The sequence below is a fragment of the Hyla sarda genome, chromosome 11 (genome assembly GCF_029499605.1).
Source record: "Hyla sarda isolate aHylSar1 chromosome 11, aHylSar1.hap1, whole genome shotgun sequence".
Classification (NCBI taxonomy): domain Eukaryota; kingdom Metazoa; phylum Chordata; class Amphibia; order Anura; family Hylidae; genus Hyla; species Hyla sarda.
This window is the reverse complement of record NC_079199.1, coordinates 95,882,749-96,026,927: the sequence shown is the minus strand read 5'-3', so window position 1 is coordinate 96,026,927 and position 144,179 is coordinate 95,882,749. Positions and strand designations below refer to the sequence as shown.

At 44.1% G+C, this 144,179-nt stretch overlaps 1 protein-coding gene across 1 annotated transcript; it reads right to left on the bottom strand.

Annotated features, from left to right (window-relative positions):
- Nucleotides 1–50,485: 50,485 nt before the first annotated feature.
- CRIP2 (cysteine rich protein 2) lies at nucleotides 50,486–143,838 on the bottom strand. Its single transcript, XM_056546472.1, has 8 exons — nucleotides 143,680–143,838; nucleotides 79,267–79,361; nucleotides 73,481–73,538; nucleotides 72,476–72,607; nucleotides 69,885–69,953; nucleotides 67,455–67,549; nucleotides 58,580–58,637; nucleotides 50,486–51,414 (listed from the first exon to the last, which is right to left on the bottom strand). The coding sequence occupies exons 1-8, from the start codon at nucleotides 143,720–143,722 to the stop codon at nucleotides 51,347–51,349; spliced, it is 618 nt and encodes a 205-aa protein (XP_056402447.1). The 5' UTR covers nucleotides 143,723–143,838; the 3' UTR covers nucleotides 50,486–51,346.
- Between the last annotated feature and the right edge of the window lie 341 nt (nucleotides 143,839–144,179).

The window sequence follows — 144,179 nt, the reverse complement described above, 5'->3', positions numbered from 1 at the left end:
TCCATCTCCAATGATAGCATTTTTAACAAATATATGCTCCTCTTTTGCTTTAAAAAAAATAAACAAACAGTACAGTTGCCATATGCTGCTAACCTTTCATCCATTCGTCCTTCTACACCTATTTTCCCAAACCATCCTACTACACTCATACTGTTCTTAAGTCACCAAGATATCTGACTACCTGGCCCAAAAATTATGGATTATAAAAAGGTAGCAGCATAAGGAAAAATTACACATTTTGAACCCAAAAACCTATTTGAGTTTTTAAGTTCAAAATACAGGCCTACCTCCTCCCCTTCAGCCTGCCTGTCCATCTCCAGTAATAGCATTTTTAACAAATATATGCTTCTCTTTTGCTTTAAAAATAAACCAAACCGTTAAATTTGCCATATGCTGCCATCCTTTCATCCATTCGTCCTTCTACACCTATTTTCCCAAACCATCCTACACTCATAGTGTTCTTATGTCCCGAAGTTATCGGACTACCTGGCACAAAAATTATGGAATATAATAGGGTAGCAGCACAAGGGAAAATTACACATTTTGAAACCAAAAACCCATTTGAGTTTTTAAGTTCAAAATACAGGCCTACCTCCTCCCCTTCAGCCTGTCTTTCCATCTCCAATAATAGCATTTTTAACAAATATATGCTCCTCTTTTGCTTTAAAAAAAAATAAACAAACAGTACAGTTGCCATATGCTGCTAACCTTTCATCCATTCGTCCTTCTACACCTATTTTCCCAAACCATCCTACTACACTCATACTGTTCTTAAGTCACCAAGATATCTGACTACCTGGCCCAAACATTATGGATTATAAAAAGGTAGCAGCATAAGGAAAAATTACACATTTTGAACCCAAAAACCTATTTGAGTTTTTAAGTTCAAAATACAGGCCTACCTCCTCCCCTTCAGCCTGCCTGTCCATCTCCAATACTAGCATTTTTAACAAATATATGCTCCTCTTTTGTTTTAAAAATAAACCAAACAGTAAAAATGCCATATGCTGCCATTCTTTCATCCTTTCGTCCTTCTACACCTATTTTTCCAAACCATCCTACAGTCAAACTCTTCTTATGTCGCCAAGTTATCGGACTACCTGGCACAAAAATCATTAAAGTACAACTGTAGCGGCATTACACTTATCCCCCATCCACAGGATAGGGGATAAGTGTTTGATCACGGGGAGTCCGACCGAGCGCTAAGGTGCGTAGCGTCGACCTAGAGGTCGACGGTGACGCTCCGTCTCCTCCCCGTCCCCATACAGTTCTATGGGGGATGCGGGGAGGCACGAATGCTGCCTCCCCGCCTCTCCCATAGAGATGTATGGAGGAGGCGTGCCGGCCGCAACGTCATGCTGCGGCTGGCAAGTCCCCTGCATGAGAGAGCCGCGGCCCCGTACAGGAGATCGCCGGGGGCCCCAGCGTTTGGACCCCCCGCGATCAAACACTTATCCCCTATCTTGAGAATAGGGGATAAGTGTTTGCAACGCTGCAGATGTCCTTTAATTATAAAGGTAGCAGCATAAGGGTAAATTACACATTTTGAACCCAAAGACCCATTTGAGTTTTTAAGTTCAATATAAAGGCCTACCTCCTCCCCTTCAGCCTGCTTCTCATCTCCAAAAATAGCATTTTTAACAAATATATGCTCCTCTTTTGCTTTCAAAGAAATAAGCAAACAGTAAAGTTGCCATATGCTGCCATCCTTTCATCCATTCGTCCTTAGACACCGATTTTCCCAATCCATCCTACACTCATACTGTTATTATGTCGCCAAGTTATCGGACTACCTGGCACAAAACATTATGGAATATAATAGGGTAGCAGCACAAGGGAAAATTACACATTTTGAACCTAAAAACCCATTTGAGTTTTTAAGTTCAAAATACAGGCCTACCTCCTCCCCTTCAGCCTGACTGTCCATCTCCAATAATATTATTTTTAACAAATATATGCTCCTCTTTTGCTTTAAAAATAAACCAAACAATAAAGTTGCCATATGCTGCTATCATTTCAACCATTCGTCCTTCTACACCGATTTTCCCAAACCATTCTACACTCATACTGTTCTCACGTCGCCAAGTTATCGGACTTCCTGGCCCAAAAACCATGGATTATAAAAGGGTAGCAGCATAAGGGAAAATTACACATTTTGAACCTAAAAACCCAAGAGGGTTTTCAGGTTCAAACTGCAGGCCTCCTCCACCCCTTCAGCCTTCCTGTCCATCTCCAAAATTGGTCTTTTTACCAATTTAACACTCCTCTTTTTCTTTGAAAAAGAAACAAACAAAACAGTACAGTTTCCCTATGCCACGTTCCTTTCATCCATTTGTCCTTCTACACCCCTTTTCCCAAACCCTCCTACATTCATACTGTTCTCATGTCGTCAAGTTATCTGACTACCTGGCCCAAAAATTATGGATTATAAAAGGGTAGCAGCATAAGGAAAAATTACACATTTTGAACCCAAAAACCTATTTGAGTTTTTAAGTTCAAAATACAGGCCTACCTCCTCCCCTTCAGCCTGCCTGTCCATCTCCAGTAATAGCATTTTTCACAAATATATGCTTCTCTTTTGCTTTAAAAATAAACCAAACCGTTAAATTTGCCATATGCTGCCATCCTTTCATCCATTCGTCCTTCTACACCTATTTTCCCAAACCATCCTACACTCATAGTGTTCTTATGTCCCCAAGTTATCGGACTACCTGGCACAAAAATTATGGAATATAATAGGGTAGCAGCACAAGGGAAAATTACACATTTTGAAACCAAAAACCCATTTGAGTTTTTAAGTTCAAAATGCAGGCCTACCTCCTCCCCTTCAGCCTGCCTGTCCATCTCCAATAATATTATTTTTAACAAATATATGCTCCTCTTTTGCTTTAAAAATAAACCAAACAATAAAGTTGCCATATGCTGCTATCATTTCAACCATTCGTCCTTCTACACCGATTTTCCCAAACCATTCTACACTCATACTGTTCTCACGTCGCCAAGTTATCGGACTTCCTGGCCCAAAAACCATGGATTATAAAAGGGTAGCAGCATAAGGGAAAATTACACATTTTGAACCTAAAAACCCAAGAGGGTTTTCAGGTTCAAACTGCAGGCCTCCTCCACCCCTTCAGCCTTCCTGTCCATCTCCAAAATTGGTCTTTTTACCAATTTAACACTCCTCTTTTTCTTTGAAAAAAAAAAACAAAACAGTACAGTTTCCCTATGCCGCGTTCCTTTCATCCATTTGTCCTTCTACACCCCTTTTCCCAAACCCTCCTACATTCATACTGTTCTCATGTCGTCAAGTTATCTGACTGCCTGGCCCAAAAATTATGGATTATAAAAGGGTAGCAGCATAAGGAAAAATTACACATTTTGAACCCAAAAACCTATTTGAGTTTTTAAGTTCAAAATACAGGCCTACCTCCTCCCCTTCAGCCTGCCTGTCCATCTCCAGTAATAGCATTTTTCACAAATATATGCTTCTCTTTTGCTTTAAAAATAAACCAAACCGTTAAATTTGCCGTATGCTGCCATCCTTTCATCCATTCGTCCTTCTACACCTATTTTCCCAAACCATCCTACACTTATAGTGTTCTTATGTCCCCAAGTTATCGGACTACCTGGCACAAAAATTATGGAATATAATAGGGTAGCAGCACAAGGGAAAATTACACATTTTGAAACCAAAAACCCATTTGAGTTTTTAAGTTCAAAATACAGGCCTACCTCCTCCCCTTCAGCCTGCCTTTCCATCTCCAATAATAGCATTTTTAACAAATATATGCTCCTCTTTTGCTTTAAAAAAAATAAACAAACAGTACAGTTGCCATATGCTGCTATCCTTTCATCCATTCGTCCTTCTACACCTATTTTCCCAAACCATCCTACTACACTCATACTGTTCTTAAGTCGCCAAGATATCTGACTACCTGGCCTAAAAATTATGGATTATATAAAGGTAGCAGCATAAGGAAAAATTACACATTTTGAACCCAAAAACCTATTTGAGTTTTTAAGTTCAAAATACAGGCCTACCTCCGCCCCTTCAGCCTGCCTGTCCATCTCCAATACTAGCATTTTTAACAAATATATGCTCCTCTTTTGTTTTAAAAATAAACCAAACAGTAAAAATGCCATATGCTGCCATCCTTTCATCCTTTCGTCCTTCTACACCTATTTTTCCAAATCATCCTACAGTCAAACTCTTCTTATGTCGCCAAGTTATCGGACTACCTGGCACAAAAATCATTAAAGTACAACTGTAGCGGCATTACACTTATCCCCCATCCACAGGATAGGGGATAAGTGTTTGATCACGGGGAGTCCGACCGCTGGGACCCCCCCGATCTCCCTAACGGGGCCCCGCCATAAGCACTCATGGTGAGCGCTAAGGTGCGTAGCGTCGACATAGAGGTCAACGGTGACGCTCCGTCTCCTCCCCGTCCCCATACAGATCTATGGGGGATGCGGGGAGGCACGAATGCTGCCTCCCCGCCTCTCCCATAGAGATGTATGGAGGAGGCGTGCCGGCCGCAACGTCATCCTGCGGCTGGCAAGCCCCCTGCATGGGAGAGCCGCGGCCCCGTACAGGAGATCGCCGGGGGCCCCAGCGTTCGGACCCCCCGTGATCAAACACTTATCCCCTATCTTGAGGATAGGGGATAAGTGTTTGCAACGCTGCAGATGTCCTTTAATTATAAGGGTAGCAGCATAAGGGTAAATTACACATTTTGAACCCAAAGACCCATTTGAGTTTTTAAGTTCAATATAAAGGCCTACCTCCTCCCCTTCAGCCTGTTTGTCATCTCCAAAAATAGCATTTTTAACAAATATATGCTCCAATTTTGCTTTAAAAGAAATAAGCAAACAGTAAAGTTGCCATATGCTGCCATCTTTTCATCCATTCGTCCTTAGACACCGATTTTCCCAATCCATCCTACACTCATACTGTTATTATGTCGCCAAGTTATCGGACTACCTGGCACAAAACATTATGGAATATAATAGGGTAGCAGCACAAGGGAAAATTACACATTTTGAACCTAAAAACCCATTTGAGTTTTTAAGTTCAAAATACAGGCCTACCTCCTCCCCTTCAGCCTGCCTGTCCATCTCCAATAATATTATTTTTAACAAATATATGCTCCTCTTTTGCTTTAAAAATAAACCAAACAATAAAGTTGCCATATGCTGCTATCATTTCAACCATTCGTCCTTCTACACCGATTTTCCCAAACCATTCTACACTCATACTGTTCTCACGTCGCCAAGTTATCGGACTTCCTGGCCCAAAAACCATGGATTATAAAAGGGTAGCAGCATAAGGGAAAATTACACATTTTGAACCTAAAAACCCAAGAGGGTTTTCAGGTTCAAACTGCAGGCCTCCTCCACCCCTTCAGCCTTCCTGTCCATCTCCAAAATTGGTCTTTTTACCAATTTAACACTCCTCTTTTTCTTTGAAAAAGAAACAAACAAAACAGTACAGTTTCCCTATGCCCCGTTCCTTTCATTCATTTGTCCTTCTACACCCCTTTTCCCAAACCCTCCTACATTCATACTGTTCTCATGTCGTCAAGTTATCTGACTACCTGGCCCAAAAATTATGGATTATAAAAGGGTAGCAGCATAAGGAAAAATTACACATTTTGAACCCAAAAACCTATTTGAGTTTTTAAGTTCAAAATACAGGCCTACCTCCTCCCCTTCAGCCTGCCTGTCCATCTCCAGTAATAGCATTTTTCACAAATATATGCTTCTCTTTTGCTTTAAAAATAAACCAAACCGTTAAATTTGCCATATGCTGCCATCCTTTCATCCATTCGTCCTTCTACACCTATTTTCCCAAACCATCCTACACTCATAGTGTTCTTATGTCCCCAAGTTATCGGACTACCTGGCACAAAAATTATGGAATATAATAGGGTAGCAGCACAAGGGAAAATTACACATTTTGAAACCAAAAACCCATTTGAGTTTTTAAGTTCAAAATACAGGCCTACCTCCTCCCCTTCAGCCTGCCTTTCCATCTCCAATAATAGCATTTTTAACAAATATAAGCTCCTCTTTTGCTTTAAAAAAAATAAACAAACAGTACAGTTGCCATATGCTGCTAACCTTTCATCCATTCGTCCTTCTACACCTATTTTCCCAAACCATCCTACTACACTCATACTGTTCTTAAGTCACCAAGATATCTGACTACCTGGCCCAAAAATTATGGATAATAAAAAGGTAGCAGCATAAGGAAAAATTACACATTTTGAACCCAAAAACCTATTTGAGTTTTTAAGTTCAAAATACAGGCCTACCTCCTCCCCTTCAGCCTGCCTGTCCATCTCCAGTAATAGCATTTTTAACAAACATATGCTTCTCTTTTGCTTTAAAAATAAACCAAACCGTTAAATTTGCCATATGCTGCCATCCTTTGATCCATTCGTCCTTCTACACCTATTTTCCCAAACCATCCTACACTCATAGTGTTCTTATGTTCCCTAGTTATTGGACTACCTGGCACAAAAATTATGGAATATAATAGGGTAGCAGCACAAGGGAAAATTTCACATTTTTAAACCAAAAACCCATTTGAGTTTTTAAGTTCAAAATACAGGCCTACCTCCTCCCCTTCAGCCTGCCTTTCCATCTCCAATAATAGCATTTTTAACAAATATATGCTCCTCTTTTGCTTTAAAAAAAATAAACAAACAGTACAGTTGCCATATGCTGCTATACTTTCATCCATTCGTCGTTCTACACCTATTTTCCCAAACCATCCTACTACACTCATACTGTTCTTAAGTCGCCAAGATATCTGACTACCTGGCCCAAAAATTATGGATTATAAAAAGGTAGCAGCATAAGGAAAAATTACACATTTTGAACCCAAAAAACTATTTGAGTTTTTAAGTTCAAAATACAGGCCTACCTCCTCCCCTTCAGCCTGCCTGTCCATCTCCAATACTAGCATTTTTAACAAATATATGCTCCTCTTTTGTTTTAAAAATAAACCAAACTGTAAAAATGCCATATGCTGCCATCCTTTCATCCTTTCGTCCTTCTACACCTATTTTTCCAAACCATCCTACAGTCAAACTCTTCTTATGTCGCCAAGTTATCGGACTACCTGGCACAAAAATCATTAAAGTACAACTGTAGCGGCATTACACTTATCCCCCATCCACAGGATAGGGGATAAGTGTTTGATCACGGGGAGTCCGACCGCTGGGACCCCCCCGATCTCCCTAACGGGGCGCCGCCATAAGCGCTCATGGTGAGCGCTAAGGTGCGTAGCGTCGACCTAGAGGTCGACGGTGACGCTCCGTCTCCTCCCCGTCCCCATACAGTTCTATGGGGGATGCGGGGAGGCACGAATGCTGCCTCCCCCCACTCCCATAGAGATGTATGGAGGAGGCGTGCCGACCGCAATGTCATGCTGCGGCTGGCAAGTCCCCTGCGTGAGAGAGCCGCGGCCCCGTACAGGAGATCGCCGGGGGCCCCAGCGTTTGGACCCCCCGCGATCAAACACTTATCCCCGATCTTGAGAATAGGGGATAAGTGTTTGCAACGCTGCAGATGTCCTTTAATTATAAAGGTAGCAGCATAAGGGTAAATTACACATTTTGAACCCAAAAACCCATTTGAGTCTTTAAGTTCAATATAAAAGCCTACCTCCTCCCCTTCAGCCTGCTTGTCATCTCCAAAAATAACATTTTTAACAAATATATGCTCCTCTTTTGCTTTAAAAGAAATAAGCAAACAGTAAAGTCGCCATATGCTGCTATCCTTTCATCCATTTGTCCTTCTACACCTATTTTCCCAAACCATCCTACTACACTCATACTGTTATTATGTCGCCAAGTTATCGGACTACCTGGCACAAAACATTATGGAATATAATAGGGTAGCAGCACAAGGGAAAATTACACATTTTGAACCTAAAAACCCATTTGAGTTTTTAAGTTCAAAATACAGGCCTACCTCCTCCCCTTCAGCCTGCCTGTCCATCTCCAATAATATTATTTTTAACAAATATATGCTCCTCTTTTGCTTTAAAAATAAACCAAACAATAAAGTTGCCATATGCTGCTATCATTTCAACCATTCGTCCTTCTACACCGATTTTCCCAAACCATTCTACACTCATACTGTTCTCACGTCACCAAGTTATCGGACTTCCTGGCCCAAAAACCATGGATTATAAAAGGGTAGCAGCATGAGAGAAAATTACACATTTTGAACCTAACCCCTTAAGGACACATGACGTACTGGAACGTCATGTGTCCACTCCCGATCTATAACACGGGGCCACGGCGTGGCCCTGCGTCATAGCGGGTCGGGCCCGGCCTCTAACAACGGCCGGGACCCGTGGCTAATAGCGCGCGGCATTGATCGCTGTGCCGCGCGCTATTAACCCTTTAGACGCGGCGTTCAAAGTTGAACGCCGCGTCTAAAGTGAAACCGAAAGCATGCCGGCTAGCTCAGTGGGCTGTTCGGGATAGCCACGGTGAAATAGCGGCATCCCGAACAGCTGACAGGACAGCGGGAGGGCCCCTACCTGCCTCCTCGCTGTCCGATCGCCGAATGACTGCTCAGTGCCTGAGATCCAGGCATGAGCAGTCATGCGGCAGAATCATCGATCACTGGTTTCTTATGAGAAACCAGTGATTAATGTAAAAGATCAGTGTGTGCAGTGTTATAGGTCCCTATGGGACCTATAACACTGCAAAAAAAAAGTGCAAAAAAAAAAGTGAATAAACATCATTTAACCCCTTCCCTATTAAAAGTTTGAATCACCCCCCTTTTCCCATAAAAGAAAAAACACAGTGTAAATAAAAATAAAAATAAACATAAATGGTATCGCCGCGTGCGGAAATGTCCGAATTATAAAAATATATCGTTAATTAAACCGCACGGTCAATGGCGTGCGCGCAAAAAAATTCCAAAGTCCAAAATAGTGCATTTTTGGTCACTTTTTATATCATGAAAAAATGAATAAAAAGCGATCAATAAGTCCTATCAATGCAAAAATGGTACCGTTAAAAACTTCAGATCACGGCGCAAAAAATGAGCCCTCATACCGCCCCATACACGGAAAAATAAAAAAGTTATAGGGGTCAGAAGATGACAATTTTAAACGTATACATTTTTCTGCATGAAGTTATGATTTCTTCCAGAAGTGCGACAAATTCAAACCTGTATAAGTAGGGTATCATTTTAATCGTATGGACCTACAGAATAAAGATAAGGGGTCATTTTTACCGAAAAATGTACTACGTAGAAACGGAAGCCCCCAAAATTTACAAAATGGCGTTTTTTTTTTCAATTTTGTCTCACAATGATTTTTTTTCCCGTTTCACCGTAGATTTTTGGGCACAATGACTGACGTCATTACAAAGTAGAATTGGTGGTGCAAAAAATAAGCCATCATATGGATTTTTAGGTGCAAAATTGAAAGAGTTATGAATTTTTTAAAGGCAAGGAGCAAAAAACGAAAATGCAAAAACGGAAAAAACCCCGGTCCTTAAGGGGCTAAAAACCCAAGAGGGTTTTCAGGTTCAAACTGCAGGCCTCCTCCACCCCTTCAGCCTTCCTGTCCATCTCCAAAATTGGTCTTTTTACCAATTTAACACTCCTCTTTTTCTTTGAAAAAAAACCCCAAAACAGTACAGTTTCCCTATGCCGCGTTCCTTTCATCCATTTGTCCTTCTACACCCCTTTTCCAAAACCCTCCTACATTCATACTGTTCTCATGTCGTCAAGTTATCTGACTACCTGGCCCAAAAATTATGGATTATAAAAGGGTAGCAGCATAAGGAAAAATTACACATTTTGAACCCAAAAACCTATTTGAGTTTTTAAGTTCAAAATACAGGCCTACCTCCTCCCCTTCAGCCTGCCTGTCCATCTCCAGTAATAGCATTTTTAACAAATATATGCTTCTCTTTTGCTTTAAAAATAAACCAAACCATTAAATTTGCCATATGCTGCTATCCTTTCATCCATTCGTCCTTCTACACCTATTTTCCCAAACCATCCTACACTCACACTGTTCTTATGTCACCAAGTTATCGGACTACCTGGCACAAAAATTATGGAATATAATAAGGTAGCAGCACAAGGGAAAATTACACATTTTGAAACCAAAAACCCATTTGAGTTTTTAAGTTCAAAATACAGGCCTACCTCCTCCCCTTCAGCCTGCCTTTCCATCTCCAATAATAGCATTTTTAACAAATATATGCTCCTCTTTTGCTTTAAAAAATAAACAAACAGTACAGTCGCCATATGCTGCTATCCTTTCATCCATTCGTCCTTCTACACCTATTTTCCCAAACCATCCTACTACACTCATACTGTTCTTAAGTCGCCAAGATATCTGACTACCTGGCCCAAAAATTATGGATTATAAAAAGGTAGCAGCATAAGGAAAAATTACACATTTTGAACCCAAAAACCTATTTGAATTTTTAAGTTCAAAATACAGGCCTACCTCCTCCCCTTCAGCCTGCCTGTCCATCTCCAATACTAGCATTTTTAACAAATATATGCTCCTCTTTTGTTTTAAAAATAAACCAAACAGTAAAAATGCCATATGCTGCCATCCTTTCATCCTTTCGTCCTTCTACACCTATTTTTCCAAACCATCCTACAGTCAAACTCTTCTTATGTCGCCAAGTTATCGGACTACCTGGCACAAAAATCATTAAAGTACAACTGTAGCGGCATTACACTTATCCCCCATCCACAGGATAGGGGATAAGTGTTTGATCACGGGGAGTCCGACCGCTGGGACCCCCCCCCGATCTCCCTAACGGGGCGCTGCAATAAGCGCTCATGGTGAGCGCTAAGGTGCGTAGCGTCGACCTAGAGGTCGACGGTGACGTTCCGTCTCCTCCCCGTCCCCATACAGTTCTATGGGGGATGCGGGGAGGCATGAATGCTGCCTCCCCGCCTCTCCCATAGAGATGTATGGAGGAGGCATGCCGCAACGTCATGCTGCGGCTGGCAAGCCCCCTGCATGGGAGAGCCGCGGCCCTGTACAGGAGATCGCCGGGGGCCCCAGCGTTCGGACCCCCCGCGATCAAACACTTATCCCCTATCTTGAGAATAGGGGATAAGTGTTTGCAACGCTGCAGATGTCCTTTAATTATAAAGGTAGCAGCATAAGGGTAAATTACACATTTTGAACCCAAAAACCCATTTGAGTTTTTAAGTTCAATATAAAGGCCTACCTCCTCCCCTTCAGCCTGCTTGTCATCTCTCAAAAATAGCATTTTTAACAAATATATGCTCCTCTTTTGCTTTCAAAGAAATAAGCAAACAGTAAAGTTGCCATATGCTGCCATCCTTTCATCCTTTCGTCCTTCTACACCTATTTTTCCAAACCATCCTACAGTCAAATTCTTCTTATGTCGCCAAGTTATCGGACTACCTGGCACAAAAATCATTAAAGTACAACTGTAGCGGCATTACACTTATCCCCCATCCACAGGATAGAGGATAAGTGTTTGATCACGGGGAGTCCGACCGCTGGGACCCCCCCGATCTCCCTAACGGGGCGCCGCCATAAGCGCTCATGGTGAGCGCTAAGGTGCGTAGCGTCGACCTAGAGGTCGACGGTGACGCTCCGTCTCCTCCCCGTCCCCATACAGTTCTATGGGGGATGCGGGGAGGCACGAATGCTGCCTCCCCGCCTCTCCCATAGAGATGTATGGAGGAGGCGTGCCGGCCGCAACGTCATGCTGCGGCTGGCAAGTCCCCTGCATGAGAGAGCTGCGGCCCCGTATAGGAGATCACCGGGGGCCCCAGCGTTTGGACCCCCCGCGATCAAACACTTATCCCCTATCTTGAGAATAGGGGATAAGTGTTTGCAACGCTGCAGATGTCCTTTAATTATAAAGGTAGCAGCATAAGGGTAAATTACACATTTTTAACCCAAAAACCCATTTGAGTTTTTAAGTTCAATATAAAGGCCTACCTCCTCCCCTTCAGCCTGCTTGTCATCTCCAAAAATAACATTTTAACAAATATATGCTCCTCTTTTGCTTTAAAAGAAATAAGCAAACAGTAAAGTTGCCATATGCTGCCATCCTTTCATCCATTCGTCCTTAGACACCGATGTTCCCAATCCATCCTACACTCATACTGTTATTATGTCGCCAAGTTATCGGACTACCTGGCACAAAACATTATGGAATATAATAGGGTAGCAGCACAAGGGAAAATTACACATTTTGAACCTAAAAACCCATTTGAGTTTTTAAGTTCAAAATACAGGCCTACCTCCTCCCCTTCAGCCTGCCTGTCCATCTCCAATAATATTATTTTTAACAAATATATATGCTCCTCTTTTGCTTTAAAAATAAACCAAACAATAAAGTTGCCATATGCTGCTATCATTTCAACCATTCGTCCTTCTTCACCAATTTTCCCAAACCATTCTACACTCATACTGTTCTCACGTCGCCAAGTTATCGGACTTCCTGGCCCAAAAACCATGGATTATAAAAGGGTAGCAGCATAAGAGAAAATTACACATTTTGAACCTAAAAACCCAAGAGGGTTTTCAGGTTAAAACTGCAGGCCTCCTCCACCCCTTCAGCCTTCCTGTCCATCTCCAAAATTGGTCTTTTTACCAATTTAACACTCCTCTTTTTCTTTGAAAAAAAACCCAAAACAGTACAGTTTCCCTATGCCGCGTTCCTTTCATCCATTTGTCCTTCTACACCCCTTTTCCAAAACCCTCCTACATTCATACTGTTCTCATGTCGTCAAGTTATCTGACTACCTGGCCCAAAAATTATGGATTATAAAAAGGTAGCAGCATAAGGAAAAATTAAACATTTTGAACCCAAAAACCTATTTGAGTTTTTAAGTTCAAAATACAGGCCTACCTCCTCCCCTTCAGCCTGCCTGTCCATCTCCAGTAATAGCATTTTTAACAAATATATGCTTCTCTTTTGCTTTAAAAATAAACCAAACCGTTAAATTTGCCATATGCTGCCATCCTTTCATCCATTCGTCCTTCTACACCTATTTTCCCAAACCATCCTACACTCACACTGTTCTTATGTCACCAAGTTATCGGACTACCTGGCACAAAAATTATGGAATATAATAAGGTAGCAGCACAAGGGAAAATTACACATTTTGAAACCAAAAACCCATTTGAGTTTTTAAGTTCAAAATACAGGCCTACCTCCTCCCCTTCAGCCTGCCTTTCCATCTCCAATAATAGCATTTTTAACAAATATATGCTCCTCTTTTGCTTTAAAAAATAAACAAACAGTACAGTCGCCATATGCTGCTATCCTTTCATCCATTCGTCCTTCTACACCTATTTTCCCAAACCATCCTACTACACTCATACTGTTCTTAAGTCGCCAAGATATCTGACTACCTGGCCCAAAAATTATGGATTATAAAAAGGTAGCAGCATAAGGAAAAATTACACATTTTGAACCCAAAAACCTATTTGAGTTTTTAAGTTCAAAATACAGGCCTACCTCCTCCCCTTCAGCCTGCCTGTCCATCTCTAATACTAGCATTTTTAACAAATATATGCTCCTCTTTTGTTTTAAAAATAAAAAACAGTAAAAATGCCATATGCTGCCATCCTTTCATCCTTTTGTCCTTCTACACCTATTTTTCCAAACCATCCTACAGTCAAACTCTTCTTATGTCGCCAAGTTATCGGACTACCTGGCACAAAAATCATTAAAGTACAACTGTAGCGGCATTACACTTATCCCCCATCCACAGGATAGGGGATAAGTGTTTGATCACGGGGAGTCCGACCGCTGGGACCCCCCTGATCTCCCTAACAGGGCGCCGTCATAAGCGCTCATGGTGAGCGCTAAGGTGCGTAGCGTCGACCTAGAGGTCGACGGTGACGCTCCGTCTCCTCCCCGTCCCCATACAGTTCTATGGGGGATGCGGGGAGGCACGAATGCTGCCTCCCCGCCTCTCCCATAGAGATGTATGGAGGAGGCGTGCCGGCCGCAACGTCATGCTGCGGCTGGCAAGCCCCCTGCATGGGAGAGCCGCGGCCCCGTACAGGAGATCGCCGGGGGCCCCAGCGTTCGGACCCCCCGCGATCAAACACTTATCCCCTATCTTGAGGATAGGGGATAAGTGTTTGCAACGCTGCAGATGTCCTTTAATTATAAGGGTAGCAGCATAAGGGTAAATTACACATTTTGAACCCAAAGGCCCATTTGAGTTTTTAAGTTCAATATTAAGGCCTACCTCCTCCCCTTCAGCCTGTTTGTCATCTCCAAAAATAGCATTTTTAACAAATATATGCTCCAATTTTGCTTTAAAAGAAATAAGCAAACAGTAAAGTTGCCATATGCTGCCATCCTTTCATCCATTCGTCCTTAGACACCGATTTTCCCAATCCATCCTACACTCATACTGTTATTATGTCGCCAAGCTATCGGACTACCTGGCACAAAACATTATGGAATATAATAGGGTAGCAGCACAAGGGAAAATTACACATTTTGAACCTAAAAACCCATTTGAGTTTTTAAGTTCAAAATACAGGCCTACCTCCTCCCCTTCAGCCTGCCTGTCCATCTCCAATAATATTATTTTTAACAAATATATGCTCCTCTTTTGCTTTAAAAATAAACCAAACAATAAAGTTGCCATATGCTGCTATCATTTCAACCATTCGTCCTTCTACACCAATTTTCCCAAACCATTCTACACTCATACTGTTCTCACGTCGCCAAGTTATCGGACTTCCTAGCCCAAAAACCATGGATTATAAAAGGGTAGCAGCATAAGAGAAAATTACACATTTTGAACCTAAAAACCCAAGAGGGTTTTCAGGTTCAAACTGCAGGCCTCCTCCACCCGTTCAGCCTTCCTGTCCATCTCCAAAATTGGTCTTTTTACCAATTTAACACTCCTCTTTTTCTTTGAAAAAAAAAACAAAACAGTACAGTTTCCCTATGCCGCGTTCCTTTCATCCATTTGTCCTTCTACACCCCTTTTCCCAAACCCTCCTACATTCATACTGTTCTCATGTCGTCAAGTTATCTGACTACCTGGCCCAAAAATTATGGATTATAAAAGGGTAGCAGCATAAGGAAAAATTACACATTTTGAACCCAAAAACCTATTTGAGTTTTTAAGTTCAAAATACAGGCCTACCTCCTCCCCTTCAGCCTGCCTGTCCATCTCCAGTTATAGCATTTTTCACAAATATATGCTTCTCTTTTGCTTTAAAAATAAACCAAACCGTTAAATTTGCCATATGCTGCCATCCTTTCATCCATTCGTCGTTCTACACCTATTTTCCCAAACCATCCTACACTCATACTGTTCTTATGTCACCAAGTTATCGGACTACCTGGCACAAAAATTATGGAATATAATAGGGTAGCAGCACAAGGGAAAATTACACATTTTGAAACCAAAAACCCATTTGAGTTTTTAAGTTCAAAATACAGGCCTACCTCCTCCCCTTCAGCCTGCCTTTCCATCTCCAATAATAGCATTTTTAACAAATATATGCTCCTCTTTTGCTTTAAAAAATAAACAAACAGTACAGTTGCCATATGCTGCTATCCTTTCATCCATTCGTCCTTCTACACCTATTTTCCCAAACCATCCTACTACACTCATACTGTTCTTAAGTCGCCAAGATATCTGACTACCTGGCCCAAAAATTATGGATTATAAAAAGCTGGCAGCATAAGGAAAAATTACACATTTTGAACCCAAAAACCTCTTTGAGTTTTTAAGTTCAAAATACAGGCCTACCTCCTCCCCTTCAGCCTGCCTGTCCATCTCCAATACTAGCATTGTTAACAAATATATGCTCCTCTTTTGTTTTAAAAATAAACCAAACAGTAAAAATGCCATATGCTGCCATCCTTTCATCCTTTCGTCCTTCTACACCTATTTTTCCAAACCATCCTACAGTCAAACTCTTCTTATGTCGCCAAGTTATCGGACTACCTGGCACAAAAATCATTAAAGTACAACTGTAGCGGCATTACACTTATCCCCCATCCACAGGATAGGGGATAAGTGTTTGATCACAGGGAGTCCGACCGCTGGGACCCCCCCGATCTCCCTAACGGGGCGCCACCATAAGCGCTCATGGTGAGCGCTAAGTTGCGTAGCGTCGACCTACAGGTCGACGGTGACGCTCCGTCTCCTCCCCGTCCCCATACAGTTCTATGGGGGATGCGGGGAGGCACGAATGCTGCCTCCCCGCCTCTCCCATAGAGATGTATGGAGGAGGCGTGCCGGCCGCAACGTCATGCTGCGGCTGGCAAGCCCCCTGCATGGGAGAGCCGCGGCCCCGTACAGGAGATCGCCGGGGGCCCCAGCGTTCGGACCCCCCGCGATCAAACACTTATCCCCTATCTTGAGGATAGGGGATAAGTGTTTGCAACGCTGCAGATGTCCTTTAATTATAAGGGTAGCAGCATAAGGGTAAATTACACATTTTGAACCCAAAGGCCCATTTGAGTTTTTAAGTTCAATATTAAGGCCTACCTCCTCCCCTTCAGCCTGTTTGTCATCTCCAAAAATAGCATTTTTAACAAATATATGCTCCAATTTTGCTTTAAAAGAAATAAGCAAACAGTAAAGTTGCCATATGCTGCCATCCTTTCATCCATTCGTCCTTAGACACCGATTTTCCCAATCCATCCTACACTCATACTGTTATTATGTCGCCAAGCTATCGGACTACCTGGCACAAAACATTATGGAATATAATAGGGTAGCAGCACAAGGGAAAATTACACATTTTGAACCTAAAAACCCATTTGAGTTTTTAAGTTCAAAATACAGGCCTACCTCCTCCCCTTCAGCCTGCCTGTCCATCTCCAATAATATTATTTTTAACAAATATATGCTCCTCTTTTGCTTTAAAAATAAACCAAACAATAAAGTTGCCATATGCTGCTATCATTTCAACCATTCGTCCTTCTACACCAATTTTCCCAAACCATTCTACACTCATACTGTTCTCACGTCGCCAAGTTATCGGACTTCCTGGCCCAAAAACCATGGATTATAAAAGGGTAGCAGCATAAGGGAAAATTACACATTTTGAACCTAAAAACCCAAGAGGGTTTTCAGGTTCAAACTGCAGGCCTCCTCCACCCCTTAAGCCTTCCTGTCCATCTCCAAAATTGGTCTTTTTACCAATTTAACACTCCTCTTTTTCTTTGAAAAACAAAACAGTACAGTTTCCCTATGCCGCGTTCCTTTCATCCATTTGTCCTTCTACACCCCTTTTCCCAAACCCTCCTACATTCATACTGTTCTCATGTCGTCAAGTTATCTGACTACCTGGCCCAAAAATTATGGATTATAAAAGGGTAGCAGCATAAGGAAAAATTACACATTTTGAACCCAAAAACCTATTTGAGTTTTTAAGTTCAAAATACAGGCCTACCTCCTCCCCTTCAGCCTGCCTGTCCATCTCCAGTAATAGCATTTTTTAACAAATATATGCTTCTCTTTTGCTTTAAAAATAAACCAAACCATTAAATTTGCCATATGCTGCCATCCTTTCATCCATTCGTCCTTCTACACCTATTTTCCCAAACCATCCTACACTCATACTGTTCTTATGTCACCAAGTTATCGGACTACCTGGCACAAAAATTATGGAATATAATAGGGTAGCAGCACAAGGGAAAATTACATATTTTGAAACCAAAAACCCATTTGAGTTTTTAAGTTCAAAATACAGGCCTACCTCCTCCCCTTCAGCCTGCCTTTCCATCTCCAATAATAGCATTTTTAACAAATATATGCTCCTCTTTTGCTTTAAAAAATAAACAAACAGTACAGTTGCCATATGCTGCTATCCTTTCATCCATTCGTCCTTCTACACCTATTTTCCCAAACCATCCTACTACACTCATACTGTTCTTAAGTCGCCAAGATATCTGACTACCTGGCCCAAAAATTATGGATTATAAAAAGGTAGCAGCATAAGGAAAAATTACACATTTTGAACCCAAAAACCTATTTGAGTTTTTAAGTTCAAAATACAGGCCTACCTCCTCCCCTTCAGCCTGCCTGTCCATCTCCAATACTAGCATTTTTAACAAATATATGCTCCTCTTTTGTTTTAAAAATAAACCAAACATTAAAAATGCCATATGCTGCCATCCTTTCATCCTTTCGTCCTTCTACACCTATTTTTCCAAACCATCCTACAGTCAAACTCTTCTTATGTCGCCAAGTTATCGGACTACCTGGCACAAAAATCATTAAAGTACAACTGTAGCGGCATTAGACTTATCCCCCATCCACAGGATAGGGGATAAGTGTTTGATCACGGGGAGTCCGACCGCTGGGACCCCCCCGATCTCCCTAACGGGGCGCCGCCATAAGCGCTCATGGTGAGCGCTAAGGTGCGTAGCGTCGACCTAGAGGTCGACGGTGACGCTCCGTCTCCTCCCCGTCCCCATACAGTTCTATGGGGGATGCGGGGAGGCACGAATGCTGCCTCCCCGCCTCTCCCATAGAGATGTATGGAGGAGGCGTGCCGGCCTCAACGTCAAGCTGCGGCTGGCAAGCCCCCTGCATGGGAGAGCCGCGGCCCCGTACAGGAGATCGCCGGGGGCCCCAGCGTTCGGACCCCCCGCGATCAAACACTTATCCCCTATCTTGAGGATAGGGGATAAGTGTTTGAAACGCTGCAGATGTCCTTTAATTATAAGGGTAGCAGCATAAGGGTAAATTACACATTTTGAACCCAAAGACCCATTTGAGTTTTTAAGTTCAATATTAAGGCCTACCTCCTCCCCTTCAGCCTGTTTGTCATCTCCAAAAATAGCATTTTTAACAAATATATGCTCCAATTTCACTTTAAAAGAAATAAGCAAACAGTAAAGTTGCCATATGCTGCCATCCTTTCATCCATTCGTCCTTAGACACCGATTTTCCCAATCCATCCTACAATCATACTGTTATTATGTCGCCAAGTTATCGGACTACCTGGCACAAAACATTATGGAATATAATAGGGTAGCAGCACAAGGGAAAATTACACATTTTGAACCTAAAAACCCATTTGAGTTTATAAGTTCAAAATACAGGCCTACCTCCTCCCCTTCAGCCTGCCTGTCCATCTCGAATAATATTATTTTTAACAAATATATGCTCCTCTTTTGCTTTAAAAATAAACCAAACAATAAAGTTGCCATATGCTGCTATCATTTCAACCATTCGTCCTTCTACACCGATTTTCCCAAACCATTCTACACTCATACTGTTCTCACGTCGCCAAGTTATCGGACTTCCTGGCCCAAAAACCATGGATTATAAAAGGGTAGCAGCATAAGGGAAAATTACACATTTTGAACCTAAAAACCCAAGAGGGTTTTCAGGTTCAAACTGCAGGCCTCCTCCACCCCTTCAGCCTTCCTGTCCATCTCCAAAATTGGTCTTTTTACCAATTTAACACTCCTCTTTTTCTTTGAAAAAAAACCCTAAAACAGTACAGTTTCCCTATGCCGCGTTCCTTTCATCCATTTGTCCTTCTACACCCCTTTTCCAAAACCCTCCTATATTCATACTGTTCTCATGTCGTCAAGTTATCTGACTACCTGGCCCAAAAATTATGGATTATAAAAGGGTAGCAGCATAAGGAAAAATTACACATTTTGAACCCAAAAACCTATTTGAGTTTTTAAGTTCAAAATACAGGCCTATCTGATCCTCCCCTTCAGCCTGCCTGTCCATCTCCAGTAATAGCATTTTTAACAAATATATGCTTCTCTTTTGCTTTAAAAATAAAACAAACCATTAAATTTGCCATATGCTGCCATCCTTTCATCCATTCGTCCTTCTACACCTATTTTCCCAAACCATCCTACTACACTCATACTGTTCTTAAGTCGCCAAGATATCTGACTACCTGGCCCAAAAATTATGGATTATAAAAAGCTGGCAGCATAAGGAAAAATTACACATTTTGAACCCAAAAACCTCTTTGAGTTTTTAAGTTCAAAATACAGGCCTACCTCCTCCCCTTCAGCCTGCCTGTCCATCTCCAATACTAGCATTGTTAACAAATATATGCTCCTCTTTTGTTTTAAAAATAAACCAAACAGTAAAAATGCCATATGCTGCCATCCTTTCATCCTTTCGTCCTTCTACACCTATTCTTCCAAACCATCCTACAGTCAAACTCTTCTTATGTCGCCAAGTTATCGGACTACCTGGCACAAAAATCATTAAAGTACAACTGTAGCGGCATTACACTTATCCCCCATCCACAGGATAGGGGATAAGTGTTTGATCACAGGGAGTCCGACCGCTGGGACCCCCCCGATCTCCCTAACGGGGCGCCACCATAAGCGCTCATGGTGAGCGCTAAGTTGCGTAGCGTCGACCTAGAGGTCGACGGTGACGCTCCGTCTCCTCCCCGTCCCCATACAGTTCTATGGGGGATGCGGGGAGGCACGAATGCTGCCTCCCCGCCTCTCCCATAGAGATGTATGGAGGAGGCGTGCCGGCCGCAACGTCATGCTGCGGCTGGCAAGCCCCCTGCATGGAAGAGCCGTGGCCCCGTACAGGAGATCGCCGGGGGCCCCATCGTTCGGACCCCCCGCGATCAAACACTTATCCCCTATCTTGAGGATAGGGGATAAGTGTTTGCAACGCTGCAGATGTCCTTTAATTATAAGGGTAGCAGCATAAGGGTAAATTACACATTTTGAACCCAAAGACCCATTTGAGTTTTTAAGTTCAATATTAAGGCCTACCTCCTCCCCTTCAGCCTGTTTGTCATCTCCAAAAATAGCATTTTTAACAAATATATGCTCCAATTTTGCTTTAAAAGAAATAAGCAAACAGTAAAGTTGCCATATGCTGCCATCCTTTCATCCATTCGTCCTTAGACACCGATTTTCCCAATCCATCCTACACTCATACTGTTATTATGTCGCCAAGCTATCGGACTACCTGGCACAAAACATTATGGAATATAATAGGGTAGCAGCACAAGGGAAAATTACACATTTTGAACCTAAAAACCCATTTGAGTTTTTAAGTTCAAAATACAGGCCTACCTCCTCCCCTTCAGCCTGCCTGTCCATCTCCAATAATATTATTTTTAACAAATATATGCTCCTCTTTTGCTTTAAAAATAAACCAAACAATAAAGTTGCCATATGCTGCTATCATTTCAACCATTCGTCCTTCTACACCAATTTTCCCAAACCATTCTACACTCATACTGTTCTCACGTCGCCAAGTTATCGGACTTCCTGGCCCAAAAACCATGGATTATAAAAGGGTAGCAGCTTAAGGGAAAATTACACATTTTGAACCTAAAAACCCAAGAGGGTTTTCAGGTTCAAACTGCAGGCCTCCTCCACCCCTTCAGCCTTCCTGTCCATCTCCAAAATTGGTCTTTTTACCAATTTAACACTCCTCTTTTTCTTTGAAAAAAAAAACCAAAACAGTACAGTTTCCCTATGCCGCGTTCCTTTCAACCATTTGTCCTTCTACACCCCTTTTCCCAAACCCTCCTACATTCATACTGTTCTCATGTCGTCAAGTTATCTGACTACCTGGCCCAAAAATTATGGATTATAAAAGGGTAGCAGCATAAGGAAAAATTACACATTTTGAACCCAAAAACCTATTTGAGTTTTTAAGTTCAAAATACAGGCCTACCTCCTCCCCTTCAACCTGCCTGTCCATCTCCAGTAATAGCATTTTTAACAAATATATGCTTCTCTTTTGCTTTAAAAATAAACCAAACCATTAAATTTGCCATATGCTGCCATCCTTTCATCCATTCGTCCTTCTACACCTATTTTCCCAAACCATCCTACACTCATACTGTTCTTATGTCACCAAGTTATCGGACTACCTGGCTCAAAAATTATGGAATATAAAGGGTAGCAGCACAAGGGAAAATTACACATTTTGAAACCAAAAACCCATTTGAGTTTTTAAGTTCAAAATACAGGCCTACCTCCTCCCCTTCAGCCTGCCTTTCCATCTCCAATAATAGCATTTTTAACAAATATATGCTCCTCTTTTCTTTAAAAAATAAACAAACAGTACAGTTGCCATATGCTGCTATCCTTTCATCCATTCGTCCTTCTACACCTATTTTCCCAAACCATCCTACTACACTCATACTGTTCTTAAGTCGCCAAGATATCTGACTACCTGGCCCAAAAATTATGGATTATAAAAAGCTGGCAGCATAAGGAAAAATTACACATTTTGAACCCAAAAACCTATTTGAGTTTTTAAGTTCAAAATACAGGCCTACCTCCTCCCCTTCAGCCTGCCTGTCCATCTCCAATACTAGCATTTTTAACAAATATATGCTCCTCTTTTGTTTTAAAAATAAACCAAACATTAAAAATGCCATATGCTGCCATCCTTTCATCCTTTCGTCCTTCTACACCTATTTTTCCAAACCATCCTACAGTCAAACTCTTCTTATGTCGCCAAGTTATCGGACTACCTGGCACAAAAATCATTAAAGTACAACTGTAGCGGCATTAGACTTATCCCCCATCCACAGGATAGGGGATAAGTGTTTGATCACGGGGAGTCCGACCGCTGGGACCCCCCCGATCTCCCTAACGGGGCGCCGCCATAAGCGCTCATGGTGAGCGCTAAGGTGCGTAGCGTCGACCTAGAGGTCGACGGTGACGCTCCGTCTCCTCCCCGTCCCCATACAGTTCTATGGGGGATGCGGGGAGGCACGAATGCTGCCTCCCCGCCTCTCCCATAGAGATGTATGGAGGAGGCGTGCCGGCCTCAACGTCAAGCTGCGGCTGGCAAGCCCCCTGCATGGGAGAGCCGCGGCCCCGTACAGGAGATCGCCGGGGGCCCCAGCGTTCGGACCCCCCGCGATCAAACACTTATCCCCTATCTTGAGGATAGGGGATAAGTGTTTGAAACGCTGCAGATGTCCTTTAATTATAAGGGTAGCAGCATAAGGGTAAATTACACATTTTGAACCCAAAGACCCATTTGAGTTTTTAAGTTCAATATTAAGGCCTACCTCCTCCCCTTCAGCCTGTTTGTCATCTCCAAAAATAGCATTTTTAACAAATACATGCTCCAATTTCACTTTAAAAGAAATAAGCAAACAGTAAAGTTGCCATATGCTGCCATCCTTTCATCCATTCGTCCTTAGACACCGATTTTCCCAATCCATCCTACACTCATACTGTTATTATGTCGCCAAGTTATCGGACTACCTGGCACAAAACATTATGGAATATAATAGGGTAGCAGCACAAGGGAAAATTACACATTTTGAACCTAAAAACCCATTTGAGTTTATAAGTTCAAAATACAGGCCTACCTCCTCCCCTTCAGCCTGCCTGTCCATCTCGAATAATATTATTTTTAACAAATATATGCTCCTCTTTTGCTTTAAAAATAAACCAAACAATAAAGTTGCCATATGCTGCTATCATTTCAACCATTCGTCCTTCTACACCGATTTTCCCAAACCATTCTACACTCATACTGTTCTCACGTCGCCAAGTTATCGGACTTCCTGGCCCAAAAACCATGGATTATAAAAGGGTAGCAGCATAAGGGAAAATTACACATTTTGAACCTAAAAACCCAAGAGGGTTTTCAGGTTCAAACTGCAGGCCTCCTCCACCCCTTCAGCCTTCCTGTCCATCTCCAAAATTGGTCTTTTTACCAATTTAACACTCCTCTTTTTCTTTGAAAAAAAACCCTAAAACAGTACAGTTTCCCTATGCCGCGTTCCTTTCATCCATTTGTCCTTCTACACCCCTTTTCCAAAACCCTCCTATATTCATACTGTTCTCATGTCGTCAAGTTATCTGACTACCTGGCCCAAAAATTATGGATTATAAAAGGGTAGCAGCATAAGGAAAAATTACACATTTTGAACCCAAAAACCTATTTGAGTTTTTAAGTTCAAAATACAGGCCTATCTGATCCTCCCCTTCAGCCTGCCTGTCCATCTCCAGTAATAGCATTTTTAACAAATATATGCTTCTCTTTTGCTTTAAAAATAAAACAAACCATTAAATTTGCCATATGCTGCCATCCTTTCATCCATTCGTCCTTCTACACCTATTTTCCCAAACCATCCTACTACACTCATACTGTTCTTAAGTCGCCAAGATATCTGACTACCTGGCCCAAAAATTATGGATTATAAAAAGCTAGCAGCATAAGGAAAAATTACACATTTTGAACCCAAAAACCTCTTTGAGTTTTTAAGTTCAAAATACAGGCCTACCTCCTCCCCTTCAGCCTGCCTGTCCATCTCCAATACTAGCATTGTTAACAAATATATGCTCCTCTTTTGTTTTAAAAATAAACCAAACAGTAAAAATGCCATATGCTGCCATCCTTTCATCCTTTCGTCCTTCTACACCTATTCTTCCAAACCATCCTACAGTCAAACTCTTCTTATGTCGCCAAGTTATCGGACTACCTGGCACAAAAATCATTAAAGTACAACTGTAGCGGCATTACACTTATCCCCCATCCACAGGATAGGGGATAAGTGTTTGATCACAGGGAGTCCGACCGCTGGGACCCCCCCGATCTCCCTAACGGGGCGCCACCATAAGCGCTCATGGTGAGCGCTAAGTTGCGTAGCGTCGACCTAGAGGTCGACGGTGACGCTCCGTCTCCTCCCCGTCCCCATACAGTTCTATGGGGGATGCGGGGAGGCACGAATGCTGCCTCCCCGCCTCTCCCATAGAGATGTATGGAGGAGGCGTGCCGGCCGCAACGTCATGCTGCGGCTGGCAAGCCCCCTGCATGGAAGAGCCGTGGCCCCGTACAGGAGATCGCCGGGGGCCCCATCGTTCGGACCCCCCGCGATCAAACACTTATCCCCTATCTTGAGGATAGGGGATAAGTGTTTGCAACGCTGCAGATGTCCTTTAATTATAAGGGTAGCAGCATAAGGGTAAATTACACATTTTGAACCCAAAGACCCATTTGAGTTTTTAAGTTCAATATTAAGGCCTACCTCCTCCCCTTCAGCCTGTTTGTCATCTCCAAAAATAGCATTTTTAACAAATATATGCTCCAATTTTGCTTTAAAAGAAATAAGCAAACAGTAAAGTTGCCATATGCTGCCATCCTTTCATCCATTCGTCCTTAGACACCGATTTTCCCAATCCATCCTACACTCATACTGTTATTATGTCGCCAAGCTATCGGACTACCTGGCACAAAACATTATGGAATATAATAGGGTAGCAGCACAAGGGAAAATTACACATTTTGAACCTAAAAACCCATTTGAGTTTTTAAGTTCAAAATACAGGCCTACCTCCTCCCCTTCAGCCTGCCTGTCCATCTCCAATAATATTATTTTTAACAAATATATGCTCCTCTTTTGCTTTAAAAATAAACCAAACAATAAAGTTGCCATATGCTGCTATCATTTCAACCATTCGTCCTTCTACACCAATTTTCCCAAACCATTCTACACTCATACTGTTCTCACGTCGCCAAGTTATCGGACTTCCTGGCCCAAAAACCATGGATTATAAAAGGGTAGCAGCTTAAGGGAAAATTACACATTTTGAACCTAAAAACCCAAGAGGGTTTTCAGGTTCAAACTGCAGGCCTCCTCCACCCCTTCAGCCTTCCTGTCCATCTCCAAAATTGGTCTTTTTACCAATTTAACACTCCTCTTTTTCTTTGAAAAAAAAAACCAAAACAGTACAGTTTCCCTATGCCGCGTTCCTTTCAACCATTTGTCCTTCTACACCCCTTTTCCCAAACCCTCCTACATTCATACTGTTCTCATGTCGTCAAGTTATCTGACTACCTGGCCCAAAAATTATGGATTATAAAAGGGTAGCAGCATAAGGAAAAATTACACATTTTGAACCCAAAAACCTATTTGAGTTTTTAAGTTCAAAATACAGGCCTACCTCCTCCCCTTCAACCTGCCTGTCCATCTCCAGTAATAGCATTTTTAACAAATATATGCTTCTCTTTTGCTTTAAAAATAAACCAAACCATTAAATTTGCCATATGCTGCCATCCTTTCATCCATTCGTCCTTCTACACCTATTTTCCCAAACCATCCTACACTCATACTGTTCTTATGTCACCAAGTTATCGGACTACCTGGCTCAAAAATTATGGAATATAATAGGGTAGCAGCACAAGGGAAAATTACACATTTTGAAACCAAAAACCCATTTGAGTTTTTAAGTTCAAAATACAGGCCTACCTCCTCCCCTTCAGCCTGCCTTTCCATCTCCAATAATAGCATTTTTAACAAATATATGCTCCTCTTTTCTTTAAAAAATAAACAAACAGTACAGTTGCCATATGCTGCTATCCTTTCATCCATTCGTCCTTCTACACCTATTTTCCCAAACCATCCTACTACACTCATACTGTTCTTAAGTCGCCAAGATATCTGACTACCTGGCCCAAAAATTATGGATTATAAAAAGCTGGCAGCATAAGGAAAAATTACACATTTTGAACCCAAAAACCTATTTGAGTTTTTAAGTTCAAAATACAGGCCTACCTCCTCCCCTTCAGCCTGCCTGTCCATCTCCAATACTAGCATTTTTAACAAATATATGCTCCTCTTTTGTTTTAAAAATAAACCAAACTGTAAAAATGCCATATGCTGCCATCCTTTCATCCTTTCGTCCTTCTACACCTATTTTTCCAAACCATCCTACAGTCAAACTCTTCTTATGTCGCCAAGTTATCGGACTACCTGGCACAAAAATCATTAAAATACAACTGTAGCGGCATTACACTTATCCCCCATCCACAGGATAGGGGATAAGTGTTTGATCACGGGGAGTCCGACCGCTGGGACCCCCCCGATCTCCCTAACGGGGCGCCGCCATAAGCGCTCATGGTGAGCGCTAAGGTGCGTAGCGTCGACCTAGAGGTCGACGGTGACGCTCCGTCTCCTCCCCGTCCCCATACAGTTCTATGGGGGATGCGGGGAGGCACAAATGCTGCCTCCCCGCCTCTCCCATAGAGATGTATGGAGGAGGCGTGCCGGCCGCAACTTCATGCTGCGGCTGGCAAGCCCCCTGCATGGGAGAGCCGCGGCCCCGTACAGGAGATCGCCGGGGGCCCCAGCGTTCGGACCCCCCGCGATCAAACACTTATCCCCTATCTTGAGGATAGGGGATAAGTGTTTGCAACGCTGCAGATGTCCTTTAATTATAAGGGTAGCAGCATAAGGGTAAATTACACATTTTGAACCCAAAGACCCATTTGAGTTTTTAAGTTCAATATTAAGGCCTACCTCCTCCCCTTCAGCCTGTTTGTCATCTCCAAAAATAGCATTTTTAACAAATATATGCTCCAATTTTGCTTTAAAAGAAATAAGCAAACAGTAAAGTTGCCATATGCTGCCATCCTTTCATCCATTCATCCTTAGACACTGATTTTCTCAATCCATCCTACACTCATACTGTTATTATGTCGCCAAGTTATCGGACTACCTGGCACAAAACATTATGGAATATAATAGGGTAGCAGCACAAGGGAAAATTACACATTTTGAACCTAAAAACCCATTTGAGTTTTTAAGTTCAAAATACAGGCCTACCTCCTCCCCTTCAGCCTGCCTGTCCTTCTCCAATAATATTATTTTTAACAAATGTATGCTCCTCTTTTGCTTTAAAAATAAACCAAACAATAAAGTTGCCATATGCTGCTATCATTTCAACCATTCGTCCTTCTACACCGATTTTCCCAAACCATTCTACACTCATACTGTTCTCACGTCGCCAAGTTATCGGACTTCCTGGCCCAACAACCATGGATTATAAAAGGGTAGCAGCATAAGGGAAAATTACACATTTTGAACCTAAAAACCCAAGAGGGTTTTCAGGTTCAAACTGCAGGCCTCCTCCACCCCTTCAGCCTTCCTGTCCATCTCCAAAATTGGTCTTTTTACCAATTTAACACTCCTCTTTTTCTTTGAAAAAAAAAACCAAAACAGTACAGTTTCCCTATGCCGCGTTCCTTTCATCCATTTGTCCTTCTACACCCCTTTTCCCAAACCCTCCTACATTCATACTGTTCTCATGTCGTCAAGTTATCTGACTACCTGGCCCAAAAATTATGGATTATAAAAGGGTAGCAGCATAAGGAAAAATTACACATTTTGAACCCAAAAACCTATTTGAGTTTTTAAGTTCAAAATACAGGCCTACCTCCTCCCCTTCAGCCTGCCTGTCCATCTCCAGTAATAGCATTTTTAACAAATATATGCTTCTCTTTTGCTTTAAAAATAAACCAAACCATTAAATTTGCCATATGCTGCCATCCTTTCATCCATTCGTCCTTCTACACCTATTTTCCCAAACCATCCTACACTCATACTGTTCTTATGTCACCAAGTTATCGGACTACCTGGCACAAAAATTATGGAATATAATAGGGTAGCAGCACAAGGGAAAATTACACATTTTGAAACCAAAAACCCATTTGAGTTTTTAAGTTCAAAATACAGGCCTACCTCTTCCCCTTCAGCCTGCCTTTCCATCTCCAATAATAGCATTTTTAACAAATATATGCTCCTCTTTTGCTTTAAAAAATAAACAAACAGTACAGTTGCCATATGCTGCTATCCTTTCATCCATTCGTCCTTCTACACCTATTTTCCCAAACCATCCTACACTCATACTGTTCTCACGTTGCCAAGTTATCGGACTACCTGGCCCAGAAATTATGGATTATAGAAAGGTTGCAGCATAAGGGAATATTACCCATTTTGAACCCAAAAACCCAAGAGGGTTTTCAGTTTCAAACTGCAGGCCTCCTCTACCCCTTCAGCCTTCCTGTCCATCTCCAAAATTGGCCTTTTTACCAATTTTACACTCCTCCTTTGCTTTAAAAAAAAGACAACAGTAAAGTTGCTTTATGCTGCACAATAATAACTTAATTGCTTGTGCTAAATTATCTTACAGCTACCTAATTGCCTAAACACTATGCGGGAGATTTATCAAAATTTGTACAGAGGAAAAGTTTCCCAGTTTCCCATAACAACCAATCAGATCCCTTCTTATATTTTTATCAGTTTACCCTTAAAATAGCTTATAAGGTCCTTGCCTGGATCATAACAGTTATACTATGCTGCAGTAAAGTTGTACTGCAGTATAGTATAACAGGTGAAAAGTGTGAAAATAAAATGTTAAAAGCCCCTTTTCTAATAAAGCCCTCTATCATAAAATATTTTTTTTTTAAACCTATACATAATAGGTATTGCCACATTCATAATGACTTTTACTTTAAAATGATGTTATTTATCCCACACAGTAAACATTATAAATAAAAATAAAAAAACCTACATAAAAACGTGAAAATTTTGTTCCAAAAACTGGAATAAAAATTATGAAAAGGTCTCATGTGTCCCAACAAAAATAGCAATAAAAAGTATAGCTTGTCCTACAAAAAAATAAGCCCTTACACAATGAGGTTGGATGAAAATTAAAAAGTCATGGCCACACAAACAGGGAAAAAGAAGCTATATACATTTTGGGAATTGCAATAATCGTAACGACACACATAATAAATATAACAATTTTCAATGCACAGTGAACGCTATAAAAAAAACATTTAAAAAAATGGCAGAAATCTTCCAATTTTTCACAATATTTTCACAAAAACTGTTGCATGTATCAACAAGAATTTGCAACTAATATAAAGGACAATATGTCACAAAAAAAAAAAAAAAGCTAATCCCAGAATCGTTTTGCTCACTGAAAGCATTAGTGGATTTCATGCAGAGGATCCGTGTGTGTAAAATCCCCTGTGGATATTCTGCCTACTAACCAACCATCCTCCACTAACTTGGGAGAAACTTGAGGGTCCGTGATTCTGACTTTTTAAACCCACAGCAGGGTTTTCATTTTCTGTTGCGGATTTGGGTATTGGGTGAAATATCGCAGCATTTCTCAGCGTACATGTGTAAATGTAGTGTCATTTCAAATGTTCCCCTACTTGTCCTGGCCCCCAGTGTGCCCCCCCTCCAAAAAAAAATTTATAATTTGAAAGCTAGAGTCACCACTGTGCTCTATCCCTGGGTCTTTTGGAGAACTATCTGACTGTATCTGACTGTATCTATTAGGGAGTGATGCAGAAGCAAGCAGGGTTAAAGGGCTTAATAATAATGTAATAAAAATATATATTTAATACAATTTAGGAAGAAAATGTATAGATATTTGTGTATGATTAGTGATGAGCGGCATATGCCATATTCGAATTAGCGATACTTCGCAAATATGAGGACGAATATTTGTCCCATATTCGTGAAATTCGAATATTCGTTATATTCGTGATGTTTTTTTTGAATTGCGAAATTTTGCTATTGCGAATGCGAAATTAATAGCGAAATTTCGCTCGTCTGCGCATGCGCGCTATAACATCATGCGAGGGACGTTGCTAGGGACGTTGCTAAGCTCTGACAACTGTGCTTGCAGTTCGTATTGCGAATGTTCGCAATGCAAATATTCGCAAGCATAAACCTTTCGCCTGAAAGTCTCATCCCTGGGTCTTTAATGAAATGATACAAGCATTGCATTTATCAGTCGAAGGAGATCCCTACAATGTGCTCGGTTTTTAAAACAGTTTGAAAAAAAGACGAATATTCATAATAGCGAATTTTAATCGCCAAATTCGTAATATTTGCGAATTCGCGACGAATATTTGAATTGCAAATATTCGTGAGCAACACTATGTATGATGCAGGACCGGTGGCACCGGAAGACAGTTATCAAATATGTATATCGTGCTGTTTGATAACTGTTTGCAGTTCAAGATATCTATTAATTATAGTTCTGACTTTTATTAAATATATATTTTTATCACATTATTATTGAGCCCCTAAGCCCTTCTCGCCTCTGCATCGTTCCCTGCTAGATACGGGTCAACACTACAACTCCCAGCATGTCCTGACTGTCAGAATATTTGAAAATCCCCCACTGAGCCTTGAACTGAAAATGGCATTTTCAGTTCCTTATTGACTCGCAGCTAACATCTTGCCACAGCGTTATTTCACGGAAAAAACAGAATGGACATTCACCCCCACCCCCCAAAAAAAATAAAAAAAAATAAAATAAACCTAAGTGGAATTCTAGCCTTAGCCTAGGTTTCCACAGCAGTTTTTGAGCCACAGTCAGAAGTGGATTCAAAAGGAATAGGAAATAGAAAACCTGTGTCGAATTCTATTCTTAGAAGGTTTTTCAAAAAGAACGTACTAAGTCATGATTTCATTTGATATCAAAAGTGCTACTTTTTTAGTTTGTTGCATCTTTTGTAGCAACTGCAACAGGGGCAAATCTATACCAGCCAGGTTCCACCACATTATTTAACGAGGTAAAAAGACGTTCACCTACACCACTCTTGATGAATACCCCCCAGTAAATAAACCCATGGACTCTGTTCATTACGTAAGAAAAGAATTACAAAACGGGCAGCGCTCATACAAACAGTCACTAATGCCATTTATGTAGTAGAACTCACCTGGTATATATGGAGGGACACAGTTGACACGACACAGTTGAGTCAAGACAATGTATGTAAGCACTCCCTTATCCAATTTCCCCAATAGCAGGGGAGTGAAAGATATGGTAGGGAAAGAGTATGAAGAAAAAGGGGGGAGGTGTAGAATCCATTTGACTGATTTCACATTGGGGGACCAAGACCAGGCAACCAGTACTTCTCGCCAAGTTCACCAAAAAAAGGCCCTTCCAGCAGCTCACACTACTCGATTGAATTTGAATCCCACTGCAGAACCTTGAACAGGCTAGAAGATTTAATTGGGTACTCCGGCCCTAAGACATCTTATCCCCTATCCAAAGGATAGGGGATAAGATATCTGACTGCGGGGGTCCCCCACAATCTTGCATTCGGCACCCACCTCTTTGAGTTGCAAGCCGCCCTGCCAGCTCACAAACTGCCGGGTGCCGACCACGGGGCCGGGGTATCAGGACGTCGCGGGGGTGACATCACACGGGCGTCACGATACTCCGGCCCCGTGGTCGGCACCGGGCAGTATGTGAGCTGGCAGCGCGGCGTGCAGCCCAAAGTGGTGGGTGCCAAATGCAAGATTGCGGGGGTCCCCAACAGCGGGACCCCCGCAGTCCTTTGGATAGGGGATAAGATGTCTTAGGGCCGGAGTACCCCTTTAATATCATCTGGATGAATAAAACTTCTATCCACGCTATTAATCCAAATGTGGACCAGGCCTCTTCTTTGTCATAATTTGGGTAATTTATAATATTATCTGCCCTGTTTTTGGCACCTTTTTCCCCTGTAAACGTTTACTTAGAAATAGGAGGTGAAATTAATTAAAACCTCTTTTGTTTGGTTATTTGGGTGCACCAAAAGTTGTGAAAAGGACATTCATGCATAGGAGGGAAAACTGAAAAGATAAAGAAAAAGGTGGAAATGAGGGCAAATATGTACTACCATGATACTGGTTTACAATAAGGGCAGTCTCAAAAGAGATGAATCAAAAAACTAGGCAGCGCTCATTTAGGGGATATATCACTGAAAAATCAAGAATTCACTTACCCAGCATACCTAGAGTAATTAAAGGGGAATTCCGGTCAAAAACATTTTATCCCCTATCCAAAGGATAGGGGATAAGATGTCTGATCGCCTGATCTCCCTGCAGCACCTGCATTCTATGCGGGCGGCTACGTCTCCAGTTTCGGAAACCTCCGGGTTTCCGGGACTGGGGACATGACGTCACGCCACGCCCCCTCCATTCATGTCTATGGGAGGGGGCAGTCATGCCCCCTCCCATAGACATAAATGGAGGGGGCGTGGTGTGATGTCACGTCCCCAGTCCCGGAAACCCGGAGGTTTCCGAAACTGGAGACGCAGCCCCCGCATACAATGCAGGTGCTGCAGGGAGATCACGTGGGGTCCCAGTGGCGGGCCCCCCACGACCAGACATCTTATCCCCTATCCTATGGATAGGGGATAAAATGTTTTTGATCGGAATAGCCCTTTAAAAAACATGTCATTTATCGTCCATCATTACAATATCCACAATAGTACATAGGGGCACAGATTTCTCCCAGATCTAAAGAAGATTCAACCCAGACATAAACAATACATCATTTCATCTTATGCAGCTCCCATAGATCTAATAGTATGTGTGTGTGAGGGCAGACCTGCCTCCATTATCCATAGCAACCAATCAAATAGCATCTTTCATTTTTCAAAAGGCCTCTAAAAGATAAAGATTTATCAAAACCTGTGCAAAGGAGAAGTTGCCCGGTTGCCCTTAGCAACCAATCAGATTGCTTCTTTCATTTTTAACAAGGCCTCTACAAAATGAAAGAAGCGATCTGATTGGTTGCTATGGGCAACTGGGCAACTTTTTTCGATTGCACAGGTTTTGATAAATCTCCCCCAAAATCTCTAAAGGGTGAAAGATGATACTCTTCCTGTACGTAGGTTTTGATAAATCTCTCCCATGTGTCTAGAAGTTCAGCACTGAGGCCATTGAAAGGATTGTGTCAGTTAACGTATATACTTGAGTATAAGCCAACCTGAATATAAGCCGAGGCCCCTAATTTCACCCCAAAAACCCAGGAAAAGTTATTGACTCGACTATAACCCTAGGGTGGGAAATACATCATCCTCCCCCTGTCATCATCCAGACCCCCGTCATTAACACCCCCGTCATCATCACCCTGTCATCATCCCCCTTCATCATCACCCCGTCATCATCACCCCCCTTCATCATCACCCCGTTTTCATTCCCCCCTTCATCATCACCCCGTCATCATCCCCCCCCCACTTCATCATCACCGCTTGTCAATCCCTCAGTGGTTTTCAACCTGCGCACCTCCAGATGTTGCAAAACTACAACCCCCAGCCATCGGCTGTCCAGGCATGCTGGGAGTAGTAGTTTTGAAACATCTGGAGGTACGCAGGTTGAAGACCACTGCGGCCTTCGTCATCATCCAGACCTCCCCCATTTTAGTTTTCTACTCACCTCCCCTCGGTGGGAAGGAAGGGTGAGCTGGTCCCGGCCATCTATGCTGCAGGGACCGTCCGGTGGGGAGGGTTAGTCGTTCATTTTCACCGGGAGGCCCTCTTTTCCGCTCCGGGCCCGGCCCCGGACTAGTGACGGTGCCTTGACGATGACGCGCAGGGATGTCACGCTGCTGCGCACGGACGTACCTGTGCGTCGTCGTCAAGGCAACGTCACTAGTCCGGGGCCGGGCCCGGAGTGGAGAAGAAGCCCTCCCGGTGAAAATGGACAGCCCGGAATGACTAACCCTCCCCACCGGACGGTCCCTGCAGCATATATGACCCGGACCAGCTCACCCTTCCTTCCCACCCAGGGGAGGTGAGTAGAAAACTAAGGGGGGGGGGTCTGGATGATGATAAAGGCCGCAGTGGTCTTCAACCTGTGGACCTCCAGATGTTTCAAAACTACTACTCCCAGCATGCCCGGACAGCCGATGGCTGTCCGGGCATGCTGGGAGTTGTAGTTTTGCAACATCTGGAGGTCCGCAGTTTGAAGACTGCTGAGAAGGGATTGACAGGCGGAGAGTTCACTCGAGTATAAGCCAAGGGGGGCGTTTTCAGCACAAAAAATTGTGCTGAAAAACTCGGCTTATACTCGAGTATATACGGTACATGAATCTGGTGGTAATAGTGAGAAATGTATAAAAAAACATATAGGGGGAGATTTATCAAAACATGTCCAGAGGAAAAGTTGCTGTGTTGCCGATAGCAACCAATCAGATCGCTGCTTTCATTTTTCAGAGGCCTTTTCAAAAATGAAAGAAGCGATCTGATTGGTTGCTATGGGCAACACAGCAACGTTTCCTCTGGACAGGTTTTGATAAATCTCCCCCATAGTGACCTACCTGTGCCGTCCATCTGATGAATGTTGCTGGATCCTAGGAGTTTGTTAAAAGGGAATAGAAAACAAAGCTATTTGTTTCCTAAAACAGCGCCAAACCTGTCTTCATGTTGTGTGTAGTATTACAAGTTTTCTCACATTCACTTTCCAAGAATTGAGCGGCGATATCACACACAACATTAGGACAGAGGTGGGGCAGTTTTTAGAAGAAATTAGCTCTGATTTTCTCATCCTGGATTAACCCATTCAACTTCTCTTTGCTGAATGTTTCCCTTATCCTGACCTAGGTATGTTGCAGGTATGCTGAGGACCAATCTTCTTGGTTTGTTGGTCGTATTCGGCTGTTCCTGGCCATCCTCCCTCTGATCCAAGACATGTTACTCCTTGTTCTCTTCTTCTTTCTTAGAGATTTCTTGTCTTCTTTGCTGCCTGATTATAAGAAAGGCAAAGATACAGATGATCCCTTGTGAAGTCACATGTGTGATGTCACCAACCTTGTTTCACAGTTCTATAAGCGAGGGAAGAAATGTAAACACACACATATATTTATATCATTGATCCCTCAACTTACAATGGCCTCAACATACAATAGTTTCAACATACAATGGTCTTTTCTGGACCATTGTAACTTGAAACCAGACTCAACATACAATGTACAGACAGTCCAGATCTGTGAAACGTGTCAATGGCTGGAAGAACAGACCAATCAGAATGGACATTTGACTCGTAAAACCCCTGTATTACTGAAATGTATGCACTGACTGGTGTCTGGTAGCGCCCCCTACAGTACAGGGAGATATTACATGTTCTGTATACTCTTTACCTGTATTACTGAAGTGTATGAAGTGACTGGTGTCTGGTAGCACCCCCTACAGTACAGGGAGGTATTACATGTTCTGTACTCTTTACCTGTATTACTGAAGTGTATGCAGTGACTGGTGTCTGGTAGCGCCCCCTACAGTACAGGGAGATATTACATGTTCTGTATACTCTTTACCTGTATTACTGAAGTGTATGCACTGACTGGTATCTGGTAGCGCCCCCTACAGTACAGGGTGGTATTACATGTTCTGTACACTTTACCTGTATTACTGAAGTGTATGCAGTGACTGGTGTCTGGTAGCGCCCCCTACAGTACAGGGAGGTATTACTGAAGTGTATGCACTGACTGGTATCTGGTAGCGCCCCCTACAGTACAGGGAGGTATTACATGTTCTGTATACTCTTTACCTGTATTACTGAAGTGTATGCAGTGACTTGTGTCTGGTAGTGCCCCCTACAGTACAGGGAGGTATTACATGTTCTGTACTACTCTTTACCTATATTACTGAAGTGTATGTAGTGACTGGTGTCTGGTAGCGCCCCCTATAGTACAGGGAGGTATTACATGTTCTGTACTCTTTACCTATATTACTGAAGTGTATGTAGTGACTGGTGTCTGGTAGTGCCCCCTACAGTACAGGGAGGTATTACATGTTCTGTACTCTTTACCTGTATTACTGAAGTGTAAGCAGTGACTGGTGTCTGGTAGTGTCCCCTACAGTACAGGGAGGTATTACATGTTCTGTACACTTTACCTGTATTACTGAAGTGTATGCACTGACTGGTGTCTGGTAGTGTCCCCTACAGTACAGGGAGGTATTACATGTTCTGTACTACTCTTTACCTGTATTACTGAAGTGTATGCAGTGACTGGTGTCTGGTAGCGCCTCCTACAGTACAGGGAGGTATTACATGTTTTGTATACTCTTTACCTGTATTACTGAAGTGTATGCACTGACTGGTGTCTGGTAGTGTCCCCTACAGTACAGGGAGGTATTACATGTTCTGTACTACTCTTTACCTGTATTACTGAAGTGTATGCAGTGACTGGTGTCTGGTAGCGCCTCCTACAGTACAGGGAGGTATTACATGTTCTGTATACTCTTTACCTGTATTACTGAAGTGTATGCACTGACTGGTGTCTGGTAGCGTCCCTAACAGTACAGGGAGGTATTACATGTTCTGTACTCTTTACCTGTATTACTGAAGTGTATGCAGTGACTGGTGTCTGGTAGCGCCTCCTACAGTACAGGGAGGTATTACATGTTCTGTATACTCTTTACCTGTATTACTGAAGTGTATGCACTGACTGGTGTCTGGTAGCGTCCCTTACAGTACAGGGAGGTATTACATGTTCTGTACTCTTTACCTGTATTACTGAAGTGTATGCAGTGACTGGTGTCTGGTAGCGCCCCCTACAGTTCAGGGAGGTATTACATGTTCTGTACTCTTTACCTGTATTACTGAAGCGTATGCACTGACTGGTGTCTGGTAGCGCCCCCTACAGTACAGGAAGATATTACATGTTCTGTACTCTTTACCTGTATTACTGAAGTGTATGCACTGACTGGTGTCTGGTAGCGCCCCCCTACAGTACAGGGAGGTACTACATATTCTGTACTACTTTTAACCTATGCCACGGTTAGCTAATCCTTTGTACATCAGGTGAGGGCGGCTCCATTTTACTTTTTTAGGACATTGTGTGTTCAGTACGGGACCCTGAAGAAGCTCCTTTCCTCTACATAGACCAGTGTTTCCCAACGAGGGTGCCTCCAGCTGTTGCAAAACTACAACTCCCAGCATGCCCGGACAGCCAAAGGCTGTCCGGGCATGCTCGGAGTTGTAGTTTTGCAACAGCTGGAGGCTCCCTGTCTGGAAAACACTGACATACACAGTGATTACAGCTCCCAGCAGATCTTTATTACTTTTATATGTAAGGATTTGCTTTATCTATATTAGTTATCTACTTATTTTTCTTTAATCCTCACTTTTTCCTACTTTTGGATGACATTTTGGGGCTTCAGAACCAATTACCAGGTTTCCATAGAGTTCTGGTCTCAACATACAATGGTTTCATCATACAATGGTCGTCCTGGAACCAATTAATATTGTAACTTGAGGGACAACTGTATGTATATACATACATACATACATATCACTATTGCTAAGGAAAAGGGTGATTTTCGCATCCCCCCCCCCCCCCCCCATTTTCTTCTACATAACACTTCTATTCTGCCTGCCTCAATCTTTATATCTATATATATTAGGGATCCTCCGATTATCGGTATGGCCGATATTATCGGCCGATAATCACAATTTTGGGCATTATCGGTATCGGCAATTACCTTGCCGATAAGCCGATAATGCCCCGCCCCCCCGCACCGCGACCCGCTTTAAATCAATGATTTAAATCAATGATCTGCAGCGGTGTCGCGGGGGGATAAATAGCCAATAACTTATACCGGAATATCGGTATAAGTTATCGGCTATCGGCCCTAACCTCCACCGATTATCGGTATCGGCCCGAAAAAAACGATATTGGTCGATCCCTAATATATATATATATATATATATATGACTCAATGGGGGACATGTATCATTATTTGTGTATGGTAGAAGCAGTTTACCCCTTTTGCCGAATTCTAAATTATGCGCAGAAGCGCTAAATTTATCAATCAAGCGCAATGAGTTTCATAAATTGCGGTCAATTATAGTAATCTCCTCAATCCACTCTTTGAAAAATGAAGTGGATGATTTAGAGCATCTTGCTACGTGCAGTCCAATATGGCTTATATTTGGGTAAAAAAAATGGTAATTGCGCAAGATTTCTGCGGGTATATGAAATGTACGCAGTTGATAAATTTGTGTGTACTAAATATGTCACTCCAAGGTACACCGAAAGCTACACATCTGAAGGAAATGCTCCACAAGAATGTGCGCAAAAAAAGACTCAAAAAAGCTTGCGCAAAAATTTTAATTCCCCCCCCCCCTGCAATGTGTGTGTGTATGTATGTATGTATGTGTATGTATGTTCCAGCATCACGTCCAAACGGCTGAAGATATTAACATGAAACTTGGCCACTTGTTACTTATTTGTCAACAACAAACATAGGATAGGTGATTTAACCCTTACTCACCCCCATTTGCCAAGGGCGGGGTTTATGTTTAAAGTCCCATACAAGTCTATGGGAAATATCTGTTACTGCATAACTTCCAAATGGCTGGAGATATTTCGATAAAACTTGGTCTCATGTTACTTATATGTCCACTTAAAATGTAGGATAGTTAATTTAACCCTTAACTACCGCCATTTGCCAGGGTCAGGGTTTTTGTTTAAAGTTCCATACAAGTCTATGGGAAATGTATGTTACTGCATAACTTCCAAAAGGCTGGAAATATTTCGATGATACTTGGTCACATGTTACTTATATGTCCACTTAAAATATAGGATAGTTAATTTAACCCTTAACTACCCTTATTGCGAGGGTCGGGATTTTTGTTTAAAGTCCAATGCAAATCTATGAGAAATGTATGTTCCAGCATACATAACTTCTGCACGGCTAGAGATATTTCGATAATAATTGGTCACATGTTACTTATATGTCCAATAAAAATATATAATAGTTAAATTAACCTCTAACCTACCCCCATATGTGAAGGATGGGGTTTTTGTTTCAAGTCCCATGCAAGTATATAGGACTTCTGGTACCTTACTCCACAAGCTCCGCTCTGCATCTCCTGATAAATGAGTCAGTCCGGCTGGCAGGTCACACCCTCCCCGCATTCCATGCCACATCTTGCATGGGGACGAGATATGGGGATGGGATATGAGGTCGGGATATAGGAAGGTTATATGAGGATGGGATATGAGGTCAGGATATGGGGACGGGATATGAGGACAGAATATGAGGTCGGGATATAAGGATGGGATATTCATTTGTGAATCCCCCGGACGTCCACAACTTGAAGTGGGTTATGACGAGGCAGAGGCGACGAGCGGTGGAAGAGACTATACCTCGCCCCTAGACCCGGGCAAGTGGCTCAGTGATTTCGGAGGCAGGGATCCACCGTTACCTGAGAAGCCCACATATGCCTGGATGGATTGAGATGTCGTCAGGAGCTGTATCTCGTGCCGGCTCGCTGGAGGAGAGATCACGGCGTGAGGAGAGGCCAGCGGTGAGTGGAGCAGGACAGATGGCAGGTGTCTTGCCTAATATAACTGCCGCAAAGGGTTTGACACAGGTGAAGCGGAGGGGATTCCCCCAGGATGAGGTAAAGGACACAGTAAACAGCTTGACTTACCTAAATGGGACATGTCTTGAGCAGGGAGCTGCATACCTATGGTGAGCAGTGTGTGGAGACAGACGGGAGTGGTGGATGGTTACTGTACAGTAGGAGAGCCAATACAGAGGCTGAACCCCAATGTTCGGGTACTAGACACAGATATGCAGTGTATAGACCCTGTCAAAGCAATCATCTGTCCTGCATGAATTCCAACAATTAAAAACTTTGATACAAGCGCTTCCAACCAGACAAGAGCTAAATGTTATTGTACAGCACCAGGAAGCCTCTCAACAATTAGCTCTAGCGGAGATACGGGCCGATATTGACCAGTTGGATAATTGCAGTGCAGTCAATACAGCTACTCTGGAGACATTATCTAACACAACGTCCATGTAAGAGGCTGCAGTCACTACATAGAACACGTTGGCCCTGTATGATCAGGAATATTGAGGCCGACACAACAATGTACCCTAAATATACCCTAATGACAATTTAGTACAGAGGGTTATGGAGGTGTTTACTAAGGCGACATCTCACCCTCTGGAAGCATCTTTTGTAATCGACAGGTTTCACCGAGTCTCCCGACCCTCCTTCCACGCGATATTCTATATCGTCTCCATTACTTTGCAGACTGAGAGCAGATCTTACACCGGGACTTGGGAACTATCACATATGAAGGCTCACAAATTCTTATATTTCCAGATGTCTCTGCTCGTACATTATTTATGCGGAGGCTATTACAACCACTATTGGCCCGTATACAGGAATCTGGGGCCTCGTATCGATAGGGGTACCTCTTCCATCTGATGCGTGCGTACAAACTCTGAATCCTTTTTCTTGAGACGGCATGTAATTATTCATATTTCCTTTCCTCCTATTAATTATGTCTTGTCACTACTTAAAGAAACATAGAATGTGTCGGAAGATAAGAACCATTTGGCCCATTTAGTCTGCCCAATAATCTGAATCCCATCAATAGTCCCTGTCCCTATCTTATATGAAGGATAGCCTTATGTATGCATGCTTAAACTCCTTCACTGTATTTGCAACGACCACTTCTGCAGGAAGGCTATTCCATGCATCCACTACTCTCTCAGTAAAGTAATACTTCCTGATATTACTGCAGAAACCTTCCCCCTCTAATTTATAACTATGTCCTCTTATGGTAGTTTTTCTACTATATAAATCTCCTCTCCTCCTTTACCGTGTTGATTCCCTTTATGTTTTTAAAAGTCTCTATCGTATCCCCTCTGTCTCTTCTTTCTTCTATACATGTTAAGGTCCTTTAACCTTTCCTGGTAAGTTTTATCCTGCAGTCCATATAGTTTAGTAGCTCTTGAACTCTCTCTAGAGTATCTATATCCTTCTGGAGATACGGCCTCCAGTACTGCGCACAATACTCCAAGTGAGGTCTCACCAGTGTTCTGTACAGCGGCATGAGCACTTCCCTCTACTGCTTATACCTCTCCCTATACACCCATGAGCACTTCTCTCTACTGCTTATACCTCTCTCTATACATCCATGAGCACTTCTCTCTTTCTACTGCTTATACCTCTCCCTATACACCCATAAGCACTTCTCTCTTTCTACTGCTTACACCTCTCCCTATACATCCATGAGCACTTCTCTCTCTACTGCTTATACCTCTCCCTATACATCCAAGCACTCTGCTAGCATTTCCTGCTGCTCTATTACATTGTCTTCCTACCTTTAAGTCTTCTGAAATAATTTCTCCTAAATCCCTCTCCTTAGATACTGAGGTCAGGACTGTGTCAAATATTCTATATTCTGTCCTTTGGTTTTTACGCCCCAGGTGCATTATCTTGCACTTGTCAACATTAAATTTCAGTGTTCAGAGTTCTGACCATTCTTTTAGTTTTCCTAAATCCTTTTCCATTTGGCGTATCCCTCCAGGAACATCAACCCTGTTACATATCTTTGTGTCATCAGCAAAAAGACTAAAACCGAACCATCGAGACCTTCTGTAATATCACTAATGAAGATATTAAACAAAATTGGTCCCAGTACAGATCCCTGAGGTCCCCACTGGTAACAAGACCTTGATCTGAATATTCTCCATTGACTACAACCCTCTGTTGTCTGTCACTCAGCCTCTCAACAATATTGGAGTCCAAGCTCAATGACTGAAGTTTATGGATAAGTCTTCTATGTGGGACAGTGTCAAAAGCCTTACTAAAATCTAGATATAAAGGGGTACTCCACTCACTGCCCCAGCGTTCGGAACATTTTGTTCCGAATGCTTGAAGCAGGCGGCAGGGATTGTGACGTCACAAGGGGTGTGGCTGTGATGTCACGTCCCCTGCAGCTGTACAGAGATCGTGGGTGTCCCAGCTTCGGGATATAGGGGATAAGATGTCTAGGGGAGGAGTACCCCTTTAAAGGTTTGACAGACCCCACTGACTTGCACCATGTTCACACTAATGTCATATGTTTGGGGCCTACATTGGTAGTTCTGGCAGATTTGATAGAAAGAATAGTGCAGTATGCTGCTGTATTGTTGACAGCAAAACGATAGATACATAGACGGAGGCCGTCATAACCCAACAGGGTTCATCAAACGGATCCAGGAGCCCTTGTTACTTTCACAGGGTCCAACTAAGGCTCTATCACCCAAGGACCAGGGATCGAGTCCTTGGAAAAAAGTGTGGAAACTCACCCAAGATTTCCACTCAAGGTTCTGCACGACTTCTGCTAATGGGAACAGTGTTCCTGCTGTGGAAAAAGTGCAGGAACTCCATTCCCATGCGTTCCTGCAGGACTTGAGCCCTTCCAAGGACCCACATAAACCTTGAGCTGGTTCTGCATGTAATAGGGGCCCTTTACTTGCCAGTTGGTTGAAAATGCTCAGTGAGGAAGGTGGGTTGGAAGAAGAGATACAATACTGGAAGCGAAGGGTCAATCTCTTCATATACACTCACCTGCCCCTTTATTAGGTATGCCTAGCTAGTATCAGGTTGGCCCCCCTTTTGCTTTCACTCTTCATGGCATACTGTTGCAGCTGGAATTGAGACTCATCAGACCAGACAACGTTCTTTCACCTCCCATTGTCCAGTATTGATGACCAGTGTGAATTGTAGCCTCAGTTTCCTGTTCTTATCTGACAGGAGTGGCACTCGGTTTGGTCTTCTGCTGCTGTAGCCCATCTACTTCAAGGTTGGACGTGTTGTGTGTTCATAGATGGAATCCTGCACCTTCGGTGTAACCAGTGGTTATTTGAGTTACAGTTGCCTGTCTGTTATCTCTAACCAGTCTGCCTATTCTCCTCTAACATCAACAATGCATTTCTATCCACAGAACTGCCACTCACTGGATAGGTTGTCCTTTTTGACCATTCTCTGTAAACCCTAGAGATGGTTGTGCGTTACAATCCCATTGGATCAGCAGATTCTGAAATACTTCATCTCATATTCAAAGTCACTTAAAGGGGTACTCGTCTTGAAAACACATATTTTTAATCAACTGGTGCCAGAAAGTTAAACAGATTTGTAAATTTCTTCTTTAAAAAAAAATCTTAATCCTTCCAGTACTTATCAGCTGCGGTATGCTTCACATTAAGTTATTTTCTTTTTGAATTTCTTTCCAGTCTGACCACAGTGCTCTCTGCTGACACCTCTGCCCATATCAGGAACTGTCCAGAGCCGGAGAAAATCCCCATAGCAAACTTATCCTGCTCTGGACAGTTCCTGACATGAACAGAGGTGTCAGCAGAGAGCACTGTGGTCAGACAGAAAGGAAATTCAAAAAGAAAAGAACTTCCTCTGTAGTATACAGCAGCTGATAAGTACTGGAAGGATTAAAGGGGTATTCCAGGCCAAAACTTTTTTTTATATATCAACTGGCTCCGGAAAGTTAAACAGTTAAAATCTTAATCCTTTCAATAGTTATTAGCTTCTGAAGTTGAGTTGTTGTTTTCTCTCTAACTGCTCTCTGATGACTCACGTCCCGGGAGCTGTGCAGTTCCTATGGGGATATTCTCCCATCATGCACAGCTCCCGGGATGTGACATCATCATTGAGCAGTTAGACAGAAAACTTTAGAAGCTAATAACTATTGGAAGGATTAAGATTTTTTTTTTTCTGTCCCTGCCTATTGCCCATCTATCCCTAACCCCCCCCCCCCCCCTGCCTTTACATGCTTTTTTTTCTGCCTGGTAGTGTGCTCACTACCAGGCAGACTTCCCCGGCAGGCATGACGTCACTGACGCCTGCTGGGGGGCCTGACTTCCGCCCTTAGTTCAACTATACAGGGTGCCTCCAGCTGTTTCACCACTACAACTCCCAGCCTGCCCTGACATCTATTGGCTGTCAGGGCATGCTGGGAGTTGTAGTGGGGAAACAACTGTAGGCACCCTGTGGTGAAAACAGTCTCAGCCGCAGCTGCCACAGATCCCGCTCCCCCAGGCCCCGCCGCGCAACACCCCCACACTTCTCCCTCCGCCCGCCCGAAAAAAACATTCCGCTCTCCAAACTCCATCACCCCCAGACCCCGCCGTGCAACAGCCCCCTCCCTCCAACCGCCCGAAAAGAAGACATTCCGCTCCCCTTATAAGACCTCAGATCAGACTTGCCCATCCGGAGGATCAGCGCAGCAATGAGTGCGCGCGCTGCCTCCGGACAGGGTAACGGGGGCGGGGCCACGCGCGAGGCTAGTGGAGCAGCCTGACAGTGGGCAGTGCAGCCCCAGCTATCAGCGTGCTCGCTCTCGCCTGTTTGATTGACAGGCGGGAGCGAGCACCGCAGTGACTGGATTTCGACTCATTGCCAGGCTGAAATGAGTCGAAATCCAGTAGTGACGTCACTGCTGAATGCATTCGGTCACTAGGAGGGCGACCCCTAGTGGCCGAATTTAAAAGTGATTTTAAACTTGTTTAAAATCACTTTTTTTAATTAACGTATATTAGAGATATGTTGTAGTACTTAAGTACTACAACATATCAATTTTTTTACTTCATGACAGTGCCCATTTAACTTTTTGGAGCCAGTTGATATAAATAAAAAAAGGTTTTGCCTGGAATACCCCTTTAAGATTTTTAAATAGAATTTAGAAATCTGTTTAACTTTCTGGCACCAGTTGATTTAGGGTGCGTTCCCACCTGGCGTACACGCAGCGTATTTCACACTGTGCAAGATTTTTGCAGCAGCGGGAAATACTCTGCGTATTCCTTGCTCACTATACACACAGGGCTTTCCGGCGGCAGCTCTATGCGTGTAGTGAGTTTTGGAGGCGGAGCTGCACGTGACAGTCACGCCGGCACACGGCTCCGCCTCCAAAACTCACTACACGCAGAGGGCTGCCGCCGGAAAGCCCTGTGTGTATAGTGAGTGAGGAATACGCAGCATATTTCACGCTGCTGCCACAAATTTTGCGCAGCGTGAAATACGCTGCGTGTACGCCAGGTGGGAACGCACCCTAAATCAACTGTTGCCAGAAAGTTAAACAGATTCCTAATTTACTTCTATTTAAAAAATCTTAATCCTTCCAGTACTTATCAGCTGCTGTATACTAGAGGAACTTCTTTTCTTTTTGAATCTCCTTTCTGTCTGACCACAGTGCTCTCTGCTGACACCTCTGTCCATGTCAGGAACTGTCTAGAGCATGTAAGTTTGCTATGGGGATTTTCTCCTGCTCTGGACAGTTCCTGATATGGACAGAGGTGTCAGTAGAGAGCACTGTGGTCATATTGCAAAGAAATTCAAAAAGAAAATAACTTCCTGTGAAGCATACAGCAGCTGATAAGTACTGGAAGGATTAAGATTTTTTTAAAAGAAGTAATTTACAAATCTGTTTAAGTTTCTGGCACCAGTTGATTTAAAAAAAGAAAACATTTTTTTTCCAGCCGAGTATCCCTTTTACGCTGCATATACGCCAGGTAGGAACGCACCCTTAAAGTTGATTCCAGCGGAGTACCCCTTTAAATCCCCTTTCTGATGCTCGGTTAGAACTTCAGAATGTATTGACCATGTCTACATGCTGCCATGTGATTGGCTGATTACCTATTTGTGTTAACAAGCATTGGAACAGGTGTACCTAATAAAGTGGCCAGTGAGTTGAGTACCGCCATAAAACAAGACAAGACCCTTTTGTTCAATGACATAATTTATTTTTGTAGGGTAAAAAGGCATGCAGAGAAAGGCGTGTTTACAATATTAATAATACTGCATTATATCTGTAATATACATCTAGAATATTAGGCTTATTAAACACAAAGTTGGCTAAAAGTAATACAATGTCTGCTATCTGGAATACAATACAGGGGGAGTGGGGGGGTCTTCATGTATATATCCTGGACCCTTTGTTCTATGTTTTGGTAGAGATGAGTTATAGATCATTCATTACACCGTACGGAATCATTTTCAGGATTTCAAACATAATCCGAAATCTTTTAAGTATAAAGATATTTCTTACAAGAAAAAGAAAAAAGTAACAACAAAGGCGAGGGACAGCAGTCTATACATTCTTCATGGCGCGTTCAGGAGTGTCAGCAGAGCGTTCACAAGACGGCATCGTCTAAGGAAGGGATCTCTTAGAATACATAGGGAATGGATGCGAAGAAGAGATGTGCCGATCATTCCGGTAGAGTGGCCCCTGTTTTTTTTTGGGTCCAAAAAATACTGCTGCAAAATACAGATCACATCTGCAATGTGTGAACGGGGCCAAAAGCTGGATCCTAATACTCGTATAAGGGTCAGGGTCTAGTCACGCGGTTACGCTTGCGGAATTCCGTCACAAATTAAAGACCATAGGAATTCTGCCGTGAGAATAGACCCCGACACGTTTCACGTCAATTGAGAAAAACCTGGACACCACCGGGAATCATGGAAATTGCAAAAGTTAAAGGGGTACTCCGGCCCTAAGACATCTTATCCCCTATCCTTTGGATAGGTAATAAGATGTCTTAAGGTCGGAGTACCCCTTTAAATAAAACACTCCAGGAACTTGTGTGTGTGTGTATATTATATATACATATATATATATATATATATATATATATATATATATATATCTATGTATATATGTGTTTGTTTTTGCTTATATAGTGCAGAATAGCCTAATATTAAAGGGGTACTCCGGTGTAAAACTATTTATTTTAAATCAACTGGTGCCAGAAAGTTAAACAGATTTGTAAATTACTTCTATTATAAAATCTTAATCCTTCCAGTACTTATCAGCTGCTGTATGCTCCAGAGGAAATTCTTTTCATTTTTGAATTTCTTTTCTGCCTGACCACAGTGCTCTCTGCTGACACCTCTGTCCATGTCAGGAACTGTCCAGAGTAGGAGCAAATCCCCATAGCAAACCTCACCTGCTCTGGACAGTTCCTGACATGGACAGAGGTGTCAGTAGAGAGCACTGTGGTCAGACAGAAAAGAAATTCAAAAACTTTCTCTGTAGTATACAGCAGCTGATAAGTACTGGAAGGATTAAGATTTTTTATATAGAAGTAATTTACAAATCTGTTTAACTTTCTGGCACCAGTTGATTTAAAATAAATTGTTTTCCACCGGAGTACCCCTTTAAGAGAATAATATGGAGGATCTTGTGTAGGCCTTGTGCTTACCTGTTTTAGCTGATGTGGCAGGCATGAAATTGGCTCCAATTTGGTTTGCAATTTCTTTACTGATGCCTACATTCCCAATGAATCCTCTGGCTGAGGGTGTGGTGTTTGATCACTGCACCTGGTCATCTAATCAGGCTGCTGGTGCTGACGTTCACCCAGGTGAACAGATTAGACTCAGTTCGCATTATGAGCAGTTTTAGGGTCACACGAAGCGCATCCGCAGCGGCTTTCACACCAGTCACTAGAGCATGCTCCCAGCTTGTTGCAGATCTGCAGTGGGAAATCCGCTGCTACGGGGAGACATACAGGGCTTCACAGCCGCAGCAGGGAGCTTGCTCTAGTGACTGCCATCGGCCCCTACGCTGTGGATGCGCTACATGTGACCCTACACTTAATGCGTTTTCTTATTCTTATTTTCTTATGCGTTTTTTGTCATCCTGTAGTTCACAGGGAGTCAGCTGACCCAGGACTGACATCCTGTCCTGACACGTTAAGCACTGGAGGGTTTGGAGAGTCAGACCGGTGATCACATGACCCAGCTCCAGTAATGAAATGTACGGATGCAGATGTTCCTGGGATAAAGAAATGGTCCTGTAGGAGTAGTTATGGTGCAAAAATAAAATGAACAAACTCGGAGTACTTCTTTAAAGCTCAAAGACCCTATTGCAGAATTGTCTGATATGGGACAGAGGCATCTTTCGGCCCCCCCTCAGTTTTGCCCGGCATGGGGGGTGGGGGTACGGGTGTGACCGCGCCCCCTATAGTAACTGCCCTCAGTGACTAGATAGAAGGCCAGCAAGGCAGAGAGCTACCTTAAAGGGGTACCTTAAATGTAAAAAATATTTGTCCTTCCAGTACTTATTAGCAGCGGTATGCTACAGAGGAAATTCTTTATTTTTCAATTTCTTTTTTGTCTTGTCCACAGTGATCTCTGCTGACACCTGATGCCCGTATCAGGAACTGTCCAGAGCAGGAGAAAATCCCCATAGCAAACCTATGCTGCTCTGGACAGTTCCTGACACGGACAGAGGTGTCAGCAGAGAGCACTGTGGAGAAGACAAAAAAGAAATTCAAAAAGAAAATAATTTCCTCTGTAGCATACAGTTGCTAATAAGTACTGGAAGGGTAAAGATTTTTAAATAGAAGTAATTTACAAACCTGTTTAACTTTCTAGCACCAGTTCAGTTAAAAAATAATGTTTTCCACCGGAGTTCCCCTTTAAGCATGTGATCACTAAGGAAAATCAAATATAATTTATCACATTTTACTGTCTTAATACTATTTAGTGACTTTGTATCTGATAGAAAAGCAGCAAAACATTAACCTCCAAGTCAGTCACTCAGCTACATCTAAGCCAGTGGTCGACCACCTGTTGCAAAACTACAACTCCCAGCATGCCCTGACAGCCGAAGGCTGTCAGGGCATGCTGGGAGTTGTAGTTTTGCAACAGCACGAGAGCCATAGGTTGGAAAACACAAATCTAAGCTAAAGATCTAACAATACCCTATTAGGTGTTAGGGCAGCCGGGATGATGGGGGTGATACCACGTGTTCAATGGGCAAATACTGAGTGTTCTAGACTACAGTAACCCAACAGTCATTTAATACCAGCCATGGAAATCTTATATATTCACCAACCATCCCAATGCTATAGTGTCTGGTTGACGGGGACCTACTATACTAACATGCAGAATAGTCATGCGTTTTTATTTATTTATATATTTATTAATTAATCTATTTATTTATTTCATTTTTTTTATTATTATTTTTTTCCTGATTTTTCTTTATTTCCTATCACTGCTCGGTCACTTTAAAAGCACAATTGAGTAAGTGTTTAAAAAAAAAAAAAAAGTATTTACAATTGTTCCCTTTAGTTTATGTCAGTTATATTCAATGTCATTTTATTAGGGTAATTTAACACGAGCACTAGAATTCTGCATCTGAAATCAGGGAAATATGTTTATTTTTTTTAGGTTTTTTTATTTTCAGGGGAAAGGTATAAAAGATTGGTGTTTAGGCCAGTGGCGTCCAGCCTGTGGCACTGTGGCCGATGGCGGAGAGCTGTTGTTTTGCGACAGCTGGAGAGACACTGGTTTAGGCCTTAAGTCACACAGGGCTGTTTGGATGGCTTTTTTTGCACTGGTATTGAAACCTGAAGAGAAGGAATATATATATATAGCACAGTACGCCACACCAACATAGTAGAATATATATATATATATATATATATATATATATATACACATATATAAAATATATATCTCTATAATATATATATATATATATATATATATATATTATCTATATTATATATATATATATTATGTATATATAATTTTTATATTTATATATAAATATATATATATTATTTTTTTTAGATATTATATATATATATATATATATATATATATATATATATATATATATATCTATAGAGGGGAATATGCAAAGCAGCTCATTACACCACCTTTTCAGGTAGTGTTCCCTGGTATCAGCTTGGCTCCGGTTAAGGAATATAAAAAGCTGATCGGGATTTATGCCAAGCCAGACTACTCCCCAAAAGGGAAGTAGTCTGGCTTAGCATAAATCCCGATCAGCTTTTTATATTCCTTAACAGGAGCCAAGCTGATACCGGGAAATACTACCTGAAAAGGTGGTGTAATGAGCTGCTTTGCATATTCCCCTACCCAGAATGCCTGCGGAGTGCTAATTGGCCTAACCTGAATCTCCGTTACACCTGAAGAGGTGTCCTCTCCCTGAGGAAAGTACTGACCCTATATATATATATATATATATATATATATATATATATATATATACACGGTATATATAAATAAAAAAAATATATATACATAAAATATATATAATATAGATATTTTATATATATATATATATATATATATATTTTATATATATATATATATATATATATATATATATATTCTACTCTGTTGGTGTGGCATTGCTGCTTACATTACATTGACACGGTACAGTAAAGTGGGCGGCGCTCTGTAGCAGATACAATATCGCTGGCCTCAAGATGGCAGATGCTACTGTGGACAGGTGATAAGTTATATTCTTCGAGTGACCCCTTAAATGACTTGTAGACGATGATAAAGATGGATCCGCTATTTTCCCGAAATTTGGTAGTGACAGCCTAATAATACTGACAAAGTCCATGACTCAGAACAGCGTTTCCCAACCAGGGGGCCTCTAGCTCTTGTAAAACTACAACTCCCAGCATGCCCGGACAGCTGAAGGCTGTCCGGGCATGCTGGGAGTTGTAGTTTTACAACAGCTGGAGGCTCCCTTTTTGGGAAACACTGCCTTAGAAGCGGAAAGTTTTTAAGGAATCTCGAGACATGTCATGTGATCCTACTTGGCACTATTGAGTGGCTGTGAGCAATGGATGCCACATATGTAGCACGCACTGTAACCAGCCCACTCGTTTAACCCACTAGTAACCCCGTTGTCTGCGACACATTGCAAAGAACTTGTCGTTTTTACATATAATACCATAAACATCCCTTATAGATGAACAAAACAGAAGGAGAAATCTTTAAGTAGCACATAGATCCCTATTCATACAGCACAAGACTCTTTATACTCTATGTAGGTTACTATAGTGTTCAGTACAAAATACCCAATTGTAAGGAGTGCACTTTGCTTGTTGAAGCTGCTCTACGGGTTTATTATCTACACGTTCCCAGCGTCAGCTTTAGTCTTATCGGGTAGAAATGGTACGAGTGGCGCGGAGGAGTCTCCCGCAGCCGGAGGCGGGCGAGTGGTCCTTAGGGTTGAGCCTTCATCTCGGGTTCTTTATCGTAGATGTAGCTTCCCACTCCACCCGTGTTCACACCTGGAATACAGAGCAAATCGTTACTCGTACGTTTTTTTTGCTGTTTTAGCGCTTGCAAGTGGTTCGTCAGATTTTACATCCCGCTTTTAGATTTTATTGTTAAGGTCATCAGATACATTAAAATAACAAAGCAGCAGCTTTGTTCACTATCCGATCCCACGCTAGTTTTCTGGTCATGTGACCAGCACAGCCAATCAGCAGCAAGTAACTGCTGCTTTGTTATTTTAAGGGAGTTCCGTTGTGAAAAATAACTTATCCCCTATCCGAGCGATAAGATTTAGATCGTGGGGGGGACCCAGCGCTGGGACCCCCATGATCTCCTGAACGGCAGTCTCCTTGAAGGGCGTGTTCCCGCACGGAGCGCTGGCCGACACGTCTCCTCCATGTATCCCATAGAGATACATGGAGGTGGCGTGTCGGCCGTGGCGTCCTGCGGGTGTCAAAATGGAGATTGTAGGGGATTTCAGAGCTCGCCCCCCCCCCCCGCCCCGCAATCTATAACTTATCTCCTATCCTATAGGTAATAAGTTATGTTTTGCTGCACTACTCTTTTAATGGGACTCTGCTGGACTCTATTTAATTCAATGGGACTCTGCCGCTGGAGAATCTCCGTGCAGAATTCCGCATGGAAATTCCATCGTGTGAACATAGCCTGAGACTTTTATTAGGACAGGAGCATATTCAAATTTATTAACACTTACAATAAATCTATATATATAAAACTCAACGTGTGTGTGTGTGTGTATGTATGTGTGTATGTATATATGTATGTTCCACAAAAACTTCAAAACGGCTAAAGATATTAACATGAAACTTGGCCACATGTTACTTATATGTCAACAACAAACATAGGATAGGTGATTTAACCCTTACCCACCCCCATTTGCCAGGGTCAGGGTTTTTGTTTAAAGTCCCATACAAGTCTATGGGAAATATATGTTACTGCATAACTTCCAAATGGCTGGAGATATTTCGATAATACTTGGTCACATGTTACTTATATGTCCACTTAAAATATAGGATAGTTAATTTAACCCTTAACTACCCCCATTTATGAGGGTCGGGGTTTTTGTTTAATGTCCCATACAAATCAATGGGAAATGTATGTTCCCACATAACTTCCGTACGGCTGGAGATATTTCAATACCTAGTCCACATATTACAGGTCGGGATATGAGGACGGGATGGGAGGTCGGGATAGGAGGTTGGGATAGGAGGTCGAGATAGGAGGTTAGGATAGGAGGCTGGGATAGGAGGTCGGGATAGGAGGACGGGATAGGAGGTCGGGATAGGAGGTCGGGATAGGAGGTCGGGATAGGAGGTCGGGATAGGAGGTCGGGATAGGAGGTCGGGATAGGAGGTCGGGATAGGAGGTCGGGATAGGAGGTCGGGATAGGAGGTCGGGGTATGAGTACGGGATATGGGGTTGGGATAGGACAACAATATATGATGACGGGATAGGAGGTCGGGATATGACAACAATATATGAGTAGTAATAGTAACTAAATAAATAAATATGTATTCGCTATTTTTTTAGTCTCCAGTCTTATGACTGTAAACAATGTTCAATGCTGAGGCATGGCATAGCATTGATCAGTGTTATTGGTGCTCTGCCTATACAGCCTGTCTGTATTCAGCAGCCGGTACTTACCAGGTATGATGCACTTTCAGCTTGTGAATGCACTTCATACACCAGGGTGGCGACAAGGGTGCACATGTATGGCTTGTGTCTTTAAAGGGGTCATCCAGGAATAGAAAAACACTGCTTATTTCTTTCAAAAACTGCTCCCTGTCTGTCTCCAGGTTGGGTGTGGTTTTACAACTTGGCTCCATTCACTTCAATGGAACTGAGATGCAGAATCACACCCAGGAGATGTGCAGCTGTGTAGAGGTAGTAGTAGTACAGTATAGAGCATAATGAACAAGGCAGGAGATGTGCGGCTGTGTAGAGGTAGTAGTAGTACAGTATAGAGCATAATGAACAAGGCAGGAGATGTGCGGCTGTGTAGAGGTAGTAGTAGTACAGTATAGGACATGATGAATAAGGCAGGAGATGTGTGGCTGTGTAGAGGTAGTAGTAGTACAGTATAGAGCATAATGAACAAGGCAGGAGATGTGCGGCTGTGTAGAGGTAGTAGTAGTACAGTATAGGACATGATGAACAAGGCAGGAGATGTGCGGCTGTGTAGAGGTAGTAGTAGTACAGTATAGGACATGATGAATAAAACAGGAGATGTGCGGCTGTGTAGAGGTAGTAGTAGTACAGTATAGAACATGATGAATAAGGCAGGAGATGTGTGGCTGTGTAGAGGTAGTAGTAGTACAGTATAGGACATGATGAATAAAACAGGAGATGTGCAGCTGTGTAGAGGTAGTAGTAGTAGTACAGTATAGAACATGATGAATAAGGCAGGAGATGTGCGGCTGTGTAGAGTTAGTAGTAGTACAGTATAGAACATAATGAACAAGGCAGGAGATGTGCAGCTGTGTAGAGGTAGTAGTAGTACAGTATAGGACATGATTAACAAGGCAGGAGATGTGCGGCTGTGTAGAGGTAGTAGTAGTACAGTATAGAACATGATGAATAAGGCAGGAGATGTGCGGCTGTGTAGAGTTAGTAGTAGTACAGTATAGAACATGATGAACAAGGCAGGAGATGTGTGGCTGTGTAGAGGTAGTAGTAGTACAGTATAGGACATGATGAATAAGGCAGGAGATGTGTGGCTGTGTAGAGGTAGTAGTAGTACAGTATAGGACATGATGAATAAGGCAGGAGATGTGTGGCTGTGTAGAGGTAGTAGTAGTACAGTATAGGACATGATGAATAAGGCAGGAGATGTGTGGCTGTGTAGAGGTAGTAGTAGTACAGTATAGGACATGATGAATAAGGCAGGAGATGTGTGGCTGTGTAGAGGTAGTAGTAGTACAGTATAGAACATGATGAACAAGGCAGGAGATGTGCGGCTGTGTAGAGGTAGTAGTAGTACAGTATAGAACATGATGAACAAGGCAGGAGATGTGTGGCTGTGTAGAGGTAGTAGTAGTACAGTATAGGACATGATGAATAAGGCAGGAGATGTGTGGCTGTGTAGAGGTAGTAGTAGTACAGTATAGGACATGATGAATAAGGCAGGAGATGTGTGGCTGTGTAGAGGCAGTAGTGGTAGTACAGTATAGGACATGATTAACAAGGCAGGAGATGTGCGGCTGTGTAGAGGTAGTAGTAGTACAATATAGGACATGATGAATAAGGCAGGAGATGTGCAGCTGTGTAGAGGTAGTAGTAGTAGTACAGTATAGGACATGATAAACAAGGCAGGAGATGTGCAGCTGTGTAGAGGTAGAAGTAGTACAGTATAGGACATGATGAACAAGGCAGGAGATGTGCGGCTGTGTAGAGGTAGTAGTAGTAGTACAGTATAGAACATGATGAATAAGGCAGGAGATGTGTGGCTGTGTAGAGGTAGTAGTAGTACAGTATAGAACATGATGAACAAGGCAGGAGATGTGCGGCTGTGTAGAAGTAGTAGTAGTACAGTATAGGACATGATGAATAAGACAGCAGATGTGCAGCTGTGTAGAGGTAGTAGTAGTACAGTATAGAACATGATGAATAAGGCAGCAGATGTGCAGCTGTGTAGAGGTAGTAGTAGTAGTACAGTATAGGACATGATGAATAAGACAGGAGATGTGCGGCTGTGTAGAGGTAGTAGTAGTACAGTATAGGACATGATGAATAAGACAGGAGATGTGCGGCTGTGTAGAGGTAGTAGTAGTACAGTATAGGACATGATGAATAAGACAGGAGATGTGCGGCTGTGGGACCCTGGATCATTCACATATACAGAACCACCATTATTCCAGAAATAACATTCTTCTTTTACGCACAAGGTTGCGCCTTTTTCTATGAATAGATGAGATGCCGCCTTGTTTGCTTGTTTTTCGTCCATTGCCACATAAATGTGTCCCCACCCCGGGAAAATACATCATCGGCATTCAACATATGAGACGGATTGAGACAGTGCAGACTGGAAAGGAACCCGGCGCTCTGTGAGCCAAGTGCACATGTGTATATCTAGCATACAGTCACTAACAGATGTCTCCTCTCCCTCCATGGAGATTCGTCTCGCCTTATAGAAGGTCATTTTCGCTTTCTCAAATATCCAGGATTAGGAAAAAATGATCGTTCCATGTCTGATGCTACATCTGCCTACACACAATATGACCGCCTATAGAGAATATAGTAGATAAGCATCTCATGGGTGGTGGTCTGACCACCGGGACCCATCTACTTGCGGGAATAAGGGACCCCTGTTCTTGTGGCATGTTGGGGTCAAACTTATCACCTATCCACATGATCTTGGGATATCCCCTTAAAGGGGTACTCCGGTGAAAAGCTTTTTTTTTTTTTTTTTTTTTTTTTTTTAAATCAACTGGTGCCAGAAAGATAAAAAGATTTGTAAATTACTTCTAATAAAAAAATCTTAATCCTTCCTGTACTTATTAGCTGCTGAATACTACAGCGGAAATTCTTTTCTTTTTGAAACACAGAGCTCTTTGCTGACATCAGGAGCACAGTGCTCTCTGCTGACACCTCTGTCCATTTTAGGAACTGTCCAGAGTAAAAGGAAGTCCCCATAGCAAACATATGCTGTTCTGGACAGTTCCTAAAATGGACAGAGATGTCAGCAGAGAGCACTGTGATCGTGATGTCAGCAGAGAGCTCTGTGTTTCAAACGGAAAAGAATTTCCACTGTAGTATTCAGCAGCTAATAAGTACAGGAAGAATGAAGATGTTTTAATATAAGTAATTTACAAATCTGTTTAACTTTCTGGCACCAGTTGATTTAAAAAAAAAATTTTTTTTCACCGGAGTACCCCTTTAAGGGTGTCCAAGCTGCGGCCCTCCAGCTGTTGCAAAACTACATCTCCCAGCATGCCCAGACAGCCGTTGGCTGTCCGAGCATGCTGGGAGTTGTAGTTTTGCTGCAGCTAGAGGGCCACAGGTTGGACACCGCAGCCTTGGACCACGCTGGAGGTAGGTGACGCTCTCATATAGCCCTCCAATAAATTTCCTACCTACATATTTTCTGGGGGCTTCTACCTATTAGGTGAGATTCCCTGCTAGAGGCTTCTACCTAATAGGGGGAAATACCTACTTACTTGGATCTCATCCATTGGGGGGGGGAGGGGTCCTACCTACTAGGGGGATTCTCTACCTAATAGGGGGGATTCTCTACCTAATTGTTCAGTGCTTTTACCTAATAGGGGGGACATTCCCTACCTAAATATTCAGGGCTTCTACTTAATGGGGGGATTCCCCACTTACCTATTGAAGGCTTCTACCTAATAGGGGGGATTTCCTGTCAAATTATTGGGGGCTCCTACCTAATAGGGGGGATTCTCTACCTAACTATTCAGTGCTTTTACCTAATAGGGGGACATTCCCTACCTAAATATTAGGGGCTTCTGCTTAATGGGGGGATTCCCTACTTACCTATTGAAGGCTTCTACCTAATAGGGGGATTTCCTATCAAATTATTGGGGGCTCCTACCTAAAAGGGGGGATTTCCTATCAAATATTGGGGGCTCCTACCTAATCGGGGGGATTCTCTACCTAACTATTCAGTGCTTTTACCTAATAGGGGGACATTCCCTACCTAAATATTCAGGGCTTCTACTTAATGGGGGGATTCCCCACTTACCTATTGAAGGCTTCTACCTAAAAGGGGGGATTTCCTATCAAATATTGGGGGATCCTACCTAATCGGTGGGATTCTCTACCTAACTATTCAGTGCTTTTACCTAATAGGGGGACATTCCCTACCTAAATATTCGGGGCTTCTACTTAATAGGGGGATTCCTTACTTACCTATTGAAGGCTTCTACCTAATAGGGGAGATTCTTTACCTAGCTATTAAGGGCTTCTACCTAATAGGATGATTCCCTACCTAACTACTGGGGGGCTTCTACCTAATAGGGGGTGATTCTGTACCTAACTATTGGAGGCTTCTGCCCAATAAGGGGGGGGGGGCCCTACTTACTGGGGGCTTCAACCTTATGGGGGGGGGGGGGATATCAGTATTTGGTATCAGTGAGCACTTGAAAAAAGTATTGATACTGGTATCGGGTCATCCCTAACTATAGCCAAGGTTTCTGTTTGCTTTTAACACTGTCTTTCCTGTTTATTTAGTCCCCTGATGAACCCCATTATCACAATACAGGGGGAAAGAAACATGTTGGAACATTGCGAGTTTAGGGACTGTTTTTGGGGCCAGGATATTTTACTGACAAAAGCATTGGTATTATATTTGGTTCAAGCATCCTCAGTGTTTGTTTGCTATTATGTATGTTGTGGCACGCAGTTTGTGATTCTTATTGTCTTGTGTACACATTCCTGTTTGAGTATATTTGAAGCAAATAAACGTTAAGTTTTAATGCTGGAGCTATTTATTGGACATGCCTCTGTTGGACAAACCATTAAAGAGGTTATTCTGGATTTAAAACAAAAAAACAAAAACAAAGCTGCTTTCTACTAGGAAAAACGCCACACCTGTCCTCAGGTTGTATGTGGTATTGCAACTCGGCTGCATTAACTTCAATGGAACTGAGCTGCAATACCACACATGAACTGAGGACAAGAGTGGCGCTGTTTCTGAAAGAAAGCAGTTATGTTAGGCGTCCTGTAGCCTGTGTTGTGCCCTCACAGCATAACACAGGCTACAGGACGCCTAAATTATTTGTTTTGTGGACCTGAAGAAGGCATATGCTGGTGCCGAAACACCTTGTCCTATTGCTCTAAACCATAATAAACTGTCCTGTGCTACATTGGCATTCCGAATTCTTTTCTTCAAGCAGTAGCGCTCGTTTAGAACCCCCTTTTTTCGTTTAGAACCCCCTTTTTTCCTCTCCTTTTCCTGGTTTCATTATTTCCGTACCCTTTCGCGGATACGGACAGGGGTTTTCGAGCAGCACAACTGCCGCTACTATCCTCCACTTCACACTCCCCAGGTGAGGTGCTGTCGCCATTGATAACCTCAGCGGGACATCACATAACCTTGAGTGCAGTGGTTTCTGACCATCCTACCACGCCCCCATCACACATGAGAGAGCGCCCCCACCTTATTCTGTGAATTTCCCTCTTTTCACATTTTTGTAGACTTACCTTTTGGTCCAAAAAGAATCCCGTAGCAAGGCTTGTGACAGTAGGGCTGCCCGTCATGCTGAAAGAAATAAACAGGATTATTAGTGAAGGTGGATCGAGTAATGCTGGAAGCTATAGTCAATTTCAACTCTATTGCACTCATTTTGCACAGATTTTGAGTTACATGAGGACTTTTTCACCCCTAAGGATGAATTTAGATTTCTGCAGGCGAGGCTGAACTGCCATTCGTAACCATTTAAAGGGGTACTCCAGTGGAAAAATTTTTTTTCCTATCAACTGGCTCCAGAAAGTTAAACAGATTTGTAAGTTACGTATATTATTTTTTTTTAATGCTTCCAGTACTTATCAGCTGCTGAAGAGGAGTTGTTCTTTTCTGTCTGACCACAGTGCTCTCTGCTGACACCTCTGTCTGTCTCAGGAACTTTCCAGAGTAGCAGCAAATCCCCATAGCAAACCTCTCCTGCTCTGGAAAGTTCCTGAGACAGACAGAGGTGTCAGCAGAGAGCACTGTGGTCAGACAGAAAAGAACAACTCAACTTCAGCAGCTAATAAGTACTGGTAGGATTAAGATTTTTTTTTTTTTTTATAGAAGTAATTTACAAAACTTTCTGGAGCCAGTTCATATGCAAAAACGAATGTAAAGCCATACATGCTAGGGCAGGACCCACCGTCTGGTGTGTTGGGATGTCAGAGGTGTCAGCTGCTTATTCCCCACTGACATAAGTATGTATACCAGCCATGGTAATGGGGTGACTGGGAAAAATGCGTACATGGCTGACTGCGGTCCTGCATGCATGGCTGGAATTAGACTTCTCTACCAACTACCAACACTTCACCATCCTTGGATACTAAAGATTTATATACATACATTGAGGATTGCTATTGGAACACATTGAAGGAACATTAAAGGGGTACTCCACTGGAAAACATTTTTTTTTTAAATCAACTGGTGTCAGAAAGTTAGACATATTTGTAAATTACTTCTATTAAAAAATCTTAGTCCTTCCAGTACTTATCAGCTGCTGTATCCTCCACAGAAAGTTCTTTTCTTTTTGAATTTCCTTTCTGTCTGACCACAGTGCTCTCTGCTGACACCTCTGTCCATTTTAGGAACTGTCCAGAACAGGATAGGTTTGCTATGGTGATTTTCTCCAGTTCCTAAAATGGACAGAGGTGTCAGCAGAGAGCACTGTGGTCAGACAGAAAGGAAATTCAAAAAGAAAAGAATTTCCTCTGTAGTATTCCGCAGCTGATAAGTACTGGAAGGATTAAGATTTTTTTAAATAGAAGTCATTTACAAATCTGTTTAACTTTCTGGCACCAGTTGATTTAAAAACATCTTTTTTCCAGTGGAGTACCCCTTTAATGGGTTACTCCACTGGCAAGCGCTCGGAACATTTAGTTCTAAACGCTGCGTGCGTACGTCAGCCACGCCCCCTCAATGCAAGTCTATGGGAGGGGGCGTGGCGGTAGCCACGCACCCTCCCATAGACTTGCATTGAGGGGGCATGGCCAACCCCCGCAGCGCGCTCACAGCTTTTAGAACTAAATGATCCGAACACTGGCCAGTAGAGTACCCCTTTAAACAATTCCTATTTAAAAAAAACACTCCAGGATTTTTTTTTCATGTAGTGCAGCATGGGTTATTACAAGATAATAATGTAGAGGTTCTTGTGTATGCCTTATGCAGCCCTGTTCTAGCTGATGTAGCAAGCATTGGGTTAGACTCCATATTGGATGCAATTCCATCTCAGAAATGACATCCGCCATAAATCCTATGGCTGAGGGTGTGGTGTTTGATCATTAATTAAGCTGCTGGGACTGGAGGTCACTTGGGTGAACTCAGACTTTGAGAGTTGATTGTTAGTTCCCATTAAGTGCAGCTTTGATGCATTTTCTTATTCAAAATGCATTTTTTTTAGAGAAATGTTGCTAATGTATGTTGTGATTCCCTAAAGTGAGCCAAATAGCTGTTGCAAAACTGAAACTCCCAGCATGGCCAGACAGCCTGTGGCACACTGGTTGGGAAACTCTGCTGTAAACATTATTAATAACAATAATAATTAGTAATGATATTATTCATACATATTATATCAATTTGCACAGCCCTGCGGCTCCACCTGGTGGAGGCAGTTGTGTACTGATGATTTTGGCCGCATAAACGTCTCGTCCTGCGAACGTAAATGCATTCCCATTACCGCGCACACCAGGGCCGAGTAGACATTACACATCAGGAAAATGGAAAGCCCTATTATAACCGGCGGACAAATGATATAAACGTTTAACAGCTTCCCCGAAGGTAACAAGATGACGGAGCCGAGCAGCCATTGTAAAGGAATCTGGAGAACAACAATGCCTGAATTAATCATGGGGGGACACTCAATACCTCCGACTCCTGGAAACAATAAGATCCTTTATGGCGCGGCGTAATTGAAGGCGCTCGTGACAATACCGCCTGAACGAGCAGTTATTCATCTAACACATATTAGGGATGTCCAAATTCATTATGACACCGCCAAGACGCCAAATCACCGACGGCGGACGCCAAGAATACTCACATCTCACTGACGGCAGAGGAGCAGACGCAGGAGCTTGTATTACCCTGTGGCTCTCCGGTTGTTGCACAACTACAACGCCTAGCATGCCAAAAGGCTGTCCGGGCATGCTGGGAGTTGCAGTCTTGCAATAGTTTTCTGCTGTCTGGGCATTCTGGGGGTTGTAGTTTTGCAATAGCTTTTCGCTGACTGTACTAAAGACGCTCTCCCCTATTATCAGTGTCAATCTTGGCAGTATTTTCCCGTTAGGATACGTTAACACTGGCGGATTACCTGTAGAATTTTCACAGCGTATTTGTTGCAGAAAATCTGCAGAGGATTGAGTTTAATGGGTCAGCAAAAAATCTGCAATGGAGGCAGATTTGCAGATTTCCCTTCGGACCCACCCACAGCGGATCTTCTGCAGCAAATGTGCTGCGGAAATTCTGCAGGTAATCCGTTCGTGTGAACGTACCTTTAGGGAACGTTAATGCAGCGGAACATTCCACACGGACATTCCGCTGCAGCAGAGTCCCGTTGATTTCAATGGGATTCTGCCGCACTGTGCACATGGCGAAATTTCCACAGCAGGTGTTTTTGCCGCGGAAATACACGTCGGCAGAAACGAATAGACTTGTCTGTATTTTCTGCGGATTGCGCTCGGAAATGCATTGCCGTCTAAGAGACAACGCCTTTCCGAGCGGTCTTAGCGCCCGCAAGATTTTCAAATGTGCGGAATGCCCACCCGTGTTTTCCAGGGGCTGACATTACGAACATTTTACGCTATGTGAACCTGGCCTTAGGGTATGTTCACGCGTGCGGAATTCTGCCAGAATATTCCGCACGGACATTCCAATGGGATTCTGCTGCACCGTGCACACGGCGAAGTTTCTTGCCTCGGAAATCCCCGATTCCGGCGTCCGCAGAAAGAATAAACACGTCTGTGAGACGGCGCATTTATGATCAGGTCCTAGCGCCCACCGGAATGACTACGATATCTGAACCTGGCCTTAGGATATGTTCACGCGTGCGGAATTCCGCCAGAATATTCCGCACGGACATTCCGCTGCAGCAGAGTCCCACTGATTCCAATGGGATTCTGCTGTACTGTGCACACGGCAAAGTTTCTTATCTCGGAAATCCCCGATTCCGGCGTCCGATGAAAGAATAAACACGTCTGTGAGATAGCGCATTTACGATCCGGTCCTAGCGCCCACCGGAATGACCACGACATCTGCCCGAACTGTTGCTCTCAGAATAGAGTTACAGGGATTGGCTCGCCACACGTAACCCCTTGCGCAAGTCACCTCCAAAAGCCCGGAGTCCAGAATTTGAAAAGGTGCGGCAGAATGCAATTGAAAACAACGGGAGGCAGCTGCACCGAAATTTCCAAACGGAATTTCTCCGCTTGGCGATTGCGTGGTGTGAACGGGCCCTTATTCTAGGGATATACTGCAATGAGGACTTAAAGGGGTACTCCCATGGAAAACTTTTAATTTTTTAAAATCAACTGGTGCCAGAAAGTTAAAACAGATTTGTAAATCACTTCTATTAAAAAAAATCTTAATCCTTCCAGTACTTTTTAGGGGCTGTATACTAAAGAGAAATCCAAAAGAGAAATGCATTTCCTCTGATGTCATGACCACAGTGCTCTCTGCTGACCTCTGCCGTCCATTTTAGGAACTGTCCAGAGCAGCATATGTTTGCTACGGGGATATTTTCCTGCTCTGGACAGTTCATGAAATGGACAGCAGAGGTCAACAGAGAGCAACTGTGGTCATGACATCAGAGGAAATGCATTTCTTTTTTTGGATTTCTCTTTAGTATACAGCCCCTAAAAAGTACTGGAAGGATTAAGATGTTTTAATAGAAGTGATTTACAAATCTGTTTAACTTTTTGGCACCAATTGATTTAAAAAAAAAAAAAAGTTTTCCACGGGAGTACCCCTTTAACATGATAAGAAAGAAGCCAAACGTGCGGAGGCCTACTTGGCTGTATTGTTGCCATATTTAGGTGTGTTTATATAAGATAAGACTTATCTTATATATTTAGTTGGCTAAATATATCCTATGGTAGATAAGGGATCCCTGGGCCACTTGTTGCGGCGGGAATGTAATGTAAAATCCTTTAAGAATGCAGGGAGATCTCATCTGTCTGTAACAGAACCCCTTTCCTTTAACCCTTTAGTGACTCGGCTTGGCACGTGGTCACTCCATAGCATTGTTTCCCAGCCAGCGTGCCTCCGGCTGTTGCAAAACTACAACTCCCAGCAGCCTTCGGCTGTCCGGGCATGCTGGGAGTTGTAGTTTTGCAACAGCTGGAGGAACATTGGTTGGGAAACACTGGTCTAGAGTGAGCAAGTGTAGGTCTGTAGAGTGCTGTGAAAAACATATCTGTCTATCGGTTTTCCCGGGAATCAGATTTCCCGAAATCAATCAATTCTGGAGGGAATCGGCGACACGCTAATAGTCTATGGAGGCTGCCTGTCTGTCCTCTGCTCTCTCGTAGGAAATAAGCTTCTTTAAAGGGGTACACCGGTGGAAAACATATATATATATTTTTTTTAAATGAACTGGTGCCAGAAAGTTAAACAGATTTGTAAATGACTTCTATTAAAAAATCTTTATCTAAATTTATGGCAGCAGCGGGAAATACGCTACGTATCCTTTGCTCACTATACACACAGGGCTTTCCGGCGGCAGCCCTATGCGTGTAGTGAGTTTTGGAGGCGGAGCCGTGTGCCGGCGTGTCTGTGACGCGTGGCTCCGCCTCCAAAACTCACTGCACGCATAGGGCTGCCGCCGGAAAGCCCTGTGTGTATAGTGAGCAAGGAATACGCAGCGTATTTCCCGCTACTGCCATAAATTTTGCGCAGCGTCAAATATGCTGCGTATACGCCCTGTGGGAACGCACCATAAAGGTGTACTCCGCTGCCCCAGCGTTCGGAACATTTTGTTCCGAACGCTTGGAGTGGCGGAAGGGGTCGTGACATCACAGCCACACCCTCGTGCCGTAGCACCACGCCCCCTCAATGCAAGTCTATGGGAGGGGGCGTGACGGCTGTCACGCCCCCTCCCATAGACTTGCATTGAGGAGGCGTGGTGTGACATCACAGGGACGCATGGCCGTGACATCATGACCCCCGCCACCTGCACCCAGTGTTCTAAATGAATGCCGGGTGCTGCAGAGATTGCTGGGGTCTCAGCGGCGGGACCCCCACGATCAGACATCTTATCTTAGGGGATAAGATGCCTAGAGGCGGAGTACCCCTTTAACCTACACATTCGGCTTCTGTGATGGGTAACCAGGTGTTATGTCACACGCTTCTGCAGCTGTTTCGGGATATCAAAAACATGTATCCTAAACCTCTATGTGTAATAGGATTTACCTGTCACTCCCAGCAGCTATAAAGCACTCACTGTAATATTGGGTATTAATCTAAGGTGTCACAGAGATATGAGACGTGTACTCCGCTGGGAACCTGCGCCTGAACAGAGACATTCCAGATCCCCAGATATAATGTTCTTTATGGCAGCGATATAGTACTTGGCAGCTTATGTGTGAAATACAAATCAGGTTTTCGACACTTGATTGTTTGTCAAGAACATTAAGTTACCAGATGCCGTCTCCATTTACTGAACCGCGTCTTCAGCCTCTTATGGAGGTTAAAGTTCAGCGCAGTAATACCGTGTGTGTGTTCGGGTCCTGGAGTTGTGGCCTGGAGACCCTAAATTACGGCCATATTACAGCCTTGGTTAACACATAATTCCATTGCATTTTTTAAAGGGGTACTCCGCTGGAAAACCTTTTTTTTTTTTTTTTTTTAAATCAACTGGTGCCAGAAAGTTAAACAGATTTGTAAATTACTTCTATTAAAAAATCTTAAAGGGGTATTCCAGGCCAAAACTTTTTTTTTTATATATCAACTGGCTCCGGAAAGTTAAACAGATTTAGAAATTACTTTTATTAAAAAATCTTAATCCTTCCAGTAGTTATTAGCTTCTGAAGTTGAGTTGATGTTTTCTGTCTAACTGCTCTCTGAAGACTCACGTCCCGGGAGCTGTGCAGTTCCTATGGGGATATTCTCCCATCATGCACAGCTCCCGGGACGTGACATCATCATTGAGCAGTTAGACAGAAAACTTCAGAAGCTAATAACTATTGGAAGGATTAAGATTTTTTAATAGAAGTAATTTACAAATCTGTTTAACTTTCCGGAGCCAGTTGATATTTATAAAAAAAAGGTTTTCCCTGGAATACCCCTTTAATCCTTCCAGTATTTATCAGCTGCTGTATGCTCCAGAGGAAATTATTTTGTTTTTAAAATTTCCTTTCTGTCTGACCACAGTGCTCTCTGCTGACACCTCTGTCCATGTCAGGAACTGTCCAGAGTTGAAGCAAATCCCCATAGCAAATCTATCCTGCTCTGGACAGTTCCTGAGACAGACAGAGGTGTCAGCAGAGAGCACTGTGGTCAGAGTAGAAAGAACTACACAACTTCCTCTGGAGCATACAGCAGCTGATAAGTACTGGAAGGATTAAGATTATTACATAGAAATAATTTACAAATCTGTTTAACTTTCTGTCATCAGTTGATTTAAAAAAAAAAAAAAAAAATGTTTTCCGGTGGAGTACCCCTTTAAGACCTCTGTTTGTTGTGAGTGAATGGGGACATATTTATTGTTTTTAGCCAGTGGTGAAAAATATTGGTACGGGCTCCTATTATGGTGTCTGATTGTGCCCCAGTACTGAAAGGTCTGGGGTTATCCATGACCTATTGGTCAATATCCCCCTCCATTAATCTGCTGACAATGCAGTTCTATGAATGAGTTCTGCACAGGACAGGGCCCCATAGAAGCCACATGGTTCTGCCACTATGGTATACATGTCTATTTTTACAACCAGTCTTCTTAAAGGGATTCTCTGGTGGGAAAAAATAATGTTTTTCAAATCAACTGGTGCCAGAAAGTTATACAGATTTGTAAATTACTGATTAATCCTTCCAGTACTTATCAGCTGCTGTATGTTCCACAGGAAGTTGTGTAGTTTTTTTCCTGTCTGTGCACAGTGCTCTCTGCTGACACCTCTGTCCATGTCAGGAACTGTCCAGAGCAGGATAGGTTTGCTATGGGGATTTGCTCCTACTCTGGACAGTTCCTGACACAGTTCCTGAAACATTATATACTATTACTTCTTAAAGTGCCGTATTCACCCACATGACCCCTTCAGCCAATCACTGACCTCAGAGCGCATTTGCTGTACATGTTAGCGTCTCTGTTGAGGCCCAGTGATTGGCTGCAGCGGTCACATGGGTGTCTGATACATCATTACCCCATAAAAAGGAAGAACCTGGGTTAGAAGGGGATTTATAGGGGTACTCCAGTGGAAAAAAAAATTCAAATCAACTGGTGCCAGAAAGTTAAACAGATTTGCAAATTACTTCTATTACAAAATCTTAATCCTTCCAGTACTTATCAGCTGCTGTATGCTACAGAGGAAGTTGTGTAGTTCTTTCCAGAGTCTGACCACAGTGCTCTCTGCTGACACCTCTGTCCATGTCAGAAACTGTCTGGAGCAGGAGAAATTTGCTATGGAGCAGAGAGCACTGTGCTCAGACTGGAAAGAAGTACACAACTTCCTCTGGAGCATACAGCAGCTTATAAGTACTGGAAGGATTAAGATTTTTTAATAAAAGTAATTTATAAATCTGTATAACTTTCTGGAGCCAATTAATATGAAAAAAAAAACTGTTTTCCACTGGAGTACCCCTTCAACTGGTAAGTGATCAAGTGTGATTTCTTAAACTCTAGAACAGTGGTTTTCAAACTGGGGACCCCCAGCTGTTTCAAAACTAAAACTTACAGCATACCCGGACAGCCAACAGCTGTCCGGGCATGCTGGTAGTTGTAGTTTTGAAATAGCTGGAGGCCCACAGCTAGGAAACCACTGCTCTAGAACAACCTTTTTAAGGGTATGTTCACACAGTGGAAAATCAGTGCAGAATTCTACCAAAATATTCCGCATGGACATTCCGCAGCAGCAGAGTCCCATTGATTTCAATGGGATTCTGCTGCACTATTGAAACGGTGGAATTTACGTAGCAGGAAATCCCGATCCTAGTGCACGCAAAAGGAATAATTCTTTTTGCAGATTATGTTCGGAAATGCATTGCCGTCTAAGAGACGGCGCATTTCCGAGCGGGCCTAGCAACGGAAATGTGCGGAATATCCACCTGTGTTTTTCCTGTCGGCCATTCTGCACATTTTACGCTGTGTGAACATGGCCTTACGGTTCCACTTTGTTTGAGAAGCCAGGCATAAATATGAAGAATATTTCTCACCTCAGCATGGCCACCCGGAGTTAGAGTTTTTGAGCAGCGTTCACACCTCAAGCAAGGTCGATGCCAGTCCTTCCCGAGGGAGGTCACTTTCTCTGCTGCAAAAAGCACACACACAAAAAATATATATATAATAATAATAATATATATTAATAATAATTATTAATATATTATAATACTTAATTATAATAATATTGATAATATATTATAATTATATATAATAATTATAAATAAACAAAATATTATTTCTGAATCTATAATAAAATAGAAATAATAATGATATATTAATAATAAATATATTAATTATATTCATAATAATATTTATATATATATATCTATATATATATATATAGATATATATTTTATAATTATATATAATAATAAATAACATTTTATTCCAGATTTTATAATAAAAAGTAACATCAAGAACAGGTAGCAAATGCAACTTTGATACTCTTATGGCTCATGCGCATATTAGACTGTTCACAATGCTGTTCAGTGTTCCCTTTGGAGTCTCCGTCGACACTTCAGACGGCAAGAAGAGCGTCACGTAAAGCGTTCTTCCTGCTATCAAAACAGCCAATGATTGTTCCCATCTGGTGGGACCAGGAAAGGCTTTTTCAGTGGGGATCTTACTATGAAAATAAAAGGTGTTGTCCTACTCGGGACCCAGACTGATGAGTTTCTATAAAAAGCTCTGTAGGACCCTGTATCTCAGTGCATTACATGGATGGTCTATTGATTCCAATGGAAACTCTATATGGAGTCATTTCCTTTACAGCTGCCGAGTGGTTCACCAAACAGTAACAGCTGATCCCCAGGGGATGGGGTGGAGTCGTCTTAGCAGCCGGACCCTCACAACTACACATCCTATTAGGCCATGTTCACACAGCCGACAATGTGTGGAATGTCTGCCGGGATTACACGGGCAAACAATCCGCACATTTAAATGTTAGGACAACTCGGAAATGCAGAATATTCCCACGGAATTCTGCCATGTGAACATAGCCTTACACCTAAAATGTTGTGACGGTGTTTGGTCATCGCCTGTCTCTTCCAGTCACCTCATACACATGGACACTTGGCTCAGCTGAATGTGCACGTGTTCTATGAGGAGTGGGGAAACTACCCTTAGATCAAGCATTTGAACATGCTCAACCCTTCTCTCCCCGACATCTGCCATAAAGGGAATGTCTGATGGCCACCAAGCACATTAGATGGATGGTAGGTTCCCTTATATTAAGTGGGATTGGGGGATACTTATTTAAAGGGGTACTCCGGTGGAAAACCCCTTTTTTTTTTTTATATATCAACTGGCTCCAAAAAGTTAAATAGATTTGTAAATTACATCTATTAAAAAAAATCCTTAATCCTTCCAGTACTTATCAACTGCTGTATGCTCCACAGGAAGTTCTCCAGACTGACCACAGTGCTCTCTGCTGAAACCTCTGTTCATGTCAGGAACTGTCCAGAGCCGGAGGGGTTCGCTATGAGGATTTGCTCCTACTCTGGACAGTTCCTGACATGGACAGAGGTGTCAGCAGAGAGCACTGTGGTCAGACTGGAAAGAACTACACAATTTCCTCTGGAGCATACAGCAGCTGATAAGTACTGGAAGGCTTAATGGAGTACTCCGGAGGAAAACAAATTTTTTTTTTTTTTAATCAACAGTTTTTTTTAAACTCTCCTGTTCTGGACACTTCCTGACACGGACAGAGGTGTCAGCAAAGAGCAGTGTGGTCAGATTGGAAAAAACTACACAACTTCCTGTGAAGCATACAGCAGCTGATAAGTACTGGAAGGATTAAGATTTTTTTTATAGAAGTAATTTACAAATCTGTTTCTGGCGCCAATTGATAAAAAAAAAGCACTTTAATGCACAACATTTAGTCTAAAATAAAGACTAAGCTACATATAAGTCCTTGATTCATCCTTTTCGGTCGGGTTGTTGAGCTGTACCCTCGTTCTGCTTTTTCCCAGTGGTAACAACAGGAAACGACTTGCCATTAGGTCTCCCACAGGAGTTCTTACCCCGTTTGTCGCCAGACTACTGAATAATAAATTGGCCTAGTTATATGGTGACACGTCACCTACTTTCCTCTCTCTCTGCTACGCTGAATTTTAACTTAAAAAAAAAAAGTCCAGAATAATCAATACATTTGGAAAATAAGTAAGAGACAAGTTCTGGCCGGGGCCGTACTGACAGAGGAGGACGCAGCTTGGTAGGGGTAACACAATGTTTCCCAAACTGTAGTTTCCAGCTGCTGCAAAACTACAACTCCCAGCATGCCCCGGACAGGCTCCGATTATCAGTGCTGGCTGGGAATTGTAGTTTTGTAATAGCCGGAGAGCCACAGATTGAAGAACACTGCTGTACCATCTCATAGATCCTGACTATTTGGTAATATCTTAATGATCTATAGATCTTCTTACCGAAAAACACTTTCTTCTCACAGCGAGGACACAAGTTGGGTTCTCCTGTAAAAGTTGTTATACTTGAAGCTGAAAGAGACAACAGGGACAAGCATCCTTAATATGGACACAAACTCCCCCCCCCCATTATTAGGCAAACTCCCCCCCCCCCCCCCTCCACTCCCATTATTAGACTCATGTGAAAATGGCCCTGGTCTGTCATTTACAGAGAATATGAGCAACACTATATTCATTTATATCAGTGGTCTGAAACTGTGGCCCTCCAGATGTTGCAAAACTTCAACTCCCAGCATGCCCGGACAGCCGTTGGCTGTCCGGGCATGCTGGGAGTTGAGGTTTTGCAAAAGAAAGAAAGCTGTCTCTGTAGTGCCATCTATAGGTTGCCGCCTATAATTCAATGTCTGAATCTACTACCTACCCAGGTTCACTAGCCATATGACTTAAAGGGGTATTCCAGGAAAAAACTATTTTTTTATATATATATATATCAACAGGCTCCAGAAAGTTAAACAGATCTGTAAATTACTTCTATTAAAAAATCTTAATCCTTTCAGTACTTATGAGCTTCTGAAGTTAAGGTTGTTCTTTTCTGTCTAAGTGCTCTCTGATGACACGTGTCTCAGGAAACGCCCAGTTTAGAAGAGGTTTGCTATGGGGATTTGCTTCAAAACTGGGCGTCATCAGAGAGCACTTAGACAGAAAAGAACAACCTTAACTTCAGAAGCTCATAAGTACTGAAAGGATTAAGATGATTTTTTTTATAGAAGTAATTTACAAATCTGTTTAACTTTCCGGAGCCAGTTGATATATAAAAAAAAAAAAGTTTTCCCTGGATAACCCCTTTAAAGAAGTCATTGTGGAAAAAAGGTATCCCCTATTCACAGGATAGGGGATACGTTTTAGATCATGGGGGGTTCGACTACTGGGTCCCCCACGATCTCCTGTATGGAGCCCCGGCTCTCCTCCACAGCGGCGCTTCACAACTCCCGTCCAAAGTGGGGGCCGCCACGCTCCCTTCATATAGCTCTATGAGGGAGCCGTTTGGCTATCTTCAGTTCTCCCATAGAGCTATATGGATGGGGCATGGCCCCCGGATGGGCGTTGTGATACGCCGCTGTGGAGGAGAGCCGGGGCCCAGCACTTGGCCCCCACCCCCACCATCACCATCTTTCCATGAGACTTCTTTAAAGGGGTACTCCACAGGAAAACATTTTCTTTTCTTTTTTTTTTTAAATCAACTGGTACCAGAAAGTTAAACAGATTTGTAAATTACATCTATCTAAAAATTTTAATCCTTCCAATACTTACCAGCTGCTGTATGCACCACAGGAAGTTCTTTTCTTTTTTAATTTCTTTTCTGTCTGACCACAGTGCTCTCTGCTGACACCTCTGTCCGTGTCAGGAACTGTCCACAGAAGATGGGTTTGCTATGGGGATTTGCTTCTACTCTGGACAGTTCCTGACACGGACAGAGGTGTCAGCAAAGAGCACCGTGGTCAGGCAGAAAAGAAATTCAAAAAGAAAAGAACTTCCTGTGGAGTATACAGCAGCTGACAAGTACTGGAAGGATTAAGATTTTTCAATAGAAGTAATTTACAAATCTGTTTAACTTTCTGGCACCAGTTGATTTAAAAAAAATAAAAAATAAAAAATATATATATATATATATATATGTTTTCCAGCGGAGTAACCCTTTTAATGTCTCAGTGTTATGTATCAGAACACTGCACACTTACAGGATGAAAAAGGAGTCTACTCGAAGGGGCCTTTTGCACACAAAAAAAAATTAAATTAAATTAAAATAAAAAAAGAAGATACCCCTTAACGTTTTCCCAAGTGTGCTGCCAGGACAGGTCTGCAGATGTGTATCCTGATATGAACCTGATACTTCTGTAGGTCACTGTGATCTGAGGTTTGTCAGTGTGATCCCTGAGTTAACAATTGTAAATTGTTCTCCTATCACAATACCCTGCCCTGCCAGGAATTCCACTGTGTGATGAATGAGGGGAGGAAACTACGGAACCAGAGCTGGAGTTAAAGGGGTACTCCACTGCTAGACATCCTATTCAAAGTATAGGGCATAAGATGTCTGATCGCGGGGGTCCCCCACGATCTCCCGCAGCACCGGGCTTTTGTTTGTGTTCGTGACATCACGGCCACGCCCCATTGTGATGTCACACCAAGTCCCTACCAATCATGTCTATGGGAGGGGGCGTGCCGGTCGACACGCCCCCTCCCATAGACATGAATGGAGGGGGTGTGGAGTGACATCACGAGGGGGCGTGGCCGTGATGTCACGACCACTGCCACAGGAACAAACAAATGCCCAATGCTGCGGGAGATCGTGGGGGACCCCCGCGATCAGACATCTTATGCCCTATACTTTGAATAGGGAATAAGATGTCTAGCAGCGGAGTACCCCTTTAACTCCAGCTCTGGTTCCATAGTTTCCAATATTCAGAACCATGGAGCACCAGCGTACCCCTTTAAAGGGGCATTTCCACCTTGGACTTTTTTTTACAGCTATCTCATGTGTCTGGCCAGTCTTGTCTCAGACTTTTCTTCGGACAATCATGTTCTAGGTCTCTCACCTTTGGTGAGGGTCTTTGGAGCGGCACTAACTTTCTTCTCTTCAACCTTTGGAGCTACTTCGGTAGGAGACGTTGGTTTGTCCTCACTTGGCTTCCTGTAGATGTACGATCCGGCACCTCCGATATTAACACCTGAAATATTCAACAGCGGCAATGATAAAGACACCAAAGCACCGGGTGCCAACACAACCTTAAGTGCCCGTACCCTTTAGAATTACAAGACAGTCACTAAATATTGTGCAAAAAAACCCCCCTAAAATAGTCATAAAATTGTACATGAGGATACGATAGCAAAAGCCTTTATATAAAGCGATTTAAAGGGGTACTCTGCCGCTAGACACCTTATCCCATATCCAAAGCATAGGGGATAAGATGTCTGATCTCGGGGTCCCGCCGCTGGGAACTCCCGTGATCCCAGCTTCGTCACCCCAGACATCCTGTGCACGGAGCTAGCTTCACTCCGTGATGGATGACTGGCGATACGGGGCGGAGGCTGGTGATGTCACGGTCACGCTCCACTCCTGATGTCACGGCCACGCCCCCTCAATGCAAGTCTATGGGAGGGGGCGTGACGGCTATTACGCCCCCTCCCATAGACTTGCATTGAGGAGGCGTGGCTGTGATGTCACAAGCGGGGCATGGCCGTGATGCCATGAGCCTCCGGCGCTGCCCCCCAACGCTCTAAACGAACAACGGGTGCAGCACGGAGATCGCGGGGGTTCCCAGCAGCGGGGGAACAGACATCTCATCCCCTATCCTTTGAATAGGGGATAAGATGCCTAGGGGCGGAGTCCCCCTTTAAGCTTTTATATATCCTGTACATTTCCATATATCTAGAAATAGCTGGCACATTAGTATTATTAATACTGTTGTACGCTCCACCTTGCCTGGTTACCAAGTGTCCTAATAAAATATCTCATTGATAGGTTATTGGGACTAAGCTGATGCATCATTATTTTTTATTATTGTTATAAATGATAATATTATTATAAACGAAAATCTCACCTTTTGGTCCATATAATGAAGCATAGCACGGCTTGTGACAGTAAGGCTTCCCGTCATGCTGAAATGATATGAAGAAGGGAAAGCGCTTAAAAGAAACGGAATGAAAAGTAATAGATCTTTACAAGTATTTGAAATAAGAAACTACGAGACTGCGCTGGACCAGAGAGTGTAGTAGAAAAAGCACCTTGCACCTTAAAGGGGTACTCTGGAGGGGAACTCTATGGGAGGGGGCGTGACGATAGTCACGCCCCCTCCCATAGACATCAATGGAGGTGGCGTGGCGTGACATCACGAGGGAGCGTGGCCGGGACGCCATGACCTCAGACGCTGCTCCAAGCCTGCTGAACCGGATGTTTAGAAGGCTGAGGCATGGGAGTACCCCTTTAAGACTCAGAAATTTCTGCAATAGATTTGTTGCATGTGATCTCACCGCAATGGCTCATTCATACTACAGAATGTTATCCGGAAAAAGAACCAATTTCTAGAGGATGCCGGCAGAAAAAGTGGGCACTAGGACCGCTCGAATACTCTGGTTCCCTTGATTTGTCTGTAAAAGGAAATGGATAAATACTGTCCTATTGCGTCAGACGACTATAACGTTATTATCGCGCTCTGTCCCTTTGGCGATTGAAATAATCCGATAACGACAACTACATTGTTTCATAGACGGCAATGTGGTCCAGCGGAATCCATTCCATTTCGCTGGCGGAATTCCACAGTACAATCCCACTGAAAACAATAAGGCTGGGATCCCACTACGGACGACACGAGGGGGTGTGGGCGTGATGTCACGAGGGGCGTAGCCAACCCCTGCAGCATGAAAACAGCGTTCCGAACATTACGTTCCGAACGCTGGCCAGTGGATTACCCCTTTAACTCACAATTCCGTAACAGATTGTAGGACAATGGGTTTCTGAAGCTGGACACCACCAGAGGCAAACCAGTTATCTTAGATGGCCATCTATGTAACCCAAGTCACATAAGACTAAAATTGAGCCTGTAAGGCCCCCATAAAAATTTTAAAAGCGTTGGCCAAAGCCACCGATTTCAGTGGGACCAGACAAATATCTTATGTGTATGGGGGCCTGCAGACTCTACTATGGCAAATGATGTCAGGGGAGGGACGGATCAGGAATATTGGATATCGACTGCCCGATCCTTCTGTTCTCTGCGGAAATAAGCTGCTACTAGAGGAGCCTGGCATCGTGTATGGAGGGATCGGGAGAGATAGCTGTTGGCTGAGCCAAGCCTTCATGTGTATGGAGGGATGGGGGGGAAACAGCTGTCGGACAAACCTTGATATGTATAGAAGGATTGGGGGAAACAAATGTCGGCCAAATTAAACCTTTATGTGTTTGTAGGGATCAATAGACACAGGTGTTAGCAAAGCCAAGCCATGTGTATGGAAGGATTGGGGGAAACAGCTGTTGGCCAAACCTTTATGTGTATAGAAGGATTGGGGGAAACAAATGTCAGCCAAATTAAACCTTTATGTGTAAGGAGGGGTCAAGAGACACAGGTGTTAGCAAAGCCAAGCCATGTGTATGGAAGGATTGGGGGAAACAGCTGTCGGCCAAACCTTTATGTGTATGGAAGGATTTGGGGAAACAAATGTCGGCCAAACCAAACCTTTATGTGTATGAAGGGGTCAGGAGAGACAGGTGTTAGCAAAGCCAAAAGATGTGTATGGAAGTATTGGGGGAAACAGCTGTCGGCCAAGCCAAACCTTCATGTGTATGGAGAGGTCAGGAAAGACAGCTTTTAGCTAAACCAAGCAATGTGTATGTAGAGATTGGTACATATAGCTGTTGGCTGAGCCATACTTTCATGTGTATGGGGAGATAAGCTGTGGGGCAAGTCAAGCCTTCACGAGTATAAAGGGTTCAGGAAAGACATTTGTTCCCTAAGCCAAGCCTTCATGTGCATTCTTGGATTGGGAGAAACAGCTGTTGGCCAAGCCAAGTCCTGTGTATGGAGGGATCAGGAGGGATAGCAGTCGGCTGACAGCTTTTGCATGTTTATGGGTGCCTTTAGTTTCCCTTCTCTTTGGCTCATAGAGGGGACATATTGGGCATATGAGTAGGGTTTGTCCTGATTGGCCACCATATTTAAGAGCCTGTGTATGTACTGTCGTTTGTCCCCAATAACCTTTGTTTGTCCCGTTTTTCTCATGACCAAACTCCTGCACATTTCACAGTATCTAAATTTTAACACTGTCCCTTTATTGCAATTCTGAATTACATAAAACTAAGTAAATCCTTGCAGCTTCCTTGATATAAAATGCTTCTAAATCCCCAAAGTCTTAGCTAAATGAATGAGTTTCCAAAAACCCACAATGGTAAACAATGGTGCTTTCTCGAGAATGGCGTAAATAGTACCTGTGAAGAGAAGCTAAATCTCTGTTTCAAAATAGTAAAAACAAGCGATGCAGAAAGCAATGGGTGGCTGCTCAGATGCCATAGTCATTTTTTGGATTACGGCACCGACACTACACTCTTGGGAACCACCTGTTCCCAACCGCAGACAATATTTCTATTGTCCGCGAGATGGAAATGGAGTGTCTCCATGGCAACCAAACATGAAATTGAGACGACGTCTTCTAAGCGCTGAAAAGGCTCTAAGATGCTAATGTTTCTAGATCCGAATAGTCACAGCTGGACATAGGGAGGGACATAAAATCTCACACAAAATCCCAAATAATGTCAGATTCAGTATCCCGCTGGCTGGAAAATGATCAGGCTGAAGTCTACAGCTCTCTTTCCTGTGTTAAGTATATTAAGCGGTATATAAGTCCATAAAATCAGAAAGCGAAAAAGGCGACTTTATGTCTTACTGAATGTATTATTTGTGTTTCAAGAAGTTTTTATTTTACATTTTATTTTTTCATTTTTTTTGTGGAAAATACCAGCGTGCCAATAGTCATGATACTACTACTTGTGCTCATATTTTTGACTATATTTGCCCTCTCTGCCATTAACACCTTTAAAGAGCTACTCAGGGAAAATAAAACTTGGGCCATCACTGAAGCCCGTCTCCGAGGGGCGGAGTATGCCGAGGGCGGGTGAGAACAGGAGATTGCGGGGGCCCCATAGGATAGGGAATTCGTTTTATTTCCTCAGAGTTCCCCATTAAAGGGGTACTCCGCTCCTAGACATCTTATCCCCTATTCAAAGGATAGGGGATAAGATGTCTGATCGCGGGACCGCTGGGGACCCCCGCGATCTCCCTGATGTTTGTTTAAAGCATTGGGTGCAGCTCCGGAGGCTTGTGATGTCATGGCCACGCCCCCTCAATGCAAGTCTATGGGAGGGGGCGGGACGCCCCCTCCCATAGACTTGCATTGAGGGGGGCGTGGCCGTGACATTGTTATCGGGGCGTGACCGTGACGTTTTGAGCCCCCGCCTGGCATCGTCAGTCATCCGTCACGGAGCGAAGTTCAGTCTGTGCACCGGATGTCTGGGATACCACAGCCGAGATCATGGGGGTCCCCAGAGGCAGGATAAGATGTCAAGGGGCAGAGTACCCCTTTAAGTCCCTCAGCTGGGATAAGTTAATGACAAATACGGCATGTAAAGAGTAACAAAGCTGTCTGGCAGGGGCTTACCTCTTCTCTCCCAATTCACAAAATGTGAACATTCAGCTAGTCAAACATTTATGTGTATGGGGTACACAGAACAGTTCAGCCGACAGCTATTAAAAATGTGTGGGCACCTTAACACCAGATAACATTTCAATCATTTTATATGACAGGACCAGACTGGGACCCGCCGCTAATGGCGAATATCAGCAATCACGCTGATGCCGTCATTAAACTATGAAATCCTGTGATCATTACTGATATCGGCATCTGAAATGAAAGGCTCTTTGGATTAAACCGCAGCGTGGAGCTCCACTTACCTGCTCCAGGACTGCTTCGGGGATTTTCTTGTGGGGTCTGTCTTCTGGCAGATCATACAAGTAGATCGCCGATATCATTCATCAGTGCTGTCCCAGTAACAATAATAGCAATCAATTTATTGCTTTAAAGGGGTACTCAGCCCCTAGACATTTTATCCCCTATCCAAAGGATAGGGGATAAGATGTCAGATCACTGCGGTCCCGCTGCTGGGGACCCCTGGGATCCCCGCTGTGGCACCGCGCTATCATTACAGCACAGAGAGAGTTCGCTCTGCACGTAATGACGGGCGATACAGGGGCCGGAGCATCGTTACGTCACGGCTCCGCCCCTCGTGATGTCACGGCCCGCCCCTTTCAATACAAGTCTATGGGAGGGGGCGTGGCGGTCGTCACGCCCCCTCCCATAGACTTGCATTAAGGGGACGGGCCGTGATGTCACGAGGGGCGGCGCCATGACGTCACGCGGCTCCGTCCCCTGTATCGCCCGTCATTACGCACAGAGCGAACTCGCTCTGTGCTGTAATGATAGCGCGGTGCCGCAGCGGGGATCCCGGGGGTCCCCAGCAGCGAGATCGTGGCGATCTGACATCTTATCCCCTATCCTTTGGATAGGGGATAAAATGTCTAGGGGCGGAATACCCCTTTAAATGGACCCCTATATTGGCCCATGTGGAAAAGTCTGAAGTGCAAAATATAATCCATCATACAGCTGCCAACGCAGAAACAAAGGAGAGGGGATCAGAATAAGGCAATTTTAAACATATTTTGATATTTAAAAAAAAAAGTAAATTTAAAAAAAAACAAAAAAAAAAAAACAATAGAAAAGCGTGTAACCAGAACACGTCAATAAAGAGAACACGTCAGTTTTACCGTAAAGTGCACTATGTTAAAAAGACACCCCTTTTTATTTTCGTTTTGCCATACAGTTTATGTCACGCAATTGGTCACGCAAAAAAATAATTTAAACAAGCATATGGTTCTGTGGATGGAAAAATAAGAGTTATGACTATTAAAAGGCGAGGAGGAAAAAAACAAAAGCGCAAAAATAAAACTTGGCTGTGTCATTAGGGCAAAATGAGTTAAAAGGTGTGACAACTTGCGCTCCGGCCATTCACTTTGGCCATGAGCGCTTTGTCCCCCTCTCTTCCCCAGCCGGCGGGGCTGGGATTCGCATCGCGGATGCACCCGCATGCGAATCCCAGCTCGTCACTCACCTCAGTCCTCTGCTGCTTCCTCTCAGCTCCGGCGCGCATGCCCCCGCCTCCTAGGGCGCACGCGCCAGAGCTCTTATATTTAAGGGGCCAGTGCGCCTGTAATTATGGCTTGCACCAGAGTCACACTTATAAGTTTCTGCATCTCCCACATACCCCTGCTGGATGTTTGTTTTCCCCAGTGCCTTATACTGTGTTTCCTTGCCGTGTACCAGACCTTGCATTCAGTGACCTGACTTTGTACCTTGCAGCCTGCCTACTGACCTTCTGCTACATTCCTGTTTACGCTCCTGAGCTGCCTGTGTGGTCGAGTTGTGCCAGGGATAGCGACCTGGGTGCCGCCTGCCGCAGCAAGACCATCTCGCTTTGCGGCGGGCTCTGGTGAAAACCAGCGGCACTTTAGACTCCGCTCGACTGCGGTGAGTCTAACAAAAGGGTTTACCAAATTTCCAAAAATCACCATTCTTGCACAAAAATTTCAGAGCTCTATTATTCTCACTGGACATATCTAATAGCCATATATTTGTATTCGGTTTCTGTCTGCCCTGATTGCCTGGTACTTGGCACACATATACGTCCTGAGTCTCATCCAGACTATGAAGCGAGCGCAGGAGATGCACTCGCATCATAGTCCCCGGGACCCGCCGCAGTGTATTCTGTTACTTTGTAGCACCTTACCTCGGCGTGTCCACCGGAATTTAGAGTCTTATTGCAATGCTCGCACTTCAGGCAGAACTTGTGCCAATCCTTTCCCAGTGAGGTGACCTTCTCGGCTGCGGAAAGAGAGAGAGAGAGGCGTTTTAACAAAACTGGGATGACTGATTGTAGTGGATAGGATGCAACAAAAACTGCAACAATTATTTTTTTTAGGATCCATAAAGCTTGGCCAAGCCAATATAACAAATGTTAGTTACCGGCTGCAGTATCATATGCACAATGTATAGGGACACCATCGTAGCAGTGGGGGGGAAACGGGAGGAGTGGGTACTGTTCTCCTGTTCTCTTATTATTTGTTACACCATTCCCTGCGCGTGTGAAATTTTTTAAAAGACCAAAAAAAAAAAAAAATAACCTTTTATGATCATCTATCAATGTTTGATCGATGGGACCCTATTGATTGGCACTATAAAAGGGCAATGGTACTGCAGATCAGTCGCTTGACGCGATGAAGGTCACAAACATTGGAACAACAGCAATCCAAGAAAGAGGGCGTAAACCAGTGTTTTCCAACCTCCAGCTGTTGTAAAACTACAACTCCCAGCATGCCCGGACAGCCGTTGGCTGTCCGGGCATGCTGGGAGTTGTAGTTTGGCAACAGCTGGAGGGCCACAGATGCGGCAGTACAAGTGAGAGGGCTATATGAGAGGGAAAGCAACTTCCAACGTGGTCCAAGGCTGTGGTGTCTAACTTGTGGCCCTCCAGCTGTTGCAAAACTACAGCTCCCAGCCGTTGGCTGTCCGGGCATGCTGGGAATTGTAGTTTTGCAACAGCTGGAGGGCCACAGATGCGGCAGTACAAGTGAGAGGGCTATATGAGAGAGAAAGCAACTTCCAGCGTGGTCCAAGGCTGTGGTGTCCAACTTGTGGCCCTCCAGCTGTTGCAAAACTACAGCTCCCAGCCGTTGGCTGTCCGGGCATGCTGGGAGTTGTAGTTATGCAACAGCTGGGGGGCTGCAGGTTTGACACCTAGGGCCAGCTAAGGCCATTAATATGACATGTGATCACACACTATGTACTGGAGGCTACGTGTACAATATATATCATCTTGGATGTACGTTTTTAGATAATACCTTACCCTTTAAAATAGAAATCCCCAATAGTTAGGTAGATGTTCCCATTAAGTGGTTTCCCCCAATAAGTTCCCTCCAAAAGAAAATAATAAAAATCCTACTCACCTTCCCTACGCTCCCGCGCTGAGGCCTCCACATCATCCACTCTGTTAGTGGTTCAGGACCTTCTCCTTTGCTCCGTAATCCGGAGTGGTGCAGGACCTGCCGTGTGATGAAATGACATTCTTGTGCTACAGGTCCTGCACCACTCTGGATCACAGAGCGAACGATAAAGAGGCCTCAGCGCGGGAGCATGGGAAAGATGAGTGGGTTTTTTTATTTTATTTTTACGGTCCGCAGGTACTGGGGCCACTTGCAGCCGTACAAGTGGGCAGGGCCGGTTTTAGGCTTAGCGTGGCCCTGGGCAAAATGAAAAGTGGGGCCCCAAAAGTCGTAATATTGCACTAACCAGATTTGCACATTTTTGGTCACTTCAAATACCATAAAAAATATCTATAAAGCAATTGAAAAGTCCCATAAAAACTACAAATCACAGCACAAAAAATGACCTTCATACATCCCCATATACAGAAAAATAAAAGTTATAGGGATTTTATATTTTTGCATAGTTCCCCCACATTAGGTTGGCAGCATTGTTCCCCCACATTAGGTTGGCAGCATAGTTCCCCCCAAATTAGGTTGGCAGCATAGTTCCCCCACATTAGGTTGGCAGTATAGTTCCCCCACATTAGGTTGGCAGCATAGTTCCCCCACATTAGGTTGGCAGTATAGTTCCCCACATTAGGTTGTAGTTCCCCCACATTAGGTTGGTAGTATAGTTCCCCCACATTAGGTTGGCAGTATAGTTCCCCCACATTAGGTTGTAGTTCCCCCACATTAGGTTGGCAGTATAGTTCCCCCACATTAGGTTGGTAGTATAGTTCCCCCACATTAGGTTGGCAGTATAGTTCCCCCACATTAGGTTGTAGTTCCCCCACATTAGGTTGGCAGTATAGTTCCCCCACATTAGGTTGTAGTTCCCCCACATTAGGTTGGCAGTATAGTTCCCCCACATTAGGTTGGCAGTATAGTTCCCCCCACATTAGGTTGTAGTTCCCCCACATTAGGTTGGCAGTATAGTTCCCCCACATTAGGTTGGCAGTATAGTTCCCCCACATTAGGTTGTAGTTCCCCCACATTTAGTTGGCAGTATAGTTCCCCGTTGATACATCACTGAGCAGCCCGCAGGGGGCCCTGGGCAATTGCCCAGTTTGCCCCGCCTTAACGCTGGCCCTGCTTCAAGATGGAGGGATATATGAGAGGGTAAGCAACTTCCAGCGTGGTCAAAGGCTGTGGTGTCCAACCTGCGGCCCTCTAGCTGTTGCAAAACTACAACTCCCAGCAGGTTGTAAAAAGTTGTAGTTTTTCAACAGCTAGAGGGCCACAGGTTGGACACCTGAGGCCTAAACTAAGGCCAGATAAGGCCATGAATATGACATGTGATCACACGCTATGTACTGACTGTAGGCTACTTGTCCAATATTTAATCTTAGACGTCCATTTTTAGATACTATAGAAAAATATAGTTATTCCCCTCTAGCAAGCGATACCCTGAAAGGAGATACGCCCTTGGCTACAAATGGTGCGGCATTCATTGCTTAAAATGAACTAATGGGAGAGTAAAACTTTCCCTTTTAAGAAACAGCCATAAATCACCATAAAAGAGTAAAAAATAAAAAGTACAAAAAACAAAACAGAACAGATTACAGGCAATCCCTGTGCTTTGTATTTATGCCTGAATGAAGTCAGCGGTAGATTAGAAAAATGCTTTATATAATCCTGGAATGTTCCATTCACCTTCTCTGCTGAGTGGGGCGGGGACACCTGTTCTTTATCCAATGCAGGGATCCTCAAAGCTATTGTCACTTTTTTGTCCTTTATGGCTACAACCTAAGAATTCAAAGTGCTCTCCCAGGACACGTATACTGTGCAAAGCATTTATTATTTGCATACTCTTGGATAGGGGAGGCCTATTATGGTTCAGGAACTGTCCAGAGCAGGAGAAAATCCCCATGGCAAACATATGCTGCAGTTCCTAAAATGGACAGAGGTGTCAGCAGAGAGCACTGAGGTAGTGACAGAAAAGAAATCCAAAAAGAAAAGAACTTTCTCTGTAGTATATACAGCCGCTAATAAGTACTGGAAGGATTAAGATTTTTTTTTTATAGAAGTAATTTACAAATCTAGAAAGAACTCCGTCCGGCACCAAGGTATGGGGTAAAAAAAAGGGCTTGTCTTTATTCATTTCACTGCAGGATACATACAGATAAAGATGTCTGACGCGTTTCGCCCTTTACAGGGCTTAATCGTAGTCTACGATTAAGCCCTGTAAAGGGCGAAACGCGTCAGACATCTTTATCTGTATGTATCCTGCAGTGGAATAAATAAAGACAAGCCCTTTTTTACCCCATACCTTGGTGCCGGACGGAGTTCTTTCTAGCATAAGGAGTTGCCGGAGGCGGTGCCGGCAGTCCGCAGCACAGGTGTGAGAGGTGTCCGGCGCTGGTGAGAGCGGTATCCATATTCCTTTAATTTACAAATCTGTTTAACTTTCTGGCGCCAGTTGATTTAAAAAATAAATAAATAAATAAAAAATAAAAAAAATTCCACCGGAGTACCCCTTTAATGTTTAGTAGCCTGAACCATCCAATGTGCCTAGTAAACATAGAATAATAAAATGCTTCTCTTTCATTTTTAGTATGGACTAAAAGTTTTTTAGTATAGTCATTGGTAACATTCCTATAATTTACGGTAGGAGATACAGGATCCTACACAACCTTCATGCATGTATATCTAAGTGCCCTAGACTATGCACAGTAAGGATATCATATACAGTGGTCCCTCAAGTTACAATATTAATCGGTTCCAGCACGACCATTGTATGTTGAAACCATTGTATGTTGAGACCAGAACTCTATGGAAACCTGATAATTGGTTCTGAAGCCACCAAAATGTCATCCAAAAATAGGGTAAAAAGTGAGGATTAAAGAAATATAAGTAGAAAACTAATATAGATAAAACAAATCCTTATATATAAAAGTAAGAAAGATCTGCTGGGAGCTGTAATCACTGTCTATGTCAGTGTTTCCCAACTAGGGTGCCTCCAGCTGTTGCAAAACTACAACTCCCAGCATGCCCGGACAGCTGGGAAAACTAATATAGATAAAGCAAATCCTTACATATAAAAGTAATAAAGATCTGCTGGGAGCTGTAAATCACTGTCTATGTCAGTGTTTCCCAACTAGGGTGCCTCCAGCTGTTGCAAAACTACAACTCCCAGCATGCCCGGACAGCCAGGAAACCTAATATAGATAAAGCAAATCCTTACAGATAAAAGTAATAAAGATCTGCTGGGAGCTGTAAATCACTGTCTATGTCAGTGTTTCCCAACTAGGGTGCCTCCAGCTGTTGCAAAACTACAACTCCCAGCATGCCCAGACAGCCGTTGGCTGTCCGGGCATGCTGGGAGTTGTAGTTTTGCAACACCTGGAGGCACCCTGGTTGGGAAACAATGGTTTATGTAGAGGAAAGGAGCTTCTTCAGGGTCCTATACAGTACACACAGTGTCCCAAATGGAGCCGCCCTTACCTGGAGTCCAAAGGAGCAGCTAACCCTGACACCAGTCAGTGCATACACTTCAGTAATACAGATAATTTACCAGTAAAAATGTCCATTCTGACTGGTCGGTTCTTCCAGTCATTGACACGTTTCACAGATCTGGACTGTCCGTAGCATTGTATGTTGAGTCTGGTTTCAAGTTACAATGGTCCATAAAAGACCATTGTATGTTGAAACTATTGTATGTTGAGGGATCACTGTATTATATGCACCCAAGTTGTACCTACAGAAATGTCCATATTACAAGAATTTTCCCATTCCTGTTATTCATCACAATTGTCTTGTGGACACTTGGCCCGGTCATCGCCCACACCGCACGTGCCAGCAGCCTCTTTCCTTAATTTCCTGGTGTGTTCCATGAAAAAAGACTTTTCATGGAAGAAATGACCTTATTTCCTGTAAAGCTATAAATAAGGGTGAGTGCGGCACTCCACGTTCTTTCCACAACTTATGTCACATCGTCCTACAAACCCCTGGGATCACGAAGGCACCGGGAGACGTAATGTAATGACCGTCTTGGGGAATGTAAATGTATAGTAAGAAGGTGCCGCTTCTAATATGCGGATACATCACTATATAAACAGAATTTACTCTATGTGCTCTCTCATTACCCTTGTAACCTGGAAATTCCAGAAATGCAACACAACAAATACAAAAACCCAAACCAGCTCTCACCCTCTTCCTGGTAGGCGTCTGCGCCAATGGCCAAGAGCAATGAATGGCCTGAAGTAAATCATACAGCAGCAACATGGATGTCAGCAAACTGGTAAAAACATCTTAAGTATTAAAACATAGTCCACATGATATGTACTATTGTACGGCAGGCCTGACGTGTTCCGTTCTACAGGCCTTAAAGGGTTATACAGGAAAAAACTAATATATATATATATATATATATATATATATATATATATATATATATATATATAATTAGTTTTTTCCTGTATAACCCTTTAAGGCCTGTAGAACGGAACACGTCAGGCCTGCCGTACAATAGTACATATCATGTGGACTATGTTTTAATACTTAACATGTTTTTACCAAATCTGTTTAACTTTCTGGAGCCAGTTGAGATATATATATCTCAACTGGCTCCAGAAAGTTAAACAGATTTGTAAATTAGGGAAATGTAGATATGTGTAGCTCTACCACAGAAAAATGAGCGAGGTTAACTAAAAGCTCTCCCCCACAGAGAGATGCAGAAAAGTGAAAAAAATAGAATAATAGTCCTCAGCTCAATATCAGAAAAGATTAATGGAGGATGTCTGGTATCAATAATAGAGAAAAAACACAATTAGTGTATAAATGGTATTTAATAAATATTAAATAGTGCGTTCCCGCAGGGCCCTACGGTAGCGCACAATTGGTTAAAAAAAGAAATATAAAATACAACAAGTAGTTACACTACAGAGCGAGTGTATCTATTAAGGCTGACAGCCGTATAATGATACACTGGATGATACACTGGGTGATGGTATGTTAAAGTGTTACTCTGATCAGAATAATAATAGATTCAGTGTGCACAAAAAAATAATAAGAATAAAAATAATAATAAAACGTTCCTCCTGGAAAGAAAAATGATTTGATAGAAAAAATGGATGATACAAGAAAGATAAGTCCTGAAAAATAGGTCCTGAAAGTGAAAAGTAGCAGTCCTGTAAATGGTGGAGTTATGACCTGTAGGATGGATCCTATAATTGGCCTAAAGTAATGTCCTGCAAAAAATAATGTCCTGCAAAAAAGAAACGTATACTATATATGGTGATACCCTAAGAATTGTTTGAATAGTGGATATTGCAATTAAATCGCTGTTGCCGGTTTCTCCACTCCACAGCCTACAAATAGAAATAAAGTCACTGGCACGATTGTGCCACTCACCGCACCGCTGATGGGCAGATGGATGATGAACGGATGAGCTCTAGCCGGGGCGGCGTGATGGTCGCGGGATAGATAGCCGTTCTCACCGGCGAGCTGTCCCTTGGCGTCAGGTGTACTCTAGCCGGGGCGGGGTGTTGGTCGCAGAATCTCCAGCCGCTCTCACCGGCGAGTTAACTCTTGGCGTCTGACGTAGCAGGTCAGCTGATGGCAGGTCAGCTGACCTTGTGCGGGAGGTTAGTTGGTGCTAAATGATGTTGTATAGTAATGCTGCATGCAGATAGAGATGTTGATCAAATGGTGGAGGGTTCAACACCGGTTCAGCAGATGAATTTAAGTACCGGACCATGTAATGAATGGATGATGGATGAAGTCTCTCCAGAGAGGAACTATCCGATGGATGCTTGTATAACCGCAGCTGTAGTGTAAACTAGACCAATAAAAGAGGCTCAATCTCGATCACCAAACGCGTTTCGGGGTTCAGAGCAGATAAGTAATACCCCTTCCTCAGTGGTGGACCTGCCATCAGCTGACCTGCTACGTCAGACGCCAAGAGTTAACTCGCCGGTGAGAGCGGCTGGAGATTCTGCGACCAACACCCCGCCCCGGCTAGAGTACACCTGACGCCAAGGGACAGCTCGCCGGTGAGAACGGCTATCTATCCCGCGACCATCACGCCGCCCCGGCTAGAGCTTATTCGTTCATCATCCATCTGTCCACCAGCGGTGCGGTGAGTGGCACAATCGTGCCAGTGACTTTATTTCTATTTGTAGGCTGTGGAGTGGAGAAACCGGCAACAGCGATTTAATTGCAATATCCACTATTCAAACAATTCTTAGGGTATCACCATATATAGTATACGTTTCTTTTTTGCAGGACATTATTTTTTGCAGGACATTACTTTAGGCCAATTATAGGATCCATCCTACAGGTCATAACTCCACCATTTACAGGACTGCTACTTTTCACTTTCAGGACCTATTTTTCAGGACTTATCTTTCTTGTATCATCCATTTTTTCTATCAAATCATTTTTCTTTCCAGGAGGAACGTTTTATTATTATTTTTATTCTTATTATTTTTTTTGTGCACACTGAATCTATTATTATTCTGATCAGAGTAACACTTTAACATACCATCACCCAGTGTATCATCCAGTGTATCATTATACGGCTGTCAGCCTTAATAGATACACTCGCTCTGTAGTGTAACTACTTGTTGTATTTTATATTTCTTTTTTTAACCAATTGTGCGCTACCGTAGGGCCCTGCGGGAACGCACTATTTAATATTTATTAAATACCATTTATGCACTAATTGTGTTTTTTCTCTATTATTGATACCAGACATCCTCCATTAATCTTTTCTGATATTGAGCTGAGGACTATTATTCTATTTTTTTCAGATTTGTAAATTACTTATATTAATAAATCTTAATCCTTTCAGTACTTATGAGCTGCTGAAGTTGAGTTGTTCTTTTCTGTCTAAGTGCTCTCTGATGACACGTGTCTCGGGAACCGCCCAGTTTAGAAGAGTTTTGCTATGGGGATTTTCTTCTAAACTGGTTGCCGATTTTTTAATAGAAGTAATTTACAAATCTGTTTAACTTTCTGGAGCCAGTTGATATATAAAAAAAAGATTTTTCCTGGATAATCCCTTTAAGTGCTTCCTCTAGCCGGTGCCGCCAGGCGCACCGGCTAGAGGAATCACTGAATTGAGTTGAGTGAAAAAGTTGAGTGAAAAAGTCTCAATTGTGTGAAACAGTCTGTCTCGTGTGTGAAACAGTCTGTCTCAATTGTGTGAAACAGTCTGTCTCAATTGTGTGAAACAGTCTGTCTCGTGTGTGAAACAGTCTGTCTCGTGTGTGAAACAGTCTGTCTCAATTGTGTGAAACAGTCTGTCTCAATTGTGTGAAACAGTCTGTCTCAATTGTGTGAAACAGTCTGTCTCAATTGTGTGAAACAGTCTGTCTCAATTGTGTGAAACAGTCTGTCTCAATTGTGTGAAACAGTCTGCTCCTACCTGCTTTGTGGTGTTGTGAATTAATGAAGAAGAAAAACTTACTGGAGAGTGCAGTCCCTATCTCTTACTGTATTGCATTATGGAAAGTGTAATGTCCTGGACAATGTTCTGCTGGGAACCTTGGGCCCTGGTATCTTGTGAATGTTACTGTGACATGTTTCATTGTACAGATCAAGTCCCCCTCTTCCTCTTCACAACAGCGGGATCCCCTAATAGTAGTGGCCTCTTTCAGGGGTGGGGCACACTGCAAACATTGGGGGGTAATGAACAAAAAGTGAGAATCTGTTAAAGGGGTACTACCCTGCCCCAGCCCAGGCTTGAAGCAGCAGCTGCTGTTGCAACGTCACGGTCACGCCCCATCGTGACATCACGCACCCTCCATTAATGTCCATGGGAGGCAGTGTGACTGACGACTGTCACACCCCCTCCCAGAGACATCAATGGAGGGGGTGCCGCATGACATCACGAAGGGGATTTACATATTAACGGGGTACTCTCGTGCCCCGGATGTTCAGAAGGCTGGGGCACGAGAGTACCCCGTTAATATGTAAATGTTTAATTATAAAAAATAACTACCTACCCCAAAATGGTAACAATTAAAACTACAGATCTAATACTATATAAATTTGGTATCGCTGTAATCGTACGGACAGGCAGAAAACAGAATACATGTCAGCTATGCTGAAAAGTGAACAGCATCAAAACAAAATCTAGGAAAATTGCGTTTTTGTTTTTAAAATTTTAGCCTACAGATATTTTTTTCTTTTTCGGTTTTGCAGTGTATTTTATGGTTAAACTTAACAGTGTTGTTGAAAAGTACAAATAGTCCCACAAAAGTCAAGCCCTCATTTGGCTCTGTTGATGGAAAAATACAAAAAAAAATTATGACTTGGCAAGGAGTAAAAAAGAAAAAAAAAAAGTGACAGAAATAGGAAAGGATTAAATTCATATATATATATATATATATATATATATATATATATATATATATATATATATAAATATATATATATATATATATATATATATATATATATATATATATATATATATGCATCTCTGTGCACATAAATTTTGGCGCAGATATGCTGCACATATGTGGAAGTACCTCAAATAACTAGTTTTCTCCATTTACTTTTAGATGGAACGTGCGCCAAAATTTGCAACAAAAATTGTGAACTGTGTTTGTTTATTCCTCGGATAAAGTTTTTATTTATTTATTTATTTATTCCCCCCACTGTTTAGGAACATGACAAAGGAAGGAACTTGGCCTCCAAATTGTCCCAGATTTGAGTCCAAACGATCATCCATGGAGGCCGCACCTCACAACCAATGGGATCTGCTTCTGATGTCTTGTTGCAGATACCACAGGACAACTTCACAGGTCTTGAGGGGTCCAGGCCATAAAGGGGTACTCCCCTGGAAACCCTTTTTTTCTTTTTTTTTTAAATCAACTGGTGCCAGAAATTTAAACAGATTTGTAAATTACTTCTATTAAAAAATCTTAATCCTTCCAGTACTTATCAGCTGCTGTATGCTCAACAGGAAGTTCTTTTCCTTTTGAATTTCCTTTCTGTCTGACCACAGTGCTCTCTGCTGACACCTCTGTCCATTTTAGGAACTGTCAGGAGCAGGAGAGGTTTGCAGAAGACAGCACTGTGGTCAGACAGAAAGGAAATTCAAAAAGAAAAGAACTTCCTCTGTAGCATACAGCAACTGATAAGTACTGGAAGGATTAAGATTTTTAAATAGAAGTAATTTACAAATCTGTTTAACTTTCTGGCACCAGTTGTTTAAAAAAAAAAAAATGTTTTCCAGGGGAGTACCCTTTTAAAGGGGTACTCCGCCCCTAGACATCTTATCCCCATCCAAAGTATAGGGGATAAGATGTCTGATCGCAGGGGACCCCCTCAACCTCCCTGCTGCACCTGTTGTTTAGAGTGTCGGGTGCAGCGCCGGAGGCTTGTGACATCACGGCCACGTCCCCTCAATGCAAGTCTATGGGAGGGGGCGTGACGGCCGTCACGCCCCCTCCCATAGACTCGCATTGAGGGGACATGACCGTGACGTCGCGAGCCTCCGCCTTGCATCGCCAGTCATCCAGCACAGAGCGAAGTTCGCTCCGTGCACCGGATGTCTGGGGTGCTGCAGCCGAGATCGCAGGGGTCCTTCCGCTGGATAGGGGATAAGATGTCTAGGGGTGGAGTACCCCTTTAAGAAGTCAGAGTACAAGGGTGATCTACACAATAGCAGACCATGGCTGACTGGCGTATAGGTTCCATAACAATTGTTCCTATCTTTTTTTGTAATAATAGTAGGTTAGTCAGCCCTAAAATGAAGTCCGCCAACGCATTGCAGTCCAGACCTTGGGCATGCGGAGGCCAACACAATATTATTAGACAGATGTTATGGAGGATCAGTGGACACGGTAGGTCAGCATTTTTCGTGGTCATGACTGAACAGTATAAATAATCCTGACATAAACCTAATCAGTGGTAAACTTCCCCCATACACGGCCCTACGACATGTAAACACCAGTATAGCACCGGGCCCAGCTTGTTCCAGCGTCCTCTTGTTTGGCCGGGAGCAGCTTCTGAATCAGCAGAAACAAGTAAAGCAGAGAGGACGGACGGGGCAGATTTATCAATAACACGTCTGACCTCAGCTACACAGTGCTGCAGGTCTCCAGGAGAGGCATGTGGGTTGTAGACTTCAGCTGTGGTATGCCCTATCCTTGGCATATGTGTGGCGCGGTTTGTCTATTAAAGAACCACTCCGAAAATGTTGTCTCTCTTTTTTTTGTTTTTGCTTATATAGTGGAGAATTGGCTATTATTAGAGATTAATGCAGAGGTTGTTGTATGTGCTTGTACTCACCTGACTTGTGGTAGGGACGTGTTGTGCTCCATGTTGGATGCAAATCATAAATGTTGCCTACATTTTCCATGAATCCTTATGGCTTTGCAGGGAGAGGGTGTGAAGCCTCATCACTGCACCTGGTCCTCTAATCAGAATGCTGGTGAACTGATTAGACTCGTAAATGAGTTGGGGTCAGTTCACATTATGTGCAGTGCAGTGGAAGGGAAAGTGATTCCACCTATAATTCCGATGTTTTATAAAGATTAAAAGCATTAAGACTGTGTTCCTACAATGAATTCAGCAAAAAAAATAAAAAAATAAAAATAAAATATATATATATATATATATATATATATATATATATATATATACACACACACACTGCAACATTTCTTGATTTGCATCTATATATATATTTATATATATATATATATATATATATATACACACACACTGTGTAAACACACCCTTAAGGGAGGTGTAAAACTACTATATATTCTGATCCCATAGAGATAGTAGCAGCAGTATAGAGATAGAGCTGCGGGTGAGCTGTATAACTACTTTATATACTGACCCCATAGAGATAGTAGCAGTATACAGATAGAACTGAAAGGGAGGTGTATAACTAATATATATATCCTGATTCCACAGAGATAGTAGCAGCAGCAGTATACAAATAGAGCTGGGAGGAAAGGTGCATAACTACTATATATCATGAGCTTATAGAGGTAGCAGCTGCAGTATACAGATGAAGCTGGAGGGGAGGTGTATAACTACTATATATCCTGTTCCTATAGAGATAGTAGTAGCAGTATACAGATAGAGCTGGAGGGGAGGTGTATAACTACTATATATCCTGATTCTATAACGATAGTAGCAGCAGTATACAGATAGAGCTGGAGGAAAGGTGCATAACCACTATATATCCTGATCCCATAGAGATAGCTACAGCAGTATACAGATGAAGCTGTAGGGGAGGTTTATAACTACTATATATTGTGATCATACAGAGATTACAGCAGCAGTGTACAGATAGAGCCGAAGGGGAGGTGTATAACTACTATATATATACTGATCCCACAGAGATAGCAGTAGCAGTATACATATAGAGCTGGAGGGGAGGTGTATATCTACTTTATATCCTGATCCCATAGAGATAGCAGCAGTATACAGATAGTGCTGGAGGGGAGGTGTATAACTACTATATATCCTGATCTCATAGAGAGAGCAGCAGCAGTATACAGATAGAGATGGGAGGGTTATAAATACTATATATCCTGATCCCATAGAGATAGCAGCAGTATACAGATAGAGCTGGAGGGAAGGTGTATAACTACTATATATATCCTGATCCCATAGAGATTGCAGCAGTATACAGATAGAGCTGGAGGAGAGGTGTATAACTACTATATATATCCTGATCCCATAGAGATAGCAGCAGCAGTATACAGATAGAGCTGGGAGGGGAATAATTACTATATATCCTGATCCCATTGAGATAGCAGCAGCAGTATACAGATAGAGCTGGGAGGGGTATAACTACTATATATCCTGATCCCATAGAGATAGCAGCAGTATACAGATAGAGCTGGGAGGGGTATAACTACTATATATCCTGATCCCATTGAGATAGCAGCAGCAGTATACAGATAGAGCTGGGAGGGGTATAACTACTATATATCCTGATCCCATAGAGATAGCAGTAGCAGTATACAGACAGAGCTGGAGGGAAGGTGTATAACTACTATATATTCTGATCCCATAGAGATAGCAGCAGCAGTATACAGATAGAACTGGGAGGGGTATAACTACTATATATCCTGATCCCATAGAGATAGCAGCAGCAGTATACAGATAGAGCTGGAGGGAAGGTGCATAACTACTTTATATCCTGATCCCATAGAGATAGCAGCAGTATACAGTCATAAATGCCTCATATATCATATCCAAAATCCAGTAGAGTACATAGCTAGGGCGAGTTAATGTAGAGAAGTGTAAATAACACGGTTACATAACACAAATACATAAAACAAGCGCCATAGGTAACCAGCTAACAAAAAAAACAATGATACTATTGAACAGCAGCGGGTCGGCTTTTAGTGGCGAAGGCTGATTCATGGGTACAACCTGTCACCCCGATGAGAACACTATAAGCACACCCGCTGCATGCCAATGGACTGGCTGTTTTCGCATTCATTCGCCCATAGACGTCACCCGCCCCCAATCCATTCACCGTCCTGTCTGTTCTCCTCTACGGCAAATATTACAGGCAGAAAAACCCGAAGCTTTAGAGACTCTCCCTGGAGGGACCGATTCAGGTCACGCAGCAGCTAAATATAGCAGGGACGGACATCTGTAGGGAGAGGGACGGGCAACATCATCGCATGGAGGGGCCATCGGATGAGACAATGTTAGGATTGCAGAGGGTTTGGGGATAAAATGGTTAAAACAAAGTGAAATAGGGAGCTATTACGGCGTAGGTATGTGGATGTATCTAGTGGAAAGAAACCTAACCTGAACATCATAGCAAGAAACTATATTAATAACAATTCGCTAGGATGGTGTTTCCCAACCAGGGTGCCTCCTGCTGTTGCAAAACTACAACTCTCAACATGGCCAGACAGCCTTGCAATGCTGGGAAGCAATGCTCTGCAGTCTGCACATACCCCCCATGTGTATAGCAGTGTGTGTGTGTATGTACATTCCTTTACAGGTAGGGGTATGTGCAGAGCATTGCACCCTAGTGTCTGTACATTCCTACGTTAGCGGGAGCGGGCGGGATTGGACACAAATGTCGCAGGAGCGGGCGGGAGCGGGATTGAAAAAATTGTTCTGCGCAGGGCTCTACCACAATGCTCATTTTTAGCAGCATACAAAATGAGTGTCGTCTCAGGTTTTCCCAGGTTGCAGTGCGGCCCGATACATAACTTCACCAGTCAGGTGTTGAAAGAGAGCCTGTCTGTGCTTCAATGGGTGGAGTGAGGGAGATCATTCTCCACAGGCCTGCAGGGAATTGTAGTTTACAGAACACATGCAAGGGAGCTTGGCTGTGCTGCAATGGGTGGGGTGACTGATCTGCGGGAAGGAGATAAATTACCTCCCACCTAGATAGAAACAAGGGATCCTGGGGATTGTAGTTGAGAAAACACAAACAGGAAATCGCCAGTTCATACAAACAAGCCAGCAGCATTATGGGGGACAAAGGACACGCAATTCACCACCAACACAAACACAATTTCTTGCTAAGCACGTCTATTGCTGTCTGGCAGGTAAGTGCAAAATTCACCTTATGGTGGATAACCCCTTTAAGGGTGATCACCTGATACTCTCACATACAGCCAATATATAATCTAATTAATATGCAGGGCCAACATTTTCACTCAGCTTTACACTTTGGCATAATTCCTGTTCTATTTTAATGGAGTCTGCTCGGTTGCTATAAGCAGCTGCTCCACTTTTCCCTTGCACTAGTATTGATAATCTTCTCCCCATGATCTAATCAATCTTCTTCTCTTATAGAGAAAGGAAGAGTTGACCCCGTGCGGCCCTGACGTCTAAGGTCCAGGGTGCGGGATGACATCTCGCTGACTTACATTATGAGCTGCACTGGGGACAGGGAATGACATGGGTGGTGCAGATGGTCCTCATACAGTAAATCATCCAGCTTCCTCCATTGTTGTCTGAGACGCAACCTTGAGCCAACCTTAGAACCCATATGACCCGAGAGGCCTCCTCATCTGTAGAAATAGTAATCGGATGCCCATCTGGAAACGCAATCGCTGGTGACATCAACCTCAACAATTCCAGGAAATGTCGCTGCACTCTCGCGGACTTGGAGTCCCCTCGTGAGAGACCCAATGGTGATTTTGCTACCCACATTAAACATTTATTCCTCATCTTGTTGTTGTTGTCGTTTTCGCATGAGCAAATAATCGACAATTCCCTGATGGTGCCCATTGTCATCACTTTTGGGCCACGTGGGAATAGCAGCCAGACAATTCTCATTGAACACAAACCAAAAAAGAACTTGGGGTGCAATGCTCTGCAGTCTGCACATACCTCCACCTGCATAGGAGTGTAAATACACATACCCCCCCATGTGTATAGCAGTGGGTGTATGTGCAGACTGCAGAGCACTGCACCCTAGGGTCTTCTACAGACACTGGGGTACAATGCTCTGCAGTCTGCACATACCCCCATGTGTATAGCAGTGTGTGTGTATGTACATTCCTATACAGGTGGGGGTATGTGCAGAGCATTGCACCATAGTGTCTGTACATTCCTACGTTAGAGGGAGCAGGCGGCATTGGACACAAATGTTGTGGGAGCGGGCGGGAGTGGAGCAAACACCCTACGGGAGTGGGCAGGATTGGTGAACAAAAAAATTATTGGGAGCGGGATTGAAAAAACAGTTCCGTGCAGGGCTCTACCACAATGTTCATTTTTAGCAGCATACAAAATGAGTATTGTCTCAGGTTTTCCCAGGTTGTAGTGCAGCCCGATACATTACTTCACCAGTCAGGTGTTGAAAGGGAGCCTGTCTGTGCTTCAATGGGTCGGAATAGCAGCCAGACAATTCTCATTGAACACACTCCTAAAAAGTCTCCAGTGCTACAAGACTCCGTTCTCCATTAAGACATGTCCAATATGTCACATCCTGCAGATGAGAATTAGGGACGTCTGCCAATTCACTAGCAAGGAGATTCTTATCAGTGTATGGGTGCCACCTTGTTGGGCGTCTCCTTGCCACTGGCTGCTGCTCTACCAAGACTCACATATCCTCTATGCTAATGGAGATGTTCTTCTCTTGCTGCTCTGGCCTATAATGGAAGGATTCTTCACCTCTTTACTCTACCGCAGTAGTCTCCATACCGTGGAACACCAGATGTTGCAGACCTACAACTACCTGCATGCCCGGGCAGCCAACGGCTGTCCGGGCGTGCTGGGAGTTGTAGTTTTGCAACATCTAGAGGTCCATAGTTTGAAGACCACCACTCTACGGGTTAGTCAAGGATGCAATGGTATTATGTATATTGCATAAAATATATAGATATTTTGCTTTATAACCTTTATGGGCCAGTTTATGAAAGAAAATGTTAACTAATACACCATTATATCTGGGGGACCAAATGGGGGTGGCTTAAGGAAAATTAAAGGGCTACTCTGCTGGAAAACATTTATTTTTTTTAATCAACTGATGCCAGAAAGTTAAACAGATTTGTAAATGACTTCTATTTAAAAAAAATCTTAACCCTTCCAGTACTAATAAGCTGCTGTATGCTCCACAGGAAGTTCTTTTCTTTTTGAATTTCCTTTCTGTCTGACCACAGTGCTCTCTGCTGACACTCTTTTTATTATAAAAATACAAAACTTATCCAATACAACAAAAAACAAGCTTAACCAGCTATAATATAAATCAAAAACAAAACCCTGCCTAACCGGCCAGCCCAGCTTTACAAAGCAAAAAGAAAACAAACAAACAAAAACACACTGACACACATACCAAAAATGAACATAAAAACAGCACAACTTGGCTTAAACATAAACATAAAATTAGCACTACCTGGCTGTAACTCAAACCATCCATACTCGGGGGGGGGTAAAAAATAAAAAAATAAAAAAATAAATAAATAATAATTATAAAAATAAAGAAATAAATAAATAAAAATAAACAGCACAACTTGGCTTAAACATAAACATAAAATTAGCACTACCTGGCTGTGACTCAAAACCATCCATACTCGGGAAACAAAACAAAAGGGGAAAATAAATAAATAAAAAATATAAAAATTAAAAATCTAAATAAATAAACAAAAACACATAACACAACAACTGGTCCGACTGCCATAACTATAATATGAGACAATATAAAACGATGTAGATACAAAACCAAATAGATACAAAATCACTAATAGAAATTAATAAATTATAGTATATAAACATAAATATATGCACCCTATTTACAGAAACCTACAAAAAAAAAAAAAAAAAAAAAAAAAAAAAAAAAAAATACAGGAAATCCCTACACTCGAACTGTGCCCTCACCCACACCACCCCTCCTGCACATGGGTCAGAGTCCATACCGTTCCTCTACAGTTTACAAAGTTCTGTCCTTAACTGACCCATGTCAGGTCCCCCAAAAACACGAAAACACACTACCACCCACAAATACACCCTCCCCACCTAGCACTCCACCCAACCAACTTATACACAAACTTATACATACTAACTAACAGACACTGAACCACAACCCACTTTAGGCCCAAGTTTGGTCGCCTGTAAGCCCTTCATGCCATATCAGCTTAAAACAAAACAAAAAAGCTAGCGTGCACATGCATTAGCCCACCACCAGAAAGAAGGATGGCAGACTTGATACACCAAAATAATTTTTAACTCTTTTCCTAACTCCCCCTACAATTCTCCCTAATTCTATCCCTCCATTAAAGCTAACCCTACTCTCACCCTATCTCTATCCCTATCACACTTCCCCTATCCAAAATAAAGGTACTCTACCCAAAAGATCTAGTACCTAGGGCACATCAAAAGAAAACCCTCTCCACAGGAGAGAAGCCCTACTGGTACCAAGACTGCCATACTCCAAAGACCTGATCTTCCCGAGGTCACCGGTGATATTCCTACAGACCTCCACCTCGGAGAGGATTTTCTGCTGGGTCGACACTAAACACCGTGCATTCCACGTGTAGTACCTAACCACTAAACTAACTAAGAATAAAGTGCCCCGGTCTCGGCCACCCAGTGTCCTGAATGCCCCATAAGCCCACTCTGGATAGGTAAGGCCGGCAAGTTGACTCCAGCCGATGGAAGCGCCCACCCGGTTGTAAACCCCTATATTAAAGGGACAATGAAGCAGGAAATGGTCCATGCTTTCCAGCGTGTCCCCACACTCTTCTCGGGGACATCCCCGGTCATCAGAGTTCCTGCACTTCAGGTTGTCCCTTACATATAGCTTCCCCTGAAAGCAGCGCCAGGCCAAGTCCCAAAACTTCTGGGGGATCCTTTTCATGTTTAAAAGGTACAACCCCACCCTCAGATCCCGACCTGGGCAGTCCCTGAGTGCCAGAGGCCTCTGGAAGTGGGTCAACAGAACCCGTTTGTCAAGGAACTGCCTTGACTGGGTCCTGATCTCCCACACTCCCAGACCCCACCGACGTATCGCCTTCAGAGTCGGGGTAGCGTAAGCCGGAAGATATCCATGGGGCGTACGGAGGTCCTTCACTTGCCCTCCTGTCTCCCATTCCTGGAAGAAAGGCCGAAACCATTCCCTGCAGGAGAGTACCCACGGAGGAGCCCTCTCTGACCAGAGGTTTGAGATGTTAGCTTTTAAAAAGGTGTTTGTTAAGAACACCACAGGGTTTACCATAGATAAACCCCCTAGTCTCCTCGTGCGGTACGTAACCTCCCTCTTGACTAGGTTCATCCTGTTCCCCCATAACAGTTGAAAAAACAGGCTGTAGATCCTAGTGTAGTAAGCCTCTGGCAAGATACATACGCTGCCCAGATAGATAAACAAGGGGAGCAGGTACGATTTGATCAGGTGTACCCTTTCCCTGAGGGTCAAAGACCAACCCTTCCACTGGTCCACCTTCTGAGTGGCATCCTGGAGCTTACCATCCCAGTTTTTGGTGGGATAATCATCCTGGCCAAATGTGATGCCTAAGACTTTTGCTGATTCTTGGGGCCCTGGAAGGGTGTCCGGGAGATCAAACGTGGGATCCCCCCCTCCCAGCCAGAGACTCTCACACTTATCCCGGTTGATCTTAGACCCGGATGCCTCCGAGTAGCGTTCCACCTCCGACATCACCACATCAACCCCCTCTCTCGAGGAGACGAAAATAGTGACATCGTCGGCGTACGCCACTACCCCCTGGATGGCCCCCGGCTCCGCCAAACTCATCCCGACTCCCACCAACGGTCCGCAACTCACCCTCCTAAGGAAGGGATCGATCGCGAACACATATAACAGCGGGCTCAAAGGACAACCCTGACGGACTCCAGACCCCACTCCAAAAGAGTGGCCAGACCACCCGTTCACCAGTGGGAAACTCTCTGCCCCTGCATACAAGATCTTAAGCCAATTAACAAAAGTACTCGGTAAGCCATATCTCAGGAGGACGGACCAGAGGTACTCGTGGTTCACCCGATCAAATGCTTTGGCCTGATCCAAGGACAGCAAGTACCCCTTCCAGAAACCCGCACTACTCCGCTCCACTGCCTCCCTGACACTAAGGACAGCACTTAAGGTGCTTCGGCCTGGAACAGTGCAGTGCTGGGCCTCCGAAAGGAGCCGGGGTGCAAACTTCACCAGCCGATTAAACAGTATCTTGGCCAGAAGCTTCCTGTCCGTATTGAGAAGAGCTATGGGTCTCCAATTCTCAATACGGCTGGGATCTTTACCCTTTGAGAGAAGAATCAGGGCTGACCTCCTCATTGACTTTGGCAGAGTGCCCGAGGAGAGACACTCATTGAATACCTCAGTCAAGAGGGGAGCTAAAGACTCCTTAAAGGTCCTGTACCACTCAGATGTTAAGCCATCCGGACCTGGTGACTTCTTGGGGGCAAGCTCCTCGATCGCCAGTCTCACTTCCTCTTCCCTGATCTCTTCTGCCAAAACGCCAAGAGAGGGGTCTACCCCTGGCTCAGGAATGGTTTCAGCCAGGAAACCCGACATCACATCCCGATCCAGATCCTTCCTTCCCAAGAGGTGAGAGTAGAAGGATCTGACGATCTCCAAGATCCCTGATCTGGACCGATTCAGAGATCCTGTACTATCAATCAGTCCTGAAATGACTTTACTACTCACTGACATCTTACAGTTTCTGTAAGGGTCGGGCGAGCGGTACTTCCCGAAATCCCTCTCAAAAACCAAAGATGCGTGCCTATCGTACTGACACCTCATCAGCAAGGACTTCACTCTGGAGATATCCTCTTGGCTACCTCCAGTCGAGACAAGAAGCTCGAGTTTCCTCCTCAGACCCTGATACAGGCGATACCTGTTCAGGGACCTGAGGCTCGAGAGCTGGCGGAAGAACCCCGCAACCCGCTTCTTGAATATCTCCCACCACTCTGACTTACTACTACATAGGCCCAGTAAAGGTACCTGACTCTGAAGAAAATCCTCAAAGGACTGTCTTATCTCCGCTTCCTCCAGGAGGGACGAATTCAGCTTCCAATAACCTTTTCCCATCCGGGGGGTTTCTGAAACATTCAGGGAAAACAAAATCATACAGTGATCGGAGAACTCCACCTCAACCACGGACACTGCAGAAGAGACGGCTTCCTCCTTTAAATAAAACCTATCTATCCTAGACCTGCGACTACCTTGATGATAGGTGAAACCCGCGTGGCCCGAGGGGCTCCGGATGTGGGCATCCTCTAGGCGAGCTTCTCTAGCTATGCTAATCAGCGCCACACTATCGCAAGTCAGCGGACTATTGGAGCCTCTCCTATCTTGGGACCTCGTGACATTATTGAAGTCCCCTCCAAAGATCACCTGCCGACTCGTAAAAAGAAAGGGCTTAATCCTCATAAAGAGATCTTTACGGCCCCGCTTACTTTGCGGGGCGTATATGTTAATGAGCCGGAGCTCTTGTCCCTTCATGAAGACATCTAAGATCAGGCACCTCCCCATTTCTAATTCAATAACCCGTCGGCATTCAACAGGAGCGGTAAAAAGGACCGCCACCCCACTATACGGCTCAGCCGCAAGAGACCAGTGGGAGGGACCGCGCCTCCACTCTCTTCTGGCTTTTACCAGAGAGGCTAGATCTGACAACCTGGTCTCCTGTAAAAAGAAAATGTCGGCTTCAACGCGGCCAAGAAAATCAAAGGCTGCGAATCTAGCCGTATCCGACTTTATGCTGGCACAATTAATAGATGCCAGCGTCAATGGGGTGAGTGCCGCCATACAGGGTGATTAAATTAGACGGCCACACCCTTTACTTTTGTTTTCCCTTCTTTTTTGCCCCCTCATCCCCCGAAGAAGACGAGAGGGCAGGACCACTCTTGGATCTTTTTTTCGATTCAGATAGATCCATATTATCCCCGTCTCCGTCCGGCCCCGGTCTAGCCCTGCCCTCTGAGGAAGGTGCCTCAATAGGACAGGGCCCAGTTCCTCCCAGAGGCTCTTTCTCCCTAGGCACCTCGCCCTCACCCTCCCCAGCCAAGGAGGGGGAGGAGATGGTATCGAGGACGAGGTACCGGTTTGACAGGTCAACCAGAGGGGGGGCAGTCAGGCTTCCGTTTTGAACCTGGCCCGTAGTACAAGGAACAGAGGGCTCTGACCTCTTCTTTCTCCCTTTCCTTTTGCCCTTGTCTTTCTTTTTAGGCCTCTCCCCACTCTCCTCATCCACACTTTCATAGTGGGAGGAATCGGAAGGGTCGGCCATATTGCCTTCCTCTCTGTGAAGCCTCCTGATCTCCCCATCCAGCACATCCTCCTCCAGGGCTTCAGCGGTTACAGGGCCGCATTCAGGAGCAGAGGCCAGAGCTACCCCCGTCACCTGGGCACTCTCCAGCTCCCTACTCCTTCTACGATTTTCCTCCCGCCTTAGTTTGGCGGGGCCCTTTTTCCTCCTCACGAGCCCTGTTGCACCCCCATCCCTGCCCATACCCTCCCCGGCCGAGGCAACTTCACAGCTCTCCTCAGCCGGAGCGGCCGCTGCACGGGCGAAGGCGCTAGGACAACGGCTAAATGGGTGCCCAAGGACACCACACAGGTGGCACCGGATCTGCCTACAGGATGCGGCCAGATGTCCCACCCCACCACACAAAGCGCAGACCTGTACAGTACAGGCTGCACTAAAGTGGGTGGGGCTGCCACACCTGTGACAGACCTTAGGCTGCCCCTGGTAGAAGACCTGGATCCTATCACGTCCAAGGAAGGCGGCTGACGGAATGTGGGCAACCGTACTCCCTGAACGCTTGAGTTTGACGGAAAACGTCCAGGCCCCGGACCAGATCCCGTGCTCATCCAAGTTTTTCTTGGGCATGTCCGTCACATCCCCATACCGTCCGAGCCAGGTCATGATGTCATAACAAGAAAGTGACTCGTTACGGGTCAAAACGGTCACCTTCTTGACAGCATTCTGACGGGAAATCGCCTTTACGGCGAAATCCCGCCAGCCGGGCTCGTTTTTTGCCACTTCGTAATTCGACCAGAAGAGTTCGAGCCCCTCCGGCCGAACGAAACTGACGTCAAACTCAGACGATCCGTAGGGGTGAATCAGGGCAAAGATGTCACTCGCCCTGAATTCCATCTGAAGGAGGAGCTCAACCACTTTAGCGCGAGGTGGGCACGCATCCTCGCCCCTCCAAATCAGACGGACCACATTCCTACGGTTATTGTCCTGCCCGGTTGTCGGGAGGGACCAGACCACCTCCCCATTCCGCTCTCGGAAAGCCCCCAAACCGTGCCTCTCTATCCAGAAAGACAGGTCGACCTCACCCCTTCCCTCTACCTGGATCGACCTGTCACCCCTGCGTAGAGCCTCCAGGATGCGCTGTTGCAAATGGCCCCCAGGGCCGGACGGAGACGGGGACCCCCCTGAACCCCCGGCAGCGACATTAGCATAGCTCCTGGGAGCAGTCACTGCCGGGGGGGCAGCCGGACCAGACCCAGAGCCAGAACCACTTACAACACCATTCACACCACAACTCTCAACCTCTTTATTTCCAGCCATACTATTACCACTCCCATCAACATTCACTCCACTGACACTCCCACATACACTCCTCTCACCCACAACACTACTACACCCATCAATATCACATCCTACATTCTTGTCCTGACTAACAAATTCTGGGCTGGCTGGGACTTGTAGTATGGCTGGCTTTAGTAAAGCCCTTTGTGCTGGCTTAGCCGCTGCTGGGGTCGACGCCGATGGCTTCTCCTTCATGGCTGCTATCACATCCTGATTCTGGGACTGCCCCACCGGGCGCACCCCAGCTCCTCCCACAGCGCCAGCACCTGCTTCACCCGACTTCACAGGCTCTGTGGATAATCCCGGCACCCGGACACTCCCCCCCCTCACAGGGGAGTGCCTTGCAGTGCCGGTAATGCCCACAGTACTCGGGGAACCGCCCCCCGAGCACCCAGGGGCATAACTCGCGCTGCCCACCATGAGCCCATCCTGCCCCTCCCTACCAGCAGGATGGGCGGGCTTCACATCTATTGCGTCTGCAGCTTTTACTGACGCCATGCTGTATCCCCCATGCTGGCTCCATTCCACCACAGAAACGGAGTCTGGCAGTTTAGAGGACCCAGCAGCCTGAACCAGCTTTGCAGCTGGCCCAGACTGCTGGAAAGGACGGAACACATAATGCACAGTTTCCTGGGTCTTCTGTTTTTTTGCCTTTCTTTTTACTAATGTGTCATCACACTGGTCATCACCAAATGTAAAATTCTGGAGGTGGGCTGGGGACTCCTGCATCACTATAGCCCTCAGCAATCCCCCAGCCTCACTCTCCACATCATCATCCTCACTATCGCTTAGCGGTAGTGCCACCTGAGCCGGCTCTATGTAGCTGTCCTGAGTCTTAGTGGTCTGGGTGTCACAGGGAGTAGGGTCAGGCAATACATCATCCTCCACAACCTGTACACTTTCCTCCAACTTCTTCTCCTCCACCTCCTCCTCCTTTACACCAACACCACCATCCTCTCTTTCTTCACCGCCACTACTCTCCCCATCATCCACCTCCACCTTACCTGGGGATTTCATGGCGGCAAACCGATCCCGGTTCTCCATCTTCTCCCTGAAGAGACCGCTTCCCTCCAGGATCTCTGCTCTCCTCTCCTCCATCTTTGCAATGTCTTTCTTCAGGGCTGCAATCCTCTTTTTCTGTTCCAGTTTATTCTTTTTGGACCCAGAGCATGCCAGATTCTGGGCTCCACGCAGGTCCTCTCTCATCAACCTAAGCTCCCTACCGCAGCGGTCGTATTCCGCAAACCGTGCGGTCATGCGGGAGCAGTAGGTCTCGCTGGATTCTTCGGGCCCTCTCTCAGCCCACAACTCAATACTTTGCCTCCTCGCCTTCCTTCCACTGGATCTCTGGCTGGCACCCATTGCCGGAGGAGCCGAGCCTGCATTGCTGCAGACTCTGCCAGATCTTCTTCCTCCGGCCGGAAAAATGGCTGTCGCTGTTTTCTCTCCACCCCCCGCCAGCCTGGAAGAACGGGGAGTGGAGGCCAGGGGCTCCATGCAGGGAAAACTCTCCCAAGGAGCCTGCCACACCCCTGGGAAAGGTTGGTGAATCACCTGCTCTGCCTCTGGAACTCTGGAGAAACACACAAAAGGGACACACCCAAAGCTGCTTCACACACAACTGCTCCTGGCTACTGTGTTCCACAGGAAGCGCTCTCTGCTGACACCTCTGTCCATGTCAGGAACTGTCCAGAGCAGGATGGGTTTTCTATGGGGATTTTCTACTACTCTGGACAGTTCCCAAAATGGACAGAGGTGTCAGCAGAGAGCACTGTGGTCAGGCAGAAAAGAAATTCAAAAAGAAAAGACCTTCCTGTGGAGCATACAGCAGCTGGTAAGTACTGGAAGGATTAAGATTTTTTAATATAAGTAATTTATAAATCTGTATAACTTTCTGGCAACAGTTGATTAAAAATAATAATAATAATAATCTTTTCCAGCGAAGTACCCCTTTAAGAAGGGTATCATGTGCCACCTCTCCATCCCTGTATTGGTGCCTCCCCATTAGCGCAATCTATGCCATAACTGGTTTGACACTGTGTATACGGGGAGGGGGGTTCATTCTTTCAACAAAACCATGTTATTCTTCATATATTGGGAATACTTTCATTAAAAAGGAATCCTCATATCATGTGCCAACCCTCCGGCTCTGCATTGGTGCCTCACCATTTATGCCATACCCCGTTTGGTACTGTCTAAACTAGGTGGGTTTATTCCTTCTGCTAAACCCTGTTATTCTTCATATATGGGGATACCTGAATTAAGAAGGTATCCCCATATCATGTGCCACATCTATGCCATAACTGGTTTGACACGGTTTAAACTGGGGGGGGGGTCATATTTTAACTTATCCCCTTATTCTTGGGTGAGCCCATCATTTTAACTTATCCCCTATACACATGAAAAGGTGATAAGTATCTGAGAACTGGGACCGGCACAAATCAAGAAAACAATAGGTCCTTGTCTCCCAAATGTGCAACTATTGCTCCATTCACTGGCTATAGGACTGCTGAAGATAGTCAAGCGCAGTATTTCGCTATCTCCATTAGAGAATGGGAGGGGAGGCAGGGAACCCCTGTTTTTGTGATCAAAGAAGTTCCAGTGGTCAGGCCCATACCAATCAGAAATCCTATGGAGAGGTGATAATTTATAATGGTTGGATAAGCCCTTTTAACCTCTCAAGAAGTGTGGACTTTCTGCTCAGATTTCCATCTAGTGCCCCTTGTCGACGTCCCTTTAAATTTGCCCAGAGGGTGACGTCCCTTTAAATTTGCATTTTGGGGTAATGCCTTTAGGTTGTACTGGTTGCCATGGCTACTGGACCCGAATTAATACAAAGATCTGAAGGATGCCAACAAGGAGAAAAGCATCGCTGAAACTCAAGAAGCAGCACTGGATCACTGAGAGCAGCGCTGGATCGCAAACATCATAACAATAATGACAGTAAAATGAATCTTGCAACTTTTTGAGACTTTACAAAACATTTTTATGCTTAAGGTCAGACTTAAGGTCATTTTAAGTCATTTTACGCCAACTCGTATTGATGACCTTTGTATCCCCAGTGCCCATAAAAAAAAACACAAAAAAATATTATGTCAGACGTAAAATTCTATTAACATTTCGAGGGTTGAAAAGGTCAGAGCCATCTGAATTATTAGCATGTTAATCTAATAGGATTCCGGCTCTAAATGGAAACCAGTAGTTACATAATTCAATTTCCTTCTTGTAAAAGTAATTACGGATACAAGGCAAAGACCTATTCTCTAGCGAGACGGAGAGATTAAATAATTATATAACGCCAAGGAAATAACCAACCTACCTAAGGCTTCAACCAGGTCACTAGATTTGTGGGATTCATGTATAGCAGCAACAGACTTCACGAGAATGTCACTAAAATTCAGACTATTTGTAAATTACTAAATAAGTCTACAATGTAAAGAATCCGAGAGCTCTCCTGAACACTCTGGGCTGTGCTGTCCCTCTGGTATTCTTCACGAAAATGAATACACTCCTAAATGGGAGTTACCAGTCTACTTGTCAAGAAGGTGTGTCCCTACACAATCTGACTCTGTCCACCGAGTAACACCCAGTTGTCAATGTATTCATACAAGAGGACAAACAGAGGAGCGATACAATGTAGAGTTTTAAGGGTGTACTCTGGCGCTTAGACATTTTATCCAAAGGATAGGGGATAAGATGCCTGATCGCGGGGGTCTCGCCGCTGGGGACCCCCTTGATCTTGCACGCAGCACCCCAGTTAAAATCAGTCCCCGGAGCATGTTCACTCTGGGTCTGATTATAGGCGCCCACGGGGCAGGCGGCGTGTGGCGTCACCCCTCCGCCCCCGTGTGACGTCACGCTCCGCCCCCGTGTGACGTCACGCTCCGCCCCTCAATGCAAGTCTATGGGAGGGGGCGTGACAGCTGTCACGCCCCCTCCCATAGGCTTGCATTGAGGGGCGGAGCGTGGTCACCGGTAATCAGACCCGGAGCGAACATGCTTCGGGGACTGATTTTAACTGGGGTGCTGCGTGCAAGATCACGGGGGTCCTCAGCGGTGGAACCCCCGCGATCAGGCATCTTATCCCCTATCCTTTGGATAGGTGATAAGATGTCTAAGCACCGGAGTACCCCTTTAAGAAAGAAGGCTCCAGAACTGTTATTTTATGGGGAATACAAGTATCTACTAAAACAGGTCCGGAGACAGGACGCCATTTTCTGTTTTATTGGGTTGCTGTTGCCACCGATGGAAAGAATGCAATTAAATGAACCCAAATCTGTGAGGCTCTGTTAGGCCTTATTCACATCTATAAATGTGCATACGTTGTGTGTATGTCGAGATATCACAAGAAAGAGTAAGTCAAATGTTTAGATTGGTCGAGGTGTGAGTGTTCAGGATGACAAGGACAAAAGGGGAGGCTGGGCGATTCTCTCCTCGCTCCCTGTGCACACAGCCGAGGCGATCCCATTGACTTACATTGGGATTCCATCTTGGTCACAGCGATGGAAGAGAACAAACATAGTGCGCACTTCTACAGGCTCGTTCGGTTGGGGTCTAAGAATGCCATAGGATAGGGCATAACAAGCTGACTGGTGGTGGTCTGACCGTTTGTACCCACACAGATCCTGAGAAAGACTGTCCCCAGGATGAACGGAGTGCACCATGCACCATTCATTCTGTATGTGGCCACCAAACATTTCCGATCACTGAACTTGGAAATGTTTCCCCTTTATTAGACCTCATAATAAATTAAAAGCAAAGATTCCATAGTTAAAGGGGTATTCACATGTATAGGATAAGGGATAACAAGCTGATCGTTGGGGTTCCGACTGCTGAGACATCCTGCTGATCCCCAGAACTGAGACACAACTGTGTGGCCACTAGGGGTGTGAATCGCCAATAATTTGGCGATTCGATTCGAATCGCGATACCAGGGTGGCGATCCGATATATCGAAATATATCGCGATACTGTTATGTTGGCGATATATCACGATATATCGCGATATTCCCTATTAAAAGCTTGGCAAAACGTATTCTAGCTGAGAAAGAACAAGATCCCGCGAGAGTTGTCCTGTGAGTGCATACGTTCTCCTTCCTGTTTGTTCTGAGTCTGTAGTCTCGCGGTAGCAGCCTGCGAGTGGGACAGAGCTGATAACAGGTACAGGAGTTTAAGTGTTATAAAAAAAATAAGACAGAAATAGGACTGTGACTCAGTGAGTGAAATACAGTAAATGTTAATTATAATAATTTATTTAAAAAATCGATTCTCAGAATTTTAAAATCGATTCAGTATCGCGGAACAAAAAAATCGCGATAATCGCGCGAATCGATTTTTTCTTACATTCCTAGTGGCCACCACTCCATTTATCCTCAAATGGGGCCTCCAATTATTTCTGATTATTAAACTTGGACGTGTATGGCAGCACCATGGAGGATGAATGGAGTGGTGGCCACACAATTAAAGGGGTACTCTTAATCCTTCCAGTACTTATTAGCTGATGAATGCTACAGAGGAAATTCCTTTCTTTTTGGAACACTGATGACATCACGAACACAGTTCTCTCTGCTGACATCTCTGTCCATTTTAGCAACCGTGCATAGCAGATGTATGCTAAGGGCAGCATGATGGTTCAGTGCTTAGCACTGCTGCCTTACAGTGCTGGGGACTTGGGTTCAAATCCCACTAAGGACAACAATAAATAAAGCGTTGTTATTATTATTATAATAACGTCAGCAGAGAGCACTGTGCTCGTGATGTCATCAGAGAGCATTCCAAAAAGAAAAGAATTTCCTCTGTAGCATACAGCTGCTAAAAAGTACTAAAAGGATTAAGATTGTTTAATAGAAGTAATTTACAAATATGTTTAACTTTCTGCCACCAGTTGATTTAAAAGAAAAAAGGTTTTCACCAGAGTACCCCTTTAAGTCTCAGGTTTGGGGATCAGCAGGGCTCCCAGTAGTCAGAGCCCCAACGATCAGCTTGTTATCACTAACCTATGTATTTGAATACACCTTTCACTTTAATTTATTTTTTCAATTTGAAGTCTGATTAAGGGGTCATTTAAACTACGTGCGATTCAAGAGAAATAGTTTGGGGGAATTATTTATATAAAGGGCCGGGCACATGTCTGAAAATGTTGCACAGCGATACCACAAAAATTTCTTAGGAAAAGTTGTATATTAGTAAATCAGAAGCTATGACCAAATTACTTAATACTCTTTATTTAATTTAATTTTCTATCTTTATCTTTACCAACCATCCACAAGAGGGCGACATGTTCTTTTTCTACTTGTGGGCAATGTACGTGACAATGAAAATGCCATTGCATAAGTGGAATCTCTACAAAGTGCCCACCCGAGAAAGACTGTACATGGAAATGTCAGCAGAAGAGGGTTAGCCGATTCCACTGTGTGAATTCTGCTGTTATCTCGTTCCCGCTGACAAACCCTACGCTCATGTATCAGGCCCAGTGGGCCTCCTGACGTCACGTCTCTTATCTGTCACTCAGAATGTGGAAACTCTGGGATAAGCGTTGTCATTTCTGGCACAGCGGGCACAATAGGAGTCATTATCATCCACTAACCAGGGCGTCTAGAACAGCAGATTTACATAATCTCTGGAACCGATTCTAATGGGTTATTTCTCCATGAAATGCTAATATGTAACAAAAGAAAACCAGAATTACTGTAACACAATGAATTAATGGTTGGCCTTTTTTAATTTTATTTAAAGTAGTCATGTCATTGAACAAAACCGTTTGGCATGTGACAAGTTTTGAACAGTCAGGGTCTGGGTGATCAGACCTCCACGGAGCTTTAGATCATGTAGGGAAAGAAGCGTGGTTATTTGCTTTACTCCCGAGCTCGCTGCAATCTCTGTTCAGTTGCACCAGACTTAAAAGGGGTACTCCGGCCCCAAGACATCTTACCCACTATCCGAAGGATAGGGGATAAGACGTCTGATCGCGGGGGTCACGCCGCTGGGGACCCCAGCAATCTAGCATGCAGCACCCACCTGCAAGTATTGCCGGAAGCGCTGGAGGCTCTCAGTCTTATGCCTCCCGACCGCGGGGATGGAGTATCGTGACGTCAAGGCCAATCACAGGTGTCTGTGGCCAGAAGACATTTTAAAGGGGTACTCCGGTGGAAAACTTTTTTTAAATCAACTGGTGCCAGAAAGTTAAACAGATTTGTAAATTACTTCTATTAAGAAATCTTAATCCTTCCAGTACTTATTAGTTGCTGAATACTACAGAGGAAATTCTTTTCTTTTTGGAACACAGAGCTCTCTGCTGACATCACGAGCACAGGGCTCTCTGCTGACATCTCTGTCCATTTTAGGAACTGTCCAGAGCAGCTTATGTTTTCTATGGGAATTTTCTCCTACTCTGGACAGTTCTTAAAATGGAGAGATGTCAGCAGAGAGCACTGTGCTCGTGATGTCAGCAGAGAGCTCTGTGTTCCTAAAAGAAAATAATTTCCATTTGTAGTATTCAGCAGCTAATAAGTACTGGAAGGATTAAGATTTTTTTTTAAGGATTAGGTAATTTAAAAATCTGTTTAACTTTCTGGCACCAGTTGATTTACAAAAAAATAAAAATAAAAGTTTTTCACAGGAGTACCCCTTAATTGACACCATTGAGAGGCATGAAACTCCGGCGCCTGGACTGATTGGCCTGGCGTCCCAGGGATCCTGATCGGCCGAGTGGAAATGTGGCTAGGTAGGTTCCTGACTGTAGCTCTGGAGAGGACCATGAAACATGAGCTTTCTCAACAATTTAAAGCTGTCCATCGCCCAAAGGAAAGGGGCTGTAAATTTAAAGGGGTATTCCAGGCAAAAACTTTTTTTTTTATATATCAACTGGCTCCGGAAAGTTAAACAGATTTGTAAATTACTTCTATTAAAAAATCTTAATCCTTCCAATACTTATTAGCTTCTGAAGTTTTCTGTCTAACTGCTCAATGATGATGTCACGTCCCGGGAGCTGTGCATGATGGGAAAATATCCCCATAGGAGCTGCACAGTGAGTCATCACTCTGATGTGAGTCATCAGAAAACAGTTAGATAGAAAACAGCAACTCAACTTCAGAAGCTAATAACTATTGGAAGGATTAAGATTTTTTAATAGAAGTAATTTACAAATCTGTTTAACTTTCCGGAGCCAGTTGATATATATAAAAACAAAAAAGTTTTTGCCTGGAATACCCCTTTAATCTTCACCAAGCCTTTTCTTCCTCTATGCGACGGCGCATTTCCAAGTGGTCCAAGCGCCCGCCAGTTAATAAAATGTGCAGAATGACCGCACTTGTTTTACGTGCAAACATTCCGCACATTTTTGGACCGTGTGAACATAGCCTTAATTTACGCGCCAGTGAATTCATTTCCAGCATGAATTAACTAGATGTTGACAAGCTTTGCTTTATTGGGGATTAAAATAAGATTATCCTTCTGTCTGCTGTCATTTCCCTGAATATTCCCAGCATTTCCCCCAAAATTCGGTGGGATCTGTCGGTATTTATCTACAGTCTATGGCTAGCAGTTTCTGTTATAGATTGGAAAGACAGAATGAATATTTATTGTGTTCACAGTGATAAGCTTTATTATGTTTTTGCTAAGTTTGGTAGGAGCAGCGCCTGTGTTGCCTCTAGATAACACGTGTGATAGAACAGGCGACTTTTCCATGAACAGCTGTGGAAATTGCAGCAACTGATACCACCAGTCTCCATGTTAAACCTCAACAAAGACCTCTCTTATGTGAGCTATAAAAAGTATTAACCGTTTACCGTATTTTTCGCCGTATAAGACGCACTTTTTCTTCCTCAAAACTGGGGGGAAAAAGTCGGTGCGCCTTATACGGCGAATACACCCCTATCGCGGCGGTCCCTGCGGCCATCAACGGCCGGGACCCGCGGCTAATACAGGACATCACCGATCGCGGTGATGCCCTGTATTAACCCTTCAGACGCGGCGATCATAGCTGACCGCCGCGTCTAAAGGGAAAGTGACACTAACCCGGCTGTTCAGTCGGGCTGTTCGGGACCGCCGTGATTTCACCGCGCCGGTCCCGAACAGCCCGACTGAATAGCCGGGTTAGTGCTTACAGGACACCGGGAGGGACCTTACCTGCCTCCTCGGTGTCTTCTCCGTTCAGGGATCCCCTGTATGGCCGGCGCTCTCCTTCCTCGTCATCACGTACGTGCGTCAGCGTGCATAACGACGTGATGGCGGCGACGGAGAGCGAGGATACCCGGCCGGCAGCAGAGACGTTCCGGACACGGCGACAGCGATGGAGCGACATCCAGGGCAGCGGTGACGGGTCCAGAGCGGCGGGGACACGTGAGTATTACCTCCTATGCAGTGGTCTTCAATATGCGGACCTCCAGATGTTGCAAAACTACAACTCCCAGCATGCCCGGACAGCCAACGGCTGTACGGGCATGCTGGGAGTTGTAGTTTTGCAACATCTGGAGGTCCGCAGGTTGATGACCACTATTGGGTTCAAAATTTTTATTTTTTTAGATTTTGCACCTATAAATTGGGTGCGTCTTATACGCCGGTGCGTCCTATAGAGCGAAAAATACGGTAACTGAAGGAATTCTTGATATTCTATCTTGCTTTAAAGGGGTATTCCGCCCCTAGACATCTTATCCCCTATCCAATTAGATCGCCGCGGTCCCGCTGCTGGGGACCCCGGGGATCGCTGCTGCAGCACCCCGCCATCATTACTGTACAGAGCGAGATCGCTCTGCACGTAATGACGGGCAATACAGGGGCCGGAGCATCGTTACGTCACGGCTCCGCCCCTCGTGACGTCATGGCCCGCCCCCGTCAATACAAGTCTATGGGAAGGGGGCGTGGCAGTCGTCACGCCCCCTGTCATAGACTTGCATTAAGGGGACGGGCCGTGATGTCATGAGGGGCGGAGCCATGACGTCACGCTGCTCCGGCCCCTGTAGCGCCCGTCATTACGCAAAGAGCGAACTCGCTCTGTGCAGTAATGATGGCGGGGTGCCGCAGCGGCGATCCCCGGGGTCCCCAGCAGCAGGACCGCGGCGTTCTAACATCTTATCCCCTATCCTTTAGATAGGGGATAAGATGCCAGGGGCGGAATACCCCTTTAAGAATAAAACTCCAATGCAATCTCAGCAAATATACTGTTACGTTGCTACCAAATATACTGGTACCTTGCTACAAACATGCTGGATGTACCGCACAACATAGTGTCTTCGTCCTCCGTGCCCTGGGGATGAACAAAGACAAAGCTTTCTCATAGCGTACAAGCCGCCACGCCCCCTCCCATAGACTTGCATTGAGGGGGCGGGGCGTGACGTCATGAGCGGCCACTTACTACAACACGTACCGGGCTGACTGCACATCCTCTTTAATAGAGATATCTAAAATAGATGAAGTAGAGCCATCCTAGAGCGAACAATGAATATTGAAGCCAGACTGACCGTGCTGTGGATTTTGGCGAAGAATATTTAAAAAAAAAAATGCACATTTTGCTAAAACTTGAGGTTTTATTTTGTAAATTCGCAATGAAAAAAAAATCATATGGCCGAAATGTTATACATTTTATAGAATTTTCTGTTACTGGTAATGCCATGATCAGCAGCAAATATAGGGCGGGTGGACGGGACTATGTGTTTGCAGCCGCAGTGTTCTTTTAAAGTCTACCTGTCATCGGGCGGGGTCTTAATACAGGAGCAGGGAGAAGCATGCGGTAGAGCGCTTCACTCCCCATCTCGTAGTGATCTCTACCCTAATATCCATAATCCGTAATGAAAATACCATCCAGGAATGTATACAGGCCTCTCCTGATCTCTTTTATTGAGTTCACCATGACCACTTCCTCTGGCAGAGAATTCCATAGTCTCACTGCTCTTACAGTAAAGAACCCCCGTCTGTGCTGGTGTAGAAACCTTCTTTCCTCTAGATGTAGAGGATGCCCCCTTGTTATAGATACAGAAATAGCCGATAACTTATACCGGAATATCAGTATAAGTTATCGGCTATCGGCCTGAAAGGTCACAGATTACCGGTATCGGCCCTAAAAAACTCAATATTGGTCATTCCCTAATAGATACAGTCCTGGGTATAAATAGATCATGGGAGAGATCTCTGTACGGTCCCCTGATATATTTATACATAGTTATTAGGTCTCCCCTAAGCCCTCTTTTTTCTAAACTAAATAACCCTATTAATTCTGATAATATTTCTGGGTCCTGTAGTCCTCCCATTCCCCGTATTACTCTGGTTGCCCTTCTTAGAACCCTCTCCAGCTCCACTAGATCTTTCTTGTACACTGGTGCCCAGTACTGTACACAGTATTCTATGTGTGGTCTGGCCAGTACTGTACACAGTATTCTATGTGTGGTCTGACTAGTGATTTGTACAGCGGTAGAATTATTTCCTTGTCGTGGGCATCTATGCCCCTATTGATGTCCCCCATGATTTTATTTGCCTTAGCAGCAGCTGCCCGACACTGGTCGCTACAGCTAAATTTACTGATGACTAAAACTCCTCATCCCCCAGTGTTTTCCCATTTAGTACATGTGCTGAACGTTACATTCTTCGTTGCAACAATACGGTCATCATAAAAAAAACTCCTCCAATTTTTCGGCAAATGATCCCGGGCATGTACAGCCCTTAGTGGTGGAATGAGATAGCAACAATCTCTAACCACAGTAAAAATGTCAGTATTTGGGTGGTGCGTAGAGCACTCGTCAGCTGTGGGTGTTCTCCTCACGCTGACCTTTTAGTCCTTACTGACACAGGGCAGTTTGGGTGCAGTTTTTCAGTCTTTCAGTACGAGTCTGTTCCTCATAAGTCTCCTCCTTTTAGGATCCACTATTGGCGACGACTTTATGAATAACGTACGAACTGCAATGTGTGAGCAATGTCTAACACTTTCCCACTGATTTGTCAGCGTTACCAGAGACACAGATGTAGCTTTCCCTTAGCTGTCAGACTACATAACACTGACGCCGGCATCATCTATGGACGTCTGCTCTTTGATGAAATGTGTTAGCAGAACCTGCTGGTAAGGAAGCGTCCATCACATACATATGTTACATATAGGCTAATACAGACATGTCAGCTCACACTCAGCTCAGCCAGACAGGGTAACGGTCACAGTATATCAGGAAGTGCTAACTGCTTAAAGGGGTACTCCACTGGAAAACATTATTTTTTTTTTTTTTAAATCAACTGGTGCCAGAAAGTTAAACAGATTTGTAAATTACTTCTATTAAAAAATCTTAATCCTTCCAGTACTTATCAGCTGTTGTTATGATCCACAGGAAGTTCTTTTCTTTTTGAATTTCCTTTCTGTCTGACCACAGTGCTCTCTGCTGCCACCTCTGCCCATTTTAGGAACAGTCCAGAGCAGAAGAGGTTTTCTATGGGGATTTCCTCCTACTCTGGATAGCTCCTCCTATGGATCATAACAGCAGCTGATAAGTACTGGAAGGATTAAGATTTTTTAATAGAAGTAATTTACAAATCTGTTTAACTTTCTGGCACCAGTTGATAAAAAAAAAAAAAATGTTTTACAGTGGAGTACCCCTTTAAAGGGGTACTCCACTGCCCCAGTATCCGGAACATTTAGTTCTGAATGCTGGGTATGGTCTGCGGCGGTTGTGATGTCACACCACGTCCCCTCAATGCAAGTCTATGGGATGGGGCGTGACGGGCGTCACGCCCCCTCCCATAGACTTGCATTGAGTGGGTGTGATGTCACGAGGGGCGTGGCCGTGACTTCACGACCCCCGCACCCAGCATTCTGAACTAAACGTTCCGGACGCTGGGTCAGTGGAGTACCCCTTTGGCCCCTAAGGCTCTGTTCACACTACAGATGAGGAAATTCCCAGCGGATTCCACTTGCAGAAGCCTCACGTTTCTCTCCATGGAAGGCTGCTGCTGGGTTGACATATCAGAAGTTCTGTAGAGGAACGTCACCGCGGGATTAGATTCTGGCGAAAGAATAAACATGTCCATTCTCTCTGTGCAATCTGCTCAGAAAAGCCTATTAGTAAGTGGGACTTTGAATTTCAGGGGTTACATTTTTTAGTAAAATTAACGTCAATTTAGGTATGAATCTAACCTAACTTCCAGACCTAACCTAACTTTGGTAGACACCAAAAGGTGGAGAACACAGCGGCTCCTGGTAAACACCAAAAGGTGGAGAACACAGCGGCTCCTGGTAAACACCAAAAGGTGGAGAACACACAGGCTCCTGGTAAACACCAAAAGGTGGAGAACACAGCGGCTCCTGGTAAACACCAAAAGGTGGAGAACACAGCAGCTCCTGGTAAACACCAAAAGGTGGAGAACACAGCGGCTCCTGTTAAACACCAAAAGGTGGAGAACACAGCGGCTCCTGGTAAACACCAAAAGGTGGAGAACACACAGGCTCCTGGTAAACACCAAAAGGTGGAGAACACAGCGGCTCCTGGTAAACACCAAAAGGTGGAGAACACACAGGCTCCTGGTAAACACCAAAAGGTGGAGAACACACAGGCTCCTGGTAAACACCAAAAGGTGGAGAACACACAGGCTCCTGGTAAACACCAAAAGGTGGAGAACACAGCGGCTCCTGGTAAACACCAAAAGGTGGAGAACACACAGGCTCCTGGTAAACACTAAATGATAGAGACCATACCCATTGTTTGTAAACCTGAAAAGATGAAGATCATATTCACTCCTGGTAAACCCACTCCTGGTCAATGCTAAAAGATGGACACCATACCGACTCCTGGTTAACGCAAAAAGGTGGAGAACACACCAACACCTGGTCAACCCGAAAAGGTAGAGACCACAGCCACTCCTGATAAACACCAAAAGATGAACACCGTGGGGAAGATTTCTCAAAACCTGTGCAAAGGAAAATTTGCCCTATTGCCCATAGCAACCAATCAGATCGCTTCTTTCACTTTGCAGAGGCCTTGTTAAAAATGAAAGAAGCGATCTGATTGGTTGCTATGGGCAACTTTTCCACTGGACAGGTTTTGATAAATCTCCCCCTGTATCCTTTCCTGGTAAACCCCCTGACACACAGGAGAGAGATAAGGGAACATTATTACCAGACACACAGGGGACATTAATAACTGACACACAGGGGAGAGATGAGGGAACATTATTACCAGACACACAGGGGACATTAATAACTGACACACAGGGAAGGAGGAGGGGACAGTAATGACTGCGACACACAGAGGGGAGATGAAGGGAAACTAATCCCTGTGACACTTGGAGAGATCAGGGGACATTAATGACTGTGACACAGGAAAGATGAGGGGACACTAATGACTGATCTTATGACGTCACATTTCGAGCAGCATCCTGGCCCCTAACTCATTTTGTGGGCTCCTAGATTGCAATAGGGCTGATCTGTCTCCTGCATCCCCAATGTGTTTTCTGCACAACATACACACAAATAAGCGACGCGTCACTTATCCAAATGTGATTGAAACACACCCCAAATAAAATTTGCGTAGAACTTCACAGTGTGAACTACGGCGTGAATTACAATTGGAGATAAAGGGAAGTCCATTGCTTGCATTTTTACATTTACTATTTTGAAGCTAAATAGATGCCACTGAGAAACGTGGGGTAGTAGCACCTTGTAGACTACAGCGTTGTCCTGGTTAATGTGTAACGCTTTACTAGATGAATCGTCACACTGCATTAATTTGCTGGAATGTAATTAGGAGCAGCTGCTAAATGTATCCCCCCCCCCCCCCCCCCCCCCACACACACAAACACACCTACAACCGGCAGTGAGGACCCTATAAGGAAGAAACTATAAGCACAACTGATGCGTGGGATCAGCGAGAACATCACATGTGATCCATAAGTTCTACCTGGGTTATAACCTTCATAAATCTATTCTACAGAGGTTTACTGCAAATATTATATCAGAGAGGAGGCCGTCTACTCTGTGTGACCCAGACTGTGGAACTCCACCTAAAAAGTGGGAGAAGATTCAATGCAGTTTTCCATGTTAAAAAAAAATACATAAGGAGCAGCACTATTTCTGGGCATTATATAATTTGTATATGATATTTTTCAGCACATTTCTGCTCTGTAGGCTTTATATATAATTAGCAGTTCCCCAAGAGCTGGTGGGCAGAGCTCCCTCCTCCCCTCTTCATAGACTTGTATTGCTTGTCTTGAGCTCCCTCCTCCCCTCTCCATAGACTTGTATTGCTTGTCTTGAGCTCCCTCCTCCCCTCTCCATAGACTTGTATTGCTTGTCTTGAGCTCCCTCCTCCCCTCTCCATAGACTTTCATTGCTTGTCTTGATCTCTCTCCTCCCCTCTCCATAGACTTTCATTGCTTGTCTTGAGCTCAGCTCCCTCCTCCCCTCTCCATAGACTTTCATTGCTTGTCTTGAGCTCCCTCCTCCCCTCTCCATAGACTTTCATTGCTTGTCTTGAGCTCCCTCCTCTCCTCTCCATAGACTTTCATTGCTTGTCTTGATCTCTCTCCTCCCCTCTCCATAGACTTTCATTGCTTGTCTTGAGCTCAGCTCCCTCCTCCCCTCTCCATAGACTTTAATTGCTTGTCTTGAGCTCCCTCTCCCCCTCTCCATAGACTTTCATTGCATGTCTTGCAAACACAGGAAAATGCCAAGCTGATTTTTTTTTTTGCGAAGAATGTTTGAGTAGCAGGATGAGGGGGGGGGGGGGGATTTGATAATAAGAGATCTATGAAAAGTTTGTTAAAATTACAGTGTCTATGTAAGGATCTGCTAAATACGGGTGTGAACATAGCCTAAGGGTGATAAGTAATATGTTGTAATTAGGGTCTATTCACATGGCAGAATTCCGCCTCAAATGAAAGCCCAATACACTTCTATGGGATTCCAAACTCCCATTGACACTTCTGAAATTCTGCTTGCGGGATTTCAGAAGTGTCAACGGGAGTGCGGAATCCCATAGAAGTCTATAGAAATCAATGGGAGTGCAGAATCCCATAGAAGTCTATTGGGGAGGTTTCAGTTTAGCCATATTCTCAGCCCCATAAGGGTCTATTCACACGGAGGAATCCCATAGAAGTCTATTACACATTCATTTGAAGCGGAATTCCTCTTGCGGAAATTCTGCTGTGTGAACAGACCTTTAATAGACACTTGTCATGATGCAAGTTCTGTTTTTGTGCTCCAAAATTAATCCTATAAATATTGTCTACCATGCATTCACCATTCTTTAATTTTTTTTCTCCAATTTACAATCTTCACGGCTCCATTTTATATATATATATATATATATATATATATATAAATATATAATCTGAATATTATCTGACACCTAAGAAGAATCTCTTGTCCCAGCCGATGGATTCTATAACTAGTTAGCAATCTTTACGGCCAGTTTTTCCGTTTGCTTTTTCTGTTTTTGTTATTTCTATTTTTTCTGCAGCTAAAAGGGAGGAAACAGAAATCAGGGAGATTAACTTAAAAGAATGGAGCCGGCAGCGGGCAGGAAATAAACACTTTGTCTGCCATCATTAGGCTCCATTTTCTGGGGGGAAAAAAGCTCTGCAGATCACAATACCCCATTGTACAAATGTATACACGGCAGCGGCGGCTCTAAACAACTCAAACAATCTGACTTCTCCCCGCTCCGCGCACTTAAGGAGTTCAGACATGGGCTTCCTTACATTATGAATGGTCTTTGGCTATTAATGGAACTGGATGTGATTGTGGATTTGGGCTCCATCCCTGCGAGTGTAGAATCCCAGCTTTATTCTATATACACATCATATCACGGCCTTCTGCCCCACCTACATCTTCTCCAATACCAGTAATCCAAGCCTGATAATAGTGCACCCTTCAGGGATATATGCAGAATACACTGGACAGGATATGAGGTCAGGATATGATGCCGGGATATGAGGTCGGTATATGAGGACAGGATATGAGGCTGGGATATGAGGTCGGTATATGAGGACTGGATATGAGGACAGGATATGAGGTCGGGATATGAGGACTGGATATGAGGTCAGGATATGAGGCCGGGATATGAGGACAGGATATGAGGCTGGGATATGAGGCCGGGATATGAGGTCGGGATATGAGGACTGGATATGAGGACTGGATATGAGGTCGGGATATGAGGTCGGGATATGAGGTCGGGATATGAGGTCGGGATATGAGGACAGGATATGAAGCCGGGATATGAGGTCGGGATACGAGGACTGAATATGAGGTCAGGATATGAGGCCGGGATATGAGGACAGGATATGAGGCTGGGATATGAGGCCGGGATATGAGGTCGGGATATGAGGACTTGATATGAGGTCGGGATATGAGGTCGGGATATGAGGACAGGATATGAAGCCGGGATATGAGGTCGGGATATGAGGACTGGATATGAGGTCGGGATATGAGGACCGGGATATGAGGCCGGGATATGAGGTCGGGATATGAGGACAGGATATGAGGAAAGGATATGATGCCGGGATATGAGGACTGGATTTGAGGTCAGGATATGAGGACAGGATATGAGGTCGGGATATGAGGACCGGGATATGAGGCCGGGATATGAGGCCGGGATATGAGGACAGGATATGAGGAAAGGATATGAGGAAAGGATATGATGCCGGGATATGAGGACTGGATATGAGGTCAGGATATGAGGACAGGATATGAGGTCGGGATATGAGGAGTGGATATGAGGCCGGGATATGAGGACCGGATATGAGGTCGGGATATGGGGACTGGATATGAGGACCGGATATGAGGTTGGGATATGAGGCCGGGATATGAGGCCGGGATATGAGGACGGGATATGAGGCCGGGATATGAGGCCGGGATATGAGGGCTGAATATGAGGTAGGGATATGAGGACCGGATATGAGGTCGGGATATGAGGACTGGATATGAGGACTGGATATGAGGACCGGATATGAGGTCGGGATATGAGGCCGGGATATGAGGTCGGGATATGACACACCCTAGCACCAAGTACCCCTTTTATTTCTGATGATTAGACCCACATTCGGGACATGCTGAGAGTTGTAGTTTTGCACCAGCTGGAGGCACTCTGCTTGGGAAACACTGTCCTCACAGTTGGTTTACAGACGGCTGCTCCAGAATGACAGAAGAGTCCTCCAAGTACTTACCCCATCACCACGATGACCTTTCATGCACACAGCTAAATGTATTCGGCCCGTCTTCTTTCCGCATCGCTGACAATCTATTGCTTTCCTCCTGAGTGAATACATTTAACGGGTTTTTGCTTTATTTTTATTTTTTTTATTAAATTTTTTAAGGAAAGTTCTCCATAACCTTCATAGCAGGATAAGCACTATATCTGTAGCATGGCAGAAAGCCACAGGTACCTTCTCTGACCCTTTACACGTCCGACAATATCAGTAATCTCATTGACTTCTATAGCGCTCCCCTCCCTGGGGTCCCTATAGACACGTCTTTATATACATGACCCTGTGAGCGCTGCTGTAAATTATCGCTGTGGCCCCCATTGTCTGCCTCCATTAGACTTTATGAGGATCAATAAGCGTGGCCCTGTATGAATGAGACTGAAGTGTGGAGGCATCGGAAAAGTCATAAAGCCGTCTCTCCGCCAGTTTATTGTCTCTCTCATGTATATTGCGTATAATCTTACGCAGACCTCACTATATTCTGCAATACAGCTGCAGTTTTCATCCTGCTGCCCCTAATCTTTACAATGCCAGTAGCTGAATGTGGTAACTACTACAGGTTTGTAACCCCAGTGTCTCCCAGGGTACCTCCAGCAGTTGCAAAACTACAACTCCCAGCTTGCTCGGACAGCCAACGGCTGTCCGAGCATGCTGGGAGTTGTAGTTTTGCAACAGCTGGAGGCACAAAGGCTATGAAAGACTGTTCAGTCAGGGTGGGGGTTTGGGCATTGAGACCCTGGGCATTGAGTCGTTGGATGTCCTACTTGCTGGGAGTTGTAGTTTTGCAACAGCTGGAAGCACAAAGGCTATGAAACACTGTTCAGTCAGGGTGGGGGTTTGGGCATTGAGACCCTGGGCATTGAGTCATTTGATGGTTCTACTTGCTGGGAGTTGCAGTTTTGCAACAGCTGGAGGCACAAAGGCTATAAAACACTGTTCAGTCAGGGTGGGGGTTTGGGCATTGAGACCCTGGGCATTCAGTCGTTGGATGTCCTACTAGCTGGGAGTTGCAGTTTTGCAACAGCTGGAGGCACAAAGGCTATGAAACACCGTTCAGTCAGGGTGGGGGTTTGGGCATTGAGACCCTGGGCAATGAGTCGTTGGATGTCCTACTTGCTGGGAGTTGTAGTTTTGCAACAGCTGGAGGCACAAAGGCTATGAAACACTGTTCAGTCAGGGTGGGGGTTTGGGCATTGAGACCCAGGGCATTGAGTCGTTGGATGTCCTACTTGCTGGGAGTTGTAGTTTTGCAACAGCTGGAGGCACAAAGGCTATGAAACACTGTTCAGTCAGGGTGGGGGTTTGGGCATTGAGACCCTGGGCATTCAGTCGTTGGATGTCCTACTAGCTGGGAGTTGCAGTTTTGCAACAGCTGGAGGCACAAAGGCTATGAAACACCGTTCAGTCAGGGTGGGGGTTTGGGCATTGAGACCCTGGGCATTGAGTCGTTGGATGTCCTACTTGCTGGGAGTTGTAGTTTTGCAACAGCTGGAGGCACAAAGGCTATGAAACACTGTTCTGTCAGGGTGGGGGTTTGGGCATTGAGACCCAGGGCATTGAGTCGTTGGATGTCCTACTTGCTGGGAGTTGTAGTTTTGCAACAGCTGGAGGCACAAAAGCTATGAAACATCGTTCAGTCAGGGTGGGGGTTTGGGCATTGAGACCCTGGGCATTGAGTCGTTGGATGTCCTACTTGCTGGTAGTTGTAGTTTTGCAACAGCTGGAGGCACAAAGGCTATGAAACACTGTTCAGTCAGGGTGGGGGTTTGGGCATTGAGACCCTGGGCATTGAGTCGTTGGATGTCCTACTTGCTGGGAGTTGTAGTTTTGCAACAGCTGGAGGCACAATGGATGGGAAACACAGTTCAGTCGGGTGGGGGACCGGCGGGAGACCCCCCATCAATGCAGAATAGGTGACATGCCTTCAAGTCTGACTCAAAATATGCCTTAGAATAGGTTTGGCGAATAAGCAATGTGAACATATGTGGTGACACAGGGGTGCAAGATATACTTGTCAAATCGTGATGCCAGGGCACTGTTAACCTACATGGGCTGAGGTGGAGACAGCTTTTCCTGGGCCAGACGTGGGGCAATAAACACACCGATGCCAGGTTACGGATAACTGTCTTTTTTACTGAGGCAGGAGCAGATGGTACAATACTCGCAGTACAGAGTACAGTAGAATGGATGCAGTGTAACCCATTGGAGCCCTTTGACCTCGCTGGGACTTATGGTGGTTTTCACCCACTTGAATTGACTCGCTATTAGATATGAGAAACTTGAGATTTGAGACTTTGAGATCTTCCACGCTGGCTAGGGTCCTGCTAAGGTCCAATTTACTGACACTGCCAGGGTATGAACTCACCAACTCCTGGCAACAGCTGGAGGCACACTATGGGTCGGGTCACCGGTGGATCCGCAGCATAAAACACGTTGCGGACCGTTACATGTGACCCAACCCTTACAGAACAAATATTACAAGGAATATCACAGCATCACCTGAGCAGCAGGGCCTAGGTCAGGCGTCTGAAGCAATGTTTACCTGACAGAACGCACTCCGTTACTGGAACACCACACATACCCTTAGGGTAGGTTCACACAAGATGCAATTGTCACCGATTTTGCCTTTGCGCAAGTAAAACCTGGAGCACATAACGGTACCGGGCAAGGGTAGCCTGAAATCTACAGAAGCTACAAGTCACGTACAAGGCGCTGTCCTTAGGGTATGTTCACACGGAGTAAAAAATACCACCATATTTTCAGTTGTAAATAAAAATCTGACCTTTTTTTGCTGATTATATTAAACGAATAGCTGAAAATATGGTCGTAAATACAATACGGCTGTACTTTATATGCAGTGTGAACATACCCTTACAGCGCTGTGTGCAGCACATCACATGCATACTACCGCAGTATATCTGTGAAGATGTGTTATTGTGCTATAGTGATATGCCAACCTAGTGCAATGTGCCAGATAGTATTGCCATCATTGGGAAATGGTGCTCAGTCTACAGACTATTTAACCCACCTGCTTCCCCTGTACTTGCTGTGTGCCCAAAAACTGCAATGTAGAACAACAATTCAGGGTAAACCGTTACGGTAACACATTCAGCTACGTGTACGGGCATCCAGCTCTGGTCACGTGTCGCGTCCAACGACTATACCAGACGTGTAATTTTGGAAAGACACAAAGACGAATGATTTTTTTATGATTCTTAGACATGAGAACCAGACGGGGCTTTACCACCTGTGATGACCCTACTGAGGTATAAGTGACTGTATAAGGAATAACAACAAGAACTACCTGACAATGGCTATAGAATAAATGGGCACTGTCTGAATAAAAAAACTTTTTAGATATTGTACAACAAAACATAAACCTTTCTAATAAATTTCATAAGAAAATGTTATTTCCTTTTTATAGAAATCATGGCTTATAAAACAGACCACTAGGGGTCTCCACACCATCCAGAACATAATCCTGTTCGGCTGCAGCATTATCTTTGTCCCAGCTGATGCACAGGTGGGGACAAAGTATAGTAAGTGATGGGGGGGGGGGGGACTAGCACTCCTCTGTGCTCACTCCTGTCCTATCAGACTGCAGCATGAAAACAGAGGGGAGGGGGTTACAGAGCAGCCTGCAGTGATTGGATGAAAAGACCCAGAACAGCAGACTCAGGGAGGAAGTGAATACATGGTGAGTGAGGGCGCGCTCAGTGCTTGCCTTGGACACGTCCCTTCCTGAGCAGTGGATGTCAGAATGAGTGAGCAGCAGAATGGAGAGATTTGTGAGACAAATACAGAAGCTAGACACATAAAAAAGACATGTAAAGCATCTGCATGGCCTAGTGAGGAACATACAGAAGCACAATTTTGTTCTGTGATATAATAGGTATGCTTTAAAGGGGTACTCCGCCTCTAGACATCGTATCCCCTATCCAAAGGATAGGGGATAAGATGTCAGATCGCACTGGGGACCCCCGGGATCTCCGCTGCGGCACCGCGCTATCATTACTGCACAGAGAGAGTTCGATCTGTGCGTAATGACGGGTGATACAGGGGCCGAAGCATCATGGCGTCACGGCTCCACCCCTCCTGGCATCACGGCCCGCCCCCTTAATGCAAGTCTATGGGAGGGGGCGTGACGGCCGTCACGCCCCCTCCCATAGACTTGTATTGAGGGGGCAGGCCGTGACAAGACAAGGGGCGGAGCCGTGATGTCACGATGCCCCGGCCCCTGTATTGCCCGTAATTACGCATAGAGGGAACTCGCTCTGTGCAGTAATGATAGCGGGGTGCTGCAGCGGAGATCCCTGGGGTCCCCGCGATAGGGGATAAGATGTCTAGGGGCGGAGTACCCCTTTAAGGATACCTCTGCACTATGGAAATTCCACTAGAAATTTCCATGAGGAAATTCTGAGAGTAATCCTCTTGCAGCAGTCAATGGGTTACGCTTGTGAATTTCCCGCTGCAGAAATTCCGTTTGCAGAATTCAACATCAGAAAACCTGCAAGTGGAATTTTAGCTACAGTAAACCGTGTGACCCTACCCCAAATGTGATTTTTTTTCTAGCTCCCAGTTTTGGCAGCATGGTCCGTCACACCTCTCTCTTAAAAAATGTTCATATTTCTGGCTAAGACGTGGGCAGAGCCAAGAGTTCTATAAAAAGAGAACAGGAAATACGTTCTTTTTCAGAGATGTAAAAATAGGATTTTATTTAATGGGGTTAAGTAAACCTCCCTAATCTCCTGGGACGGAGCCCGCGCATTTCTTCTGGCGTCCTCCGCCTGTGGCCAGAACTTTTGTCTTAAATGTGAGATTTGGTTCAGTTTAGGAAACCTTTATATACTGTACATATAGGAACTTTACTAAACTTTATTTTTTTTTTTTAAATCAACTGGTGCCAGAAAGTTAAACAGATTTGTAAATTAATTCTATTAAAAAAATCTTAATCCTTCCATTACTTATTAGCTGCTGAATACTACAGAGGAAATTCTTTTCTTTTTGGAACACAGAGCTCTCTGCTGACATCTCTGTCCATTTTAAGAACTGTCCAGAGTAGGAGAAAATCCCAATAGCAAACATATGCTGCTCTGGACAGTTCCTAAAATGGACAGAGATGTCAGCAGAGAGCACTGTGGTCATGATGTCAGCAGAGAGCTCTGTGTTCCAAAAAAGAAAGGAATATCCTATGTAGTATTCAGCAGCTAATAAGTACTGGAAGGATTAAGATTTTTTAATAGAAACAATTTACAAATCTGTTTAACTTTCTGGCACCAGTTGATTAAAAAAAAAAATAATAATAAGGTTTCCACCGGAGTACCCCTTTAAGGACCAAAACCAAGAAGCACCAATCTAGACCTAGAAAAAATGCCCTAAAAGCAGTCCTAAAGGCCGCCAATAGTCCAAGATTTGTAACTTTTCCCTTTGTTATTCCAATGGAGTAACTGGGGGAATAAAACCGGGCTGGGTTTGAGACCACTGCCTTAAAGGACACATGTTAAAACGCCTTGCCGTGACCACTGTGTTCGAGAGCTATGAAAGCTATGTCGCGCGTGTGATCGCTCATTTGCTTCCGAAGGTTTGTTGCACGTGAACCTGTCACAGGATGGTTCGCACCAAGTCTCACGATGCCCAACGCACCCGCAGTTCTTGGTTGTAGCTGCCTTCTGGAAGGAATCTGACATGTTCTGTATATTTATCTGAAATGTACGGTAGTTCTGTAGCAGCTCGACAAATCTGTGCCAAGAACCACAACCATCGTCTTGGCGGCAGCTGTCAGCTATTTTAAGGCTGCTTTAGATAGAAAAGTAAGATGTAATTTCCAGGCATATTTAAGACAAGTCAAGCTGTTCTGTGTTAACGATATAGGGCGTTGAAGCCAGTCCGGGACCTGAATAATGGTCCTACCCTGATACAAGACAAACTGTAAGACAGTGGTCTCCAAACTGTAGACCAACAGATATTGCAAACCTACAACTTCCAGCATGCCCGGACAGCCGACGGCTGTCCGGGCATGCTGGGAGTTGTAGGTTTGCAACTCCGGAGGTCCACAAATTGGAGACCAAGGCTGTAAGCCACATTAGTAAGGATATGCTCGGTCCACCATCACTCTCTGCACAGCCTGTATCCAAATATCATCATTTTAGGCATAAACATTAACATTAGTACAATATTAGTGGCCTAAGGATGAGTGAAACGTCGTCAATGTATCCTCCCTTCTCTATCCTGAGAGAATAAAACAAGACTTCAGGGAGAAACCAGGATTTTCGGCGCTGACCAAAGAGAAGGTATCGGAGCCCAGGTAAAGGAAGGAGGTTTATTAGCAACGCGTTTCACCGCGCTTGCGCGGCTTCAGCCAGCCTGATGAAGCCGCGCAAGCGCGGTGAAACGCGTTGCTAATAAACCTCCTTCCTTTACCTGGGCTCCGATACCTTCTCTTTGGTCAGCGCCGAAAATCCTGGTTTCTCCCTGAAGTCTTGTTTTATTCCATATATCCCCCAGGAAGGCTGCAGACATCAGGATTGTGATCCTTAAAAATCACATGTATTCAGCATAGTTGTGTATGTCCTCACACAACTTAGCAGGGTGAGCACGGATATTGCATTAATTTTCCTCTCTACCCTCGTGCTGACTTTATTACACAGGGAGCGCCTTTCCTCTTTTCTCTATCCTGAGAGAAGGATTCAGATGCTCACAAATAAAAGTAGGGCAGGGTCTGTCTTTTCTCCATCCCCCTCCAACATCTGTCCGTACAGCTCAGTGACCTCCATGTGAGTATTTAGACGGGATACGGTGTACAACCGTACGTGTCGGCAGAGGAAACACTGGAGCAAGGTCAATATTTGGGCCCGTAAATGAATCCTCTCAGTCCTTGGTCTTCCTACAACCTGCATGTGTACTCAGCATGTCAGCACCAGGATCCGAGGCTTGTACTATGGTGTTAGGACTGTTCACACAGGAAAAATAACGCATGGCCTTAAATGCAGAAATCGCTGATTTCTGCATTAAATAACACACGTTTACATTAAAAAAATATAATCTCTCAACACGATACACTGTAAGAAAAAAAATATATATATTGTCTTTCTGTTACCTGAGGAAGGGGAATCACTTCACCGAAACCCGTTGTAAAGGACAATAAAATGTATGCGAATGTGAAAAGTGACGTCTGTTGGTTGAGGCTTTGCACGTGTGCACACACCATTATTGTACATGCAACTATAAAAAGCAAATATTCTGTGAACAGTTATAGGTGTTAGGACTGGATCAAGAGAGATTGGTTCAATATGTGGTTGTGGTTCAACATGAAGAACATGAGTAATCCTCTCTGGACTAGTCTACGACCTCCAACCCATAAAAATTGTCAGTCTGTAAAATGTGAACAGTAGCTTTGCAGTTAAAGGGATACATCAGGAATATATATGTATAAAGCTCCAAAGCCACCACACTACCTGGATATGTTCCCTGTAAACCATCCTGCCTGATAAACAAGGCTTCTGTGGCCCCTGTTGTCTTCTCTGGCTGCTTGATATTCTTTGCCATCCTTCCCTTCCCTAGCCTACATCTCCCAGCAATCACTGCAGGTCTGCCAGTCCCCACCCTCCTGCTCTAAGCAGCAGAAAGAGGTTCAGTGTCTGATTGGCTGAGGCTGCACACACCACCCAGTCCTAAGCACTAAAGAGACCATGACTCATCGATTTAGGGCAGAAACCACATGGTCTGTGTCTTTCAGGAGGGTGGGGGCTGCTTTTAGATAGGGATTTGGACAAAGACAGATTGGATGGCTGGATGATGTCATTACTTCACGTCATGCATGAAAGTGACAACCAAAGAGGGAAAATAGCTATCACTTATCCAAAAATCTATCACTTATCCACTATGCATGCGCGACCCAATGATCCATTCCAAAGGAAAAATCTTTACCCTTCCAGTAGTAATTAGCAGCTTTATGCTACAGAGGAAATTCTATTCTTTTTGAATTTCTTTTTTGTCTTGTCCACAGTGCTCTCTGCTTACACCTCTGTCCATGTCAGGAACTGTTTGTAGCATACAGCTTCTAATAAGTACTGGAAGGGTAAAGATTTTTTAATTGAAGTAATTTACAAATCTGTTTAACTTTCTGGCACCAGTTGATTTTAAAAAAATGTTTTCCACCAGAGTACCCCCTTAAGTTGATGCCAGGTAGTGCTGGGTGGTATGACCAAAAATATATATCACGGTATTTTTCCAAATTTAGGCTGGGTTCACATCACGTTTTTGCCATACTGTTTTCAATCCGTTTTTCTAAAGAAACCTGTTTGCCAAAAAAACGGATGGAACAGTATGGGGAAAAAGTAAACCCTATGCGTTTTTAAACTGTATACTGTTTTTAAAAGTGCATACAGTTCCGTCCGTTTTATTTTTTTTTAAAACATACAATTTTGATGATTTTGTCCATTTTTAATGGGAGGGGTGTTGGGTGGGGACTTTAAGATGCAAATGCGTCGTCAACCACGGTTTTGACTCCGGTTTAAAAACTTTACTGCAACCGCATACGTTTTTTTTAACATGGATGTCAATGGGAAAAGCACATGTATACAGTTCCATATGGGAAACCGTACATGGTTTTTACTTTGCACATGCGCATTTGCATCCTAAAGTCCCCACCCAACACCCCTCCCGTTAAAAATGGACAAAATTATCAAAAATGTATGTTTTTTTTTTTTTTTTATAAAAACGGACGGAACTGTATGCACTTTTAAACAGTATACAGTTTAAAAACGCATACGCTTTACTTTTTCCCATACTGTTCCATCCGTTTTTTTGCCATACGGTTTTCTTTAGAAAAATGGATTGAAAACAGTATGGCAAAAGCGTGGTGTGAACCCAGCCTAAGGCAGTTTAACAGTATTTCGGGGGGGGGGGGTCCTCAGTATAGTGTCAGGTGATCGGGGGTCCTCACCATGGTACCCGGGGTCTTGGCCAGGCTGCCCGGTAACTCTCCTCCATGTCTCTGCAGTTCTGCTCGAGTTTCCCGGTGGTCGGGGGTCCTCACCATGGCACCCGGGGTCTCGGTCAGGCCGCCCGGTAACTGTCCTCCATGTCTCTGCAGTTCTGCTCGAGTTCAGTGTGGCTCGGACTACACTTCCCAGAGACGCTGCGCGGCCGGACCTTTCTCTACGCCATCACGCATTGGAGTTGGTTGCTATGGAAATGGTATTGCGGTATGTGAAAAATTAATATCGTAAAGAAAAAACACACCGGTATTCGGTATGAACCGGTATACCGCCCAGCACTGATGCCAGGTACTATTTACATTTTTTTTTTCTTCTCAAAAGAGTGTAAGAGACAACCAAAGTAATTTAACTGGATAGTCCCGGGAGGATACACTACAGGCCGCCATTGATTCCAGCCTGAAAAGCTTCACTATAGAGACAAGGTAACTGTGTATGCCGTGTCCGTTCTCTGCCCTATCCAGTCTGGAATGAGCTCCACCGGTGTCAGTGTTCATAGCTAGAATTCCTGAGATAAGATGAGGCGACTTAACAGGGAGGTGTGATAGACCGGTGATGTACACGGTTCATTCCGTCTCCCCTCATGTACGTGTCACTAACGTACAAATTTTTGCATTACTCTTCGCTCAGCTATTTAGAACCAACCATGCAAAGGTTCATTAAAGGGGTACTCCGACGATAAACTCTTTTTTTTTTTTTTATGAACTGGTGCCAGAAAGTTGAACAGATTTGTAAACTACTTCTATTTGAAAATCTTAATCCTTCCAGTACTTATTAGCAGCTGTATGCTACAGAGGAAATTCTTTTCTTTTTTAATTACTTTAATTACTTTTTTGTCTTGTCCACAGTGCTCTCTGCTGACACCTCTGTCCGTGTCAGGAACTGTCCAGAGAAGCATAGGTTTGCTATGGGGATTTTCTCCTGCTCTGGACAGTTCCTGATACGGGCATCGGGTGTCAGCAGAGAGCACTGTGAACAAGAGAAAAAAAAAATTCAAAAAGAAAAGAATCAACTCTGTAGCATACAGCTGCTAATAAGTACTGAAAGGACAAATATTTTTTAATAGAATTAATTTACAAATCTGTTTAACTTTCTGGCACCAGTTCATTTAAAAAAAAAAATTAAAAAATTTCCACCGGAGTACCCCTTTAAGAGATCTAAACTTCTAGCGCTGACATTTTGCTGCAGAGTTTCGCATAGGATTCTGCAACAATCTATCGCATAATGCGCATGTAGCATAAGGAATTGTGAATTTAAACCATATCATTAAATGGGCGCTGTCAGATTCAAACATTTTTTGATATGTTGTACATCTTGGCAAAACATTAACCTAATGTTTATAGAAATCATTGCTTAAAAAAATGTCCACTAGGGGTCCCCGTACTATCCAGAATATAATCCTGTCAGGCCGCAGCATCATCTTTGTCCCAGCTGCAGCACAGGCTAGGACAAAGTCCAGGAAGTGAGGGCGGGACTAGCACTATTCTGTGCTCACTCCTGTCCTATCAGATTGCAGCATGAAAACAGAGAGGAAGGGGTTACAAAGCAGCCTGCTGTGATTGGATGAAGAGACCCAGCACAGCAGGAAGTAAATGCATGGTGAGTGAGGGCTCTGTGCTTGCCTCAGACACGCCCCTTCTTGAGCAGTGGATGTCAGAATGAGTGAGCAACAGAGCAGAGGGATTTGTGAGCCAAATACATAAGCTAGACACACAAAAAAGGCATGTAAAGCGTTTGCATGAACTTGTCAGTAAAATATAGAAATATAATTTTTTTCTGTGATAGCATGGTACGATTTACAGGGGTATTCAGTCTGCAGAATTTAATTTTTACTTTTTTCAGCAGGTCTGGGTGGTTTGAAGATAAAAAGGAAAACATACTCACCTGCTCTGATCCCCCACCGCTGCCATTCCAGCAGTTTCCGGTCCCCGTCACACAGCGCTGCTTCTTGGTTCCTGTAACATGTCTCAGCCAATCAGTGTCCGCAGCAGGAGCCTGTCCCAGCCAGTGATTGACAGTTCCCTCGGGGACGACGCAGCGGTGAGCAGCGGGAACTGGGAGCCGTTAGAACGGCGGCAGTGCGGGAATTGGGGCAAGTGAGTATACTTTCTTATTTATCTTCATACCAACCTTACAAACGTTTAAAACTTTTTCTTCTGGTCCCGGAATACTCCTTTAGCTTCATTCTATGTAAATGCAGTGCTTCCCAAGCAGGGTATACTCCAGCTGTTGCAAAACTACAACTCCCAGCATGCCCGGACAGCCTTCGGCTGTCCGGGCATGCTGGGAGTTGTAGTTTTGCAACAGCTGGAGGCACCCTGATTAGGAAACACTGTTGTAAGGTGTATGTTGTCCCTTTGTCAGGGCGGATAAGTATTGGCCATGTTGGATTTTAACTGTGGATTCTGGCAGCAGCTTACCTCCCCTCTCCCCATGGCATTATCAGGGATAGAGCTGTCAGCTAAGTTTACAATACCGTTGTGCTGCTCTGTTCTATTCAATGTATTTTTTTTTTTTTGCGCCGTGCGGACACATCAGGGTCCCATTGACTTTAACTGGGGTCCGACGGGTTTCTGTCAGGTCTCAGTTGTTTCAGCGGAGAAAAATACTTCTTGCACTATTTTAGTCCTAAAATAAAAGTAATTTAGATGGACTCCCTCCCAAAGGAGCACAGCGCTGATGTGAACAAGATCTATTATGTACGGTCAGCTATACCATAACACGACGTATGCGTTTCGCCTGGGTTTCTCCTTTAAAAATCTTTTTTACCGTAAAAGTCGTCAATAAATCCTTAAACAAGTCCTCGTTTTTCATACTCCTGGATGGCTAATCTGCCGAGCAACGCAATATAGAAGCAAGCGTAGCATCAGTGCACGACCGTGCAGATCAATCCTGGAGAAGATAGGTGACGACTAATATAGGAGGGTGAAAAACTTAAAGGGGTACTCCCGTGGAAATTATTTTTTTTTTAAATCAACTGGTACCAGAAAGTTAAACAGATTTGTATATCACTTCTATTAAAAAATCTTAATCTTTCCAGTACTTTTTAGGGTCTGTATACTACAGAGGAAATGGTTTTCTTTTTGGAACACAGAGCTCTCTGCTGACATCACGAGCACAGTGCTCTCTGCTGACATCTCTGTCCATTTTAGGAACTGTCCAGAGCAGCATATGTTTGCTGTGGGGATTTTCTCCTACTCTGGACAGTTCTTAAAATGGACAGAGATGTCAGCAGAGAGCACTGTGGTCATGATATCAGTAGAGAGCTCTGTGTTCCAAAAAGAAAACCGTTTCCTCGTAGTATTCAGAAGCTAATAATTACTTTAATAGAAGTAAATTACAAATCTGTTTAACTTTCTGGCACCAGTTGATTTAAAAAAAAAAAAAGTTTTCCACCTAGAATCAACTTAAAGGGGTACTCCGGTGGAACATTTATTTTTATTTTTTTAAATCGACTGGTGCCAGAAAGTTAAACAGATTTGTAAATGACTTCTATTGAAAAATCTTTACCCTTCCAGTACTTTTTAGCAGCTGTATGCTACAGAGGAAGTTCTTTTCATTTCTTTTTTTGTCTTGTCCACAGTGCTCTCTGCTGACACCTCTGTCCGTATCAGGAACTGACCGAAGCAGCATAGGGTTGCTAAGGGGATTTTCTCTGGACAGTTCCTGACATGGACAGAGGTGTCAGCACTGTGGACAAGACAAAAAAGAAATAAAAATAAAAAAAGAATTTCCTCTGTAGCATACAGTACTGGAAGTACTGGAAGGGTAAAGATTTTTTTTTTATAGAACTCATTTACAAATAGCATAACAACAATATACTTATATACTATTTGCACAACAATCCAAAATTATAATTTTCTCATTTGCCATTTGAAACTGCTGGATGCCCCTTGTTTGGAGACCACCACAGCACGCGCGCACATAGCGCCTAGGTCAGACACGTGGAACGCCTTCTCCGATCCAGCTGCATCCACCATCCACAGCCCCGGCTTTCCTACGTGAGTCCCGGACACTACTGCAAAAGGCCGGACGCCTGCCGTGCCAGTTTGGGACCCACAGACTGCCGGAGTGCCACTCACCCCCCCCCCCCCCCACACACACATACACAGACGGGCATCCTTCACAACCCAGGACGCGGCCGTTGACAGCACAGGACACAGTCGTGACAGCCGTACCAGCCCCGAGCAGACGTGTATCCTGCGGGTGGTGAATGGTGCTGTGCACCGATTACCATTACAGCGCTCCTCTAATACAGCGCGATACTACTAAGGCATATCTATACTCATTTGCACTATTCATAAAGAACTGTATCTGCAACAATTGTATCACCAACGAACTAAGTGCAACAAGTGTACACATATATGAACTACCTGCATGCATCGTATGTCTTAGGGGGGATTAAACTGGCAGAGTCACTGGTAGAGAAGGATCTGGGTGTACTTGTAGATCACAGACTACAAAATAGCATGCAATGTCAGGCTGCTGCTTCCAAGGCCGGCAGGATATTGTCATGTATAAAAAGAGGCATGGACTCGAGGGGCAGGGACATAATACTCCCCCTTTATAAAGCATTGGTACGGCCTCACCTGGAATATGCTGTTCAGTTTTGGGCACCTGTCCATAAAAGGGACACTGCGGAGTTGGAAAGGGTGCAGAGACGCGCGACTAAACTAATATGGAGCATGGAACATCTTAGCTATGAGGAGCGATTAAAGGAGTTACAATTGTTTAGTCTTGAGAAGAGACGTTTAAGGGGGGATATGATAAACGTATATAAGTATATAAATGGCCCATACAAAAAATATGGAGAAAAACTGTTCCAGGTTAAACCCCCCCAAAGGACGAGGGGGCACTCCCTCCATCTGGAGAAGAAAAAGTTTAGTCTCAAGGGGCGACACGCCTTCTTTACCGTGAGGACTGTGAATTTATGGAACGGTCTACCTCAGGAACTGGTCACAGCAGGAACAATTAACAGCTTTAAAACAGGATTAGATACATTCCTGGAACAAAATAACATTAATGCTTATGAAGAAATATAAAATCCCATCCCTTCCCCAATATCGCGCCACACCCCTACCCCTTAATTCCTTGGTTGAACTTGATGGACATATGTCTTTTTTTCGACCGTACTAACTATGTAACTATGTATGTAACTATGTATGTAACTATGTATATCATCTACGGATAAGTGCAATATACAGATATACGAACTATATCACCAACGGATTAAGTGCAATAAGCATATTTTTTATATATATATATATATTTTTTTTTATTATTGACAGATATTTGGAATATTTTTATTAATGACAGTTATTTTACTGCCACATTTTTAAAGTGTTTTACATTGCCGTTCACCTTATGCAAGGGCCCTGCTGAGGTGAAGGCATATACCGGTAATATTAAATAACATTTAATAAACAATATATACTTATACCATCATTTTTCTATTCTGTTCTATTTTTTTCTCTATATTTTATTCTATAACCTATACATATAGTACTCTAGAGGACATACCGTATATACTCGAGTATAAGCCGAGTTTTTCAGCACGATTTTTCGTGCTGAAAACACCCCCCTCGGCTTATACTCGAGTGAACTCTCCACCCGCAGTGGTCTTCAACCTGCGGACCTCCAGAGGTTTCAAAACTACAACTCCCAGCAAGCCCGGGCAGCCATCGGCTGTCCGGGCTTGCTGGGAGCTGTAGTTTTGAAACCTCCAGAGGTCCGCAGGTTGAAGACCACTGCGGCCTTCGACATCATCCAGCCCCCTCTCACCCCCCTTTAGTTCTGAGTACTCACCTCCGCTCGGCGCTGGTCCGGTGCTGCAGGACTGTCTGGTGGGGAGGTGGTCCGGTGGGATAGTGGTTCCGGGCTGCTATCTTCACCGGGGAGGCCTCTTCTAAGCACTTCGGGCCCGGCCCCAGAATAGTCATGTTGCATTGACAACGACGCAGAGGTACGTTCATTACCAACGTACTTCTGCGTCATTGTCAAGGCAACGCCTCTATTCCGGAGGCGCCCCCGGTGAAGATAGCAGCCCGGAACCACTATCCCACCGGACAAACTCCCCTCCGGACAGTCCTGCAGGACCGGACCAGCGCAGAGCGGAGGTGAGTACTGAGAACTAAAGGGGGTGAGAGGGGGCTGGATGATGGTGAAGGCCGCAGTGGTCTTCAACCTGCGGACCTCCGGAGGTTTCAAAACTACAACTCCCAGCAAGCCCGGACAGCCGATGGCTGCCCGGACTTGCTGGGAGTTGTAGTTTTGAAACCTCTGGAGGTCCGCAGGTTGAAGACCACTGAGGGCGGATGATAAGAGGATGATGAAGGGGGGGTGTGGGATGATGAAGGGGGGGTGTGGGATGATGACAAGAGGATGATGAAGGGGTGTGGGGATGATGACAAGGGGATGATGAAGGGGGGATGTGTGGGATGATGACAAGGGGATGATGAAGGGGGGATGTGTGGGATGATGACAAGGGGATGATGAAAGGGGGGTGTGGGATGATGACAGGCGGTGATGATGATGAGGATGTTAATGACGGGTCTGGATGATGACAGGGCGGGATGATGTATTTCCCACCCTAGGCTTATACTCGAGTCAATAACTTTTCCTGGGATTTTGGGTTGAAATTAGGGGTCTCGGCTTATACTCGGGTCGGTTTATACTCGAGTATATACGGTACATATACTATTCAGCTACAGTCCTTTTTAGGGTGAAGGCAACACCGTTAACCTCGAGTACTACATCCTATGTGAGCTACACAATTTTTTCACTTTCATTTACAAATCTGTTTAACTTTATGGCACCAGTTGATTTAAAAAAAAAAAAATTTTTTATTTAGTTTATTATTTATTTGGCTTATTAACTGCAAGAGGAACCCAGGAGCGCCCCCCGAGGACTCCTCACTGGTAGTATAACTTTTTTCACATCTTTTAGAAAATTATTACCATCCTGTAGGGTTACGGTATATTATATCTTATATCTGATGACAGGTCCCCTTTAAAGGTAACAAGTCCATTATTTCACCCGTAAAGAACACTTAAGACTAAATGCAGACATAAATCACATTTTCATTTACAGAATGTTTTCTCCGGGGACCTATAGAGCTGAACGGAGGCTCGCAACGTACGTAAGAGGCGTTCGATAATGGAGTAGACTGACTGTATGGATTGGGAGCAATTAGGCATCTCTCCGACACGGAACATGGGAAAACATTACTACATATGGAATCTATGCCCTTAAACCAGTGTTTTGCAAACAGCGTGCCTCCAGCTGTTGCAAAACTACAACTCCCAGCATGCCCGGACAGCCAAAGGCTGTCCGGGCATGCTGGGAGTTGTAGTTTTGCAACAGCTGGAGGCACACTGCTTGGAAAACATTGATTTAAAGGGGTTTTACAGGAAAAAATATTGTGAAAAGTTAAACACGTATAAGTTTTTTTTCTTAAAAAACTGATGCAACCTGACACCATTTTACAAACCGTATACGATTTTGAACCGTATATGGGTTCAAATTTGTACACACGTTTTGATACAGTTTAGTCCGGTTTTGAGGAATCCGATTTTCATCAAAAACCTGTGACGGGAACTGTATCGAAAAAACGTGGTGTGCATGCAGCCTTAACATTGTAAACCGTGTTTCAAACGCATCATCCGGTTTAGTCCGTTTTGCATCCTATATGGTTATGTCCATTTTATTTTCCCGTACCCAAAACCGTAGCCTACCACGTTTTTTAGTCCGGGTGAAAAACTGTATTAAAACGTATACTTTTTTTTTCTTTAACATGGGAGTCAATGGGGAACCGTACAGACCTGTATGTGCGTACGGTTCCATCCGGTTTTCACCATACGGTTTTTTACTTTGCAGTTTTTTGTTTTTTTTCTTGGAATTTCAATCAAACAAGTGAAACTTTATTCAAAATGGAGTGAAAAGTTAAACACGTATACTTTTTTTTTTTTTTCTTAAAAAACTGATGCAAGCGGACATCATTTTTCAAACCGTATACGGATTAAAATTTGTACACACGTTTTGATACAGTTTAGTCAGGTTTTGAGGAATCAGTTTTTCATTCAAAAACCTGATACGGGAACTGTATTGCAAAAACCTGGTGTGAACCCAGCCTTATGTGACTGATGATATACTGTAGCACAGCGGTCTGTGACCTCTGACCTGACATCCCCCCCCCCCCCCCCACATTGGTCAATATGGACTAGTGCACTGTTGTCTCAGTAAGGCTGAATCCATCCTCACCCTGAGTTCAACTTGTCTGCGACGCACAAACTGGGGCTTCAATACTTCTGTATCCCAGTGTTTCCCAAACAGGGTGCCTCCAGCTGTTGCAAAACTACAAATCCCAGCATGCCCGGACAGCCTTCGGCTGTCCGGGCATGCTGGGATTTGTAGTTTTGCAACAGCTGGAGCCACCCTGGTTGGGAAACACGGACGTAGGTGTATACGTTTTCGTATACATCAAAATGAAACTTGCTGTAACGAAAACGGTGCCGAAACGCGTGAACGCAGAATTACATGTATTCTAAAGGCAAAATGCGCGTTAACCACATTGAATGGACTTAATCCGCATCCAAAAAACGCGACAATACTGACCGAAAAACGCCATATTGTTTCCTGAAAGCAGAATATGAAATGCAAACACCCATCGTCCTATTTTACTAAGACAAAAACGGTTTTTACTAGCGAAAAAAAATAGAGCTTTTCCGCCTAAATTGGTAATGTACAAACTGCGGACCTGCAGCTGTTGCAAAACTACAACTCCCAACATGCCCGGACAGCCTTTGTTCTGGAGATAGTGATGGGGTCCCAGCAGTCGGATTTCTAGCGATCAGACACTTATCCCCTATCCTGCAGCTAGGGGACACGTTTTAAAATACTTGAGTACCGCTTTAAGGTTGCGTTCACACGTGCGTATTTTTGCTGCAGATTTGCTTCAGCAGATTTTGCTGCCCATTGAAGTCAATGGGCAGCAAAATCTGCAGCAGCAAGTCTGCAGCAGATCTGCAGTAAGAATACGCACGTGTGAACGCAAACTAAGGGTACGTTCACACGAGCAGATTACCTGCAGAATTTCTGCAGCAGATTTTGCTCCCATTGACTTCAATGGGTCCAAAGGACAATCTGCAAATCTACCTCTACTGCGGATTTTCTGCTGACCCACCAAAGTCAATGGTAACAAAATCTGCTGCGGATTTTCCGCAGCAGGCAGGCTGCGGAATTTCCGCAGGTAATCCGCCCGTGTGAACGTACCCTCAAGGCAAGTTCACACGTGTGTATTTTCTGCTGCCGCGGATTTGCTACCCATTGAAGTCAATGGGCAGCAAAATCTGCAGCTGCAGATCCGCAGCGACAAATTCGCACGTGTGAACGTACCCTGAGGCCCTATGTTTACGCTCTACGGGTTTTCTGTGGATCTGCTGCAGTAAATGCGTGGCGTCTGCGCCGAAACAAGTCCACCTAATTAAAACCAGTTGCAGAAAATCTGCAGAAAATCGACTGCGTGTGAATGCAGGCTAAAAAGACCATCTTTAGGGATGTGTACTGTAGTATGAATACGGACATATGGGTGCGTACGGTGGAGCAAAAACGTAAAACGTAGCTATTGTTTTGCGTTTAATGTTATTTTTCAATGACTAAGGCCCCATGGGCCGAAACGCTTTGCGCTATTTGAATCCTTGTCGTTTCCTATGGCAACCAATATGTCTCAATAAAGAAGTTCCTTTTTCACGAGTTAGCGCTGGACATTCTCTTCTTTTGAAAATGCACGACTGGCTTCGGACAAGCAGAGGAGCATCAACAGCGTGCGGCGTGGCGAGAGCGAGGGCAGGGCTGCTACACGGAGAAATACGGTAATCGCTTAAGCGCCTAATACCTTCCCTACAATATATTTTACGAGTTACTTAATCTCTTCATATCGCTTTATAGTATCTTGATGGGTTGTACTGACTTGTATTTGTCGCATCAACCTGCCCGTTGTTGTGTCGGGATAAGGCGACGCTCTGCTCTGATCTTGGCGTGGCTTCGCCGCCGCACATAATCTTCGGACACGCCTGTATACCGGGCAAGAACCGAAGACTCCTACAACGCTGCGGATTGGGACACCCTAAGACAGCGTTTCCCAAAACCAGGGTGCCTACAGCTGTTGCAAAACTACAACTCCCAGCATGCCCGGACAGCCTTCGGCTGTCCGGGCATGCTGGGAGTTGTAGTTTTGCAACAGCTGGAAGTACCCTGGTTGGGAAACACCGCTCAGGGGATCAAAAATTTACATTTTAAAAGGGGGACTCCACTGGAAAACATTTTTTATTTATTTTTTATTAACTGGTGCCAGAAAGTTAAAGGGGTATTCCAGGAAAAAACTTTTTTTTATATATCAACTGGTTCCAGAAAGTTAAACAGATTTGTAAATTACTTCTATTAAAAAATCTTAATCCTTTCAGTACTTATGAGCTTCTGTTAAAGGGGTAGTCCAGTGGTGAAAAACGTATCCCCTATCCTAAGGATAGGGGATAAGTTTGAGATTGCGGAGGGTCCGACCGCTGGGGCCCCCTGCGATCTCTCTGTACGGGGGCCAGGCTCTCCGGCCAGATAGCGGGTGTCGACCCCCGCACGAAGCGGCAGCCGACACGCCCCCTCAATACATCTCAATGGCAGAGTCGGAGATTGCTGAAGGCAGCGCTTCGGCTCTGCCATAGAGTTGTATTGAGGGGGCGTGTCAGCCGCCGCTTCGTGCGGAGGTCGACACGCCCCCTTCCCGCGGGCTGTCGGGGCTCCGTACAGGAGATCGCAGGGGGCCCCAGCGGTCAGACCCCCCCCGCGATCTGCAACTTATCCCCTATCCTTAGGATAGGGGATAAGTCGTTCACCACTGGGTCACCACTGGACTACTCCTTTAAGGTTGTTCTTTTCTGTCTAAGTGCTCTCTGATGACACGTGTCTCGGGAAACGCCCAGTTTAGAAGCAAATTCCCATAGCAAACCTCTTCTAAACTGGGCGGTTCCCGAGACACGTGTCATCAGAGAGGACTTAGACAGAAAAGAACAACCTAAACTTCAGAAGCTCATAAGTACTGAAAGGATTAAGATTTTTTAATAGAAGTAATTTACAAATCTGTTTACATTTCTGGAGCCAGTAAATATATAAAAAAAAGTTTTTTCCTGGATAACCCCTTTAAACAGACTTGTAAATTACTTTTATTAAAAAAAATCTTAATCCTTTCAGTACTTATGAGCTTCTGAAGTTAAGGTTGTTCTTTTCTGTCTACGTGCTCTCTGATGACAAGTGTCTCGGGAAACGCCCAGTTTAGAAGCAAATCCCCATAGCAAACCTCTTCTAAACTGGGCGGTTCCCGAGACAGGTGTCATCAGAGAGCACTTAGACAGAAAAGAACAACCTAAACTTCAGAAGCTCATAAGTACTGAAAGGATTAAGATTTTTTAATAGAAGTAATTTACAAATCTGTTTAACTTTCTGGAGCCAGTTGATATATATATATATATATATATATATATATATATATATATATATATATATAAAAAAAAGTTTTTCCTGGATAACCCCTTTAAACAGACTTGTAAATTACTTTTATTAAAAAAAAAATCTTAATCCTTCCAGTACTTATCAGCTGCTGTTATTATCTTTTTGAATTTCCTTTTCTACCTGACCACAGTGCTCTCTGCTGACACATCTGTCCATTTTAGGAACTGTCCAGAGCAGGAGAGGTTTTCTATGGGGATTTGCTCCTACTCTGGACAGTTCCTAAAATGGACAGAGGTGTCACAGCAGAGAGCACTTGTGGTCAGGCAGAATGGAAATTCAAAAAGAAAAGAACTTCCTGTGGATCATAACAGCAGCTGAAAAGTACTGGAAGGATTAAGATTTTTTTTTAATAGAAGTCATTTACAAATCTGTTTAACTTTCTGGAACCAGTTAAATGTTTTCCAGTGGAGTACTCCTTTAAAAAAAATATATATTTTATTGCCTTTTATGCATGTTTTCTTTTTGCTGTTTTTAAGGTGTTTCCACGCGCTTTTCTGATATTTCAGCGCAAAAAAAAAAAAACAATGCATCATAAAACATTCGTATCACGTCTAAAATGAGTACCGTGCACTTATTTCCACCACAATGCCTGTGAACTGTGCAGCATTTTCCAATCGAATTCAATGGAAATGGGGAAGAAAAAAAAAAATATATATATATATTTTTATGGCACAAAACATAGTGTGTGAACAAAGCCTTAGCACAGTGCTCCGAAACCTGGGGCTCTTCAGGGGTGCGAACCACAACGCCCAGCAGGGCTTGCTGGGCATTGTAGTTGTGCATACAACGAAGACCCAATTTTTTAAATGTATTTTGGTGGTCAAGTGGGCACCGGCAAAGCAAGCAGGCGCTAGGACCACTCAGAAATGCGCCGTTGAGTCTGGGATCCGGAATGTCCGCAGCAAAGAAATTTCGTAGTGTTAGGGTGCGTTCACACGCTCTTTGTTTTTGCGGGTTTTCCGCAGCGTATTTGAAAGTGGGCGGGCTCTTCTGGGCTGTCCATAGCAGATTGTCCGCGGCGGAATTTACGCTGCGGAAAATCCGCCGCAGTCCCTACTGACTTCAATGGGGCTTGCGGCGGATTTTCCGCAGCGTAAATTCCGCCGCGGACAATCTGCTATGGACAGCCGAGAAGAGCCCGCCCCTTTCAAATACGCTGCGGAAAACCCGCAAAAACAAAGAGCGTGTGAACGCACCCTTAATGGTGCAAAAGAATCCCATTGAGGAGAATAAGAGTCTGCTGCACCGTATTTTCAGAAAATCTGCAGTGGGAATGAGCCCTTAGGGTGCGTTCACACGCTCTCTGTTTTTGCGGGTTTTCCGCTGCGTATTTGAAAGGGGGCGGGCTCTACTCGGCTATCCGCAGCAGATTTTCCACAGAGGAATTTACGCTGCGGAAAATCCGCCGCAAGCCCCATTGAAGTCAGTAGGGACTGCGGCGGATTTTCCGCAGCGTAAATTCCGCTGCGGACAATCTGCTATGGACAGCCGAGAAGAGCCCGCCCCCTTTCAATTACGCAGCGGAAAACCCGCAAAAACTAAGAGCGCGTGAACGTAACCTGAACGGATGCTGCCGTATGCCGTCCGCTTGCCATTAACTTACATTGTAAAGACAATCGTATATCGTATAATTGTATATAAATATTTTATATATATTTTTTGCACACTATGGCGCGGGTCAATACGTTTTCTTATACAGCAAAATGAAACGTAATGTAATGGAAACGGGGACGAAAACGCGGCGTGAACGTAGCCTTACATGTATTCTGAAGGCAAAACGTGCGTTAACCGCATTAAATGGACTCAAAAAAACGTGACAATAGCGACCAAAATATACGCCATATTGTTTCCTGAAAGCAGAATATGAAATGTGAACACCCCATCGTCGAAAGAACGTTTTTTTACAAGCGAAAAAATCAAGGTTGGTAGTGTACAAACTGCGCACCTGCAGCAAAACTACAACTCCCAGCATGCCCGGACAGCCGTTGGCTGTCCGGGCATGCTGGGAGTTGTAGTTTTGCAGCAGCTGGAGGTCCTCAGTGTGGAGACCACTGACTTAAATAGTAAATCCATCGCCATTTTCATACTTCGATATTCCCAGACAATTCGCTATTTTACAATACGGATGTGTTTTGTTTTATTTTATAATTTTTTTTAACGGTTAAATGGCGGTCGTAAAATTTTACCACACAAGTTACAGGTCTCCCATGGTGAAGGGTGCCACAGGGTGCATAGCATTGCATTACATGGGATATAGGGTATTATTATAGAACATATGGCAATGAATGGCATCAGTGGTGCCAGGGTACTATGGCAGTGACAGTCAGCTCCCCATCCCTCATAATAAAGCCCACACCAAGTGGCAGCCATACAGATGCCCTCCTCACCCCCCTCCCCCGGGTGCCATTACTAGCAGGTGCATGTATGAGGCAGGGATGGCGTCTTACCGAAGTACACGGTCTTGTCACACTTCGGGCACTTGGATGCCATGCTGCATACGCGTCCTTTGTGGCACAGGCTCCGGGTGCTGAGCTGTATTGCCGCTGCCAGTCTCCCACATTCTGGGTAGACGTCAGTGGGCAGCTCCCCGGCCCCTCCCGCCTCCTCCTTGGGATTCGCATCCTATTGGCATCAGGCGGAGAGCGGCCCCGCCCGCCATTATCTCCCCCCTCCCGCCACCGGCTCCTCCACAGCTACTGTCTGTCACCGTGCCATGTCTGGGCATCCTCACCATGAGGGCACGGTATACAGCATCAACCAGCCCGGGCATCCTCACCATGAGGGCACAGTATATAGCATCAGCCTGCCCGGGCATCATCACCATGAGGGCACAGTATATAGCATCAGCCCGCCCGGGCATCATCACCATGAGGGCACAGTATATAGCATCAGCCTGCCCGGGCATCCTCACCATGAGGGCACAGTATACAGCATCAGCCTGCCCGGG

Bases quoted from the DNA above. Each gene is read 5' to 3' on its own strand.
- CRIP2 (XM_056546472.1), bottom strand. From the start codon at position 143,722: ATGGCATCCAAGTGCCCGAAGTGTGACAAGACCGTGTACTTCG. The intron at 69,954-72,475 runs GTGAGAGACCTA...TGTCTCTTTCAG, and splicing joins TCCAAAGACCCTCACCAAAG to CTTCAAGTATAACAACTTTT. The intron at 67,550-69,884 runs GTAAGAAGATCT...TGCTTTTTGCAG, and splicing joins TGAGAAGAAAGTGTTTTTCG to CAGAGAAAGTGACCTCCCTC.